We start from the raw sequence: 144,179 nt of genomic DNA, 5'->3' as shown, positions 1-144,179 counted from the left end.
TACTTTTATATTGTCTACTTGTTATTCAAAACAATGATAGAACATGAGATACCAGTGAAAATTAATAAGTACCTGTCACCTATTGTCCTGTGTAACTTTATGTATCTTCAGAACCATCCATATCTCAAGATACAGATTGAAATCTTTAATATGTTTATAGCATATGCTCTATAGAGAAACTTCATAGAGAAATTCTTTATAACATAGAGAAACCTTGAATATTTTACTGTTAAATAAACAATCACTCATAGAGATCCCAGATTAAATAATGAACAGGATGAATATAAACTACAGGGTGGGATAAGCAAGCTGAATATTATATAAGAAATTAATGATGACTTCTTGGGTTGAATCATAAACCATTCAAGCACATAGTGTTGAACGAAATGAGCAAACCAGATATAATACAAATATTCCATAATAAACTCATGAGCTACATAATAAATTAGTCGAGCATATTGACCTGAACAAAATAAGCAAGCCAGACATAATATAAGAAGAATTGATAATAGTTCCCAGACTGCCTAATAAATCGGTTGGGCATATATTCCTGAATGACATAAGAAAATCAAGCATAATATAAGCAGAATTGATAATGAGTTCCCGCACTACAACAAAAACCTTCATAGATATCGGTTTTCCACCGGTGTCTATTTCATTTCGACCGATGTCTATGAAGCCGATGTTAAAAGTCTGTCATTTTAGACATCGGGTTAAACCCGGTGTAGTATCACTTAACGACACCGGTCTTCGAATCGGTTATTAACCGGTGTAGTATCACTTAACGACACCGTTTCATCAACGGTGTAAAACTGATGTAATATTGTATGTTAATAACACCAGTTTTGGCAGCGGTAAATGACCGATGCAATATTAGTTAATAACACCGGTTTTGCAGCGGTGGAAAACCGATGTAATATGTATATTTTTTAACAACACAAATTTGATTTCTGAAACAATGAAAAATCGACAATAACAAAAAAAATACACAAATATTCAAAAATTATACAAATATTCTTCATTCAATAATATCCATAAAATACACAAATATTCACAAATTATATAAATAATCTTCTTACAACAATATCCATAAAATACTCAAACATTCTTTTTACATCAAAAGCTAGCTAATAGATATCAAAATCAAGGTAGAACATTCTTTTAACACATCAAGGTAGAACCGCACTTCAAATGTAATCTAGCATGCATTCAGCCCACTCGAACTGCATTTCATCAATTTCAACACTGGAGTACTTGAGATTTGTAAACTGTAAAAACACATAAATCCACCATATGTCAAATAACTAAAATAAATGTGTACATGTATCAAATAAAAAATATAAGATCACAAGTGCTTGTCATAAACATGCTTACCAGCGTGTTGAAACCTATTCTATGAATGGTGGCTTCGAATGAACTTCACGAGCAAGGCCAAAATTTGCTATCTTCACAAAGTCCTTGGTTACCAATAAGTTCTCTGCAAAGGTCATAATCTAGTTTAATAGAATGCTAACTTCACCAGAATAATTATAGGTGCATAAATCACATTTAACAAAATAAATGCTAATCCTAGATAACAACGTTGTAGGAATAGATCTGTTAAGAGCACACAAATGAATCTTTATAGGGATATTTGGTTAAAAGCGGAACTAAAGAGGTACACCTACCTCCCATGTCAATAAGTCACTTCCTCGAGTTGGATATGGGTATATCTTGAAGCTGCAAATCCAATCAGAAGTAGGATTAGCGTGGTAAGCAAGACATTGAAAATCCCATTAATAGACACATATTGGCCATGAGAACCCTTGTTCTTGTCATTGAAATAAGGTGGGGTAGTTGTCATGCCTCCCAAACTTGAATTAAAAGGATATGGGAGAAGACCCCTAAATCCTTCATTTATCCATTGAACTTCCTTAATGTACGAAGGCATAAAAAATGAAGAAGGATAACGATGCCATTCACTTCCGATGCAAAGCATAGTCTCTGTGCATAAAGGCAAGCATTCCATCAAATTTAAAACTATAATCCAATCAATATAAAACTATAATCCAATCAAATTTACAGGCTATCGCTTCTGCATAATTTCCCTATTGTAATACAAGAGAACTATCAATTTCCAACTAGGGGCAAAGACAACAAAGAAGATGATAGACAAATTATATGACTTTCTTCTATTAAATGAGGCAATATGCAGTAACTCTCAAACTAGCAATGAAAAAGGCAGATATAGTACTCTACCTGTTGCTTGTATATAATAGCCAAGTTGTTGAAGGGCACAGATATCCCTATTGTAACTGCTAAAATTGCCTTATAGAATGATGCAGCAACACTCATCATATTACTGCATGAAGAGAAGTTTCATTAAGGAACAAAAATAAACTATCCGCACAGTTGTCATCAAACATTTCTAAAGCTTACCAATCCATGTATATATATGTTGCCAAGGCTTGACAATGCTTGTGGATGGTTAGGTTGTAAAGCAAAGCATGACTTGGGAAAAATTATTAAAATGAAGTTATTCAACAAGGAAAAAAACAACTTGTTATTATCTCCCTGATTTCAGGATCATATGATTCCAGTTTCAGAACTAAAATTCTTTCAAATCCGTAACATTTTGAACGGTTGGGTTTTTTCTGCAGTTGGGCCCTGTACTTCAAAAGACGGTAGAATCTTTTCGTCTCCTCCCTCCTACGGAAAATTATGTTCCCCCATTTAAGGACCCTTGGAGGTTTTGGTGACGACTACAATGTTTTGGTATGAAACCTTCCAACGTGTCTACAGATGACATTCATTGTATTTTTTGTATATACCTTGCTTGGTGTTTGGATTTGTTTATGCAAGGAATGAGCACTGCATCATCTACTGGGGATCTTTAACTATGCTTTATTTCTGAAGCAGCTACATCAGCACACTGGGTTACATTAGTTTGCTTTTTTTTCTAGCATCTAAAGCAAAAGAAAGTACATAAAGGATAGAGGATAAGGAATAACCATGACAAGAAACCAGGAAAATATATAATAACAGTAGTCCTTCAAAGACAATGAAAATAAAGTAACTAACTTAAATCTGAAGGTGATGCGTAAGTTCAAAAATCTTAATAAAATAAATTATAAGTCGACATAAAAGGATATAGCTTTATAAGTAATTTAGAAATTATAGACAGTTTTAGCAGCCAACAATAAAATAAATTAACAACAAAACTAACCTAAAGACCTTGTAAATAGATTGCAATTTTAGCAAAGAACACGAACTTGCTCTAGGTGCCGGTGCCATATAGAACGACCTCATAAATAGGTTGCAGCTTCAGCAAAGAACATGAACTTGCTACTGTAGTCATGTAGGATCAGCAAGTACTCACGTATCTTGACTCGAGGAGATTCTTCAAAGTTTCCTGGAGAATCTATCATTAGTGGCAATACAGTTTAATGACAGAATCTGCTCCAGCTGTGAATAGCCATGGCTGCCTCGGATGAAATTTACAATCTAAAACACCTGTTCAATTAATAAGTTAATGTTAGGTCTAAGATAGGCAGGAATTGCAATTTTTATTTGAGTTAGAAAGCCATAGTTTCTTAATCTAGACGCGGTAAATGAAAAACAAGGAAAATAACAAAGTTTGCAACACAACTGACCTCTGTCATTAAACTGAGAGAATTTGGTATGCCTAAACTTTTCAGGGCACTTTAGGTTTCATCCTGATTCCAGCCTCAAAGGCTAGGTAACTAGGTATAATGTCATGATTTTTATATATTTCCAATTTGTCAGTGTGTATTAGAAAAAAGAAAGAAACAAAACTGAGATATAAAATAGGCACTAGGAATGACTAAAAATAAGTACAACTAAAATTCATAATTAGGGCATCACTAGGAACGACAGTAGTGAAATAGTCTCCTTTCCGATGCTAATCAATTTTTTCACAACCTGCAAAGTAAAAGAATGAATAATAGAAAGGTAGTGGCAAATACTCTACCAATTAAAATAAAGTAATCCAAAGGATTAAGTCTATGTCCAGAAACAATTAAGGTAATTTGATGTGCCTATATTGAAATTAATTACTATACAGATACATATGTACTATGAAGGGTGGATACACAGTGAATATAGCTCACCTTGCAATGCTTTAATCGGATGCAATCATATTTATCATCTCGAACCCATCTCACTGCTGGAGTGGTATTTCCTAAAGCACAGAATCGAGTGCCAACTGATCTGAACAGAAACTAAAATAATATTATGAGTAAAAACACTTACCCTCATCCTCCTCTAGTTTTGATTCCTCCACATGAAGCAACTCCTTGACCCTTGCTTGATTCTCTGCACTTCCCAATCCAGTATCTAAAATAAGCACATCGCATCCTCTGAAACAATGTGTAAATGTATGTCAGAAAGAAGCAGGGTGGAATTAGGCATCGAAAACTGAATTAAAAAAAAACCCTAGAGGGTGGAAATTAAATTACAAAAACCTGGAGGAAATGAACATACAAAAGAAATGCTAACCATAGGTACGGCTCCCTTCTTTTAACATAACCATATTAAATTTATATTCTAACCTAAACCATCCAATATCTAAATTCCCATTAGATCTTCAAGGTTACAATCTTCCATAATCACCTAACATGAAACCTAAATGTCACTGAAACCATTTCAGATTCAGGTTAATCTTTATTTACAACATTCAATTACCCAATATAACAACTCTTATCCTTGTTAACTAGTAACACATCATACCCTTAACCTCCAACACCAGAACAAACAAATTCTTATTAACTCTGCCGTGGATCCAGCTCAAAACACACAGGATTCATTAGGTAACATCTACTGCAACTAATGATCACACAAGGGTAAGGAACAAGAACTAAACCGTACCTCAATCCCCTACAAACAGAACATTACATAGTGCATCTTCACTAGCCGGATCAAGAAGAAAGAATAACAAGAAGTCATCAAAACAACCTGTTAACAACAACAACAGATCGACCTCATTACCTCTGCACCCTTCAATCACCGGAGACGATCACTGATACGAAGAAGAGATCGATCCAACAGAGTTGTGGTGGCCGGGACCAAAATACCAGTCTCTGCTTCCCAGAAAGAACCACCTGAATCAACACTAGAAAGGATCAAGGTTCGAATTCACAACCAAAACCAAACCCTTACCTCCAAGATCGAAGTTAGGGCAACGACTTGTTCTTGCCGACGAACAGGGACAGAGATCGGGAAGGAACAATGGTTGTTACTGTTGGTTGCTACTCGGAAAACCTATAGGTTCCACTGTACAAAAATTTTGTACAAAGGTCTGAACCTTTTCCTAGCTACCATGTGTTCTTTTAAATTAAATTTTGGATCGCCTGCGGAACTTAACACGTTTGATCCAAAACTTAATCTATTTGTTCTTTTAGGTTTTGACTTGGATCTCCTGCGGAACTTAACACGTTCGACCCAAGTCTCCTTAAGTTATTAATTCCATTAAATATTAATTTCCATAAAAGGTTCCCAGTACTGACGTGGCGAGGCACATGGCCTTCTTGGATATGGGAGCAACCACCACCGACTAGACAAAACCTTTAATAGAAAGCTAATATTTAATTTCCTAAAATAACTTTAGGTTAACCAAAGAGAACAATCAAATCACAAGGAAAAGAAAGAAACAAAAAAACACAACTTCGAAAAACATATTCGAAATTCTAGAACGTAAGCCTCTTGTATTTGGTATTATTTCCATAAATAACTAGCATGATGCGGAAAAGGAAAAACTACTAGTTATACCTTCTAGAAAGACCTCTTGATCTTCTACCGTATTCCTCTTCTAACCTCGGACGTTGTGTGGGCAACAATCTACCAAGATGAGAAACCACCAACCACCTTCTTCTCCTCCAAGCAAGGTTCGGCCACAAAAGAAAAACTTCACCAAGGAGAAAAACCAAAATACTAACCAAGCTCCAAGAGATGCTAGCTTCCTCTCCTTCTTCTTCTTCTTCTCCTAGTAGTATCCGGCCACCACAAGAGCTCCAAGGGAGAGGGAGAGGGAGAGGTTCGGCCACCACAAGAGGAAGAGAAGGAGATGATGGCCAGCCACACCAAGGAACAAAAGAGGGAGAGAAATAATAGATGTTGTGTCTCATGAAGGCACCCTCACTCCTTCTTTTATATTCCTTGGCCTAGGCAAATTAGGAAATTTAATTACAATAAAATTTCCTTAATTTTCCTTGACATGAATTAATTGAGAAAAATAAAATAAAATTTCCCAATCAACTTGTAATGGCCGGCCACAATCAAAAGGAGCAAATTAGGAGAGTTTCAATCAACAAATTAAAACTTCCTAATTTGTTTCCGGAAATTTTAAAAAATAAAATTTCTCTTTAAAAATATCTTCATGGTTAATAAAAGGAAATTTCTATAACTTTAATTTTATTAACATGTGAATAATTTTAAAGAGAAAATAAAACATCTCTCCAATCTACAAATAAGGAAAGAGATCTAATCTCTTTCTTTAATCTTTTGTAGATCTTTTACAAGAGAGATATTTTAATTTTAATTCTCTTTAAATTATATCTTCCACATAATAATAAAAATTAAAATTAAATTTCTTTTTTAATTTAATTTGGCCGGCCCCCACTAGCTTGGGTTCAAGCTAGGGCCGACCACCCAAAATCTTACCTAGGCCGGCCCTAGCTTGTTCCCAAGCTAGCTTGGCTATTGGGTGGGTATAGAAGGTGGGTATAGGTGGGTATAGAACTCTACAAATAAGAGGCTACGATAGGGACCGAGAGGAGGAATTGGTTTTGGTCTCCCGATAAAATTAAGCATCCCGTGTTCGCCCCGAACACACAACTTAATTTTATCAATGATAATTCATTCCACTAGAGAACTATCATTGAACTACCGCACCAATCCCAAATTACATTTTTGGGCTCCTTCTTATTATGAGTGTGTTAGTCTCCCTGTGTTTAAGATATCGAATGTCCACTAATTAAGTGAGTTACTGACAACTCATTTAATTAATATCTAAGTCGAAGAGTAGTACCACTCAACCTTATCGTCATGTCGGACTAAGTCCACCTGCAGGGTTTAACATGACAATCCTTATGAGCTCCTCTTGGGGACATTATCAACCTAGTATCTCTAGGACACAGTTTCCTTCTATAATCAACAACACACACTATAAGTGATACCATTTCCCAACTTATCGGGTTTATTGATTCATCGAACTAAATCTCACCCATTGATAAATTTAAGAAATAAATATCAAACATATGTGCTTGTTATTATATTAGGATTAAGAGCACACACTTCCAAAATAATTGAGGTCTTTGTTCCTTTATAAAGTCAGTATAAAAGAAACGACCTCTAATGGTCCTACTCAATACACTCTGAGTGTACTAGTGTAATTATATAGTCAAGATAAACTAATACCTAATTACACTACGACCTTCTAATGGTTTGTTCCTTTCCATTTTAGTCGTGAGCTACTGTTTATAATTTATAAGGTACTGATAACATCATCTTCTGTATGTGACACCACATACTATGTTATCTACAATATAAATTAAATGAACAACTACAAACAAATGTAGACAATTTGACCAAATGTGATTCTTTATTCATAATGAATGTTTACAAAGCTTAGGCTTTCAGTATACACTCCAACAGTTACCTCCTCCAAACAATCGATGCTGGCCTGATCCAACGCCGATGCCCTTGGTTCCCTCCCGACAGCCGGCGAAATCCACCGATCGAGATCCGTCGCCATTGTTCACTGAGATCAGAGAAGGGAGGAAGGGATCGGGGAGAAAGAAGGTTCGGCTGTAACTAACCTCTCTTCCTCTCAACGCTCCAAGGTCCGCTCTTCGCCGGCGCCACCGAGAGAAGAAGAAATCGCAAGTCTCGGTCGCATGAAGTCCGAAGTCGCGAGAAGCAGAGGAAGAACAGAGGAGAAAGTCGGGGGAAAAGAAAAGGCTTCAGCGCTTTATAGAGAGGTTAACCCCAAACCCCATCCTCAACCTTTAGCAATCAGACGATTAAGAAGAATGAAAAGAGGAAACAAGAGGTTTTGAAGATGACCGTGTACCCAACGAGCGAAGAGGCCGAGAAGGAGAAAATGAAGCACGGAGAGCCTTTATGCCTGCAATTTTAGGGTTTTAACAGGCAGACATACTTCGTTATTCTTGTACTGCACTCGATCTCTCTGCTTCAGAAGAAGGAGACCCCTTTACACAACATCAGAGATCTCGGTGTTGTTCTCTCTTCCTTCGGATTCCCTCATGTTGCCGACCAACCGTGCCATGATGGTCGTGGGCGTCCTCTAGCTGTTCGGATCTTGTCGGCCCCTACCTTAGCCGGGAAGAGCGAAGAGAGGAAGGAGGAGGAGGAAGAGAGGATCGGACGAGGAGGCAAAATGGAACTACGATTTTGCTTAGGATCGAAGCAGGTGGTTTTGATCCTAATCGGGAGAGGAAGGGACGTCGATCCAGGAAGGGGAAGAGATCCAAGAAGGGGAAGAGGGAGATAAGGCTGAGAGAGATGGTCGGAGGTTTAGGTTTAGGTTTAGGCTGAGAGAAGGGGTGCGATATTGGTTTAGGTTTGGAGGGAACTTTGTGAAGTGTTATAAATTTTGGCTGGTGGAAAAATTAAATTATTTTTTTTGGTTCATTAACATCGGGTTTTAAAAACCGCTGTTAAAACCGATGTCTATTAACAAAAAAAAAGGCGCTCATAGACATCGGCTAAAAAACCGATGTCTATGAGCGAAAATCTGCTCTTATAGACACCGGTTTTTGGAAAAACCGGTGTAAAATATTTAAAGACATCGGTTTTTGCTTAAAACTGTTGTTGTTCCACCGATGTCTATGAGGCTTTTTCTTGTAGTGTCGGACTGCCTAATAAACTGGTCGGATATATAATCCTGAAGGAAATAAGCAAATCGGACATAATATAAGCAGAGTTAATGATAAACTCTCTGATCAGCTATTGAAGATTTAAAGTCTCTGGTCGCCCCTTAAGGCCGCCTATCTGGTCACCCCTTAAGGTCTCCAATCAACTATTGATGGTTTAAAATCTCTGGTCGCCCCTTAAGGTTGCCTATCCGATCACCCCTTAAGGTCGACGATCGACTATTTGATGGTTAAAAGTCTTCGATTACCCCTTAAGGTTGATTATCCGATCACTCCTTAAGGTCACCGATTGACTATTGATAATTTAAAGTCTTCGGTCACCCCTTAAGGTTGCCTATCTGGTCACCCCTTAAGGTCACCAATCGACTATTGATGGTTTAAAGTCTCCGGTCACCCCTTAAGGCTGCCTATCCAGTCACCCCTTAAGGTCCTCGATCTACTATTGATGGTTTAAAGTTTTTGGTCACCCCTTAAGGTTGCCTATAGGGTCACCCCTTAAGTTCATTGATCGACTATTTGATGGTTTAAAGTATCTGGTTGCCCCTTAAGGTTGCCTATCCAGTCACCCCTTAAGGTCGCCAATCAACTATTGATGGTTTAAAATCTCTAGTTGCCCCTTAAGGTCACCAATCCGGTTACCCCTTAAGGTCGTCAATTGACTGTTGATGATTTAAAGTCTTCGGTCGCCCCTTAAGGTTGCTTATCCGGTCACCCCTTAAGGTCAGAGATCGACTGTTGATGGTTTAAAGTCTCCAATCACCCCTTAAGATCGCTTATCTAGTCACCCCTTAAGGTCTCCGATCGACTATTTGATGGTTTAAAGTCTTCGGTTGCCCCTTAAGGTTCTCTATCTGGTCACCCCTTAAGGTCGTCGATCGACTATTGATAGTTTAAAGATTTTGGCCGCCCCTTAAGGTTGCCTATCCGGTCACCCCTTAAGGTCGTCGATCAACTATTGTAGAAGATTAGATCCACTTGCTCGAGAGATTGTATAGGCTTTTTAAATAATGTTGCCTTCACTTTTCATTAATTGTACAAAAAAGTTGAACAAAATACATGAATGTGTTACAGGTGTACTTATTAGGTTCTGTAAGGTTGTAAATGATTAGCACTCCAAGTTCTGTCAAATCTGCGACCTTTGGCATCTTCGAGATAATAAGAGCTAGAGGCGAGCTTCTGTACCATCCTAAAGGATCCTTCCCATTGTGACTCTAGTTTATTAACATCTCTGACCAGCTTAACATGCTTCCATACCAGATCACCCACTTGAAAGAATCTAGGAATAACTCTTCTGTTATAGTTCTGTCTCATTCTTTGGCGATATGATATAAGTCAAGCTACTGTCTTATCTCATACTTCTTCTTTTTCTTCATATATCAGGATGGGCGACTTTTTTTTGGATGACATTGACCTTCATTCTTTGAATTTTTTTAGCAGCATTAGATTTTGTCTTTACTATTTCCGCGTAGCACTTGTGTGCTACCAGTTGGTCGCCTTTCACCTCCCCTACTTGATCATCGACTGAAAACTCTACTTCTAGTAGAAGGTTGAGATGATCGCCCAAAATTCATTTAGGGCCAGCCGATCCAAAATGATATTGTAAGCACAGGGTGCGTCTATGACTATGAAAATCGATCAGCGCATCCTCATTAGGGGCTCCTTCCCTAAAGATATGGCCATCTTTATTTGGCTGAGTGGATGGACTTCATTACCTATAAATCCGTATAAAGGAGTCACCATAGGTTGAAGCTCGCTAGGATTAATTTGTAGCTATTCAAAGGCTTATTTGAAAATAATGTTAACTAAGCTGCCAGTGTCTATAAAATATGAGAAATATTATAATTGGTTATAATAGCCTTAATTATCAATGCATCATCATGGGGTACTTCTACCCCCTCTAGATCTTTGGGTCTGAAGCTTATATCTGGCCTAATCGCTCGCTCAATGTTGCACCCAACTTCATGGATCTCTAAGCGACGAGCGTGTGACTTTCTTTCTCGGTTGGAATCACCATCAGTTGGCCTTCCAGCTATCATATTAATGTTGCCCCGAGCAGCATTACTACGATTTTCTTCTTGTCGGGCGAATGATTGTTCTTGCTACGCTCGAACAGGCCCTTCAACTTGCTCGACCGGGAGTTGTAAAGTTCCCGGTTGTGGCTCGATCGCCCGATATTCAATCTTGAGTGGGTTATTTTGTCTTCGATAAAGTCGATGATTTGGGACTGGGGAATGCTGACGATATCTAGGATTACCTTCTCGCTGATTCCGCAGAGTGTTACACTACTCCGTGTTGTGAGTAGTTGTTTGATGATATGTACACCACTTTTATGGGGCCTCTCGAGGAACTCCCACATGTTGTATGACTTGAGGCCATGGTTCTGGATGACGATATTGAGGACCCGCACGAGGTCCTTTAGGCAGAGGAGCAGGTGCTGCAGGGCGCTCGGGGCTAGGGGCAGGTGTGATAACCTCATTCTTCTGAGCAGCTTGAGCCTCTTCCACATTATTCAATTTAATTGCTTGTTCAATCAATAGATCAAAGTTGGTTGGAAGTTTTCTAACCAAATCCTTAAAGAAATCATTATCATTAAGTCCCTAAGAAAAAGCATTTACTAGAATCTCCATGGTGGCCATGGGAACATCTATGGTCACATGATTGAACCTTTTGATGTAGGCTCGAATGAACTCCTTGGGCCCCTATTTAAGGGAGAAGAGACTCCAAGGTGTCTTGTGGTATCACCGGTTACTAGAGAAGTGATGGAGAAATACCTTGCAAAAATCCTTGAAACAGGGGATAAAATTATCTGCCAATTGTTTGAGCCATTGTCGGGCTACTCCGCCGAATGTGGTGAGAAACATCCAGCATTTTATACCGTCCATTAATTATTGAAGAAGGAAAGTGTGCTCAAATTTGAGGAGATGATCCTCCAGGTCGGTAGTTCCTGAATATTCTTCTATATTCAAGTTCTGATAATGTTTGGGCAACAGATCATCCAACACCCTCTGAGAAAATGGAGTAGCCACTCACTCTGGGGAATTGTCACTGGCCATCGCTTTTCCTCTATACCCCTCTCGCACAGGTACCTCTCCAAAGGACTCTTGAGGTATTATTCCTTGGCCCAAGTATTCTAATGGTGTGAGAAAAAGAACTCGGGGGCGTCGAGTTGGTGAGAGAGGCATAGGAGGCAAGCGAGCAAGGCCCTCCTCCTAAACCCCTCTTTCCCTTTGATGAGCAATCGTTGATGCTTCTGGATTTGGTGGTGGTAGCGTACCACTCATGTTGGCTTGTTGGTGTTGTTAGAGTAGTTTCTACGCCTTGGCGTTGATGAGCAACTACAGATCTTCTTGCGTTAAGGTTATGGTATTGAGTTTTCCAGCTTCTTCCAACACAAAGCTTCAGATCCAGGCAAGGATCTTCCCACAAATGGTGTCAAATTTGATCTTGTCTGAAAGCAATGAGACGGCACGCTGGCTCTGTTAGGTGATGGTTCGATGAACAAGGAGCTTCCCAAGATATGAAGAGAACTCTTCAACGATCCTGCGCACAGTGAGACAAGCCAATGAAGCACTAGTGACCTAAGTCCATGATGGGAATCACTGGCTAGGCCCTCCGATGCTCAAGTCAGTCTCCTCTCTTGGAAAAGTGGAAGAAGAATAGTAACAAAAAATGCACGAAAGTAGGGTTTTATATGTAATGCTTTTATTTGCGTACCTTACTAGCGAAGAAGATTCCCCATTTTATATCATCTCACATAACCTCCGTAATCATGAGCTGGTCCCCAATTTGTTAGAGTTTTTTAGAAGATTAGAGAAGTGCAACCTAGACTTCGTGTAATAATCCTCTGAGGAATCTTTTTTCTACCCCAGATATACTTTCTTTGTCGTTGTTGACTTGAACCCCTGATGAAATATATGAAGAAGTGTATCGCTGTAACTAATTAATGAAGAAGCTTTGAGAGAATATTTCTCGACAAGTCTAACGGCTGTCATATGGTTGTTGACTACTTGTCTGCTAAATATATTTCGACCGGTCATTAGGCTAGTCATATATTGAGAATATCTTATGTTGAATACCTCTTGACCGGTCATTAAGCTGGTCGTATATTAAGAATACCTTCTATTGAATATATCCTGGCTGGTTGTTAAGTCGGTCATATATTAGGAATACCTTCTATTGAATATATCTTGGCTAGTTGTTAAGTCGATCATATATTGAGAATACCCTCTGTTGAATATATCCTGGCTCGTAGTTAAGTCGATCGTATATTGAGAATACCTTCTGTTGAATATATCCTAGTCAGTCGTTAAGTCGGTCGTATATTTGGAATACCCTCAGTTAAATATATCCTGACTGATCGTTAAGCCAGACGTATATTAGGAATACCTTCTATTGAATATATCCTCGCCAGTCGTTAAGTCGGTCGTATGCTAAAAGCCTTGTAAGACTAAGTACCTTTAAACTCGTTGGGCTTTACTCGGTCGAGCACATACAAGCACCCTTATGCTCGTTCAGCCCTCACTCGACCAATCGTATGCTGGAAGCTTTATGAAACTGAGTGCCTTTAAGTTTGATATGCCTTTAACTGATCGAGAGCATACAAGCATCTTTATGCTCGTTCAACCCTCGCTCGGCCGATCGTATTCTAGAAGCTTTATGAGGTTGAGTGTCTCTATGTTCGATCAAGTTTTACCCAGTCGAGTGTATACAAGCACCCTTATGTTCATTCGGCCTTCGCTCGGCCGATCATATGCTAGAATCTTTATAAGGTTGAGTGCCTTTAAGTTCGATCCGGCTTTGCTCGGTCGAGCGCATACAAGCACCCTTATGCTTATTCATCCTTAGCTTGGCCAATCATATGCTAGAAACTTTATAAGGCTGAGTGACTTTAAGTTCGATCGGGCTTTGCCCAGTTGAGCGCATACCAACACCCTTATGCTCGTTCGGCCTTCGCTCGGCCAATCATATGCTAGAATCTTTATAAGGCTAAGTGCCTTTAAGCTCGATCAGGCTTTGCTTAGTTGAGCGCATACAAGCACCCTTATGCTCGTTCGACCTTCGCCCGACCAACCGTATATCAACGAAGTTACAAGGTTGGATGTCTTTTGTCCCAAGCAGATTTATGTCCGTCAAGGCACATGCACAAAATCCCTCGGTTGATTGGCCTTTACATGTCCCTTTTTGTGACATAAACTTGATAAGGCTAAGTATCTCTGGGCCTGACCGACCTTTCCCATCCGGACCAATGCAGAGAACTTTATATTCGTTCAGCCATCCAATCTTCTTGACTTTGTCTTCCATGTCACCTAAAGGGTTAGCTCACCATAATGTCTTGTCTTTTCTTTTTGAAATGTGTGCATGAAAGTATCTCTGAATGCTGGTTCCTTACTCATTTCCTTTGTCTATAAAAATACTATTAGAAATAATGAAATTATCTTAAATAGATTAAAAAATTAGTTGGCCAGTTAAAAAATTACCAATCTGCGTGTATGCTCATCGATATTGATAAAGCCTCCTACATATTTGTAGGATCGAAAAGAATTTAGATATCTCTATAATTGTATGATATTGTCCACTTTGGGCCTAAGCCCTCATGGTTTTGCTCTTGGGCTCTATCCAAAAGGTCTCATGCCAATGGAGATATTTTTTTCTCTTATAAACGCATGATCTTTCCCATGGGTTTTCAATGTGGGACTATGTTTGCAACCTTGCAACCCCAACAATCCCCCCTCAAACAAAGGACCACAGGCTTCCCACGTCCAATCCTCGACCCACCAGATCTTCCTGCCCCTCGGTCCACCCAACCTACTAGGACTTCCTTGCCTAGTCGCAACTAGGTATTCCTGCCTGGTGTTTAGTCCTCTTGATCTGAACATAGAAGCCCCCACTTTATTTGTTTGAGGTCAATATTGTACCCACATAGCTCAATCAGACCATAGCTCTTGTGCACAGTCAGTGGTTAAACCTTCTAGCAATCCGGGCTCTGATACCAATTGTTGGATCGAAAAGAATTTAGATATCTCCATAATGGCATGATATTATCCACTTTAGACCTAAGCCCTCATGGTTTTGCTCCTGGGCTCTACCCAAAAGACCTCATACCAATGGAGATATTTTTCTCTTATAAACCCATGATCTTTCCCATGTGTTTTCAATGTGGGACTATGTTTATAACCTTGCAACCCCAAAAATATGTCACAGACGAGTCTCCAGAATTATAAGCTTAATTTGTTCTATTTTGTTGACTCCTCTGTTTGCTCTCCTCGGTTTCCCAAAAATTGGAGATCCTAGTCCAATTTTCCTCGATGACTCAAGATGGTTTTCCCCGTAGTCTTAGCATGATTAAATACATGTCAGATGTGATCGCCACTTTTTTTCTTGAAAACCTTCTTTATTCCCAACTCTTCATTAGGGTCCCAAGTGAATGATAGCTGCAATGGACAAAAATAATTGATTATATATTCACTTTGATTTCATATATAAAATGAAGGGTACCCTAAATTTCCTCCACCGGAGCCTTTTTATGGATACTTGAGTGCTTTTATATGTCATTGAATCCCCTCTCCAATGGTTATTCACGATTCTATTAATCTCGTGAATAACACATACAGAATTTCCAAACCTATCATAAAGTTACAAACAAACAATGTTAAATAATTAAGATAGTTGAAAAACTAAAATATTTTTTAGGACTTAAGAATATTCGCAAGGGACTATAGACTCTCGACTGTCATGCATCTCAGCAATCGAGTGTTTGACAAAATGAACTTGCATGGGTACTGACAACTAAAGTGGAAAAGGTAATCGGAAGTACTAGCGAATGTGCTTGGGAAGGTCCTACCTGATCAGGGGAGCGTATCAGACCGGTCATGAGAACTCTATCTACAGCCACCCCATCAAAATTGTTAACAAAAATTCAAAAATAGGATAAAGAAAGTAAAAATTTAATGCATAATGAAGAACATGCAAAAAAAAACTTACCATGTTTGCTAAGAGATGAGAGAGTGTGTGAAACCTGCAATGATAAGATATCACCTCTAATGACTTATAGGAAAAAATATAGAGCATTAACAGATAAAATATATAAATTTAAGAATGAGATAGTAGTATATAGACAACTAATTTTGCTACAAGTTTTATAAATTTTCAAATTAAAACTAAATTTACTCATAAAAAAGCATATTACCATATATGTGAAAATAAAATATCATAATTTTTATTTTATTAAGATGACAAATTTACTCATCATCAAAAATCAAAGTCCTCATTGTCATTGTCATTGTCATTCTAATCCTCATCATCATCATCTTCCTCTTCCTCCTCCTCCTCCTCCTCCTCCTCCTTGTCATCATCATCATTTTCTCATTCTCATGAATTTCACTTGTATCCATGTTTATCACTACTTCGTTGGGATCTCATAATGTTGGAATAATATATTCCTCAGTCAGAAATGTATTCGTAACTTCCTCTTGTTGATATGTAATGTCTTCCCAACATTCCTCAATATTTTTCCATGCTTTCATTTTACAAACAATCCACTAATCAATTCTATCATGTTTCAAACTAGGATATAAGTATAGAATACTCGAATCACTTATTGTGTCAACATTAATAATTTATATATCTTATACAATCTATTATGATTAATTTCAACCAAATTATACCATGAATACACCTTCATCCCTCTAATAGGGTCAAACCATCAACACATGAGCAGAATAACTTGCATTTTAGGGCTAGGCTTTTCTACCTCTATAATTTCATCTTGCAAATCATAAAAATCATTACTTGCATTTACAAGTTCATTGGATGATTGAACACAAATCCCACTATTCATTGTAGTCTTCCCCATTCCATATTCTTGAGCATAAAAATTATATCCTTTTATAAAATATGCTGGTCAAGTGCGTACCATTGCTTTTGAACCTCATGATAGATTGATTAGCAATTCTTACTTAACATGAGTCTAATTATCATGAACCTAAAGTTAAATAAATATGTTTAAAAGTCAAAATATGTATAAACAAAATTTAGATTGTCTATTTACAAATAATTTGAACCATGGTGCAAATTCTTCATCGCAGAAGTGATTAAACTCTTGTATCAACATTTCAGAATTCAAGTTTTGGAAAATCCTACCATAAAAAAATAAATTATGACATAAAAAATAATAAATAGGAAAAATATACTAACTCGAAATATGACTTTACTTTTGAATAGTTTAGTAAAATATGTGAGGGTTGCCTATCATTCTTGATCAGTTAAATATCTTTGCTTACATAGTCCACTTGGTCGACCAAAATAGTTAAAAATTGAGAATGAGTTCAAATTAGGATCAATAGAACCCTCATCATTTTTTCTCGATCTCTGTCTTTTGCTCTGAACATGAGGCTCAATATAATATGATGCAAAAATTGTTACTTTCTCCACAATGTATGTATTAATAATAGAAGCTTCAACATTTGCCTTATTTTTCACTTTTTCATTCAAATAGCTGCAATGGGGTGGACCATACAAGATGATGCAGAAACTCACCTCAGAATCTTATTATCTTCAAGACGGTGAGAGAAGAAACTTGGAGTGGTCGTGGAGCGCAAATTACTTGCAACCTTATCGAACCAAAGAGTATGCCTGTAATGTGTTTATATATACTATTGAATATTCATGCCTAATGAAAATGCAGGCAAACTTAGCTCAAGAGCCATTACTTCTAGACTCTCAAGCCTTAACACTGAGTTATAAGCAGGTTTCCTCATGCCCTCCCATCGACCACCTCGTCAAAGGTTTAATTCCAAACTTTCAAGCTTTAGCGCCGAGTTACAAATGGGTTTCCTCGTGCCCTCTGATCGGTCACTCAATCGGAGGTTCAATTCCAGACTCTCGAGCCTTAGCATGAGTTATAAGCTGGTTTTCCCATGCCCTCCGATCAGCCACCCGGTCAAAGATTCAATTCAAGACTCTTGAACCTTAGAATTGAGTTATAATTGGGTTTCCTCGTTCCCTCCGATCAGCCACCTGGTTGGAGGTTCAATTCCAAACACTTGAGCCTTAGCGCCAAGTTATAAGCGGGTTTCTCTATCCCCTCTGATCACCCACCTAGTTGAAGGTTTAATTCTAAACTCTCAAGCTTTAGCGCCAAGTTATAAGCAGGTTTTCCCATGCCCTCCGATAGGCCACTCAGTCAGAGGTTCAATTCTCGACTTTCAAGCCTTAGCGTCGAGTTATAAGTGGGTTTCCCCATGCCCTCTGATCGGTCACTCGATCGCGGGTTCAATTCCAGACTCTCAAGCCTTAACACTGAGTTATAAGCAGGTTTTCCTGTGTCCTTCAATTGGTCAACCAGTCGGAGGTTCAATTCCAGACTCTCGAGCCTTAGCGCCTAGTTCTAAATTACACCACTCAGTTCGTGAATGAAATTCTAACTCGCTGCATCAATTATCATCCTCTGATATAGACTTAATTGATCATGATAACTCTGATTTTCACTTACTGAGACTTGTATATTTTGTCCATAATCCTCATTAGGTATGAATGGTTTATCATGATATGTCTAGTTATAGTAATTTGTGGTAAAACTAAATCTATAAAGATGTTCTAAAACTTTGTTGCAGTGACAAATTTACCATTATGACACTTTTTTCACGGATACCTTTTCTTATTGTCATTCATATACCCAACATTATTAGATGCAAAATTCAAAGATTATTTCAACCCAGTCATAAACTTATTAGTTAAACTCTGATGTTCAGGTAAATTCTTTTTATACATCCAACTCCTTTCATTCTATATTTTTTTTATTTCCAATTTATTACAACATTAATAAAAACTATTACATATAAAAACTAGACAGTATAATAATGGTTAATATGTATTTAGTTCACATACAAAATAGAGAGAAAATATAACAAAGAAAATTGAAACATAAGATAGTACACTAATGGTGAATATGATATCATTATTAAAGTAACGGTTGTAGGTACACCTAACAAAGATTAGTGTCTCTCCATACATGTCAAATATAGACCTATACAAACAATATTATGAAGTTACAATCAAATATAAGAGTCCACAAACAAATATAAGTCAAGAATCTCATGGCCAACAAAGGCTAGCCAAGTCCCGCCATAACCGACCAAGGCCAACTACAAGCACTGAAGGCCAGCCGCTGCCATTTATGGACAGGGGCAATCGCGGCCAGCAAGAGGTGGTCATGGCCAGCAGGGGTAGAGGGGTGTAGCCAAGGCCAACGTCGATGAGGAGGGGAAGAGAGGGGAGAGGGAACTTACACATTAATCGTCGTTGCCAAGGAGGGGAAGAGAAACCGAGGAAGAGAATACATCTGGGGGTATGCTAATTTAGGAGTTTTTTTTTTTGGTGACAAATTAAGTTTCATCACCAAATTTGTCCCCAAAATAGGGACAAATTTGGCGACGAAACTTAATTCATCTCTAAAACCCCTAAATTAGAATCCTGCTGAACCTCACATTAAATTCAAATCTACGATGAATGCAGGGATTCATTGCACATTTGGTGTTGAATCCTTGGATTTGTCGCCGATTTGGCGACGAATCTGTGGATTCATCGCAAATCAAAAAAATTATTTAGCAAACGTTTTATACTTGTATTTTATTTTATGTTATATTTTTTGCAACCCATTAACATCTTGTAGACTAGTACACGATTGACAAATGATGAATCATGCATAAATCACACGCTATTCATGGCGACATCACTAATTCCCAACAATATAATACAACCAAAATGAAATAATCTACTCATTCTCAATAAATTTTGCATTTATTTAGTCATCCAAGTCACCCATCTTACCTTTCTTAATTAACCCTTAGTTTCAATTGAACATGACTAGATCATTGAACCCATTTAACCTTATTGGCTTGTCTATAGCGTACTAATTAATTCATTTAACACAATTAGCTCATCTAGCTTAACTAATTTATTTACTCCATCAAAACTCCTACTCTTACTAGCATGATCAACAAGGCCAACATCATTTGCTTGATTGCTTTAATTAACTTAATTATTCTTTTAAACCCAACCAATCCATCTAGTTTGGCCAATCCAACTGACCAACTCATATTCTTAATTTATTTACCCTAATTAACTGATCGACTTCTTAATTTAGTTGCTCAACTCATTTAGTTTCATTTATCCACTTGGCATATTTATCACAAGATCTACTCACTAAGCTCTGCTTGTTTGATTAAGTTAATATGCCAATTTAAGTTAGAAATCTAGGACGAATCCACGGATTTTTCGCCAAGATTTAGAAATAAAAAAATAGCATTTTTGTAAGAAAAATCTTATATTGGCGACAAATCCACATATTTGTCGCTAATATTTAGAAATAAAAAGCTTAGTATTTTTTTAAGCAAAATATTGTATTGGTGATGAATCCTTGGATTAGTCGTAGATTGGCATCAGTTGTTCCTTCGTGTAACTTGATGAGTTTGTCCAACAGTTCCTTTGCATTCTCGTGTGGGTTGACACGGTTCAGTTCTTCCTTCGTGAGTCCACACTGAAATGTGTTTATGGCTTTGAACTCAATTTACGCCTTCTTCTTCATCTCTAGGTTCTAATTCTCGGGGTCGAGAGGTGCTTTTGTAGCTTCATCCATTGGCACCTTGTATCCTCGTTGAATCAAGAGTCACTAGTCGATGTCGTTTTTGACGTACACTTCCATCCACTTCTTCCAGTATGAGAAGTCATCTCCATTGAAAAGTGGGGGGCGAGCGGTATTATATCCTTCGATTTGGGCCATGTGATTACTAAAATAGAAAAGACTAAACAAATACCAAGACTTAGTTTTAGGGTAAGTAGTGTGGGAAGAAAAAGAGAATAAAGCTCGAGTGGTGTTGCACTAATTTCAAGTAGTTCGAGGAAATTACATCGAAAAAACTTATCTAAAGAGGCAACAATACCGGTTCAGATTGATTTGAAAATTTTAAATAAAAAAATAAAGAAAAAATAAACAAAAATAAACCCTCTGCTTTATTGGTGGTTTCACCGATTCAGAGCTGATAGGGCCTGATAGCACTTGTAGGATCGTTATGCACGTCAGAGAGGGAGTGTGAATCACGCGGTCTTAAAAAACTATCTTTTTTTCAATTTTTGAAAATGAGTACACAACGGAAATAAGGTAGAATAGAAACAAAAAAAAAACTCGAGGAGTTACTTGGTTCAAAGCCTTCGGTGACTCCTTTATGTGAAATCCACTATAATCCTCTTCTAGAACTGCCGAAAGAGGAAATCAAGTACAATAGTAAAAAAAGAACAAGTGTAACAATCTACATTTTCTTTTTTGCAGTAATTAAGTACTTTAATTAAAATTTTAGTTACCCAACACTTTTGAAAATAATCGGATCAAGCTTAGTGTTAGATGGCTTCTCGATAGTAGTCGAGCACAGTAGCATCGCAGCACAGCAGGAGGATGAAGGCGGAGCAGCTGAAAACTTGAAAGATCGCTTATAGAAGTCGTGAATGAGTTGTGCATCAAGAGGTGGTCAAATAACCCTTTTAAAGAGGATTGGAGGCACCACCAATGCCATTGGAGGTGCCTTCAACCCCAAAAAATTATCCCAAGAAAGAAGCTTCTTATCGTCGCCGAGGTCTTCTGCGTTATCCAAGTGAAGGCGCCTCTAACACGCTCTAAGGCGCCTCCGTACCTTGCTCCAGGGCGCCTCTAATCGCACAGGAGATGCCTTCACGCCTTTCTGCGCAAACCCATGGCTAAAGGCTTCAGGGCACCTCTATGCCACTACCCAGGGCACCTCTAATCGACTAGAAGGCACCTTGAGCACTGCTCACTAAGGATAAATTTGCTTTCTAACTGCTGCAAAAACATGTTTGTCCAAAAGCAAAGTGTAACCTATAAAATAGAGTTAGCATAATAATAAAATAACATTATTAATTAGTTCTTGTCTTTCTAAGACTAGGAACTTGTAATGGTCTCAATTTAAATTTCCAAAATGGACCTAAACTGAACTTACACCTAAATTCCCTAATTGAAACTTGTCCTCACTGGACACTCTCTTCCAGTAAGTTATCTTACTTACCATGTTGAATCGTTTGACTTTACTTCAGTCTATGAAATCTTCCTGCCAGTTATTAGGTCCGCAAACCCAACTGGACTTTGGCCAGCTGTCAGGTCCCGCGGACACAGCCAAACTTTCCACCAGATATCGGGTCACTCCTCAACCTATCTGGACTTCTACACTAGTTATTAAGTCATCCAGACCTAGTAAGATTTTAGCTTGGTGTCAAACCAGTCAAGTCCTGCACACTTGGTAGAAAGGTTAGATCACACAATACTTAACTTTAATTCATTTATCATTCATCAAAATTCAGGTTTAACCATTAGTACCAACTACACCAATACTTTTTTTCACTGAAGTTTGCAATTACTTCCATATTTCCCTCCAACAATTAGCCTCCAATTCCATTAGGCAACGTGTGAAGTCATCATCTTGTTCTGCTTGTACCAAGTCCCCCTACACCCTCGAGTCTTCCATTATTTCTATTATCTAAAGAAATCTGAGTTAGGTGTCTTCATCTTCCAAGCCCGAGTCAACTCTGTTTTGTTTGATAAGATGCCCACTTCCAACAAAAGTTGAAAGTCTCATTATTTTTACCTCCGATCGATCCTTCTAGTATCCTTCCTGATAGGTTGGCAAATGGAATTGCCCTAGTTCCCGAGATAGGTGTATTTCAATAGGAGTCGGTCTAAGGCATGGGGAAACCCACTTATAACTCAATGCTAAGGCTCGAGAGTTTGAAATTGAACCTCTAACCGAGTGGCCGATTGGAGGGCATGTAGAAATCCTCTTATAACTTAGCGCTAAGGTTCGAAAGTCTAGAATTGAACCTCCGACCGGGTGGCTGATCAGAGGTCACGAGGAAATCCACTAATAATTCGACACTAAGACTTGAGAGTTTGGAATTGAACCTCCGACCAGGTGGCCGATCGAAGGGCACATGGAAATCCACTTATAACTCGGTACTAAGGCTCGAGAGTTTAGAATTGTAAGACTCGAGACTTTGGAATTGAACCTCTGACCAGGTGGCTGATGGAGGGTATGGGGAAACCCACTTATAACTCATCACTAAGGCTTGAGAGTTTGGAAGTAATGGTTCCTGAGCTAAGTTTGCCTGCATTTTTATTAGGTGTGAATATTCAATAGTATATATAAACACATTACATGCATACTCTCAGGTTCAATAAGGTTGCAAGTAATTTGCACTCCATGGCCGCTCCAAGTTTCTTCCCTCAGTATCTTGAAGATAATAAGATCTTGAAGTGAGTTTCTGCACCACCATGTATGGTCTGCCTCATTGCAACTCTAACTTGATGACATCCCTGATCAGCTTGATCCTCTTCCAAACAAGGTCATCCACTTAAAAGGATTTTGGGATGACTCTTCGATTGTAATTTTGTTTCATTCGTTGATGATAAGATGTCAGCCGAGCGATATCTTTATATTTGGTCTCGTCTATCATATTTAGTTCCATTAGGCACCGACTGACATTATCTTGATCGTACAACTATCTTCAATCAGACTCCATGCCAGCTTCCACCAGAATGACTGCTTTTCCACCATAAACAAGCTGAAATGGAGTTATACTTATAGCTTCTCGAGGTGTAGTGCAATAGGCTCATAACACACTAAGCAATTCATTCACTCAACTTCTTCCAACATGATCCAGCTTAGTTTTGAGCCCTCTGATAATTTCCCTATTGGTGACTTCCGTTTGACCGTTACTTTAAGGATAAGTCACAGAGGTGAAAACCTGTAAGATGCCATAACTCGAGCACCACTCCTAGATTTTCTGATCTTGGAACTATCTTCCATTGTTTAAGATGAGTTTACAAGAAATTCTAAATCATCATACTATGTTCTTCCACAAGAACTTGATGATCATCCACTTGGTTTTCTTTGCAAGAGCTTCTGCTTCTACCTATTTGGAGAAATAATCAACGGCTACTAAAAGGAATTTTTTTTGACTAGGTGCCATTGGAAAGGACCCTATAATATTCATCCCCCATTGGTCGAATGGACATGAAACAATTGAAGTATTCAACAATTCTATGGAATGGTGCGGGATGTTCTAGTACTTTGACATGATAAACAAGTGGCTACCATCCGAGTCGAGTCGACCTAAAGAGTGGGCCAAAAATACCCGACTTGTAAAATCTTCCGAGCGAGCGACTAGCCACCTAAGTGTCTTCCACTTTGCTCAGATTGGCCTCGATTCCCCCACTTTTTCACTATATAGTCTAGGAAACACCCTCTTTTAGCTCCGAACAAGAATTTACTGTGATTGAGCTTAAGTTCATATTCCCTCAATGTTTGGCAAGTTCCATCTATGTTAGCGCACAGGTCAACCACTCAGAGGGACTTAATCAGGATATCATCCATGTACACCTTCATATTTCATTTGATCTACTTCCAGAATACTTTGTTTATAAGCCATTAGTAATTAACCCCTGCATTCTTTAGTCCGAATGCTATAACATTATAGCAATAAGTTCCTTCCACGGTAATAAAAATAACTTTTTCTTGGTATTCTTTGGCCAAAGGGACTTGATGATACCCCTGCTATACATCCAGCATGCATATCAGCTTGCAGCCGGAAGTTAAGTCTACCACTTGGTCGATGCATGATAAGGGATAATAGTCCTTTGAGCATACCTTGTTCAAAACCCTGAAGTTCATGCAAACGCACCATTTGTTCCTAGGCTTGGATACCAAGACCATGTTAGCTCACCAGGCCAGGAACTGCATCTCCTAAATATGTCCTGCCACAAGCAATTTATCCACTTATGCTCAGATGATTTTATTCTACTCGGCTCTAAAATCTCACTTCTTCTAATTGACTAGCCGACCGTCCGGACAGATGTGGAGCACGTGTTCCATAACTAATGGTGATGTACATGTGATCTCCTGAGGCGTCCAAGTGAACACATCATGGTTACGTGTTAAACATGCAACAAGCTTTGTTTCAAGTTTTGGAGGTCAGGTCAGTCGCTATTTGAGTGGTGGCTTCCAATTGGCCTGGTTGGATCTATACCTCCTCCTTCTCTTCATAAACTAGAGTTGGGGGTGCTTTATGAATGGAGTTAACCTCTATTCATTGGCTCTTTCGAGTTGCACGGGCCTCAGTCTTGATCACCTCTATGTAGCACTTATGTGCTACCAACTGGTCACCCTTCACTCTCCCACCGAATTGTCAACGGGAAACTTGATTTTCTGACCGAATGTGGAGACGATTGCTCAGAACTCATTCAATGTCGGTCGGCCTAGAATCACATTGTAGGTCGAGGGTGTTGGGATGTATACTATAAGCCTAGATTTTGTATGAACATCTGTTTTGAAGTATTTTGAAATGAGAATCACTTTGGTCAAATATTTATATTTTATATTTATATATAATGTAGTTGTCCATTTAATTTATATTGTAGATAACATGGTGTGTGGTGTCATACAGAAGATCATGTTATCAGTTCCTTATAAATTATAAATAGTAGCTCACAACCAAGATGGATAGGGATAAACCATTGGAACGGTTATAGTGTAATTTGGTATTAGTCTATCTTGACTATAAAATTACACTAGTACACTATGTGTGTATTGAGCAAGACCATTTGAGGTTGTTAGATTTATACTGACTATATAAAAGAACAGAACCTCTGTTATTATGGATGTGCGTCCTCTTAATCCCTATATAATAACAAGCACGTATACTTAGTATTTATTTATTTAACTTATAATAAGTGAGATTTATTCATTAAATCAATAGGCCCTATGAGTTGGGAGATAGTATTGTTTATATGGTGTGTTATTGATTATAGAAGGAATCTGTGTCCTAATTATTTAGGCTGATGATGTCCCCTTGAGGAGCTCATAAGGATTATCATGTAAACCCTATAGGTGGACTTAGTCCAGCATGATAATAAAGTCGAGTGGTACTACTCTTAAAATCAGATGTTAATTAATTGAGTTGTCAGTAACTCATTTAATTAACGGACATACGATATCTTAAACACAGAGAGTTTAACGCACTCATGATAAGAAGGAGCTCATATTATAATATGGGATTGGTGCGGTAGTTTAATAATAACCCTTTAGTGGTATGGGTTATTATTGATGGACTTGGGTTGGGTGTTCGGGCGGAACACAGGAAGCCCAAGCCCATCAGGAGGCATAAATCAATTCCTCTTCTAGGTCCCTGTTGTAGCCTCTATATAAAGTCTCGCATCCACCTATCCATAACTTGGTTTGGTTTAACTTAATTTGGTTTAACTTAATTTGGTTTAACTTAACTTAGTTTAACTTGGTTTGGTTTAACTTAACTTGGTTTAACTTAATTTGGTTTAACTTGGTTTGGTTATAGAAAGGGAGATTTTTTCTTAACAGAATTATATTATTTTTCTTTCTTTGTAACCAACGGCAAGCCTATAAAAAAGAGTAGGTGGTGACCCCTAAAACCTAATTTTCTAATTTTCCACTTTCTTCTTCTCTCCTTGTGGTCGGCGCCCCTCTTCCCTTGCTAGGGTCGGTGGCAAATAATTCCCACAAGCCTCCTCCATCTTCCTAAGGGCCAACGCCCCCCTCATCTCTCCTCCCTAAGGGTCGGCGCCCCCCCCCCCCCCCCCTCATCTCTCCTTGCTAGGGCCGGCGCCCCTTTTCCCTTGGTGGTCGGCGGCTTGAAGAAGAGGAAGAAAAGGAAGAAGAGAAAGAAGATTAGAAAGTACCCCATCCTAGAGCCTCCTTTTGTAGCCGGCGATTTGGAAACTGAGAAGAGAAGGAGGGTGGTGTTTGTCTTGGTAGATCGTCGCCCACACGACGTCCAAGAAGAGGAGAGGAATACGCCAGAAGATCAAGAGGTCTTTAGCTACGAAGAAAGGTACAACTAGTTATTTAATTCCGCTGCGTAATTAGTTTTATTTTCTTCGTATCAATTTTGAATACCAACACAAGAGGCCAGCGATCTTGTACTTCGATCAAGGTGTGCTTTGATCCGTCAAGAACTTGCTTGATTGATCAAACACATGTCTGATCGAACATGCAGGTTGCTAGGAAAAGTTTTGTACTTGTACAATTTTTGTACAGGGAAATTTAAACAGAACGAAATTTCAGCGCCTTCAGAGTGTGTGTCCACCATAATGAAGGTTGACCAATGAGTCCTTATCAGGGGTTCCTCCTCCAGAGAGATAGCCAATCGAATTTGATCCGATTGGCTGCACTTCATTACCCATGAACCCATATAAAGGCGTCATTATTGGTTGAAGTTCACTCCTTGTGATCAGTTGCAGATCGAACGCATTTTTAAAGATAATATTAATAGAGATCCCTGTATCAATAAAAGTACGATATATATTATAGTTAGCTATAATAGCCTTGATGACCAAGACATCATTGTGTGGCACTTCCACGCCTTCTAAGTTCATGGGACCGACTTGTGCTTGCTCTTGACTATACCCGACCGCGTGGATTTTTAGTCAGCGAGTGTCTGACTTTTGGGCCCGATTGGAATCTCCATCGGTCGGCTCGCCCGTGATCATACCAATGTCTCCCTAAGTTACATTGCTGCAGATTTCTTCTTCCTGGGTTGAGGGACACTCATGTTCAACTCGAGCGAGGGTCGGGGCCCTATTCTCTCACTATTGGGGTGCTTGTTGGCATCGCTTAGCATCTCAGAGGTCCCTTCTAGGTGGTCCATTCGATCGTTGGTAATGTCGATTGTTCAAGGATGATGATCATTATCTGAACCCCTGGTTAACCGCTCAGCGTATTCCCTGATTATACCCATAACACTCTTGACTGCTGTGGATTCCCATTCAGTGATAAGTGCAGAAAGCCTAGACCCATTGATGAGACTCGATGGGCAGTACCCGATCGAACTCCACATGGTGTACAGTATTAGGCCTCTTCTTGTGATGATGAGGCTAAGTCCCACTCGAAGTCATTTGTGTGGAAGTGGCGGGAGAGGGGCTCGGCATTCTGAGGCAGAGATAGGTGCAGGTGTCGCTTCCTTGTTCTTTCAAGTGGACTGGGCTTTCTCTAGATTAATGTGCTTGGTCGTTCTTCCAAACAGATGATCAAAGTCCTTGGGGGCTTCTTAATCAGGGATTGGAAGAAGTCCCCATCTGCGAGTGCTTGGGAGAAGACACTCACTAGAACTTTCGAGGTGGCTGATGGAATGTCCATGGCCACTTGGTTAAACTACTTTATATATGCCCTCAGTGCCTCATTGGGCCCTTGCTTGAGAGAAAATAAACTCATCGTGGTATTTTGGTATCAGCGGCTACTGGAGAAATGATGGAGGAATGCTTTAAGAAAATCTTTGAAGCAACAAATAGAGTCAGTCAAAAGTCTATTGAACTATCTTTGTGTCGAGCCAGAGAGGGTGGTCAGGAACACTCGGCATTTGACACTATCCGTGTATTAATGAAGGATAGATACTGATACGAGTTATATCAAGCAGATCTAGAAGATGATGTGGTGGTCAAAGTCAAGGTAATGTGGCGGTCACTAGTGATACGGGTTATATCAAGCAGATGTAGAAGATGACATGGCGGTCAAAGTTAAGATAATGTGATGGTCAAAGTTAGGGTAAAGGAGCATTCTGCACTTGGTTCTGTTGATCGTCCAGCCTCAAAGTTCTCGGGTCCTACCCGCACAACCCTAAGGCAGGATGCTCGTATAAGGCCGACCGATTACAAACCTAATTGGATATAAGGACTTTAGGACTTTACATTCAAACTAAAGAAATAATATGTTCGGTCAGTAAATGGCTAGCCAAGTTCACGGGAGTTTAGCCAGAGGAAAGGTCAACCAGCCTTCTAAAAATTTTTATACTCACACGGTCGAATAAAGGTCGATCGAACATAAGGCTCTCTGTGTACGCCCGGCCGGGAAAAGACGGAGTGGGCTTAAAGTGTTAGAGTGTATACTAAAAGTCTAGCTTTTTGTAATAAGAATCATATTGGTCAAATGTCTACATTTATGCTAAGTGTAGTTATCCATTTAATTTATATTGTAGATGACATGGTATGAGGAGACACACAGAAGATCATGTTATCAGTTCCTTATAAATTATAAATAGAAGCTCACAACCAAGATGGAATGGGGCAAACCATTGGAATGGTTGTAGTGTAATTTGGTATTAGTTTATCTTGACTATGAAATTACACTAGTACATTATGAGTGTATTGAGCAGGACCATTTGAGGTAGTTTCTTTTTATACTGACTACATAAAAGAACAAAATCTCTGTTATTATGGAAGTGTATACTCTTAATCATGATATAATAACAAGCACGTATACTTAATATTTATTTCTTTAATTTATCAAAGAGTGTGATTTAGTTTGTTAAATCAATAGGCACGATAAGTTGAGAAATGATATTATTTATATGGTGTGTTGTTGATTATAGAATGAAACTGTGTCCTAGTAATCTAGGTTGATGATGTCCCCTTGAGGAGCTCATAAGGATTGTCATGTAAACCCTGCAGGTGGACTTAGTCTGACATGACAATAAGGTTGAGTGGTACTACTCTTTGTTGGTGCAACATCCCTCAGGTCAAGGTTGACCTGGTTAACCAAGCTGAGTCTTGGTTTGGGTTTAGATGTTTGACAATAAGATATTGATCGAAGAAGAGTCAAGTAGGTCAAGGTTGACCGGATACTTGACTGGGAAGTCCTAACTGGCAAGTTAGGCAGAAGGAAGTCCTAGTGAGTGAAGCTAGGCAGAAGGAAATCCTAGTGAGTGAAGCTAGGTGAAAGTCCTGGTGAGTGAAGCCAGGTGAAAGTCCTAGTGAGTGAAGCTAGGCAGATGGAAAGTCCTGGTGAGTGAAGCCAGGTGAAAGTCCTAGTGAGTGAAGCTAGGCAGATGGAAAACCCTAGTGAGTGAAGCTAGGTGAAAGTCCTGGTGAGTGAAGCCAGGCAAGGAAAATCCAGATGGATCGAGGATGATCGGACATCCGGTGTTGGGAAGTCAAGTAGGTCAAAGGATTGTTGGATACTTGGCAAGGAAAATCCAGATGGATCAAGGATGATCGGACATCCGGTGTTGGGAAGTCCAAGTAGGTCAAAGGATTGATTGGATACTTGGCAAGGAAGGAAATCCGATGGATCGAGGATGATCGGACATCCGGTGTTGGGAAGTCAAGTAGGTCAAAGGGATTGTTGGATACTTGGCAAGGAAGGAAGTCGAGATGGGTCAAGGTTGACCCGACATCCGGTGGAAGTCCAAGTAGGTCAATGGGTTGACCGGATGCACGACGAGTAAAAGTCAAGTGGGTCAAAGGTTGGACCGGACACTTGGTGGGGAGTCCTAGCAGGTCAAGGGTGACCGGATGCGAGGCATGATGTACCAACAGTCAAGGTTGACGGATATTGGTTAGGGAGGTTTGGGACTTGGTTTTGGGCAAAACCAAGTTCAGATCGATCCGTGGATCGATCGGTGTGGATCGATCGGTGGATCGATCCGTATCTTCTGGAATAGCTTGGATCGATCCGTGGATCGATCAGAGGTCCCGATCGATCGGCGATCGATCGGGCGATCGATTGACAGCTATTGGATCGATCCGTGGATCGATCGGCAGGTCTGTAGCAGGCGCTGCGGATCGATCCGTGGATCGATCAAAACCTCGTTCTTCGGAACATTGAATCGATCGGGATCCGACCGATGCGTCGGGTTTAGCAGGCGAGCATGGTCTTCGGCATCGCTTTACGAGCTCTTCTCAGATTCATTCCAGCTCCTCCACAGCTCTCTACAAGCACGTGATCGCCAGTTCTTGAAGGTTCTTGGAGGCTTTCCAAGTCAAGAGGCGGATCTATTGCAAGAGGAAGAAGTTAGGGTTAGGGTTTTTACTGCACATCTTGTAAGCTTTTGCTTAACTTGTATTTCCCTTTCTTCTTCTTGTACTGAGAGTCTTGTAGGGCTTCTCCGCCCTCGGTAGTTACCGAAAAGGAGTGTTTCATAGTGAAGGGTGCGTGCGTGGTGTGGATCCTTGGACTAGTCACCTCTTGTGAGGTGGATACCAAGTAAACCAACCTTGTTAGCGTTGTGTGGTTTGTTTCTGTATTTTCCGCTGCATATCCTTGAAGAAACAAGCAACGCCAAGCGACGAGCTATTCACCCCCCCCTCTAGCTACTTTTGATCCTAACAAGTGGTATCAGAGCGAGGCCGCTCTTCACCGGAATCATCGCCGGAAGGGTCAAGCATATCAAGAAAAGCTAGAGGGTGAAGAAGTTGGAGCAAATTCTTCAAGTTCAAGACTTTATCAAGCTCAACTTTAAGATGCAATTCCAAGATGGGCTTGGATTTGGCACAAGGGTGGCTCCACCATACACTTCTACGAGTTTCGATTCTTGGAAATCAAGAATCGAAAATTTTCTTATGATGGAGATAGAGCAATGGTTTGCTCTAATGGAAGGCTTCAAGGCTCCAAGAAATTCAAAGGGTAAAGTTCTCAAGAGGAGCAAGTGGAGCCAAGAGCAAGTCCAAAGGTGCGAGGCTAATGACAAAGTGACCAAGCTTTTGGTCAATTTATTGCCAAGCACCATCCTTTGCAAAATTGGAGAATTTGAAGATGCAAAGGAATTATGGAGCACATTGGACAAGCTTCATAAAGAGATCCCCTCCACTGTACAAGATCATGAAGAATCCAGAGAGGGTGACTCTTTGGAGCAAGATCAAGAGGAGGACTCCGAGGTTGAGAGATGCTCAACCTCCGAAGAAGAGGAAATCCAAGAAGCTTCATCCTCAAGGGAATGCAACGAAGGGAACAAGGAGGGAGCATACTCCTTGTTTCATGTTCAAGATGATGAAGCCTCCACCTCTAGGATTGAGGGGGAGCAATCCTTGGTGACGCCGGATCAAGAAGAAGGAGAAGCTTCTACATCCGGGTCAAGTGAAGAAGAAGAAGATGGTGCCACCTCCGAAATTCAAGAAATATCAAATGGAGGAGCAAGTGCCATCCCTACACAAGAAGGTATAAACATTTCAATTAATAATAAAAATCATATCATATGTTTTGAGTGTAGGGAAAGTGGGCACTACAAGAGCAAGTGTCCCAACTTGGCCAAGAAGAAGGGTCAAGTGACGCAAAAGGGCAAGGAGAAGCCCGAGGAGACCATTCCCGGAACAAAGAAGAGCAAGGAGCATATCATATGCTTCTCTTGCAATCAAAAGGGGCATTATCGGAGTCAATGCCTCAAGGGGAAGAAGATGGTCAAGGCTCAAGGAGGCATTAGTCAAGGGGGAGCCTCTAAGGTAAAAAGGAAGGTAACATTTATTGAGTCTACCCCTTTACATTATGGTAAAAAGCATGATAGTTCAAACTTTTATCATTTTAATGCAATTTACCATAAGAATAGGAAGCATGAGGGCTTTAAGGAAAAGCATGTGGCCCTACATGCCAAAACTACTACATCTAAGGCTAGGAATGTAGGTAAAAGTCTAGGCAAGAACTCTAAGGATTGTAGCTACAAGCCTAGAAACAAAAATGCTCATGAACTTAATGGAAAAACAAAATCTAAGGATTTAATGATAGAAAATCAAGTCTTGAGATCAAGACTTGATAAAATGGAAAAGACCCTAAAAAGGATGGAAAATATCCTAAAAGGGCAAAGTGAGCAAAACCTAGGGCTAGGAAAGTCAAAGCCATCAAATAGCCATAGAGGTTTGGGATACAAACCAAAGGCTAAGAAGGATGTGCCTAGTTATCATAGGGTTCCATATAGTTATGGAACAAACCCTAGGTTTAGTGGTCAAGTCAAGAATACTAGAGAAGTCATCCCTAAGAGTATTTTTGCAACCAAAGTGACTAAGACTTCTAAGAAGTCTAAGAAAGTCACTAACAAGGTCACAAGGAGGCTATCCCTAGGGTTGACCTAGAAAATGTGACCAAGGCTTCTAAGAAGCCCAACAAGGTCACTAGGAAGGTATCTAGGGAAGTTATCTCTAGTGAGTACCTAGAGCATCCAAGGAGCACCAATAGGTGTTGGGTTCCTAGGAGCATCTTCTCTATCCCATAAATGGGTTAGAGAGTGTCAACTCCAATTAGAAGGGTAGTTAACCCAACTTTGAGGAAATTGACACTCAAGGAGCATTTTCAAGGTTTTTGTTAACCTTTGAAAATGAAATGGAACTATTATTTACTCCTTGAAAGAGTAAAATGTGCCTAGTGGTGAAAATTTGATTTTAATCTTAAAGGCACATATTGGGAAATTCATAAGAGCTACCAAGTTGGGATTTTGGTATGTTCTTAGAAAATTAAAGGAAATTGAAGCCTTATGTTGAAGTGCTACTCTTGTGGAAAAATGAAATATGCCAACATTTGAGGATATGCTTAATTTCGACTGGCATAAATTAATCAAGGGAATTAGAAATGCCAATTTAGGCTTTGACATTTTCTTGAAGCACTTTAGGGCAATCTAGGTTTAAGTTGTAAGTTTAGCTAAGGTTTTAAGGATACTTAGATAGTTAATCTAGGTATATTTTATTTATGCTAAATCTTGCCATGATTGTTTGCCCATCATATGTCATGACATCATGTCTATTTTTGCGTTCATGTTTTATTATGAACAACCCCACAATACCATGTCATGACATTCATACATCATGTAATTATAGGATATTTTCTTTTGAAAATTATTTCTTTTTGATGTATGTCATAACATTATCATGCATTAAGTTTAATTCCTTTTAATTAAGGACAAAAGGCATTTAACAACACTTATTAACAAGTGACATCCTAGGTGGGTGTCTAATATCTCCAAAATGCCTAGATAGATATGCATGATCCCTAGATTAGGGCAAAACCAAAATCTACATCTCACAAAGACCTATAAGATGACTTGTATGTGTTTTAGTGCACATTAGATACAAGTGAGATGTTAGGATGATGAACAAAACTCAAGATGTTGATTTAGTGCATTCTTTTGAGTTTTAGTTTCATCAAAACACATAGATATGTGTTTTCCCATCATTGGGAAGGCTAATGTACAAGTCATGTGCATTATGCCCAAGGAACATGGTGGGATATTGGTTTTGAAAAAGTTTTCAAAATGATTTTGGAAAACCTTGGTGAAGGCTATCTTTTGATAGTAATCACCATTGAATAGTTAGACACAAACTTGAAGAAAACACTAAAGTTTTTGCAAGTTTTCAAGTTTGTGTCAATCTTTGAAAAGATGATGTATTTTCATAGAAAACTATTTTTCCTTGATAATATATGCCCTAAACAATGTCTACACGAAATTTCATAATTTTTGGATTTTTGTAGAATTTTCTAGGGGTTTCTGAAGTTGACTGAAATGGAATTTCAGCAACTATCAGAGCTCCGATCGATCCATGGATCCATTGGAGTTCCTGAATCGATCCATGGATCGATTCAGAAGGCAAATCTCACGAGCAGTAGCTCGCTGGATCGATCAGCCGATCGATCCAGGTATTATGAATCGATCAGTGGATCGATTCAGAAAGGTTCAATCGATTGGAACCCAACTCCAATCGATCCAAGTTGCTGATTTTGGCTGGGAAAGCCTGAGTTCAGCACTTTGAACCTATTTTAGTCTAGGTAACCATTTCAAACCCTTAAAATACATTTGTATACATAAAAAGGGTGTTTTCGTGTTGAAAACAAGGATGGAATGGTTAAGGAAGACTTCATTGAAGTTTAGGTTGAGGTTTGTTTCAAATTTTGAACATTTGAACCTCAAAACTTCTAAATCTGGGTTTCCTAAAGGTTTAGGGATTCCAAGTCATTGTTGGTGCAATGACAGAAGTTACCACCATGTCTTTAGGGGGAGGGACTCTTTAAAGACATGAAAATTATTTTTCATAAACCTTGGAAGGTGGTTAACCTTCTGTTAATAGAATGCTCATGGATGAGCAGTTGAACTTGAAATGGGGAGTGGATATCCTCATTATTTCAAGTGGGAACTCAAGATGTTAGAAAATGCTCAAGGTTGGGTATTTGTCTACATTGAGGAAGAAGTTAAGGATAAATGAAGGGTATGGGACCTTCATTATTGTGTTGATCACAATGAGTGAAGTTGTGATCACGATGAGCAACTCTTCAGGGGGAGAGTCTTCAACGGATGAAGTTGTTGAAGTGTGCCCAAAATTGGAGCATAGGTTGATGTGTGTCCAAAGACGGGTTGATGTGTTTTATTAGTAGGGGGTTGATGTGTGCCAATAGGGGGAGAATGAAAGGAAGTAAGTTAGGTTTTCATTACCTAGAGGGAGTTTGCCCTCTTAGGGGGAGAGTGAAAAGCTTAACTTATGTGTTCATTACCTAGTGGCATGAAGAAGGAGGCTATAGGATTAGCCTAACTTACATGTGGGATTGTAAGTGTTATTGTGGTATTGTCAAACATCAAAAAGGGGGAGATTGTTGGTGCAACATCCCGGTCAAGGTTGACTGGTTAACCAAGTGAGTCTTGGTTTGGGTTTAAATGTTTGACAATAAGATATTGATCGAAGAAGAGTCAAGTAGGTCAAGGTTGACGGATACTTGATCGGAAGTCCTAAGTGAAGTTAGGCGGAAGGAAGTCCTAGTGGTGAAGCTAGGCGAAGGAAATCCTAGTGAGTGAAGCTGGGTGAAAGTCTGGTGAGTGAAGCCGGTGAAAGTCCTAGTGAGTGAAGCTAGGCGGATGGAAAGTCACGGTGAGTGAAGCCGGTGAAAGTCCTAGTGAGTGAAGCTAGGCGGATGGAAAACCCTAGTGAGTGAAGCTGGGTGAAAGTCTGGTGAGTGAAGCCGGGCAAGGAAGAAATCCGGATGGATCAAGGATGATCGGACATCCGGTGTGGGAGGAATCAAGTAGGTCAAAGGATTGATGGATACTTGGCAAGGAAGGAAATCCAGATGGATCGAGGATGATCGGACATCCGGTGTTGGGAAGTCCAAGTAGGTCAAAGGATTGATCGGATACTTGGCAAGGAAGGAAGTCCAGATGGGTCGAGGTTGACCGGACATCGGTGGAAGTCAAGTAGGTCAATGGAGTACCGGATACTTGCACGACGAGAAAAGTCAAGTGGGTCAAAGGATTGACCGGACACTTGGTGGGAGTCCTAGCAGGTCAAGGGTGACCAGATGCGAGGCATGATGTACCAACAGTCAAGGTTGACCGGATGTTGGTTAGGGAGGTTTAGGACTTGGTTTTGGGCAAAACCAAGTTGGATCGATCCGTGGATCGATCCGTGGGATCGATCGGTGGATCGATCCAGTTCTTCCGTGACAGCTTGGATCGATCCGTGGATCGATCGAGGTCCCGATCGATCGGTGGATCGATCCGCTGCTTCGCGCGATAAGCGTTGGATCGATCCGTGGATCGATCCGAGCGTTCTGACGCGAGACTCGGATCGATCCGTGGATCGATCCAAAGCCTCCGATCGATTCGGAACATTCGAATCGATCGGGATCCGACCGATGCGTCGGGTTTAAACGCAGGCGAGCGTGGTCTTCGGCATCGCTTACGAGCTCTTCTCAGATTCATTCCAGCTCCTCCACAGCTCTCTACAAGCACGTGATCGCCAGTTCTTGAAGGTTCTTGGAGGCTTTCCAAGTCAAGAGGCGGATCTATTGCAAGAGGAAGAAGTTAGGGTTAGGGTTTTTACTGCACATCTTGTAAGCTTTTGCTTAACTTGTATTTCCCTTTCTTCTTCTTGTACTGAGAGTCTTGTAGGGCTTCTCCGCCCTCGGTAGTTACCGAAAAGGAGTGTTTCATAGTGGAGGGTACGTGCGTGGTGTGGATCCTTGGACTAGTCACCTCTTGTGAGGTGGATACCAAGTAAACCAACCTTGTTAGCGTTGTGTGATTTGTTTCTGTATTTTCCGCTGCATATCCTTGAAGAAACAAGCAACGCCAAGCGACGAGCTATTCACCCCCCCCCCCCTCTAGCTATTTTTGGTCCTAACAACAGTATGGAGAATATTTAGGTGAATTAAATCCAATTTAATGTCATGTAATTTCTAGTGAACACATTAGATTCCTTCATACTTCATGAAATCGGAACATTGGTTGTTATTTTAACATTTCATAAAGTTTCTTCAGTCTTTTGATACATATAATGACCCCTAAAATTATAGAAATTATGGTTACTATATGGATAACATTTATGTGGATTAAATCTGAATTTAATGTCATTTAATCACTGTTGAACATGTTAGGATTCTTCCCGCTTTATTAAATCGGACCATTATTTGTAGTTTTAACTTTTTATATAGTTTCTTCATTTTATTAATGCATTAAATGACCCTTAAAATTATGGAACTCATGGTTAATATATATAGAATATTTTAGGATATTTTATCAAAATTTAAGGTCCCTTAGCTATTGTAAAAATATGTGGGGATCTTTATATTCTATGTATTAAGGCCATTGAATGATCATGTTGACATGCTAATTGTTTAATATCATATGTTATAGCTTAAATTTCATGATAAATGTTAGGAAATCAGTAACCTTAACAACTCACCAAAGTGATAATGATAATGATAAAGATTTAATAAGGATACCGTGAGGGAAAAGGCCCCAGAGGGAGCCCAATATCGGGTAGATTGACTATAACAAATTGATAATGATAATGATAAAGATTGAATAAAGATATCATGAGGGAAAAGGCCCCAGAGGGACCCCATTACGGGACAAGGCTCCAGAGGGAGCCCAATATCAGGTAAGTTGATTGTGACGAAACGATTATGATAATAATTTATGGGAATACTGTGAGGGAGAAGGCCCCAGAGGGACCTCGTTTATGGGCCAAGACCCCAGAAGGAGCCCAACACCAGATTTCCATAGGCCATGGCCCAGTGACAAAAGGGTTGCTGGAGACCCTGCCAACTATAGGTCAAGACACAATAACGAAAAAATAGTTGCTGATGTCCTGCCACCTGGTACTATAGTTTTACAGCTGAGATTGATCAATCGACCATATGATAATAGCTAGTCAATGCCAACGATCCAAACTTGCCTTATTTTATGATAAGATATGTTTATGTTCATGTTATGCTATGTAGATGTTGAGGTTCATGATATGCTTTGTTTATGTTCATGTATGCTATAAATATGTTAGGTTTATGATATGCTACATTTATGTTCATGTTATACTATATAAATGTATAGGTTCATGGTATGTTACATTTACATTCATGCAATGCCATGTACATGGTTGGGTTCATGTTCAGGTTCATGTTATACCTATGTTCATGATTACGCTTATATTTATGTTTATGTTTTTATTTAGGATTATGTTAATGTTATGCTTATGGACATGCTCGTGATCGAGTCTACCATTATGCCTTGTTCATTTACCATGCTTATATTTATTCTTTCATGCCTATGTTGCTGCCTATGCTTACGTTCATAATATGCTAGTACGGAGATCCCAAGTTACCTTGTATATGGTTTCCCTTAGTACACTAGATTATAATGTTAATTAATGCATAACACTATTTTGAACATGCTGAGTCTCTCGACTCACAGATTATACTTCTTTTTTTTTCAGATAATGAGACAAACAAGACAGGAGGCATTGACCAGTGAGCCAGCTCGGAATAAGGGTAGTACAACCCGAAGAACATCCAGATTAAATTCTGTATTTAGTTATGTTTTTTTTTACACCATCAATGTAATTTGAACTAAGAAACCATTATGAAAGTCAGAATAAGTGACGTCCGCAGTTTAAGTTTTATTATGTAAAAAAAAAAACTAGGGGTGTTACATATGGTGCACTAGCTCAGGTGGATGATCTGTTGACTGGTGGAAGACTTCTTTAACTGGCGATGGAGCTCCTCAACAATCCTGCGCATAATCCGATAATCCAACAAAGTGTTAGTGATCAAAGACCAGGGAAGGAGCCCTTAGCAAGACCCTCCGATGCTCAAGTCAGTACATTTTTTGATGAGTGGGTGAAGAAGAAAAATAGTAGAGGATATGCGTGAGAGTAAGATTTAGATGATGCTCATTGCATACCTTGCTAACAGAGAGAATCCCTCCTTTATATGCTACCTCTCACAATCTCAGTGATCATGAGGTGGCTTCTTGCGTCAGAGTTTATTAGGTGATGGAAAAAAGTACAATCTGGGTGCTCCACAATGATAGTTTGAGGAATCTTTTTTCTACCCACAGATGTACCTCTTTTGTTGTTTATGCTTCTTGCCATTATTGAGGCGGTTAGGAAAATATGTTGTCGTGATTAACTAGCTTATGAGAGACATAATAACCTTCGAAGAAGGCTTCAAAGGAATATTCCCTAACAAGTTTTGGTAAATTGTTATAATGTTGTTTACTACTTGTCTACTGAATATATCTCAGCCGATCCATAAGGCCAATCGTATCATTTGCCATTGTATCAATCTACTCTGTCATATGTTAAATACTGCCAAGATATGTTCAGAAACTAATATAGTGCCCATAATATGCCAAAGATCCATTCAAGAAGTCATATGATAAATCGTATATGTTAAAGCTTTATTTTAGGGATAATATGACATCAAGTAGCTTAAACTTGGTCAACCTTTGTCCGACCAATCGTATATGTAGAATTTCATAAGGATAAGTGTCTTTAAGCTCATCTGGTCTTTGCTAGGCCGGGCGTACACATAGAGCCTTATGCTTGACCGACCTTTATCCGACTGATCTAGTATAAAGAGATTTATGAGGCTAAGTGTCTTTAAACCTGTTTGGTCTTTGCCCGACCAGGCGTACATAGAGAGCCTTATGTTTGATTGACTTGTATCTAACCAATCTAATATAAAGAGGTTTATAAGGCTAAGTGTCTTTATGTTGGTTGCTACTCGGAATACCGTCCTAGTTCCCCTGTACAAAAATTTGTACAAGCATAGAACTATCCTAGCTATCCATGTGCTCTACTAAAGTTAAATTTGGATTGTAAATGATGCTTAACATTATTAATCCAAATTTCTCTTTAGAATTTAAACTTGGATTGGGAACGAAACTTAACATTCTTACTCCAAGTTCAATCGATGTGATCTTCCTAAGTTAAACCATATTACAGAAGTTATCAAATATCTATTTCTAAGATCAACTTCCAGGTTAAATATGACGAGACACTAAGCCTTCTTGGGTATGGGATCATCCACCACTTCCTAGACAAAGCCTCACAGAGAAATTAGATATTTAACTTCTTACAGTAAACTAGGTTTAACTATAGATATCTCAATAGAAACACATTATCGAAACATGAAATCGAAAAATAAAATTGATAACAAAAATGATAACTTAAAACTGATAACCTCTTGTGTTTGATTTTTCAAAATCTATACAAAAGATGAACTAGTTATGATGCGGAAACTAATAACTAGTTATACCTTTTATAGCTTATAGACCTCTTGATCTTCTATTGTATTCCTCTCCTTCTCTTGGACGTCGTGTGGGCGACGATCTTCCAAGATGAAATCCACTCAAGCTTCTTCCAAGGCTTCCAAGATCCGGTCACCAAATAACCTCCAAGGGATGCTAGACAAGAGAGCTTCCTTCTCTTATTCTTCTCCTTCAAGCAACCGACCACCAAGAGATCACCACCAATTGATGCCGCCGACCTCCAAGAGAGAAAACAAAAGGAGAGAAGAGAAAGAGCAAGGGCCGACTGCCAAGGAAGAATAGAGAGGAATAGAAGATGTGTTGTTAGGTGAGGCACCCCCTCATTCTCTTTTATAATCCTTGGTCTTGGCAAAAAAGGAAAGTTTTATAACAAAATAAAACTTTCTTTTCTCCCATGATATGGGCGGCCACAAAGATTGTGCTCCAAGCAAGGAAAGATTTTAAACAAAATTAAAATCCCTCTTTTAAAATCCCTTTTGTGGATAGTTATAAAAGGAATATTTTATAAATTAAAATTTCTCTCTTTTAAATCCTTTTATGGATATCTATAAAAGAAAAGATTTAAAATAAAACATGGTTACAAAAAGGAAAGTTTTATAACAAAAATTAAAAACTTTCTTTCACATTATAGATAACTACAAATAAGGAAAGATTTCAAATATCTCTTTTATTTCTTTGTAGAAAGCTATAAAAGGAAATATTTTAAAATTTAAAACTCTCTTTTAAAACCATTATAAAAGGAAAGTTTTTAACAAAATAAAAACACCTTTTATTTCCTTTTGTGACCAATCTAAAAAAGGACAGTTTTATATTAAAATCATCCTTTTAAATCCTTTTTATGGATCTCTATAAAAGGAAAGATTTTACAAAATAAAACTTCCTTTTCTTCTTGTGTGTGGTCGGCCCCTTACTTGGGCACCAAGCAAGGCTTGACCGACCCTTGCTTGGGCTCCAAGCTTAGCTTGGTCGGCCCCTTGCTTGGTCTCCAAGCAAGGCTTGGCCGACCCTAGCTTGGGCCTTAAGAAGCTAGGTTTTTGGGTGGATATAAGGCTTTATATAAGAGACTACAATAGGAACCGAGAGGAGGAATTGGTTTTGGTCTCCCCACGAGCTTGAGCTTCCCGTGTTCGCCTCGAACACCCAACTCAAGTTTATCAATAATATCTCATTCCACTAAAGAGTTATTATTGCACTACCGCACCAATCCCATATTACAATATGGGCTCCTTCTTATTATGAGTGTGTTAGTCTCCCTGTGTTTAAGATATTGAATGCCCACTAACTAAATGAGTTACTGACAACTCACTTAATTAATATCTAGCTCCAAGAGTGTAGGATCGAAAAGAATTTAGATATCTCCACAATGGCATGATATTGTCCACTTTGGGCCTAAGCCCTCATGGTTTTGCTCTTGGGCTCTCCCCAAAAGGCCTCATGCCAATGGAGATATCTTTCTCTTTATAAACCCATGATCTTTCCCATGTGTTTCCAATATGGGACTATGTTTGTAACCTTGCAACCCCAACAATCCCCCCCTCAAACAAAGGACCATGGGCTTCCCACGTCCGATCCTCGACCCACCAGGTCTTCCTGCCCCTCAGTCTACCCGACCTACTAGGACTTCCTTGCCTAGCCGCAACTAGGACTTCCTGCCCCTCGGTCCACCCGACCTACTAGGACTTCCTTGCCTAGCCGCAACTAAGACTTCCTGCCTGGTGTCTGGTCCTCTTGATCCAAATATAGGAGCCCTCACTTTCTTTTGTTCGAGGTCAATATTGTACTCACATGGTTCAATCAGATCATAACTCTTGTGCACAGTCGGCGGTTAAACCTGCTGGCAGTCCGGGCTCTGATACCAATTGTAGGATCGAAAAGAATTTAGATATCTCCACAATGGCATGATATTGTCCACTTTGGGCCTAAGCCCTCATGGTTTTGCTCTTGGGCTCTCCCCAAAAGGCCTCATGCCAATGGAGATATCTTTCTCTTTATAAACCCATGATCTTTCCCATGTGTTTCCAATATGGGACTATGTTTGCAACCTTGCAACCCCAACAACTGTAACCATGAGTTCTCTATTTTTTTTCAGGTCATTATATGCATCAAAAGTAAGAAGAAACTTCATGAATGTTAAAACAATAACCAATATTCTGATTTTATGAAACATGAGGGAACCTAACATTTTCACAAGCAATTAAATGACTTTAAATTCAGATTTAATTCATATAAATATTCTCCATACAATAACTATGTGTTCTATAATTTTTAAGGTCATTATATACATCAAAAGAATGAATAAACTTCATGAATGTTAAAACAACAAACAATAACATCAACCATGCTACCCGAAATACACAAACTATAGAAGCCAACTAAAACATTAACAAGGTAGGGAACATGAACAATTCATATAGGTTGAAACATGATATCATTAGCAAGAAAAACAAGCTAACCTTGCAAGTTATAAAATTTCCGAAACTACACAAGACTATAGAGGTTAATTACAACAATAAGATGGTTGAGAACATGCCTTTAAATCTTTGGCTACCAACTCCCTCTTCTTGCCTTCCCTTGTGGCTCTAGAACTGGTAGAGAACAATGGGAAGGAGAGGAGCTCCTTAGGGTCGGCGGCACATCCAGGAGATGGGGCTTTTAGAGGTAGGGTTTTTAAAGAGATGGAGATTAAGACTTTGTCTAAATTTTATCCTTCAAGTCATATAATTTATTTATCTTTTTATATATGTATATACTTTATTTCCATATATGTTACACGTTACATACATAATATATTAAATCTTATTTATTTGTCTTATTTTTTTAATTATATATTTTATATTATATATAATATATTATTTATAGAAATAATATGTTACACGTTGTTATATATATTCCCTATTTAATTTTGTTTATATTTTATCATTTATATTATACATAATATATTATATATATATTATTTCTATATTAATTAAATGAATAATCTCTATAAATTTATAAATACTAAATTTGATCCCTAAATGTTAAGTCCTTTAATTTCTATCTACTAAGTTTTATCTACATGTTTTAATTTCTTACTTGTTTAATTTATATTATATACTTTATATTATACATAATCTTTCTTTGTTACACGTTCTTACATTTTTTTTTAATACTATATAATTTATATTATATATTTTATATTATACATAATATTTCTTATTTACATGTTCTTACATTATTTTTATACTATATATATAGAGAGAGTTGTGATATGCTGCGCGACGCTGCAGTGCGCGACTGTGTGTGTCGCGCGGCATATCAACATTCTTTTTTTTAATTACTATTTTTTAATATTTTAAATTTAAAAAATTCAACATTTCCTTATATAAAATATTAATACATAAATATATCCCCTAAACATATTACAATACTCCATAAATAATTAAATTTATTTCATTTTTAATTTTTTTTTTAACTAAACATTGTAACCATGCCTGAACTCTAGAGGTAAAATCTTTAAAAAGAAAATTAGCTTAAAAATTATAACCCAATTGGGAAACCTGAATTCTAGAAATAAAATCTTTAAAAAATATTTTAATTATTTTTTAATTAAAAATTTAAAAAAAATAAAAAAACAAAGAAATTTTGAATTAAAAAAAATAATATTTCTTTATATAAATCCTTAATACGTTAAGATATCCCCTTAACACATTATACTCCGTAAATACTTAAATTTATTTCATTTTTAATTTTTCTTTTAACTAAATACTATAATTCAATTGGAAAGCCTAAATCCTAGAGGTAAAATCTTTAAAAAAAAATTAACTGAAAAATTATAACCCAATTAGGAAGCCTGAACCTTACAAATAAAATCTTAAATAATATATTTTAATTATTTTTTAATTTAAAATTTAAAAAAAAAACAAAGAAATCTGATATACTGCGCGGCGAGGTGCACCGTCGCGTAATGTAGCATCGCGTAGTATATCATAATCGTGTATATATATCTATATATATTATGTTATTTATATTTCATTTCCTTATTTAGAAGAATTATTTATACACATAAATTATATAAATACTAAATATTTATATATTGGTATCTTATTATTTTTTTTAATAAAATTCCCTATATGTCCACATATATAAATCCTTAAGTTATAGGTTTTATAAATGCTAAATCATTTATATTATTTTTATAAAATTTAATACTAAGTCTAAATAGAAGCCTATAATCATATACTAATTTTATATTTATATACATCTATGTTTATATTAGCTATACATGGTAACATATAATTCAGGTTATAATTTCTTAATACTAAGTCATTGCATTAATTTCATATATATATATATATATATATATATATATATATATATATATATATATATATGGTAATATATATATTTTTATATATTTTTATATTACAATTTTTTAATTATAATATATACTATATATTCTACATAATACACGTTACACATATATATTATATTCTTCTTATTTTTGTTTAGTTATATATTTTTATATTATGTATAATATATTAATAATGTTTTACTTCTATATTAATTAGATGAATAATCTGTATAAAAATTTATACACATATGTTATGTAAATAATAGGTCTTTATAAATTTTGTATATTTAGGTCCTACTGTTTTCTTACTATACTTGATTAATCAAATTTCCATAATTTAGGGCTAGCTGAATTAATTAAATATATTTATATAAGTAAATTTTTAATTAAATCAAATGAGCAATTATTATTAACCCAATAAATATCCTTAATTAAATAAATTTAAAATCTAATTATAATTAATCCAATAAATCCCTTAAATTATAATTTAATTTAATAAATTATCTTAATTAAATAAGTGATTTTGGACACTACACCATATCCCTATCCTTCATACAAGATTAGTTGCATTTTCAAATTTGAATAGATGGTCTTCCGGGTCGGTCACTCCTCTGTACTCTCTGATTGTTAAGAGTTGGAAATGGCTCGGTAACTTCTCCTCTAATATTTCCTGGGAGAACGATATACTCACTCGCTCGGGGAAGCTAACTGGCCATAGGGGCCTTCCCCCTTTCCAATATCCTGGGCAGGCACATCTCCACAAAACGATCATTGGGACCTCTCTGCTCGACCCATATGATCGAATGGAGTTCAGAACAGTACCCGGTGATACGCGATCAGGGAGGGGGTCATGGGCGGAAGGTCGATCGGCTGCATAAGTGCTTGTGTGAAGCCAATCAAAGGGGGAGGGATCAATTCTAGTTTGCCCTTCCACTCAGATCCCTCGTTCAGTGTGTGGGTACGTCATCGAGACAACCAGGTTATTGGGCAAAGGACACTCGGCTGCTTCTTGTTATTGTTGCACCAATCTTTGCACTTGGGCGGCTACTAGCAACTCCAACTCTTCTTGTTACAAAGTTACTGCAGTGAATCATCTAGTCTCCTCCATTCTCACGTTTTAGATTCAGGAGAAGTTCCCACAAATAGCATCAAATTTGATCATGTCTGAAATTGAGGAAGACGATGCGATAGGTAGGTGCCTCTGATGTTGACCGTGAGAAAACTTTGAGCTGGAAGCAGAGGGTGCCAAGCAATCTTGTGTGTCAAAATGGAAAGTAGAGGAAAGAAAACGTTAACAACCAGGCCAGGGAGGGGTCTCCGGTATAGGTATTCCGACGCTCAAGTCAATCAAGTAGTCAAGAGGAAGCAGGATGTAATGAACAATGGACTCTAAGGGGGGTGTATTCAATCAAGAGATTGAATGATTTTCATTGACTTTTTTTTAATGATAGACTTTTGTGGAGTTGATTGATTTTTATTAACTTATATAGAATCTCGCGTAGTTGTGAAAAGAATTCTATGGAGTTCTATAGATTTTTTTGCAAGACTTTTGCAGACATTTATAAACGTTTTCATGGAAACTTGTGGATTTATGAGAAAGAAAAATTCGTTTCGTTATTGTCAATATGATAAACATCGCTCCAAATTCGATTCGCTATTGTATCTCTCCATGCATTAGCATTTGCTCGTTGTTGTTCTTGAGTATCAGATAATTGATCAAAGCAATCGATACCATGAACTTGTTCTGGTAAGGATGATGAAGCTTCATTATCTGGTTCAACTAGAAATTCATCAGAACGACACTCCTTGCGAAGAAAATTATGCAATTCGGCACAAGCCAAACTTTTTATAATAAAAATTTTATTTTAAAAAAGACCGTAAACTTTAAAAAAAATTAAAGAAAAATTAAAAAAGGGTAATTAAAAAAACATAAACTAAAAAAAGGTAAACTAAAAAAATCGTACAAAAAAATGTAAAGAAAAAAATATAAACTTTAAAAAATACTTAAACTAAAAAAACGTAAAGTAAAAATCTTTTTAAAAAAACCTAAACTAAAAAAACCGTAAATTTAAAAAAAAACGTAAACCTTAAAAACAAAAAAAATAAAGAAAATAATAAAATTAAAATAAATAAATAAAAATAATGTTAAAAAAAACACATGTATAGTTAATTTTATAACAGAAGTTAACACACCCCTAAAGTAATCTCTATGGTAGACCGTCGACGTGATCAAGGTGGTGAAGGAATAACATCGAGAACAGTGTTAAATTTGATCAAAGTGGTGAAGATTCTTGGTTGAATATGCATCAAGTTGGACTGTGTACTATTGTATTGGTAGGCTCTGGACGAGACTCGAAGAAATAATCAAAATCGAGGAGCGGCAAGAGAAATGACTTATTCGTAAAAAATTAAAATGATTTGAAGTCTATAGAAATCTCAAGGGTGAGGAGAAGACTTTTTATTTTATATTTAAACTTATACCAAGTATTTTGGAGAGCTCTCATTAGTTAAAATTTATATCTAAGGAATTCTAAAAGAATCCATGAAATCTATTAAAATTTTGGATACCAAAAGATTTTCATAGAGTTTTAAAAAGTCGAGTTTGAATACCACATGACTTTTTAAAACTCTATAAAAATCTAATTTGGATACCATTAGATTTCTATAGAGTTTATAAAAGTCTAGATTGAATACACCTAGACTTTTAAAATCCACAAAAGTCATTCAAAGTAATTAAAAGTTCAACATTGAATACACCCCCCTAAGTGTGTAATATTGCATAGTGTAGCATACCTACGCCTGTAGGTGGAGACCCCCTTATATAATGTTACTTTTCCTCTCTGCACAAATCTTGATGCATTTCTAAAATAGGGTCGATCATTTTGACATACTGACATATTTTCAAAAATGGACCCACCATCTCTATGATTTGAAGAGTAGAAGTTTCCATCACAAAGATTACATAGGGAATATTCCTTTATTTTTCTGACAATCATTACACAAAATGTCAAAAGAGAATTTTAGGTCATTGGGTTGATGGGTCTTTAATATGCTTTGCTAACAGTCGACCGATCCCCCTTTGTAGCCCTATCAGATCTCGTTTGCAGATGCGGTCGAGTTGGATTAAGGAATGATGTCACTCTCAAGGATTCACCCTCCGCTCGACCTCTCTGCTCGGCCAAAGAGTTCGGTCTAGTCGGGTTGTGTGCCTAGCATGTCCGATCGGACTGACAGTTTGATCGGCCAAACCACTCGGTCAAAACACATGACTCAGTTTTGACATTGATACAACTCGATGTTTCCTCGGTCCTAAGGGACTTAGGATCTGATTGGACTAGCAGTTCGATTTATTAGACTACTCGGTCGAGACATGTGACCGTGCTAGCAACGAGTGTTGATCCTTTTTTGGCTTTAACGGCTACCTCAGCCGACCCTCTTAATTTAAATCCTAATTTCGGGAGTCCCATATTATTCGCTGTATCATAATACATTTGAAACATTAGATGATTAGATCACAAAGCCAATTGCTATTTGCAAGTAGAATTGTGTCAACGAAGGGTCATTTCATATCCATAGACGTAAGGTCAATTCCTTTAGCTAGAAAATCAGATAAAATCTCATCGAGATTAAGATTACTTGATGCATTTGGATTAAGATCTTGTCCTTTTAAGAAAATTTAAAAATACAAAGTCATAGAAAACTGATCCTTCGAGAAGGTTATAAATTTGCATGGACGAGCAAACTTGTTAGATGGCATCAAGTGTTCCAGATCAATTATATATTGCGAATTAAAATATCTACATATTTTCAGTTGCATCATAAGTGCGAACAGAAAGGAATTAACATTAAACTGACGGAGAACGCCAAAATAAGCTCACACTTAAAAAAAACAACTAGAGTTCAATATATTTATAAAAAAAAACAACTCTACACCCTCCGTTTCAGTATTTATCAATAAAATATAGATATAGATAAAAATAAATTAAAAATTTAGAAGCTAAAAGAAAAATTAAAAGCAGAAACAAATTATTAGGGGAGCATAGACTGCTACTGCAGACAAAAAGAATAATAAAATAATAATTAAAAAAAGGGAAAGTCTTAACTTAATTTATAGAAATATATTAATATATATAGTAACGAGTTTCTCTTTATTCTAATTAGCGTATAGCATGGCGACCTATGCCGCCGGCTCGCCGGAGGAACTCTCCTCACCTCTCTTGGCCACTTCCGAGAAGGAGGCGCCGCCGAAGTCGACGTCTCCGACTCCGGAGGGAGTGGGTGGGCATCTGGAAAGCATCCTGAGCGACGACTCCCTCCCGTGGACGCGCCGCATGTGGATGGCCTCCCTAGTGGAGGTACGGTTGCTCGTCTACCTGGCGGGGCCAGCCGTCGTGGTCTATACGCTCAACTTCATGATGTTGATGTCCGCCCAGATCTTCTCCGGCCACCTGGGCAACCTCGAACTCGCCGCCGCCTCCCTCGGCAACAGCGGAATCCAGATCTTCACCTACGGTGTCATGGTAGTTTGCTGCACCGACGTGATGGTTCTCTTTTTTTCATGCGAATCGCTCGACTCTCACGATTTATCACATTACTCGTATTTGTCATTTAGTATTTTTTTTTTTTTTTTAAAAATAATCAGTAGCTTGAAAAATACTAATCCGGCCGACACTAAAATTCTATAACCTTAACATTAATAAAATTATATACAAAATTACTTTAAATTAAAAATAGGTACATTGGCTGTTATATATCCTTAATTAATCGATTACACTGCATGGATGATGTTCTGTTCTGTTGCAAATTAAGTGCAACAATTTGGGAATTTTGAGAGCAATTGATCTTGTTTTTGAGCGATTAATGAGTCGTTGCGAGAATCTGCGCGCAGCTGGGAATGGGAAGCGCAGTGGAGACTCTCTGCGGACAGGCGTACGGAGCGCAGAAGTACGAGATGCTTGGCGTGTACCTGCAGCGCTCGACGGTACTGCTGATGGCCACCGGCGTCCCACTGGCGGTGATCTACGCCTTCTCTCGTCCCTTGCTGGTGCTGATAGGGCAGTCCCCGGAGATCGCCAAGGCCACATCCGTCTACGTCTACGGCCTCATCCCTCAGATCTTCGCCTACGCCGCGAACTTCCCCATCCAAAAGTTCCTGCAGGCGCAGAGCATCGTGGCGCCGAACGCCTATATCTCGGCGGCGACGCTGGTGGTGCACCTGGCGGCGAGCTGGCTGGTGGTCTACAAGCTGGGGATGGGCCTGCTGGGTGCCTCCCTCGTCCTCAGCCTTTCCTGGTGGATCATCGTGGTGGCGCAGTTCGTTTACATCGCCACCAGCCGCCGGTGCAAGGCCACCTGGACCGGGTTTACCTGGCAAGCCTTCGCCGGGATGCCGGAGTTCTTTCGGCTCTCGTCCGCCTCCGCTGTGATGCTCTGCCTGGAGACCTGGTACTTCCAGATCCTGGTGCTCATCGCCGGCCTCCTCGAGAACCCTGAGCTCGCTCTTGATTCCCTCTCCATTTGGTAATTGAAAATCTGACAAAATGCGTATCCAATTCAACGCCGTTTTTAGGTTAATTTAGATTTTTTCCCCCTTGTTTCTGTTTCTGTTTCTGACATCGTTGGCGCAGCGTGACAATTAGCGGCTGGGCGTTCATGATTTCCATTGGATTCAACGCCGCGGCCAGGTCAGTGATGATCACCGACAATCATTATCTACTATATCAAAATTAAATGATCTCTACGATGATTATATTGTTAAAGCCATTTTTTTAAAAATCAACAAAGATATTACTATAAATAATGAATGCTGTGCAGTGTGCGGGTGAGCAACGAGCTGGGCGCCGGGAATCCCAAATCGGCAGCGTTCTCAGTGGCGGTGGTGACGGCCATGTCGTTCATCTTGTCGGTGATAGTGGCAATCATCATCCTCGCCCTCCGCGACTACGTCGGCTACGCCTTCACCGAGGGAGAGATGGTGGGGCGCGCTGTCTCCGACCTCTGTCCCTGGCTCGCCGTCACCATCATCCTCAACGGAATCCAACCCGTTTTATCTGGTAATTAACTCATCGATTAGTCTGCTAATTGCCATTTTAAAGTCATTTCCGATCAAACTACGGCCACTAATTTATTTACAACTGCAATTGTAGGCGTCGCCGTTGGATGCGGATGGCAATCTTTTGTGGCCTACGTCAACGTCGGCTGCTACTACATAGTTGGTATTCCACTTGGTTCTTTCCTCGGCTTCAAACTTGGTCTAGGAGTCAAGGTCATTAAATCTTTTTGCTTAATTCCGACTCTAAATTTTCAATTTGAATAATTAAGAACCAACGTTTAACTCACTGCACGTAAAACGGCTCTTTAATTTGGGACAGGGGATTTGGGGAGGTATGATGAGTGGTACCTTCATTCAAACACTCATCCTGCTCGGGGTCACCTGCCGAACCGATTGGAACAAAGAGGTAACTAATTTGAACTAGACTAATTAGTTGAATAATTGAAGTTTAATTCACGGAGTCTTAATTGCTGATGCTGGTGGCAGGTGGAAGAGGCTAAGAAGAGATTGAACAAGTGGGAGGACAAGGAGGCCCTTAGGTCCTAGAATGAATGAATTACCATTCTCATGATTTGAAATTTTAGCTGGGAGAGTGCAATAAACTATATATCGGACGCCCTACCAATGAGTTGATGGAGTAGATGGCCTTTTTATTACATCAGGCCTAACTCAGAATGCCATGAAATTGAAACCCATGTTCGTGTGTTTCGTTTAATTTAAGCGATCGATCGTAAATTAATCACCAAACAAACATGGCCTACCAAATCGCAACTCTGTGCCGCCGGAAGTTTCCTGATACCTTCACTTTTGATTAATTAATACTGATATATGCGCACGCAAATTTAATTTGAAATACACTCCGACAGCAAATAAGCACCGTAAGAATCCACCATTAGATTCTATTAATTCGATCCCCAACAGTAATCCCAAGTCCCTGTCATGCCCCAAAAAATTAACCCAGTCAAATGCCTAATTTATCACATGAGAGGAGCCAAAGAAGTCAGTTGTTTCTTTCGTTATTGTCATTATTTTTCTGCATAAAGATGGTGCGATTTACTCGGGGAGTCTGGCCTGGGTGCTCTTTTTTAGGTTAATTAGTAATTAATTCCGGGATAATTTTTTGGAAATTTAAATATTCGTAGTAAAGATGATGGTTACCTACGTGGATGGATACGGCAGAGGTCATCGAGTGCTGTTTGGTTTATATTCCTTGAAGAGAAGAAATCCAAGTGGGACTTGGCCACTGATCAACTCCAAATTCCTCAGCCGTCGAATGTGCCATCTAATTTCCAGTCGTTATATTAGTTAATTAATGATTATCGACCTATGGTATGGTGAAGTCCACCCGTTCCCTTACGGGCAGGGATCTCCTGGTCCACAAATTACGGATCAGGAGATGGTCCATTGATCTAGACCTTTGATTTAAATGGACCCTATTTTTAAATAAATAGGGTTCATTTAAATCAAAAGTCCACATGTAATGGACCATTCCCTGGTCCACAATTTGTGGACCAGGAGATCTGCTCTCTTCCCTTACCTACGTGGAACTGGGTCCGCAGGGTGGCGGGTTGTCGTAGTGGGGCCTTTCGTTGACGGAGCACAGTAGCGCAGGACCGATGGGTGGGTGATGGATGGTGCTCCGTCTATAAATGGGCGGCGCTCCCTCGCCCTCTCGCGGCCGTGCAGGGTTTCCCCGCCTCCGCACCCCCAACTCTCCACCTGATGGCTAAGGGAAGGAGACGCGGAGCAGAACTGCTGTTCGTCGCGCCCGCGCGCTCCGGCGATGCCACTGACGACCTTCCCGACCTCGAAGAGGATGACGTGTGGCTTGCGTTACAGGATGATGGTGATCACAAAGAGTCTTCCGACGTCGATGATGACGACGGAGGCAGAGCTCCGGGTCGGCGAATGGGCCGTCCGAACCGCGGACGCTGGGGAAGGCAGTTCGTCGGCGGGCTCACCCTCGCCTTCGAGGACGTTCGCACAGGGAATTCGCAGGCGGGATATCACCCATCTCAGCAGCGCGAGGGGCATCGGGCGGCGGCGGCGTCAGTTCCCGTGAACGTGCCGGTCTGGCCAAAGTGGCTCCGATCCGGGTCGCCGGAGGAGAGGGAAGCCGAGGAACAGGAGGAGGAGGAATCCGGGGACGGTGAGTGGCTTCCGCCGCACGAGTACCTGGCACGGGCGCGGCGGTGGAGCGTGGCGACGTCAGTTTTGGAGGGCGTCGGCCGGACGCTCAAGGGCCGTGACATGAGCCGTGTGCGCGACGCGGTCTGGAGTCAGACCGGCTTTCCCGGATGACTAGAACCCGAGTCGGACCGAATATCTCAATGGATTCGATCCGGTTGTTTCTTCCCCTCCGCAAAAACGTACCAAAACACAGAACTCAATTATGATATGTTTCTTGTAAATTTCTAATTTGGTCGAATTCAGGACCAAAATGTAAAATAACTTGCTTGGCCTTCATCATATCCGTAGCAGTTAATGCATGCTCACAGTTTGATTTAGACAGCAATTAGATAAGCATGCGTGTTCAAGCCTTCAAGGCAGAACCGTGGGCAAGTTAGAAACTACGTCTGTCTATGCTCTTACAATCAATTGATTAATTAATTTTACAGTTGATAATCCCGATTTAATTAAATTTTCAAATAAATTCAAATTCAAAGAGAGAGAGATGATGATGATGATGATTATTAGGTCGGCTATTGATTGACCACTATCATAAACATTGTCTGTGCAGCTGTGCTTGGGATTGTGGAGGAATAAAGGTGCTCAATAATAAAGGACTGTAGCAGCACTTGAGTTGTGACGCTTGATGCTCTTTTTTCATTGAAAGGTACATTAGGTTTTGGCACCATGTGTCATTGGCCAAAAGTGAGGTAGTGTAAAACGATGGTAAAGCTGCAAAAGGCTCTGAAGATTCTTAAGAGAAGATTGATTGGAGGAAAGTGTTGACGTCGACACGAACTGGGAGATTGATTGGTGGTGTCTCAGCAATGCTCGGATCGTAAATTTCTGTATTGGTGGTCTCACAGCTAGCGACGGCATTTGATAAAGACAACTAGTTAATCCATCCAAGAATGAGTCCAGCAACGAGGTTAATTTATCATTAAAAAATAAATGGTGGTTAACTATTGATACAAGTCCTCATAAATCCTTGGAACATATCCAAGTTCCATATCTGATATATTTCCATACTTGCTTACATTGTGCTGAGTAGATAAGCTTAGTTAATAAGCTATGACGCTTGGTGACTCAGATGCTACGCGGAGAGATAAAAAGTCCATCGTAGTAAATTCAAAACGTACAAAATTAATTATTTAAATTACACAATTTTAATAGTCATAAAATAAACTGAAATCATACACGTATACTGGATTGTCCATAAAGTAGGACAAACTTAGAAGGACAAAAAAACATATGTTTCCAACTTCAAGCATGTCAGCTTTCAACTATCGCATCGACTAACAAAATTACAAAGCAACAGCTATCAGATTGTTTGGCAGGCACTAATTGTGATTCTAGACGATATGATCAAAATCTCAAATAACACAATGTTTAACTCTAAATCAAACTGAACCTGTAGAAGGGAGTTGTATCCCTACATCCAAGTAATTTCACTCAGCAAACACACGAACTGAGTCCAACAAATACCTTTTTGTTATCTCCCTCAATGATTTCTCTGCGCATCATGAAAGAAAAAAAAATACAAAGAGTTTTTATCTTACTCAATAACAAAAATGAAGTGGATAGAAAAAACAAGGACAATGATCATTGATCAAGTTGTTCCATGTCTTATTGTATGTACCTTCCGCTTCTTAAATCCATTCCTCCCTTTTTTGTTATTCAGGTGAACAGAAGGCTCGGCCTTTTCATTCTCTTCCAAAGGAAGCATTCTGATGTCATCCAAGAAGCTATCGGTCAAACCAAGCAATCTGATAAACAACATGAACAAAATATTAGAAATAAACCAAGACAATAATTCCTATAGTTAAAAGGTTATAGAGAAGACATCTATTAAAGCAGATAACCAATCAAAAAAATGTTCCAGCTTGCACCGAGTGTACAGTTGAGCCCTACTCTCCGTACACCTGGCAAACCGGGGAAGCACGAGCGGCTTGTTCTGGACTTGACAGCCACGTGCACAAGAAATTTGACGCCGCGGGCATGTGGCCCTGTGAGAATCGAACCTCGCTAAGTGGGTTCACCACCAAACCCGTTTACCAACCGTGTTGTGCCCCTGGGGGCAGCAGATAACCAATCAAGCTATTATAGGCTATTACAACTAGGACATTGCAAATCTACCTCCTCAAACAACTAATCAATCTTCCATTAGTTTTTTTTTTTCTACATCAAGGGGACTATCGTATTAACAGTAGCTCCTAACAATTAGCAAAGAAAATTTTTCCTACTAGATGCGTCCAATTGCATAACTTGGATAAAAGAGGTTTTGGGTTAGTTTCTATATCCAACACTCAAATTATATCAAATCAATGAAACAATTTATTTCAGGGAATGATTACAGTTTCAAAAAGCACTAGATAATAGAGCATTCCAGCATACCCATTTCTTGATTTCATGTATTTCTCCAACTTCTTATCACGCTTTGTAATTGGAGCACGAGTAAATAGCTCTTCTTCTTGTTTAGCAAGCTCCTCTTGCTTTGCCAAGTACTTAGTAAGCTCTCTGCTTTCGGCTCCTACATTCTCTCGTATCTGCAGAAACATTGCAACATTAGGTAAAGTTATACATCAAAGCAAATTATCCTTATGATATAAAATAGCAACTTACCTCTTCAGGTCTATCTTCAAGGTCATCAATGAGTTCCTTCACATAAGAACTTTGTTTTGATTGTCGTAACAATAATTTCTCCCTTCGAAGGGCCTGTTTTTCTTCCTTTGATACCTTATCCTCTTCCATACTTGTAGGAGCAAACCTTGGAGGACGGTAGATACCTGTGGTGTCCTACATTCAGTGAAACTTTTAGTTCTTTCATTGTAATTGGGCCTACTCACATTCAATTCTAGAGCTGTTAAATGAAGGTTTCTACTTAATGATGGTACACTACAGTAAATGTGAAATTTATTCAAAAAAAATTATCACTTGAGAAGTGAATTGCTATTTGATAGAAGGGCAATGAAACACATTTACCTAGACAACTTAGTGAGAAGAAATATTGTGCAAATGACACAATGGCATGGAAAAGAAATCGACCCCACACTAAAAATGTTAGAAGAAAAAGAAAAAACTAAGGGGAAAAAATCACCCTTGTGCATGTCAAAAGAAAAGGAAAGAGGCAGAAAAACAAAATTGTTAAAAATCAGAGAATTAGCAAACATGAAAGTAAGGTGTCGCCAGCAAAGCACTACAATGACCATCATAGTTCGTTACAAAAGCATAAATGCAACATGAATACATGATAGGAAGAATCAATGATGAAAGATAAAGACATCATGTACTAGACAAAACCATACAAGGAGGTGGGGTTACCTGATCTCCCATAGCTGATTTGCTAACAAGCATGTCAGGGTTTGGCCTAAACTTCAATGGGTCTTCCTCTTTTTGAGAAGCTTCTTTTTCCTTGTCGGCCGAGATGACAGAATTTTCAGTTGCAAAGTTACTAGCCGCCCTGATGAGTTTTTGAATTTGGTACTCGAGCTTTTTATCTATTGGACGAATCTAGTTTCAAGAAGATGTCAAACCTAGGAGCACGAGATATCAATAAGAAGATAGAATAAAAGTATAGAGCAGACCTTCTCCAAGTATAACCTGATCTCCACAAGGCTCTTTACCACTGGATGGTCCTGAACAGATAACCCTTTTGCCTTGCGAAGAGAATAGTACACAATTGACTGGCAGTAGTTGAGAAGCAACAGATACTTTGCATCGAGATAGCTCATTCCCTCAGCAGTTGGAAATTGGTTTTCTCTCACCTATAAAAAGAAACACTAACATGTTAATATCACTCATCAGATAGTTTGAAGGTTAAGCCATGTTTACTTAGAGGCATAGAGAATTAGGGACGATAACTTACATTCAAAAGCAAAGACAGACCACCTTACACCAACAAGAATCAGAAGCAATGGACAAAAACAGGAATTCTAAAGAAGTGAATGAATTTGGATAACAAAGAGAAACACCAAGGGTGCATTTGGTCAGGGTAATCGATGATAACCTTGGTCATCCATTTCAGGTTATATTATATAACCTCGTTTGGTTTAGGTAATCATCGATTCCTAATTATCCTGCACGACCGCCACGTCATGAAACGTCAGCAAATAGGTAATGTATCCCGAAATCATATTACCACCAAATTCTAAGGTTTTCGTTGATTTCCCGGTTATCGAGAATAAGTCGCGAGCGAAAAGGTCGTTGAACGGGATCAGCGAGGAGGGCGAGCAGCTGTCAGTCATGGAACACGATCAGCGAGTAGGGGCAAAGGCGACATCGACGTCTTGCGTGGATGGAGGCGATCGATAGGTTTGCTTCTTCTTCTCCTTTCGATCTCTTCCTCGTCCTTTTTGTTGTTTACCTTCTTCTTGGTGTTCGATCGATGGCTCCGTCGAAGCAAGATTTTGATGAGCACAGCCACACTGTAGCATCAGGCAGTGTGAGAGAGGGAGGGGCCGGGAGATAGATCTATTATCTATACGTCCATGGCGGTCATACTGGTGTATGCCATTCTGGAATAGATGATGATCGTACTTTTGCTCCTCAATGGGTTATTCGCCTACCTCATCGCCCGATTCACCGCTTACTTCGACCTCCAGCTGCCCTGCATCTTCTGCTCGAGGGTGGATCATCTCTTCGAGAGCGACGGCGACCGCCGTCGGAGATTGGGCAGCGCCTGCCGCAACCTCGTGTGCGCGGACCACGCCGCTGAGGTTTCCGGGTTGGGGTATTGCGACCGCCACTGGAGGCTGGCAGAGGTCAGAGAGATGTGCGAGGATTGCTGCCCAACGAAGTCGAGGCCGGCTGGACCGCTAGCCTTGCTGTCGTGAATGAAGAGGAGCGAGGAGGGGGAGAAGGATCTGCGATGCTCGTGCTATGGTGTCGTTCTGGAGAGTGGGTTCTACTCGTCCTACTTTCTTGCCAAGCAGTCTTGGAGCCTAACGGAGTACAAGCAAACAAAGAACTTGGTTGATAAAGAGGAAGTCGACGATCAAGAAGTACTTGAAAAATCCGCCACCTTGGGCGAGGAAAAGTTGGAAGAAGAGGAAGTGATTGATTCCCACATAACTAAAATATTTCCAGGAGAAGAAAAGGAGTAGCAGAATGAAGAGGATGAGAACGAAGGGCACACTATTGCTGCTATCTTGGAGGAAGAAGAAGAATCTTCCCTTATCTCTGATGCTTGCCATTTGGTGCAAGACACATCCATTGAAGTCCTCACTTCCACTCCAAGTTACATATGCGCCGAGGAGGATCGATTGGTCCCAATTGAGCTGATTGACTCTATGACCAAGATCCCCATTGTGATGGTTTATGAACTCAATGATGTGAAGCAAACTGCAAGGTCTAATTATGCTAAGAGCAATATTGAGAAGGAATTGTATTCTTCTGAGGTACAAAGAGCTCAACAATCTACTATGACCCTAGATATATAAAGCATTCCAGAGGAGGAGAAAACATTAATACCATCTGTAAAAACAGATGAAGGTATTGAAGATCATGAATGTTCTGTGACTCAAGGCATAAGGACTGAAACAGGTGAAATACATCTCGAGAATTCTATGGTTCCTCAATATTCAAAGCCCATTTCTGATCAACAAGTCATTGCTCCTCGGGCTACAACAGTTATCACACTTGAAGGGCTGAGTGAGAAAGATCATCCTGAAACAAAAGGTAGCATGGTTCATTCTTAAGAAAGCAACTTTTATCAATTTTGTTAAGTTCCTTATTCACATTTATCAACTTCAATAAATATTGCTTCCTCACTTGGATTTTTCTAATTAATCTGAGAAGGGATATAATTTATCGATGCAGATAGTAATTCTGATATATCAATAGGGAGTGAGATATGTGACAAGGAACACATCAAAGGTTCTGATATATACTTACAAGCCAACTTTAGTTTCAGAAAACACACAAGATCAAAGACTCAGTGGAGAATAATGAAAAGGCTACCATAGAGTCATGGACCAAGGTAACAATTCATGATCATTCTTTTGGTTTGATGTTCTAGATATTCACTTTTTTATTGAAGAAACAGCATTTTCTGAGAACCATATATCTGAATTTTCTGAGAATCATGAGATTGAAGAGGATAGAGCACCTGAGACACCAAATTATACTGATGGTATTCAAGGTATATGAGTAAGAGGTTCCTGATTGGCAGAAGAGAATCCGTGACAGAGTCCCTTTATGGGAGTGTTGCCAGTGAGTTTGAAGGCTGTGATACATTGAATATAGATGAGCTTAAAGCTGCTCTACAGGCAGAACAAAAGGTCCTGAGTACATTGTATGCTGAACTTGAGGAAGAGAGAAGTGCCGCTGCCATTGCTGCTAACCAAACTATGGCTATGATTACCAGGCTTCAAGAAGAGAAAGCTGCTATGCAGATGGAAGCATTGCAATATCATCAAATGATGAACAATCAGAATACGACCAGGAAGCTTTACAGCTTCTCAATGAGCTCATGATCTATCGCTCTCACTTCGTTGTCAACTTAATGTGCATAAAATCGAAGGTAATGCCAATACTGCTTAACCTTAGATTAAATTTTCAATCAACACTAATTAGGATAGGCAAACAAGTTTTTCTAGTTTCACTGATTTATCCCATTAAAATATTAAAAAATTCTTAAAAATTCTAAATAAATCAATTAAATTTTATATATTCATATAAATTTATTTCCTTAATAATTATGAATTATATTATTATTATTATTATTTAAATAAAATATTCAACTAGGTTATACACTAAAATCTCAAAACAAACAAATTTTTGTTGCATTACCTAGAGTTGAAACAAACAACATTAGGTTATGTCTTATTCTCCATAACCTAGTTATGTGATTATCTAGTAATCATATAACTAAGGTTATGAATAATAACCTTGAACCAAACATACCCTAAACTTTGTCGATCTGGTTGGAATAAAAAGCAGTGATTATACATTTGCAACTAAAGGCAATAGATTTTATGCAGGATAAATCTAATAATTTGATTATATTACTAAGATAATCAAACAACTTACTACTGCTAACCCTAAAATTAACATGCATTTTAGATTCTCAGAATACTAATTCTGAAATCAAACAGAGAAAACAGACTTATAAAAAAAAATTGATGAATCCAGTCATAAATTACTTCTCTAGCACAAATTTTCAGGCAAAAACATGATTTTAGGGAGCAAATAAAAGAACACAAAATGAAAAAGCAAATTGAAATGACTTAACTGACCTTCTGGGTAAGGACTTCCACTTTTCTCCTAACAACATCCAGACCATCCTTCATCTCCTTTAAGATAGCCATCAGTTGGGGAGTTTCCCTGGATTGATTGGCAAAAAACAAATTTAAAGAAGCTAACAAAAATATGAAATTATAGGGCCAAAGAAAACTGCAATTCTGAAGAGACTGACCTTACAACAGGTATGTTCATGATATCCCCACTGTGAGGGATTGACTCTTTGTTGTCACCCATAATCTCAAACCAAGGAGAAGTTTTCAGCTGAGATTTGTTTCTTTAAGTGCTTGACGAAGTGGAGGTGCAATGAAAAAGGAAGCAAGTGTCACGCCCTACATAGAGTAAATATGTTGATTAGATATCACCTAGGCATGCATAAACCTAATGAACAGAGCTACTAACTACTGACAACTAGTGTCAGAGCATAGCATAAGAATATAAACAACTTCTCAAAGAGAGACAGAGCAACACTGAAAGTCTAGCACAACAAACTCAATCCTCGAACCTAAAAATGGAAGAATAAGAAACGAAAAAGAAAGTGGGCATAGAAATGCCAACAAATAGAAATAGGTATTCAAGTATGCATATGCACCAGAATCCAGATAGTGTTATTAGATAGAATTTGCCTACTGAGTGCACTAATCTATTACTATAAAAACGGCCCTAGAGTCATATCAACTCATTATAATTTTTCAACATGCATGTTTGCTCCCAGATAAAAGTGATTTGAATAAACTCTGGCTGCAATGAGTGAATAAAGCTACCTCTATCAATGTGGACCTAATCATGACTGCATATCTGAAGAAATCGTGGTTTCACACTAGCAAGATCAGAAGTCTATGAGTATGGATTGAAATGCCGTGCCGTGCCTCCCGTAACGGACGGTTTTTACCGTTCCGAGACGGGACCGCACAGCACAAGCGAGAATTTCGCGTGTGTACTCGCGTGCGTCGAGTTGCATGAAGACTTACCTAGAAGCATCAACGAGAGCGAAAGATCAGTAGCGGCAGCAAGGCAGCGGTGAGAGATGAGTAGCGGCAGCAAGGCGGCGGCGAGAGATGAGTAGCGGCAGCAAGGCGGCGGCGAGGCGGCGACCACACTTCGAACAGCCAGGTACGATAGTAAATCGTTATAGACTTCAATTTGAGGAGAGGGCAAATGGTGGCGGTCGCAAGCGGCGGCGGAATAGGAAGGAAAGAGGCGGCGGAATCGCGAGCAGAGGCGCAAACGCGAGCGAAGCGGTCGGGGTAGGGTTTATTAAAAATTTAATATAACGGTTTTAAATAAAAATGTTATATTAAAAAATAAAAATTTATATATAAACATTTTTTTATAAATCTGTTATTTAAATTATATATATAATTTCAAGTTAATAATTAATTACTATATAAATTTTGTGTGTGTATATATATATATATATAATTAAATTAGCTATTAATTAACTAATATAATTATAATATATAAATATATATTTGTATTAAAAAAAAATAAAAAATTAAATTAAAAAATAAAAAATTTGAATTCGTAATTGTTTAAAATCAACCCTTAAATTATTTTAATAAATTAAAATAGATTAAAAGTTTTAAAAAATAATTAAAATTTAGAAATAATTTTAATGAGTTTGTTACTCTATATCCATCCACGAGCACCTGCAAACCTATACTTATAGTATTAATTTTTTTTTTTATTTTCTTTATCCTAACCCTTAAATCATAAATATTAAATCCTAAATAAAAAAAATTAACACCAGGTGTAGGGTAACATTCTTCGATTTTCAAATTTTATAAATAAATTTAGGGATTTTTAAAATTTATAAATATTTTTAGGATTTTATAAATAATTCTAAATTTTTTAATTCTTAAAAAATTAAACTCTTTTTATAAAATATGTTATTTAAGTTATATATATAATTTCTAATTAATAATTAATTACTATCCAACTGTAACTATATATATTATATAAAATGATAATTAAATAAATAAATGATTAATTAACAAATATAATTATAATATTTAAAAATCAATTTATATATTATTTAAAATCAGATTACATTGTATTAAAATTACATTAAATCAGATTACTACAAAAGTATAGTAACACTTTTATCTAAATTATACAGTATTTATTTTATTAATAAATCAAAATCATTATATTATATTCTCTTTATGGGATAATTTTCCCTATCTATTTTCTATCGTGTAGCATTTTACCCCTTATATTTTAAAAATAACATTTAACCACTTTTAACCAAAATTAAATGTAAAAAAAATTATAAAAAATAACTATATCCTTGTATTTTTAATATTTTTTTTATCATTTTAAGAGGAAAAAATCATATTAAATTTATCAATAAATTGCATCTACTTATATTTCTTTTATTGATATCTGAATTAATTCTAGACAATTTAAATCCTTAATTGATATTTTCAACGTATGTATGACTTTTGATTTACTAATTAAAATTAATAAATTATATGTAATCTCCATAAATATATATTTTCATCGCCTAAGCTACAAAACCTTCGAATATAATATATAATAATTATTTTATTCACTTTCTCCTAAATTTTAAATTTGTCCTTGTCCATGATTATATAAGATTCCATAAAAATATGTAAAGGTATAATTTTCTTTTTTTATGCGACGACAAATTTTCATCTTCTTTAAACTTTTTTGCTTTCTCATACATGCACGCGAGCCTTACATCTCAGTTCATCACTGTCTTGACCGTCAAAAAAAGTAATATCGACAATATCAACCCTCAGCTGACAAGCTTTGTTTTGCAATACATCGAGAGCAGACGCACTGATAAATCGACATCAATTATAAATCCGAGCGAGTGATGAAAAATACCATCACTGATGCTTCTATATTCTTTTTGTCCTTTTATGTTTATTTTTCTCCGTGTGTACACCATCGATTCAACTAATTAATAATTAAATAGTCAACCCCAAAAACATATATAATTATTTTCCACATCAATTCAATATATTTTTTCCTCTTAATATTATCAAAAAAAAATATCAAAAACATAAAGACATGATTATCTTTTATAAATTTTTTCACATTTGTCTTTGATCACATAAAATTAAGTGTTATTTTTTAAACAACACTTGTAAAATGCTTCTTGATAGGAAATAGAGAGGATTAAAGACATTTTTTTCTAATATAAAATTCTACATTATCTTATATTCGTAAACCAAATTGATAATTTTAAATATTTTTGAAATAAAAAATACATTAAAAATTATATTAAATTTTAAAAATAATTTGAAGTTTGAGAACAATAAGCACACACAAAAAAACATTTATAACAATTAATTACAATAGCAATAACATCACTAATATGAGCATATCTATAATTACCAACTCCTATGATTCGAATACACATCAATTCTCGGCCTTAGCTATTATCCACTACACTCAAAAGAATTTGAGGTTGAATCATATCATTTTATTGGAATATGTTTTTTAATGGAAATGATAAAGGAAAGGAAAAAAAAATATTTTCTATCCATAAATAAATCAACTTGCAGTTGTTTTAATTTAGATACTAATATTTAAAAAATATAAAAATATAAAAATCATATGGACACATTATATGATATCGAAACCGTATCATTCTAATTCTAGATTGAAACTTCGACATAATTTGTTATTTTAAAGTATGGATATGACCACTAACAATTAGTCCAAAATCTATGCATACGAGATTAATATATTGACTAGAGCTCTCGTGGATATGATGCAGCGACATGACACCTTTTCAATTTCTCAGGCATCTAAGGATCGAATATCAACTTCAACGAATAAACGGATAAATTTTCCTTAATAGACAGTTGATCTGAGAATGTTGGGATGAGCGCTTCTTGATTTATCCTAGTGAATAATGAGAAATTTTTATGAGACTAGATTGATTACCTTTCAGATTAATCGACATAAACTGCATAAATGATACCAACTACAACAAAATAAAAAGAATAAACTGACTGGAGCTCATATCACCATGGCACAGCTATCATGCTTTAAATGTAAATCTAATAGATATTAGTCATGCATGTGCAATATCAAACAATTACTAATATGTGGAAAATTACCATTCATGTATGATAAACATAATTAATGTTAACAAAAGTTATATTAGTGCACCAATTATAGAATCTACAACTCATAGATAGAATCACTCCACTAATCAATGGATAAATAACATGAACAGAAATTTTTGAAATGTTGAATTTATGAATAAACAAACTAGTACTAAGAAATCCAACTGAAGAGTGAATCAACACAGGAAGTTAGAGAACACAAATAAACCATGGTAATCAGTGAGAAGAAAGGGATAAAGTGACAACACGATCCCACCACATACAACCAGAATATCTCTATCTCTTCTATCAACTCGTCATAATATCACGAACATTTAAATAAAAAGCAAGGAACGCTTCGATTCGATACATAAAAGCAAAAAATCGGAGTTACTCCATTGGAATAGGGAGGCATGTCGACGAGAACAACGATTGTAAAAAACGAAGAAGATAGATCGTGTAAGAGGGAGAAGAAAACTAGAGGCGAAGACTTACGATAAATTTACGCACAGAAGATTTTTTTCATTGTGGGGCGAGGTCGGCTGGGGAGTATGCGCGGGTGCGGCAGCCGGCAGAGAAGGGAGACGCGAGAGTATGAAATTTGGTTTTGATAGGTATTTTACCAATTGACACGAGGCATGTAAAATTTCGCATTGCTTCTTTAATTTTTATATTATTTTCAATATCAACCTCCAAAACATAACACCATGCTCACAAATATTATAATTTTCAATTTACCCTCAAAATTTTAACTTGTCATTAACATCTAAATGATTCTTTTTTCATTAAAAATTATACTAATATAATTTTTGTTTTTAATCCGTCATAGTTTGTCATTCAATGTTTTAATAATTTATTTCACCCTCTATTTTTTTCACATTTTTCTAATGCTTCACTATTTTTTTTATTTTTTTTAAACCATCTAAAATCGAGATAGCCATTTTTGTCTTTATAAAATTTTTAATACTTTTTGGAGTGACAAATTCAAATGAATTAAGTCAAATGTTTAAATATAGATGAGGAAAGGTTTAGGTGACGTTTGATTTTCTCTTAGGAATCGAAATAAAAATAGGTATTATAGTATTTTGAAATAGGAATGTGTATAAGTTTGGGTATTATTTTTAAAAATATTGTTTGGTTAGTTGAATATTTTCAATCGGAATGAACCTAAATTTTCTTTTTTACCCTTAGAGAAAATAAAGAAAAAAAATTAGATGGAAGAGAAAGTTGAATGTAAAAGAAAATATGATGTAAGAGGAAGTGTGATAAGAGAGAAAATGTGATTAAAAAAAATGAAGAGAGGGAAAGTATGATGAGAGAAAATGAGAAGAGAGCGTGGAGAGATTGAGAAGAGAAAAATTATGATGAGAGAGAAAGTGTATTGAGAGAGAAAGTGTTATGAGAGAAAATAAGAGATTGAGGAGAGAAAGTATGATGAGGAAATGTGATGAGAGAGAAAATGTAATAGGAAAAATGAAAAGAGGAAAAGTGTGATGAGAGAAAATGAGGAGAGAGTGTGTGATGGAAGAAAATGAATAGAGAGAAAATGTGATAAGATAAAATGTGGAGAGAGAGCATGATAAGAGAGATTGAGGAGAGAGAAAATATGATTAGAGAAAAAATATAATGAAAAAATGAGGAAAGAATGATGAGAGAAAAATGATGAGAGAGAGAGTATGATGAGAGAGAATACAGAGAAAAAATGATAGAGAAGAGAAAATATCATAAGAGAGAACAAGGAAAGAAAGTGAAATGAATGAAAAATTGAACAAATATACTAAAGATATTTCATCCAAAACTTAATTATTATTCTCATATCCATCAAAACTCGAGAGAATGAGTTTCATCTATATTCAAATTTTTATATTTTATTCTAAACTCAAGATTTCATTCCCATCAATTAAACATAAAATTTAGAAATAAATTTATTCTCTCATTCTTATCAATAATTTCCTGCATGCTCAGCCTCTGTCGAACACCGGAAAATCGTCATTCCTGATTCCCCTGCTTTTTCTTTCACCTGCATGTATTAATTAAATAATCAAGCAGCACATGTATTAATTAAATAATCAAGCAGCAGATTATTCACCAGATCAACTTAAATCCTGAAAATTAAATATAGAATTAATGAGAATTTGATGCGTAATAAAGCAATAAGAGCATCCATTTCAATTATTTTATCCAAAAAATTTATCCTAAATTTTAGATAGTGTAATTAAAACTCTCTACGTTAATTATCCTATCTATTCCCTAAATTTAGATTTGATGAATAATAATTCTCTAAATTTAGGGAATGAAATCTTTACCTTAAAAATAAAATAATATTTCTTTTTAATCTCTCTCATTCCCCTCAATCTTTTCAATCTCTCTCCTTTCACTCATTCCATAAATATAATAATAAAAAATAGAAGAAAGAGAATAAAATAATAAAAAAAATTAAGGATGATGAAAATTTTAGGATATTTGATGTAGTGTGTAGTAAAAAGTGATTATGTAAATTTAATAAAGTGGGTCATTTACTCTAATTTTTAGATATAATAATAGAGAAACCGATGTAAATGCTCTAAGTGATTGGACATCATTCTCATAGTATGCATAGGGCTCCTTCTTTACCATACCTACGTAGATCTGACCATGGTTCGGAATTGACGATTTGACGGTTCAGAACCATCAGTTCAACGGTTCCTGACCGGTTGACCCTTAACCGCCCAAAACGATTACAGTTCACTATTCGGAATCACTGATTCACGGTTCGGTTCATAGTTCGCTACAATTCAAGATTATTATATTAAAAAAATAAAAATTAAAAATTATTTTAAAAAGAGTTTTGTACTTATTTAAGTTGCCTACGTATCTCCTTAGAGTATAGGGGAATCAAAGCTCACATAGTTCTTTTATATTTTTACCCTTTTACATTGTCACTCACTTACATTTCCCATTTATGTTATATTCAATCCTTCAATATCAAAATCTTCAACTTCGTCATCTGAAGTTACATTCCTTGGATTCTTTTCTCGACTTTGGCCCAATCGTTTAGTAATGCTTGGACTTCCAATGAGTCGGGAGATAAAGTTAATCATCGTTCATCTAATATGTTGTCGTCGACACTGAACGTCTGCTCCATAACAACAGATGACACTGGACAAGCTAACATTTCTTTGGCGATCACAAAAAGAACGAGAAAACTTTGAGCCTTCTGTGACTAACACTTTAAGATATCAAAATTTTCACTATCTGCTTCATTAAAATCAAAAGAAGTCGTAAAATAATTCTCAAGTTCTTGTGTGGAACTTGAGGATCCTCGTGGACGTTTCACCTGTTCTTTTAATAAAAGTTGTACTTTTGTAAGTTTTAAATTACTACTAGTAATTTGTTGTATTTTAGAAATATTAATTTGTGTTCCATATTTTATATAATATTGATTATAAATATCATATAAATAAATTCTAATATGATATATAATATTAATTAGATTAGAAGAAGAAGAATCTTTAATTAGAATTAAAGTGTCATAATAGAAAGTTAACATTTCTGGTAAAAATTTTAATTTAAATATAGGATGTAAAACAAATATAATTAATTAAATTTCAGGAATAAAATAAAAATAATTTTCCTATTTAGATTTTATAGCTAAGATACAAGAAAATATAGATTCATTATTAATATGTTCATTTAAAATTAATATTATATTAGATTTTTTTTAAAACTAATTGAACAGTCAGATAATAAACACAAAAAAATTATTCAATTGCATCATTGAATACTTTTAAAATTTCACAAATACTACTACAAATATGTGAAAATAAATATATATTAGTATTAGTATTTTGTGCAAAAAATGAACATAATAATTCTTTATGTTGAAATGAATCTTGTAATAATTAGTATGTTGATTAATTTTATAAAACTTATCCCATTGTTTCATTATAAATGGATGAGACCATGAATAAGAAATTACAATTCTAATTGGTTTAATATAATTTTCTAAAATTTTTAATCCATCTTCAACACATAAATTTAAACACATGGCATACACAACGAATATGAAAAAAACCCACCAATAATAGGTTGACAAACAAATTTTAGGTCATCTATACAAGCGGTATTAGAACTAGCATTATTTAATGATATTGAAAATATTTTATGAGTTAATTCATATTTTTTTTAAATTAAACATAATAATTGTGTGATGTTATGAGCATTATGTGATTCATCAAAAATTTTATAAGCTAACAATATTTTTTTTAAGGTTCCACGAATTATCGATCTAATGACAAGTTACACTCATATAAGAATGTGTTTATCAATGATCACTCCAAATATCGGAACATAAAGAAACTTTATTATCTAATTTACTAAATTTATTAATTAAATTCTTTTTTCCTTGTTTTACTAATTTTTTAATTATACGAGTAAGTGTAGTCTTAGAAACACATTTAGCACGTGGATTAAGAGAGTCTTTAAAAAAAATCTTCAGATGCGCATTTAGGTCCAAAACTAAAAAAAAATGTTCTACGGAAACAAATTTAGTTAATGATTCTCTTAATTTATTATCCAAATATAAAAATAAAACGGAATCAGAACTACCGCTAGTTAAAGAAAATCTTGATAATTGTGTTTGAGAACGGTCGGTCTATATTCTATCGGGTGCTTCATTTCTATATGTCGTTTCAACGACCCATAACCGTCGTTGACTTGAAATTTATAGGAAGCATTGCAATGTTTACATTCTACACGTATTTCTTCCAACGGAAGAGTGACATTGTCAAAATGTTTAGTAAAAATAAAAAACTTTAGAGGAGGAATTTCTTGAACCTTAGAAGTAATTGCATTGATCCTTCCTTATATTTTGGGTGTTGGATTCGGAAGGTGCTCGATCTCATTATCGGTGGATTGAATGTTGGGGTCCTCCTCCCGCCAATTCACTATTTCCTTTCCCTTCCGAGCTTGAGATGTGCACCTCCATGACCTCCTTCCATTGTAATTGAAAATTGGAAACGGAAATACATAAAAATGAAGACGAAAGCTTATAGAGAATATGAAATTGAGATTAAAAGTAGAGAAGATGTGCATGAAAATGATGAAATGAGCTCTCTATTTATAGAGTTTGGATAATAACGGACACTAAATCATAGTCATTAATAAAAAACGATCAAATGATCCTAACTGTTGAAAAAAATACCCAAAAAATCCTCCACTCCTCTCTCAACGGCTAGGAATTGCCGGTACGGTAAAAAAAAACTTGTCAAACAGGCGGGCCCAACCGACAGTCCACCAGTTTTGCACTCAAGGAATCGGAACCAGCCCGACAACTTGCCAGACCAATTCCAGTTCATCCCAGAACCAGGTCGACGGGCAACCGACCCGTTAACTTAGTTACGGGTCTGAGTCGAATCCAGGTTGGACTCGGCCCAGGGTCATATCTTTACCCACCCCACATAAACATAGAAAATCTCAATATATCTTTTCACAATTAAAAAAACTTTTTTTTATTATATGTTTATCATCTCTATCCTATACTTTACATTATATATAATTAAAAAATTTAATTAAAAATAACATATTTTAAAATAAAAAAATAAAAAACATCACATTTTCTTCCAAAAAAATAAAAATTATATATGATAAGAATTTTTCAACTGAAAAACATATTTCTTAAAAACAAAAGTTTTTTAAAAAAATTATTTTAATAAAAAAAATTAAAGGACTCCGTAATAATATTAACATCATTTTCTTTATAATATAAATAAAATTAAAAATAAACTATGCACTTAATTAAATTTTTAAATAATTATTTTTCACTACATACTACATCAATTATTCTAAAATTTATATTTTATATTTTTTTATTATTTTTCCTCTCTTCCAATTTTTCTTTTATTTTTTCTTCTTTTATATAATATCTTATTGTCATTATCAAATTCATTTTTTTATTTCTTTTTTCTCCTAAATTAAATGATATTTTATTTTTTAAAAAATTAATTTCATTTCTTAAATTTAAAATATTATTAAAGAAATATAAATTTAGGGAATAAATAGGATAAATGAGATAAATTTTTTTTATATAAAATATAAAATTTAAATAAATTTTATATTTAAGAAAATTAACATGAATCTTCTAAATAATAGGAAGAGAAGAACAAAAGAGCTCCTCCACTCCTTTTTGCCACGTTCACACTATGGATGCCCTTAGCGTTATAGGAATCGCTTCACCCTGTTCAAGGAAGCACTTATTCAGATCGTGTCTCCCTCACCGTGCTTTTTTTTTTTTTGTCTAAATCACTTTCCTTTTTTTTTTTTTTTCCCTTAGAGGACATAATTTGTTTGAAGTCATGGTGCTTTTATTCTTCCTGCATCAGCAAAATTGATAAGTGATATATTTTATTATCTTTATTCTCTCTCAGCCACCTTGGCCATCTGCTACCTCAAAATGCAACTCTTACACTAAGTTTTGTTCCTTTTTCTAATGCTATTCGTAATTTATTGAATAGATATTTATTTACTGAACCAATCCAATACAATTCAGTGGGTAACTTCATGTGTTTCACTTGGATTGAATTAGCATCTAATTTTTGAATTGATTAGTTAGATCAGTGAAAAAACAAACAATTAATGATTAGCAGTTCTGAGAAGCCTTTTTTTATCCTTTCCCCGCTAATGTATTATCTTTGGTTCATGACGTTCTTATTGTTGAAGGTTTTTTGTTATCGTTGCAACACATGAAATCTTCCATTGCAATTTGCACATATTTGTCAAGAAATGCAGGAAAAAAGGTGACTGTTGTGTTGAATATGTACTATGAAGGTGGCTGTCTCACTCAGTGCATCTATGCCTAACATCGATACACAATCAGAAGCTAGATCCAGTGAAGAATGAATTTGACTGGTTAGTGCAAGCTTACATTAAATATGCCCAAACTTTCAACTGTAGTGTGTGTGTGTGTGTCCTCAGGCAACAATTTTGAACAAGTTCAGAGATTGGCAAAAAAAAAACTACAGAGTACGTAGGTTGCTAGACTTCATGGTCTGGGAGGAGCCAATAAGGCATATATAATGCTCAACCATATCTCAAGTTATATTGGATAGACAGCATGGTGTTATAAACTAAAAAAAAAAAAGAAGTAGAGAACATTCTCTACAATTTTTTTTTTCTTTGTGAAAAAACCTAATTCAACGTTCATCATTTCCAGAGTAATGTTGTCTACAAAATGTTGAATTCCAACTCATCTCAAGAGAATTCACATGCAAGCTGTGTGCTTATTATATACTAGGCTCTGGTTTCAAGCAGTAATTCAATGGATAAAAAAGTGAAATGGCTAGCAATGATGATAGTCGTAAATAACATTCAAGGATCTATACGTGCCTTCCTAGTGGAAACTAGGAACAAAAAGCTAAGATCCAGCGTAGAGCTAAACAAGTGTGGCAGTTAAATTAGCATACAAAAACATTACATTGTAAACTACCACTATGAACTTTTGAGGTTTTGTTATGTTTTAAGTAAAGAACATTCTCTTCGAAATGTTTTCGTTTTGGAGCATGGCCAAGCTAACTTTCATCATTCCAAAAATAGTGTTCTGTTCAAAATATTGATATCTAATTTATCCAAAGAGAATCTAGATTCAAGCTATGTATGTATATATTGACAGTTATCATATCTCGAAGTAATTTAGGCTGATAAAAAATAGAAATGATAGCAATTTAATTATGATAACAGCATTTTCATTTGAGGATCCATAGTTGTCTTCCTTATGGAAGCATGGAACAAAAGCAGTCTCTATAACTATAATGTCTTCTCTCATATAGAAAAAAAAAAAAGAAGAAGGATATGAAATGAATCATGCAATACTCAAGAAAAATGCAACTTACAGCATAAGAAGATGCAAGGCCAGACAGGACAAGAGAGAAATGGAGTCTTGATCCATGGAACAAACAGATCAGGAAAGAGCATCCGCACCGGCAATGATCTCCAATATCTCCCCGGTGATCTTCGCCTGTCGCTCCCGGTTGTAGGAGATGGCTAGCGTCCTTTTCAGCTCCACGGCGTTGTCAGTGGCGTTGCTCATGGCAGCCATTCTCGCCGAAACCTCACTCGCTAGTGACTCCTGCAGGGCCCTCAGTATCTGGCTGTTGAGATACAGAGGCAGCAGGGCGTCCAAGATCTGCACCGGGTCCTGCTCGAACTCCATGATTGGAGAGAAGGAAGGCGTTGGGATCCGCACCGTCTCCCGCTCCACCGTGAGCTTCCCCTCCTTGGTGGTGAGGCGGAAGAACTCGTCCTCCGCGGCGTCAACGCAGACCCCGTTGGCATCGCAGATCTCGCCTTTTGGGGAGAGCGGGAGGAGAGTTTGGATGACGGGGTCAGACTTGACGAGGGAAACGAATCTTGTGTAGAGAAGCTCTACCTTGTCGACCTCCTCGCTGACGAAGAGGGAGAATACCTCATCAGCAATGGCCTGCGCCTTCTTAGTGGTAGGCAGGTTGCCCGCCTCGAGGAAGCGATCGACGGGAATGTAAGGGCGGCGTTGGAAGTAGGTGCCGCCCTTCTTCCCCACGCTGATAACTGTGTAAGCTATGCCAAGGGCGGACAGCTCGGCGATGCGCTGTTCCGCCTTTTTGATGATGCCGTTGTTGAAGCCGCCGCAAAGGCCACGATCGCTAGTGACCACCAGGAGGGCGACCTTCCGGACGGGGCGGACTCGGGTGAGGGGCACGTCCACGTCCTCCGTCTGCAGCCGTTCGTTGAGGCTGTAGAGCACCTCGACGAGGGTCTCGGAGAAGGGGCGGCTATTGACGACGGCTTCCTGGGCACGGCGGACCTTGGCGGCAGCCACCAGCTTCATGGCCTCCGTGATCTTTTGCGTGTTCTTGACGGAGTCGATGCGATTCCTCAGCTCGCGTAAGCCGCAACTTATAGTGGTGGCGGAACGAAATCGCCGCGTCGAGGCGCCGGCAGATGGGAGGCGCAAGGCTGAGAAGAAGGCGATAGGGGAGAAGCGATCGAGGTGGGGCGGATTCGCCGAAGAAGCCCACATCGGGGCAAGGTTGGAGCACGACATGCTCGATGATATTCCTAGAAGAAGAATTGACGTAACTAATGGCTTGCTCCCTTTACATGTGCACAATGCTCAGTCGCTTTTTATTTAGCCAGAAAATAAAATAAAATAAAATAAAATAAATTTGTATCCATTTCCGGCGACGGAAGGATGAAAGAAAGGGGGAGCGTTGAAGTGGGTGCAGTGTTGATGTTAAAATTCCACCCAGGCATTGAAATAAGATCAAGCAAGCAAATTAAACTCAACCAGAAATGTTTGATGGAGATTATGAAACAAACAAGGTGGCATCCTCCAAAAGAGGTTTAAAAGAAAGGAAAATCATGTCTATCATCAGTTATCATGGGTGTCATAATAGCGATGGGCGATCCATTCATTTAGACGTTCTCTTCTGGTACTGCGCCTTCATCCATTTGATGCCCGTGGTGGTGCCGCTCTTGGCCTTGCTTGCTCCAACCGCTGCAGCCGCTTTAGCCTTCCCGAAGCTCGAAGAAGCGAACGCCTTCGCCTTCTCCATCTTCTTGTTGTCTTTCCCGCTCTCCTTGTTCTTGTCGTCGTAGTCGTCGTCGTCGTTCAGTCCGCCAGCGCCCCACTGATCCGCCCAACTTGGAGCTCCATTCGCCATGCTCTGCATTTGATAAAATCGACACGGTTCATTTGCTATCGGCAACGCCATCATTCAAATTATCATCCGAATGATTGGGAGATCATGCAGGCGGACCGACTAATTGAAAAGGTCGTTAGAAAAATCACCAAGACATCACAAGAACAAGAACATTTCTTCCCACAAAATGATGCATCCCCAATTTACACCGGCAAACGGATTCGAAGTAATCTAAAATTCGATGCTTATCAGATCAAACGCCAAGCAAGCAATCCAAAGTGAGAAAAATTAACATCGACTTTTCCAGAATTTTTTCTCTCTTCCTATCAACACAACGTCATCTCTTAAGATTCCACCGGAAGATTTTCTTATAAGCATGTAAAGAAGAAAACGCATACTAGATTGGAAATCTTATGAAATAATCCTGAGGATCTCCTTGGCCACCAAAAACCGAAAGAAAACGAAGAACAGGCGAGAAAGGTACCTCTTTACCTCAAGAAGTGAAGAAAACGAGTCTTCGTCCTGCTGATTCGATGGGGGTGTCGGACTTGGATGGCTCTCTTGATGTGGAATGAAATCACTTTGTTTAAACGAATCGACGAGGTGAGAATATGTACCAGCATTAAAGGCACAACCGATGAATACGGTCACCAATTAACAGCTTTCCATTCCCACAAAAAAATAAAAATAAAAATAAATAAAGAGAAAAAAAACGTAAGGAAAAAAAACTCCTTTCTATTATCTACCAATAAAGTTTCCTTTGTTATATATTAATTGCCGTCATACCTTTGGGAATCGTTGAACAGTCGGCGAAAAGCCGTATTCAACAATTCCATAGGGCTGAACTTTCGGAAAGATAGCTGTCATTTGTATAAACAAACAAATAACAACATCAACAAAAAAACAGGGATTCTCATTCTTCTTCTTCTCTTTCCTCTCCGTTTGCAGTGTCAACGGTTGTATCTGGAAATGAGCACAAACCTACAAACTTCTTGGACTTCGAATATTTTTCGTCTTACGCAACTTAAACTCGTTTGCCCACCTCTATAATGAGAGCTGCTTTTTCCACCCACGCTGACACCCTCCCCTCCCCGGATCCATCATAAAATTCAATGATATTTATCATTCTATCCTTTTCCTTATTCCTCTCATTCACGTTTCTTTTATTTAATTTTTTTAAATTTTGTTTTTTTAACTAATTTTAGTTTTTATCAGTTTTATTTTTTAATAATTTTTTTATTATTTATTGAGTGGCAGTGCTTTTCCCACCTTTTATTTTGTTTTGTTTTATTTTATTGTTTTTGTTTTTTTTAATCAGTTTTTTTTTATAATTTTAATTTTTTTATTATATATTTATAATCTTTTATTTATTTTTTAATCGTAGATTTTCGCACACACTCCCTTCCCAGTCTCATCATATTATTTACCTTTATATCATTTTTTTTAAAGTATTTTCTCGACAAAAAAGTCATGCTTTTTTATATTCGCAATATGAGATTGAATTTTTTATCCTCAATTTTCTCTGTCCTCCTATCATACTCATCGCCTCAAGCCCACTACCGACGGCCTCTGGTCGTCATCCCGACCAGAACTATACCCTAGGGGAAAGTGAACCCCTGGGGGTCGCTATCAGGGCGATCGACGTCGAAATTCGGCTGAATTTAAGCAGGGACTCATATCGCCGACAAAGGAAAGTTTACTCAAATCCGGCCGATTTTCGGGATTGATCGCGTCGATGGCGACCGTATTCACCTTCCCCCTAGGATATAATTTTAATCGGGGTGGCGACCGAAGGCCGCCGGTGGTGCCACCGACGATGGGCTGAGGCAATGAGTGGGATACGGGGACAAGTGATATTGAGATAGAGGATTTGATATCTTATAATCTTTGTTTTTTTTAATAATAAATTTGAGGAGTTATTATTTATAAAAAATTTGAAAGTAAAATATGGATAAAAAATAAAAAAATGATGAAAAAATAATAAATAAAATTTATTTAAAAAAATAAAATTGAAAAAAATAAACGGTAAACTAAAAAAATAAATAAAAGTAGAAAAAAAATAAAATAACTTGTTATTTTAAAAGAAGGGGTAAAAAAATCATTTAATAAGGGAGAGAGAGGGGGTGGGCTGACAGAGAGCGGTTGAGAAAAGCAATTTACCTCTATAATATCCACAATTTTTTTTTAACAGTTGAAATTTTAATCCTGGTATGAATTTGAATGCTTAATTGGAAAATCTCTATTCAATTAGTCGAGTTTAATTTTATTTACATTCCCGCAGTTTTTAAATCATTTTCTACGTTTATCTACAATGAACTAGTAGTTTAAATAACTATTATTTTTAAAATTATTGTTTCAAATAATTTAATTTTAACTTGAATAAATCCAAAACTTAAAAAATGGATGTAAATGAATAAAAAATAATACAAAATTAGATTTTCAGTAACGATTAATTTTTCAAAAATAATTGAAGCATGGCTGAAGGAATATTTTGATATTGACATAACTTTAATAAAATTGGTAGTAAATATGATTAAGATATTCTTATACAATATAAACCCACACTCAATTATGTATTGTTTGAAAGGAACTTGAGATCTTATACGACCGTATGAATTCTAAAATCCAAATAAAAATTCTAATAGGAAAATATAAGTATATGAATAAGATCTTGTTTCTACCAATTCTTGGCATAACAAAGAAAAACATAAACGGTAAATCATGAAGAATTTGAATGCAATAGAATTGACATTGGTCTTGGTAAAGTGCTCGTTGATCCGACGATCTTGTGGAAGAAGAAGAAGGTTTGAGACATTCCTAAACCCTTGGGAACTAACTCTATATATAAGAGAATATGATCTGTTATCAGCCTATAAATAATAAATGATCAGGCTAACAAGTTCTACACGACAAATCCACATCTAATAACTCAAAACCCAATGAACTTAAGTTTGATCACTTAAGCAGATTCAGTTCGTATTCATATGTACAACTTATAGATAAACCCATCTAAAGGAAATATCTAACAATCTTCCACTTGAGTTATATATAAGTTGTAATTGCAATACAAATATAACTTAGTTGATATCAAATTTTACAAGTACAAAATATTTATGTAAACAATATAATCCATTAACTTCATTGGTATAAGACTAAAGAGGTCATAACTACTATATATGCCTGTAACAAGCCCCAACAGTAATTGCAATACTAATATCATTAATAACATAGATCAAGATATGTATGTGTACAGTAAAAATTAAATAAAATGTGGTCAGTACATGTCAATTTTTAACTGGTCCAAAGTGACCCAAAAGGGTCTCATCATATTTGTAAATCCCTTATGCTAAACTATAATAGTAAATCATGATCCAAACCTTATGATTCCAAAAAGAATCTGTATCATATTTATAAACACCAAATACTAAATAGTAGCAGTAAATCATGATATCATATTCAGAGTGTCAAACAAAAATATAAATTTCTATTAATATTTTAAACTTTAAGTTTATACAATAATCAAAATAAAATGTTTGTCTTTATTAACATAGAATAATAAAAAATTACATACTCCAACTAGATAAGTTCTTCTTCCATAAGAAGAACTCTCATATCTACAACATGTGCATAAAACAACCTTAGGCACTAAGCCCTTGGTGAGTGGATCTACAAATATAGAATATGTATTAATATGCTCTATCATAATCTAACGACTCTAAACTTTTTCTTTAACCGCCAGAAACTTGATGTTGATGTGCTTCAACTTCGATGAACTGCAGTTGTTCTAAGCATACAATTCTACAGCTTTGTTATCACAGTTGATCATTAGTGGTCTGTCAATGCTATCAACGATATGTAAATCTATGATGAAGTTTCCAGCCAAATCCCATGATTGGATACTTTATAGCATTCAATCAACTCTACCTCCATAGTAGAAGTAGCTATTAGTGTCTGCTTGACGCTCTTCCAAGATATAGCTCCTCCAACCAGCATAACAATATAGCCTAAAGTGGATCTCTTGCTATCTAAGCATTGAACAAAATCAAACTTTGAATATCCAATCACCTCCAAGTGATTTGACCTTCGATAAACGAGCATATATCCTTTAGTTTTCTATAGATACCGCATAGCTCTCTTGATAACTTTCCAGTGCAATGGTCCTGAGTTACTAACATATCTGCCTAATATCTCCACTATAAATGATATATCAGGTCGAGTACAAATGTATGCATACATGAGACTTTCCACTGCTAATGTATATGAAAATTGTTCCATCTCTTTTATTTCAAGTTCAAGCCATGAACACTGCTACAAGCTGAACTTATCACCTCTTAACACATGTGTGCCACCAGATGTACAATTTTGTATATCATATCTTATAAGTATCTTTTCAATATAAGCATGTTGTGAAAGTCCAAGAATACCTCTAGAATGATCACGATAGATTTGTATGTCTAAAACAAAATATGTTTCACCAAGATCTTTCATTTCAAAATTATGAGATAGAAATGACTTGGTTTCATGCAGCAAACTGGTATTATTGCTCTCAAGCAATATATCATCCACGCACAGAATAAGTATTATAAACTTGCTCCCATTGAACTTAACATGTATACATTGATCAACGAGATTTTCTCTAAATTTAAATGAGATGATCACTTGATCAAATTTCTAGTAGCACTGACGAAACTCCTGTTTTAAACCATAAATAGACTTCTTTAATCTCTATACTAGGTGCTTTGTATATATATATATATATATATATATATATCTAGAGGAATGTAGTCTTTACATCCATTTGGTGTAGTTCCAAATTATAATGAGCTATAAGTTTCATGATTATCCTACCGGAGTTTTTCGTTGGCACAGGTGAGAAAGTCTCTTTGTAATCAATATCTTCTTTCTAAGTGAATCCTTTAACAACAAGACTGTTGGTGCAGGATCCACTAGAATCGAACCTGAGTTTTGATATTGTCAAAGGTTTAAGTTAAGTCTTGTTATGATTTGATGAATTAACTAAGTGTGTAGGTTATTTACTCAACCAGAAAGTCCTAGTCACAGCTAGGCAGGGAAGTCTTAGTAGATTATGGAAGCTAGGTAGGAAAGTCTAAGTGGGGCGAGGACCTGACACTTGGCATATGGACTCCATAGGTCTGAGGACTTGATATGGAGGTGAAGTCCTGATTAGCCGATTCTATGCTAAGCCAAAGTCTAAACAAGCCTGGAGGACCTGATGTTTGGCAGATAAGTTGAGGTAAGCAAGTGGAGTGGAGCGACGAGGAGGTCGTATCCTAGGAAGGGATAAGCCCTAGGTCATTGATCCAACTAAAGAAATTAAGAGCTTTCCAAGTTAAGATTAAGACAAATCCTACTGTCTTTTATTACTCATGCAACATTATACTACTGTGCTAATTTTGTATTGTAGGGATATTTTTTATACTGTGAAACTAACTTTGTTTTGCAAAAATCAAAGGGATAGATCGACCGAACAAGAGGTTCAGTCGATCGAACCAAGCTGATGTGGCAGGGTTCGGATCCGTAGGGTAAAGATGGAATTCAAGCGGATCGGTCGTTAGAACCTAGTCAGTCGACCGAACCTATTTTAGTATACATAGTGGCAGATTCATATCACAACGAAGAGGGAAGTTTCAAGGATTAGTCAACTGATTAAGGTGATCAGTTGACTAAACATTAAATGGCATTAGTGACATAAAGATCATATCTTGACGAAGAAGAAAAACTGGTGGATCAATCAACCGATAGATGGATTAGTCAACCGAAAGAATTAGTTAATCGAACAACTTTTCGGTCGACTGAACATGACTTATAAAAGGACCTCGAGATCTGAGCCGATGATAACTTTTTCTAAGCAATATTTTTATTTTCTCTGTTCATGCTGCTGCTACTACTACGCTTTATTTATGTGTGCAAGCTGCTACGACTCTTCTCTGATGATCTGCGCTTCAATTTTTTCATCTTTGTCGGTGTACTTTATAGCTTGCATTACCTTGTTAAGATAGTAGCTTGTTACTATCCTATACATCATTTGTACGAGTTGCTTCTTCTCTGAAATTTTTATAAAGAAGACTATTAGTGAATTGCCCAATGGTGCGATCAAGAATTATGAGTCTTGGAGTAGGAGTCGCCACAGGTTTGAACCAAGTAACTGAACTTGTCTATCTTTATGAGTTTAACTTCCGCTGCTACTTTGATATTTGCTTTACAATTCAACAAGAAAAGAAAAGGTTTTTAAATGAATGATATTCACCCCCTCTATCTGTTGGGATCGTTGGGCCGGTTAGAAGGGGGGTTGAATAGTTTGATCACATCAAAACAATCTGGGGTATTAGAGCTAGGTTTGCTCTGAATTTACTTAATAGTTTTTCGAGTAGCTTTAAAAACTTTTTCTTTCTTTTAAAATTTTTTTTCCCTTTAGTTATACTTTCCTCTTTTATTTAGCACTGCTAAGCCCAAGACAAGAGTCTTGGCAACTTTCTTTTGTTAATTGTTTTGTGCAAGAATGTCAAACTCCTATCGAGAGGGTTGTAGCATGGTTCATCTTGTAAGTATCTCGTACTAGTTTTAATGTGATTAACCAAGTCAGAGTTAGGTCTTGTTATCTTTTGATACCTTGTGTCTAAATGTGCAGAAACTTAGGAGCACAGGAAGTTAATCAAAAGACGTAGCTAGCAAGAAAGACGACACGGGAGAGAGTCGACGGGCTCGATGCGTTCGAGGGACGAGGCACTGCAGAAGAGTACACTGACGGATGAGAAGGAGGCGTGTGGTGTTTTCGAGGGATGAAATCCAAAACGGAAGGTTGCTCGAGTGGGTTGGAAAATAAGTTTGAATGAGCCCTATTTGGATGGCCGAAATCACCCAAGTGAGCGGAGCTGGAGCAGAAGACCCGAACAAAAAGTCAACTATAGGCTGGTTGGAGTCCGAGCGCCCATAGCTACTTTGGGTGCCAGGACCGGCTTGGTCCAGCTGGGGTGCCTTGGCGAGGTGCCCCTATGCGAAGGTGATCCAGGCGCCCAAAATCCTTCCAGGTGCTCGGACTAAAGATTTTATCCAGATCCATTGCGACGTGATCCATTGTGATGTGGATAAAGTTTTATCCATGTCCAGGCACCCGAAACCCTTCCAAGCGCTCGAATCAGGGCTATAAATATAGCCCTGATCCTAGTAGTTAAAGAAAATACGTGTAAATGATCTTCTTTTTGTTTAGTTTTGTGATCTAGTACTTTAACTGCTATAAGAGGCTTCTCTGTCAGAAGGAGATTTTAGTGAGCTTTCAACATCTTGGATCAACAATCTCTTGATTGCAAACCAAGTAAAAGATCTGTCTCTTCTTTCTCTTTTTTAATTAGTTATTTTTTGTACAAGTGTTTTAATCAAGCTATAAGATCGAGAAAGATTTGCATTTTTATTTTCAAGCAATTCACCCCTCTTGCTAGCTGTAAGGGACTAACAAGTGGTATCAGAACTCAACCACTTTAGAAGAACTAACCGTCGATCGAAGCACAGAAGTCGATGGACAGACCGAGTATCTATCCGCCTAAGTTTGAGGGAGAGTTTATGAACTGGAAAAAGAAGATGGAGGCATTTTAAAAAATAGATTTTGATTTATTATTAATAATGAAGATTATTTTTGCAACACCAAAGGATAAAGAAGAACATCAGTGGACTAAAAAAGAGCAAGCTGACTTCGTGGCAAACGACAAGGTAGAATTTCATTTATTGAGTGTTTTACCGCCACAAGAAGTCAATCGGATTGGGACCTGCGAGTCAGCCAAAGATCTCTGGGAAAAATTCTTGAAAATCCATGAAGGAACCTCGAAATCAAAACTCACGAGACGGGATCTGCTTCGGAACCATATCAGCAACCTTCAGTTAGAAGAAGGCGAAACTGTCACACACCTCTACTTAAGAATACAAGAACTCATCACTGGACTCATGAATCTCAGAGAAAAGATAACCAACTGAGATTCACTAAGATACATACTTAATACATTTCCTAGGACTCCTGAATGAACACCTTTAGTAGATGCATATTTGATCTCTAAGGACTTAAAGGTAAGTAATTTAGAAGAACTTTTTTCAACATTTGAAATTCATGAGTCAAGATATGTAGATCTAAAGAAAGAGAAAAGACACAATATTTCCTTAAAGGCAAAAATGGATGAATCAGAATCCGAAACTTCTCTCGATGATGATGAAACGACATTTATGGTAAGGAAATTCAATTTTTTTTTTCAAAACTAATAAGTTTAATTAAGTGCAGGGCAAAAGAAGGAAAGGAAAGGTAAGATGCTACCACTGCAATGAAGAAGGGTGCGTCAAAGACAACTACCCAAAACTGAAGAACAAGATCAAGGACAAAGAAAAAGATAAAAGAGCGACCCAGAAAAGGCACAAGGATCTAAAAGTGACATGGGACGAAACATCGTCATCAGATTCGGATGTCGTAGCCTACGCCAGACTTACATTGATGGTAAGTCACCAAGAAGACGACAGAGCAAATTCATTGGAGATGAGCATCGAGAGCATTGATGAAGGGGGAGCAACGTCAAAAGAAAGCAGTTCTATAGGGGGAGAATTAGAGATCGACAAGGTAAGTCAGGTACGATCTCTACCTCCTGACCAATTATTTAAGTTTATAAAAATATTGTCAAAAATTCTTGTAAATTAGATGATCCCGTCTGGAAGCTGAGTCAGACAGAGGCGGGCAATGCTAGAGTCGATGTTGACGGAAAGTCGTTGAGGAGCCTGGTCGACCTGGCACCCACCGGAAGGATTCACCAAGGCGGATGACGGGGGTGATGACGGAGATTATGCAGCAAGGACTCTGCGCACACTCTGTAACGCCCGCCCTCCCTGCTAACCCTAAGGGACGGGGCTACGATACTCTATGTACAAATTTTTCTTTTTAAAACAGCGGAAGACTTAAAATAATTCTCTTAGTTTAATAAAAACTTTTCTTTTGTTTTCCCTTTCATCAAATCCGAACTACACTATCATGGCCTCAATAACATGATATCAAAATTAGTAGAAACATAACATCAAGTCACACATACGGTACTACAATTCATGATACCAAAGCATAGTTCTTTAAAAGTTTTTAAAGCAGGTTCTTATTTGGTTGCCTAGCCACTGCCACACACATCTCCTTGCCTCTCCTGCTACTCCTCTAGCTCATCCAGCTTTTTCCTTTATCTGTGGTACAAGGACAGTAAGTTGTGAGCACTCATGGCTCAGTAAGTTTCTTTCCTACTCACTAAAACCGAAAATCATAGTATAATCAAAGAATGTCTCAACATGACATCATTTCAACTAGTCATGACATAATGTAACATACTCTTTTAAGCATATCATGCAACATGAAGAAATCATAACTAGTCATGGCATATCATAGCGTAAAGCATAGCATGAAGCATAACATAATCGTATCTAATCATGGCATATCGTCATAAGGAGTCATGTCATATCCTACACATGGACATATCATGGAACATAACATAATCATATCTAACCATGGCATATCATAAATCATCATAAGGTATATGCAATATGATTTTGAAAAACATGTATCCGAAAAACATGTGTATGTCTCATGATCTTTAACACCATTTCTTCTTACATATATACTTGAACATAATCTCAACTTAAAGGGGATCCCGGCTATGTACCACTTACATATTGCGCGCAACCTATGTAGGTCCAAGGTAGCAAGTCTTGAACCCTACAAGGCAACATACTAGGCCCGAGTCTTACTCCATCGACCTAGGGGCACTTAGGAGCTCATCCCTAACGAGGCCCGAGTCTTATTCCATCGACCCCGGGGCGCTTATGGAGCCCACCCTTGGTACAAGTCATATAAAGTAAAGTACATGTCATACTTATACATATCATACATCATAAAAGCATGCATCACTTAGGCACACATCCTATCATAAAAGTATGCATCACTTAGGCATACATCATGTCATAAAAGTATGCATCACTTAGGCATACATCATATCATAAAGGTATGCATCACTTAGGCATACATCATGTCATAAAGGTATGCATCACTTAGGCATACATCATATCATAACAATATGCATCACTTAGGCATAAATCATAAAAACATGCATATCTTAAGCATAAAGCATATCATCAAGCATGCATAATTTAACCACATAACATATCATGAAAGCATGCATATTTTAAGCACTAAACATAGCATCAAAGCATGCATAATTTAACCACATATCATAACATAAGCATGCATATTTTCAGCTCATATCATATCATCAAAGCATGTAAAATTTACCCACATATCATAACATAAAGCATGCATATTTTGAACTCATAACATATCGTAGGAATTCTCATCTTGTATAGCTCACAAGCATACATGTCTAAGCATAAAAGTGTATCATGTGCTCATCCAATCATGAGGAACAATGTAACATGATTAATTTGGGTACTAAGCTTCCTAATCCTTTGGGTTCTTATCTTGGCCGAAACCCTCTTAGGTGCCAATTCAGGTTTTAAACAACATCCAAGCATGTAGAACCTAATTCATCCACATATCATTTTCATAGGAAGTATTATAAACAAGATTTACTTGGACTCTAAGTTCTCCAAGTCATTAAACCTCATTTGGCCGAACCTTAACAAGTGTGAAACAAGGTTCTAAATGACATAAAGCATGGAAACCTTAACCATATTTATAGCATTTGTTTCAAGGAATATGGTAAGCACAATTGAGTTAGTTCCTAAATCCTTTAAGCCCTTAAAATTATGTCATGGCCGAAACTTACAAGTACTCATTTAGGTTTTCAAGCAAGCATACAAGCATGTGAACTTACTCTAGCATCATGTATAAATTTATAAATGGCATCATACAAGTGGTCATGGCCGAAACTTCCCTTAGCATCAATTTAGGTCACTAACAACATATAGCATGTGAATTTTTAGCTTTCTACATTTCATATTTCATGGAGAGTGATATGAGCATGTTCAATGTAAGTTCTAGGGTTTCTAAGGCATGTATCCCTTCATGGCCGAGACTTTAAGGTGTCCATTTGAATCATAGTTAAATGTATAAGCATGTGAACACAATCAACATGTTATCTCAATTTCATAAGAAGCATCTTTAACACATGAGGTCTAAATTTTAAGGTTTCTAGGTCTTTAAACCCTACATGGCCGAACCTCATCAAGCATGGAATTTGTTCAAATGGCATAAAAGCATAGAAATTCATAACACATTTCATAACATGTATAACAGTCAAGCACTATAAGCATATATTTAAATTGTGTCTTAGGTTTCCTAGGTTTTTTCCTTTCTTTATCTCATAGCATATGTTTGGCCGAAACCTTCCAAGTCTTTAAACTAGGTTTTAGGTGGCCTAAAGTATGGAAAACCTAAACAAGTTTTATGGCAAAAATATTAAAGAAACTATACATATAAGTTTGGTTCACAAACAAGCTAGGACCCTTGTGGTCATAATTATCATATATCATGCAACCAATTTTCCTATACTCTAATTAAGCATGGGAGCATCAAACAACTTTCATATCTTATTGTCATAGAGATTTTGAGCATGTTAAAAAAAAAATCTGTTTAAGCTATTCTAAAGCATCCACCTTACCATGGCCGAAACATTAAAAATGATGTTCATGAGTTTCTATCAACATACAAGCATGCAACTCTTTAAGAAACTCTATATTCTATCATATAAACATGGTGAATTTAAATTCAAAGTCTTCCTAACCCTAAACCCTTCCTTGGCCGAAACTTGTGAGTGGGGTACTTTTGGTTCCAAGTAACCTTCAAGTATGAAAACAATAATGGATCCTTAACCATTTATTTAGAGGGTTTTGTGCAAGTTAGGTAAACAAATAAATTCCCTAGCCCTTATAAAACCTTTTTGGCCGAAACTCTAGGGTTAGGTACATCTCTAATCCAGCATCACATATATATAAAAATATGAGAGAAAACCTTCTTCCAAAGCATAGAAAAATTATCATGAATCAAGGCTTATATTAAACATTCCTAGGATCAACAAGTCCTTTCTTTGGCCGAATTTTCACAACTTTGTTTCTAGGTTTTAAAATCCTCATAAAATCCAAAAACACATTAAAACCACTTGTACCATAGGTGAGGGGATACTTACTTCCTTTTCGCTTGTGGTTCTAAAGTGTGGTGATGGAAGAAAGGGTCTCTTCTTCTTGTTCTCCTCCTTTGATTTCCCTTGGTAGCCTTCCTTGTATCCTAGAAGGAACCTTGTTTTGGGGGCCGAAAATGGAGGAGAGGGGGCTGAGGCTCTCGGTGGTGGAGAGGAGAGAATGAGAGAAATGAGAGAAAAAAATAAAATCTTCTCTTTACATGCTCCCTTTTATGTTAAGGGGGAAGAGGTAGCAAAATTGGTTTTTGCTTTCCTTCTCCCTTAGCCCCCTTTTTTTTTTTAATTTATTTATTTATTTGTTCTCATAATTCATGATGAAACAAGGGGGAATGAATCCCCTTAATTGTCCTCTTTAAGTCACGGCAAAAGGGAGAGGAAGAGGGAGAGAAAAGAAGGAAGGCAAGTTGCCTTTCTCTTGCTTTTTTCTTGCTTTCTTTTGGCTAACTTTTACTCTCATCCTTATCATGAGTTTCCCTCCTTTGCTATCAATATATCATTCCTATCCCAACTAGTTATTGTTGGTGCAACATTCCTTAGGTCAAGGTTGACCTGGTTGACCAAGCTTGAGTCTTGGTTTGGATTTCGATGTTTGACAATGCAAGGTTGATTGAAGAAGAGTCAAGTAGGTCAAGGATGACCGGATACTTGACTGGGAAGTCCTAACTGGGATGTTAGACAGGAGGAAAATCCTGGTGAGTGAAGCCAGGTGAAAGACCTAGTGAGTGAAGCTAGACAGGAGAAAAATCCTGGTGAGTGAAGCCAGGTGAAAGACCTAGTGAGTGAAGCTAGGTAATTGGGAAAGTCCTGGTGAGTGAAGCCAGGCAAGAGAAATCCAGATGGGTCAAGGTTGACCAGACATCTGGTGAGAGTTCAAGTAGGTCAAAGGGATTGACCGGATACTTGGCACGAGGAAGAAAAGTCCAAGTAGGTCTTAGGGAGTGACCGGATACTTGGTAAGAAGAGAAAAGTCCAAGTGGGTCAAAGGGATTGACCAGACACTTGGTGAGAGAGTCCTAGCTGGTCAAGGGTGACCGGATGCTAGGTCTTATGTACCAACAAGTCATGGTTGACTAGATGTTGGTTTAGGGGGCTTTGTGCTTGGTTTTGGGCAAAAACCAAGATCTGGATTGATCAGCCGATTGATCCAGCAGGTTTGGATTGATCCGTGGATTGATCCAGCAGGTTTGGATTGATCCGTGGATTGATCCAGCAGGTTTAGATTGATCCGTGGATCGATCCAGATCTGGATCGATCGGTGGATCGATCGAAGATCTGGATCGATCCACCGATCGATCCGGTGAGTCCTCGCGAAAACCCTCCGGATCGATCGGTGGATCGATCCGAGGTCCCAATCGATCGCTGGATCAATTGGGACGCATGCTTCCCGCGATAAGCGCTGGATCGATCCGTGGATCGATCCAGAAGTTTTTCCAGAGCACAGAGGCGCTCTGGATCGATCCGTGGATCGATCCAAAGCCTCCCCGATCGATTGGGAGCATTCCAATCGATCGGGATTCGACCGTTAGCGTCGATTTAAGCCGCAGGCGTTCATTTCCTTCGGCAGAACTTCACCGATTCATTCCAGATTCATCACAGCTCCTCCCCAGCACTCTCTAAGCTCCTCACCGCCAGTTCTTGAAGGTTCTTGGAGGTTCATCCAAGTCAAGAGGCGAGTTGCAACGAGAAGAAGAAGAAGCTAGGGTTTTTACTGCATCTCTTGTAAGCTTTTGCTTATTCTTTACTACCCTTTCTTCTACTTGTATTGAGAGTCTTGTAGGGCTTCTCCGCCTTCGGTAGTTACCGAAAAGGAGTGTTTATTAGTGGAGGTGTGTGTGTGTGCGTGGATCCTTGGACTAGTCACCTCTTGTGAGGTGGATACCAAGTAAAATCCTATTGTTAGCATTGTTGTAGTTTGTTTCTTTGTATTCCGCTGCGCATCACTTTGAAGAAACAAGCAACGAAGCACGACGAGCACACGCGAAGCTATTCACCCCCCTCCCCTTTCTAGCTACTTTTCGATCCTAACAAGTGGTATCAGAGCGAGGCCGCTCTTCACCGGAATCATCGCCGGAAGGGGCAAACAAAACAAGCAAAGCTAGAGGGTGAAGAAGTTGGAGCAAATTCATCAAAGTCAAAGAATTCAAGAAGCTCAACTTCAAGATGCAATTCCAAGATGGACTTGGATTTGATACAAGGGTGGCTCCACCATACACATCCACAAGCTTCGATTCTTGGAGATCAAGAATTGAAAATTTCTTGATGATGGAGATAGAGCAATGGTTTGCTCTAATGGAAGGTTTTAAGGCTCCAAGAAATTCAAAGGGCAAAGTTCTCAAAAGGAGCAAATGGAGCCAAGAACAAATCCAAAGATGTGAGGCCAATGACAAAGTGACCAAGCTTTTGGTCAATCTATTGCCGAGCAACATCTTGGAGAAAATTGGAGAAGTTGAAGATGCCAAAGAGCTATGGAGCAAATTGGAAAAGGCTCATGAGATCCCCTCCACTGTACCTAACCAAGAAGAATCCAAAGAGGGTGACTCATTGGAGCAAGATCAAGAGGAGGACTCCGAAGTTGAGAGATGCTCAACTTCCGAAGAAGAGGAAATCCAAGAAGCTTCATTCTCAAGGGAGTGTAATCAAAAGAGCAAGGAAGGAGCATATTCCTTGTTTCATGTACAAGAGGATGAAGAAGAAGGTGAAGCCTCCACCTCTAGGATTGAGGGGGAGCAACTCTTGGTGACACCGGATCAAGAAGAAGGAGAATCCTCCACATCCGGGTCAAGAGAAGAAGAGGATGAAGAAGCTTCCACCTCCACAAGTCAAGATAAATCAATTGGAGGGAAATCGATTTCGGATCAAGAGGAAGCCTCTACATTCATATCAAATGGAGGAGCAAGTGTCACCCCTACACAAGAAGGTATAAATAGTTCAATTAATAATAAGAATCATATTATATGTTTTGAATGTAGGGAACATGGGCACTACAAAAGCAAGTGCCCTAAATTGGCCAAGAAGAAGGGCCAAGTGACACCTAAGGGCAAGGAGAAGCCAAAGGAGACCATCCCCGGAACAAAGAAGAGCAAGGAGCACATTGTGTGCTTCTCTTGCAATCAAAAGGGGCATTACCGGAGTCAATGCCCTAAGGGGAAGAAGATTGTCAAGGCTCAAGGAGGAAGCTCAAGTCAAGGGGGAGCCTCTAAGGTAAAAAGGAATGTAACTTTTATTGAGCCTATCCCTTTACATTATGGTAAAAAGCATGCTAGTTCTAACTTATATCATTTTAATGCTATTTACCATAAGAATAGAGAGCATGGTAAAATTAAGGAAAATAATGTAGCTTACCATGCTAAAACTACCACACCTAGGATTAGGAAGGTAGATAAAAATCTAGGCAATCACACTAAGGACCTTAGCTACAAGCCTAGAAATAAAAATGCTCATAAATTTAATGGAAAACCAAAAACTAAGGACTTAGTGATAGAAAATCAAGTCTTGAGGTCAAGGCTTGATAAAATGGAAAAGACCCTAAAAATGATGGAAAATATCCTAAAAGGGCAAAATGAGCATAGCCTAGGTCTAGGAGCACAAAGGTCATCTAATGACCATAGGGGTTTGGGATACAAACCAAAGGCTAAGAAGGATGTAATCTCTTACCATAGGGTTCCATATAGTTATGGAACCAACCCTAGGTCTAGTGGTCAAGTCAAAAATACAAGGGAAGTTATCCCTAAGAGTATTTTTACAACAAATGTGACTAAGACTTCTAAGAAGTCTAAGAAAGTCACAAAGAAGGTTACAAGGGAAGCAATCTCTAGAGTTGACCTAGAAAAAGTGACCAAGACTTCTAAGAAACCAAACAAGGTCACTAGGAAGGTATCTAGGGAAGTTATCCCTAGTGAATACCTAGAGCATCCAAGGAGCACCAATAGGTTTTGGGTTCCTAGGAGCATTTTCTCTATCCCATAGATGAGTTAGAGAGTGTCAACTCTGAGAAGAAGGGTAGTTAACCCAACTTTGAAGAAATTGACACTTAAGGAGCATTTTCAAGGTTTTTGTTAACCTTTGAAAATGAAATGGATTTATTGTTAATCTTGGAAAGAGTAAAATGTGCTATAAAGGAAGAAATTTGAGATGACTTTAAATGGCACAAGAAATCAAGTGTTAAGAAATACCAAATTGGGACTTTGGTATTGTCTTAGGAATTTAAGGCAAATCTAAGCCTTAATTTAAAGTGATTACTCTTATGGGAAAATGAAATATGCCAATATTTGAGGAATGTTTTAAATTTTTAATTGACATAATTAATTCAAGAGATTAAAGAAATGTCAAGTTGGGTTTTGACATTTTCTTAAGGAAATTGGGCAATCTAGGGTTTGTGCTTTAGGATTAGGTAAGGGTTAAGGATACTTAGATAGATAATCTAGGTATATTTTAATTATGCAAAATCTTGCCATGTTTGGTTGCCCATTATATGCCATGACATCATGTTTTATTTGTGCATTCATGACTTATTATGAAAAACTCAAAAATATCATGTCATGACATACATACATCATGTAGTTATAGGAAATTTTCTTCTGAAAATTATTTCTTTTTGATGTATGTCATAACATTATCATGCATTATGTTATTTCCTTAAAATTAAGGACAAATGACAGTTATCATCAAGTGGCATACCAAATGACATCCTAGGTGGATGGTCAATATCCACAAGATGCCTAGATAAATATGCATGAACCCTAGGTTAGAGTAAAACCAAAATTAACATCTCACAAAGACCTATAAGATGACTTGTATGTGTTTTATGCACAATAGATACAAGTGAGATGTTAGGAAGACGAACAAAACTCAACATGCTGAGTTAGTGCATTTCCTTGAGTTTTAAGTTCATCAAAACACATAGTTATGTGTTTTCCCATCATTGGGAAAGCTAATGTACAAGTCATGTGCATTAAGCCCAAGGAACATGGTGGTATATTGGTTTTGAAAATGTTTTTAAAATGATTTTGGAAAACCTTGGTGAAGGCTATCTTTTGATAGTAATCACCATTGAATAGTTAGACACAAACTTGAAGGAAACACTAAAGTTTTTGCAAGTTCTCAAGTTTGTGTCAATCTTTGAAAATATGATGTATTTTCATAGAAAACTATTTTTCCATTATAAATTATACCCTAAATAATGTCTACACAAATTTTTACGATTTTTGGAATTTTGTAGAATTTTCTAGGGGTTTCTGAAATTGGCTGAAATTGAATTTCAGCAATTTCAGGCCTCCAATCGATCAGTGGATCGATTGGAGTGCCTCAATCGATCAGCCGATCGATTGAGAAAGCATTGCTCGCTGGATCGATCGGTGGATCGATCTAAGAAGATTGAATCGATCAGTGGATCGATTCAGCAGGGTTCAATCGATTGGAACCCAACTCCAATCGATTGAAGATGCTGATTTTGGCTGGGAAAGCTTATTTTCAGCATTTTGAACCTATTTTAGTCTAGGTAACCATTCCAAACCCCTGAAAATACATTTGTATACATAAAAAGGGTGTTTTCGTGTGGAAAACAAGGATGGATTGGTTAAGGAAGGCTAAGTTGAAGTTTAGGTTGAGGTTTGTTTCAAATTTTGAATATTTGAACCTCAAAACTTCTAAAATTGGGTTTCCTAAAGTTTTGGGGATTCCAAGTCATTGTTGGTGCAATGACAGAAGTTACCACCATGTCTTTATGGGGAGGGACTCTTTAAAGACATAAAATTTATTTTTCATGAACCTTGGAAGGTGGTTAACCTTCCGTTAAGAACATGCTCAATGTTGAGCGTTTGAACTTTAATGGGGAGTGGATATCCTCATTGTTCAAGTGGTTTCAAGTGGATAATGCTCAAGGATGGGCATTTGCCTACATTGGGGGAGAATGTAGGGTTAAGGTTAATGAAGGGTATGGGACCTTCATTATCGTGCTGATCACAACGAGTGAAGTTGTGAACGACGATGAGCAACTCTTCAGGGGGAGAGTTTTCAACAAGTGAATCTGTTGATGTGTGCCCAAAAATGGGGCATGGTTTGATGTGTGCCAATAGGGGGAGAATGAAAGGGAGTAAGTTAGGCTTTTATCACCTTGAGGGAGTTTGCCCTCTTAGGGGGAGAATGAAGGGCTTAACTTATGCATTCATTACCTAGTGGCATGAAGAAGGTTTAGGCTATGGGATTAGCCTAACTTACATGTGGTATTGTAAGTGATAGTGTTGGTATTGTCAAACATCAAAAAGGGGGAGATTGTTGGTGCAACATTCCTCAGGTCAAGGTTGACCTGGTTGACCAAGCTTGAGTCTTGGTTTGGATTTCGATGTTTGACAATTCAAGGTTGATTGAAGAAGAGTCAAGTAGGTCAAGGATGACCGGATACTTGACTGGGAAGTCCTAACTGGGATGTTAGACAGGAGGAAAATCCTGGTGAGTGAAGCCAGGTGAAAGACCTAGTGAGTGAAGCTAGGCAGGAGAAAAATCCTGGTGAGTGAAGCCAGGTGAAAGACCTAGTGAGTGAAGCTAGGTAATTGGGAAAGTCCTGGTGAGTGAAGCCAGGCAAGAGAAATCCAGATGGGTCAAGGTTGACCAGACATCTGGTGAGAGTCCAAGTAGGTCAAAGGGATTGACCGGATACTTGGCACGAGGAAGAAAAGTCCAAGTAGGTCTTAGGGAGTGACCGGATACTTGGTAAGAAGAGAAAAGTCCAAGTGGGTCAAAGGGATTGACCAAACACTTGGTGAGAGAGTCCTAGCTGGTCAAGGGTGACCGGATGCTAGGTCTTATGTACCAACAAGTCATGATTGACTAGATGTTGGTTTAGGGGGCTTTGGGCTTGGTTTTGGGCAAAAACCAAGATCTGGATTGATCAGCCGATTGATCCAGCAGGTTTGGATTGATCCGTGGATTGATCCAGCAGGTTTGGATTGATCCGTGGATCGAGCCTGCAGATCCGGATCGATCCACCGATCGATCCGGGGAGCCCCCGCGAACAGAGCCCCTCTGGATCGATCGGTGGATCGATCGGGACCCTCCTCTTCGCTCGATCAATTGGGACGCCGCTGCTTCGCGCGATAAGCGCTGGATCGATCCGTGGATCGATCCAGAAGTTTTTCCAGAGCACAGAGGCGCTCTGGATCGATCCAAAGCCTCCCCGATCGATTGGGAGCATTCCAATCGATCGGGATTTGACCGTTAGCGTCGATTTAAGCCGCAGGCGTTCATTTCCTTCGGTAGAACTTCACCGATTCATTCCAGATTCATCACAGCTCCTCCCCAGCACTCTCTAAGCTCCTCACCGCCAGTTCTTGAAGGTTCTTGGAGGTTCATCCAAGTCAAGAGGCGAGTTGCAACGAGAAGAAGAAGAAGCTAGGGTTTTTACTGCATCTCTTGTAAGCTTTTGCTTATTCTTTACTACCCTTTCTTCTACTTGTATTGAGAGTCTTGTAGGGCTTCTCCGCCTTCGGTAGTTACCGAAAAGGAGTGTTTATTAGTGGAGGTGTGTGTGTGTGCGTGGATCCTTGGACTAGTCACCTCTTGTGAGGTGGATACCAAGTAAAATCCTATTGTTAGCATTGTTGTAGTTTGTTTCTTTGTATTCCGCTGCGCATCACTTTGAAGAAACAAGCAACGAAGCACGACGAGCACACGTGAAGCTATTCACCCCCCTCTAGCTACTTTTCGGTCCTAACAGTTATTACCCATTAATCCTATCATTTACATCATGAGAGGTTCAAGGTTCAATCCTTGACCACTCCCTATTTTTATTTCTTTTTATTTCTTTTTGGTTCAACATTCTACTAATATTTTTCTAAGGCAAATTCATCATTCTCATATTTATCTTAAAAGCTTAGTGGGTGTTACACACTCAGATGAGCCCACGAGCCGTTAGAGACCAGAAATCAGGGAAAAAGTCCCCGGGTCAGACCCTCCAACACTCAAGTCAGGTACTTTTTCCCCAGAAACAAGGAAAGGATGAAAAGTAGAAGATGAGTGCGAAAAGACGAGTGCGCATACCTGCGTAAGGGGCAAGACATCCCTTTTTATACTGCAACGGATGCTTTTGGAGTCTAACGGGTGTCAGGGAATGTCGGATGTCAGACTTTGTCTGGAGGTGAATGACACGTGGTGTCCTCCTATAGGTTTAGGAAGGCATCAGAGGGTAGTGAGCCCCAGACCGTTGGCTTATTATCTGACAGGCGGTGATTATTCCTTGACAGGTTGTTACGATTCTCTGACTTGCTTGTCATGTAGTGCCTGCTTTCCCCGATCTGCTAACCTTGAACTGGGTCCTTGTATCCATATGATGAATCATTGGATTAAGTCTAATCCGAATTGGACTTATTGAGTTGGACTCAATTGGATCTAATTGTTGGATTAAGTCCAATTCAAATTAGACTCAAGGAGTCAATTTAAATTAATAAAATAGTGATTCATTGAATTTGAATTGCATGAGGATTAATTGAGTAAGACTCAATTGAATTAGACTTGAGTTAGAATCAAGTGAATTAGACTTGAGTTATACTCAAGTGAGGAGACTTGAGTTAGACTCAAGTGAGATTTAATGAAGATAATTATTGAATTTTGAAATTCAATTATTCATTTCATTCAATTTTCGAAATTGAATTTGAAATGAAGAGTTACACTCATTTGAAATGAGGAGTTACAAGTTTGGTCCTTAATGGAGTGTAAATGCTCATTAAGGCTATTAATGTTAATTAAGTATTTTCATTGGATGAAAATACTTAAGCTTTTTGCTCTTCATTTTTGGGTGGTATTCTCTTCATTCTCCATCAATAGTTCTAAGGCGCCTTCCAATGCTTAAAGGCATCTTCCATCCCTGGAAGGCGCCTCGAGTAATGTTCACCCAAGGCTTTTTGTACTCTTTTTGCCCTGCAAAGCGTGTTAGTCCAATAAACCAAATAATAACCTGCAAGACAAGTATTAACACAATAATATTGAGTAGTAATTAGATCATGTCTCCTCGAGACCAGGATCTAGTCAAAGTCTCAGTTTAATGATCCAAAATGGACCTAAAATGGATCGATGACTACTGTCCCTCAATCAGGATGCGTTCTCACCGAGTCACTCTCCTCCAATGATTTACCTTTACTTACCAACTTACAGTCGGTTGACTAGCCTCTTGACCCACTAGGTCTTCATGGCAATTGTCAGGTTTGTAGACTCAACTAGACTTCTGTCGGCTGTTAGATCCCGCGGATCCAATCAGACTTTCTGCCAGATATTAGGTTAGCCCATTGACCTATCTGGACTTCTCACCAGCTATCCGGTCCCACGGACCAAGCTGGGTTTCAGCCTGGTGTCAAGTCCTCCAGACCCATTAACTCTTGCACACTTAGTAAAGCACTTAGATCACAACAACACCAGCTTAACTCACTTGTTATTCATCAAAACCTGAGTTAGACCGTTAGTGCAAACTACACCAACACTTATAACCCAGTCGGAGGCTCGGAAGTCTAAAATATAAGGCATGAGAGCATGCTCACTTATAATCTGGTTGATAGCTCAGGAGTCTGAAATATAAAGGCACGAGAGTATGCTCACTTTTAAACTCGTTGGTAGCTCGGGATTCTGAAATTCACTGGGACCTTTTGAGATAAAATTGCCTGCATTTTCATTGAGTAAAAAATATTTAAAGTATTACATCAATGCATTACAAGTGTACTCTTAAGTCCTATATGGTTGTAGGTGGTTGGCACTCCAAGGCCACTCTAAATTTTTTCCATTCGCATCCTGGAGATACTAGGAACCCGAGGTGAGCTTTTACACCACCTTATATAGTCCTCTCCACTATGGCTCCAACTTGTTAATATCCTCGATCGGCTTAACCCACTTCTAGACCGGATCGCCAACCTAAAAAAAATCTAGGGATAACTCTTTTGTTATAATTTTGGCTCATCCTTTGGTGGTATGCCATTAGCCGAGTTGCCACTTTGTCTCTGACTTCTTTTATCAAATCGAGCACCATCTGACATTGTCCTCGTCATACAACTGTCTTCGATCAAATTCCATGCCAATCTCAATCGGGAGCACTGCTTCATCACCATAAACTGATGAAAAGGGGTTATATCTATCACTTCTAGGGGGGTTGTACGATATGGCCATAGTATGATGGGTATTTCATCGACCCAACTTCCTCCAACATAATCTAATTTGGTTTTAAGTTCTCTAATGATTTTTCTATTTGTCACTTTTGTCTAGTTGTTACTCTATGGGTAAGTCACAGATGTGAAGACCTATGTAATACCATAGGTCGAACACCACTCTCGGATTTTTCTACCTTGGAATTATCTTCCATTATCTGACAACAGTTTGTGTGAAATTCTAAACCTACAAATAATATGCTACCATAAGAATTTAATAATCATCTACTCGGTTATCTTGGCCAATGGCTCTACCTCCATCCATTTCAAAAAATAATCTACTGCCACTAGTAAGAATCTTTTCTGGATGGGTGCTACTAGAAAAAGCCCTATTATATCCATGCCCCACTGATCGAATCGGCAGGAGATAATGGAGGTTCTTAGCAACTCCGTGAAGTGATGTGGGATATTCTGATATTTTTAACAAAATAAGCAGGTTTTTACTAATCGAGCTGCATTAGCCTACATAGTGGGCCAAAAATATCCGGCCAGTAATATTTTCAAGCAAGAGACCGGTTGCTTGCATGACTTCCACAGAAACCTTGATGCACTTCCTGTAAAATGTATTATGTCATCTGGTCTGATGCATTTGAGTAAAGGACATGAGAAAGCTCGTTTATAAAGATGGTCTCCAATCATAGTGAACTGACTGGCTCTTTTCTTGATCATGTGTACTTGTTCTCCCTCTGCTAGTAAGACACCCTACTACAGAAATAAAATGATTGGTGTTCTCCAATCACTCTGTAATTTAAGGTCGGCCTGTCGTTCAATGTAAGTTACTAATAGTGCTTCTTGTTCTATAGGCTTTATTTAGGGTCCATGGAACTATAGAGGAAGCTAATTTGGCTAAATCATCCGCTGTTTGATTTTCTACCCGAGGAACCTTTTGTATGATTACTTCATGGAACCCGGATCTATGCTTCTCGAATACTTCTGCATAGAGCTTGAGCTTGTCATTATTAATTTTAAAATTTCCTAATAATTTCTGAGCAGCTAACTGAGAATTTGAATAAATTAAAACCCAAGAAGCTCCCACATGTTTGGCGGCTTACACACTGGCTATCAATGCTTCATATTCTGCTTCATTATTGGTAGCTCGATAATTCAACCGAACGGACAGTTGCATTCTATCCTTCTTGAGTGATATCATAAAAATACCTATTCCGCTATCCTACCGAGTGGTTGATCCATTCATGTATATCTTCTAAGTTTCCTCAGGCTCAGGGTTAGGGGTGTAAATAAACCAAGCCGCTCATGAGCTATTCGAAGCTCGGTTCGATAAAAGCTCATTTGAGCTTGTTTAATGAGACTCATTAAGATAAACAAACCAAGCTTAAGCTTCATAATATTCGGCTCGTTAGCTAGTGAACATGTTCGTTAGTAAGATCATGAATAAACTTTTAAATGAAAAACATAATAGTTTTGATATTGAATTTATAGATTTTACACTATACTTATGAAAAATATAGACAAATATATTAAATTTATTTATTAGAATAAAATTATAAATTTTAATAGAATATTATAATGTTCTCTAAATATATAATTTAGTTTTTAATAAATATTTAAATTTATAATTTATATTTATTAAACTCGTTTAGGTTCAATAAAAACTCGAAAAGCTCGTGAGCCATGAATATATTTATTAAATAAAGCTCGAACTCAGCTCGATTATAAATGAGCCAAACTCAAACTTTCAAGAGCTCGGCTCAACTAAGCTCGATTACACCCTACTCAGGGTTTTTCATTTCTGTTATAAAATCATCTAAGGCTTGAGCCTTGATAGTCACTCGGGGTTGATATTGTATGTCATACTCACTGAGCTCCATGGTTCACTTGATCAACCTCTCGAAAACTTCAGGATTGACATGCACTCGACCCAAGGTGCTATTGGTTAGCACGATGATCAGATGGGAAAAAAATAAGGATGCAACCTTCAAGCGGCTAAAACAAGTTCATACACTAATTTCTCGAGTGTGGTGTAACGACACTCGGCTCTTTTTAATAAATAGTTAAAGAAATACACAGGTTGCTGCTCTCTCCCCTCTTGCCTTACCAATACTGTCCCAATAGTGTACTCATTAGCAGACAAGTAAATCCATAAAGATTCACCTACTATTGGCTTAGGTAATATAGGCAGGGCGGACAAATAACTCTTTAGCTCATCGAACGGCTTGTCATAGTTAGCGTCCCATTGAAATTTAGTTGCCTGGCGGAGAATCTTGAAGAAAGTTAAGCTTTGGTCGAACGATCTTGAAATGAAACGTGATAATGCAATGATTCGCCCGGTTAGCCTCTGTGCCTCCCTTAAATTGTGTGGAGGAGCCATATCTTGTAGAGCTTGCACTTTACTGGGATTAGCCTCAATTCCCTGTTCTGTGACTAAGTAACCCAAAAAGAGTCCACTCCTAGCTCCAAATAGGCATTTCTGGGGTTGAGTTTAAGCCCGTACTATCTTAAAGTTTTGTAGGTTTATTCTATATCCATGCATAGATCCGTAGCTCAGAGGGACTTAATGAGGATATTATCTATATAAACCTCTATATTCCACCTAATTTGCTTCTGGAAGACTTTGTTTATGAGATGTTGGTAAGTAGCTCCTACATTCTTTAGTTCGAATGACATTATATTATGACAGTAAGTGCCTTCAGCGGTTATGAAGCTAACCTTTTCCTGATCGTTCTTGGTGAGCGAGACTTGATGATACCCTTGATACATGTCTAGCATATAGATAAACTCACAACCGAAGGTGGAGTCCACCACTTGATTGATGTGAAGTAATGGATAATAATCTTTGGGATAGACTTCCATAAGGTCTCTGAAGTCGATGCAAACCTTCCACTTATTTCCGGGCTTAGACACTACGATAACATTAACCAGCCAGCCTAGGAATTGAACCTCATGAATATAGCTAACCTTCAATAATTTTTCTACTTCCTCCTGAATGATCTTATTCTGATCGGCCCCAAGATCTCGCTTTCTTACTTGATCGGACATGTGTTTGGGTAAACATGGAGCACATGTTTCATGACCATTTGTGATATACCCATCAATTATTTGGGTGTCCAAGTAAAAATATTGTTGTTACGTGTCAAGCACTTAACCAGCTCAACTTTAAGTTCAGGAGTCAAGTCGACAACTATTTAGGTGGTGGCCTCTGGACAACCAGGTTGAATATATATGCACCTCTTCTTTTTCTTCATAAACTAAGGTAGGGGTGCTTCCCAAATAGTGTTAACCTCTATCCATTGCATCTTCCAAGTAGAGTTGACTTCAGTTTTGATTATGCATGTTACCAGTTGATTTCCTTTAACTTCCCTAACCTGATCATCTATAGAAAATTTTATTTTCTGACAAAAAGTTGAGACAATTGATTAGAACTCATTTAGAGTCGGCCGGCTCAGAATAATATTATATGTTGAGGGCGCGTCTACGACTATGAAAGTTGATCGACACGTCCTCATTAGAGGCTCCTCCCCTAACGATATAGCCAGCTTGATTTGGCCGAGCGACTGAACTTCATTACTCTTGAAACTATAAAGAGGTGTCATCATGGGTTGGAGATCGCTCGACTCTATCTGTAATTATTTGAATGCTTGTCGGAAAATGATGTTGATTGAACTGCCCGTGTCAACAAAAGTCAGGTAGATATTGTAATTGACTATGACAACCTTAATTATCAGTACATCATCATGACGCACCTCAACCCCTTCTAAATCTTTAGGCTCGAAGCTAATTTTAGGCTCGGTCACTTGCTCTATACTACAGTCGACCGCGTGGATCTCTAATCAATCAGTGTGCAATTTTCTTGCTTAGTTGGAGTCTCTATCGGTTGGACGCTAGGCTATCATGCTGATATCCCCCCGGACAACGTTATTGTGATTTTCATCTTATCATGTTGGGGGCTCTCATTGGACCCGGGCGGGAGCCTATGCCCGGGCTACTGACGGTTGGGGTGTCCTTTGGAATCGCTTGGCCTCTCGCTGGTCTCTTCTGGGTGAGTCGTTCGACCGTTGATAAGGGCAACTATTGGGCGACGAGGTGCGTTAACAGAATCTTTGATTGCTATTCTGGCGATTTGCCAGATTATAACATTCCCGGGTGTCGTGCTTGGATGACCGGTGGTATGTGTGATATCTCTCTCGCTCAGCCTTCACATGTTGTATGACCTGGCGTTGTGGTTCTTGATGATGAAACTGAGGACCTGCCCGAGGTCCTTTTTTGTGGAGGAGCTGGTAATGTTCGACGCTCAGGAGTTGGAACCAGAGCAGGTGTCATGACCTCCATCCTCTTGGCGGACTGCGCCTCTTCGACATTAATAAACTCGGCCGCCCAATCGAGTAGATGGTCGAAGTTCCTTGGAGGTCTTCTAATTAAGGAGTGAAATAAGTCATTATCAACAAGGCCTTGGGAAAAGGTACTTACCAGAATTTCAGTGGTGGCTGTAGGGACATCCATGGTTACTTGATTAAATTTTTTTATGCATGCTCTGAGTGTCTCCTTGGGCCCCTGTTTGAGTGAGAAAAGGCTCAGGGGAGTCTTGTGGTAATGTCGACTACTGGCGAAATGATAAAGAAAAACCTTGCGGAAATTCTTAAAACTACAAATGGACTCGATCGACAATCGTTTGAACTATCTTTGCACCGAGCCAATGATTGTAGTGAGGAACACTAGGTACTTTATACCATTTGCATATTGATAAAGGAGGGCATTATTTTCAAATTTGAGGAGGTGATCCTTAGGTCAGTGGATCCTCCATATTCCCCTATTGTTAGGGGCTGATAATGTTTTGACAACTTATTTTCTAGCACCCTCTGAGAGAACTGGATGCTAATTTCCTCATGAGAGCTGCAAGTTACAGGGGCTTTTCCCTTGCGTCCCTCTCGGACAGGTGCTTCTCTCGAAGATTCTTGTAGCCCTTTTTGGCCTATGTACTTGGGCGGCGTATTGAAGAACGCTTGATGGCACACGATCGGTGAGTGAGGCGCATGAGGCAGATGGGCTGGTAGAATATAAGGATGATCCGAGCCAATCATTGGGGGAATGGGCTAACATTTTACCGGACCTTCCTCCCGAGCTCCTCTTTCCCTCTGATGTGCTGTTGTCGACACGACGGGATTAGGTGGTAGATTAGGCTAAAGAATTTCCACAAACAACGTCAAATATGATCCTGTCTGAAAACTGAAGAGATGGTGTGCTGGCAATGGTGGCTTGATTGTTGATTGAGAGAATACTTTTTACTTCATGGAGAGGCTTCCTTTCTATCCTGTACACATTAAGACAAGCAAACAAAACGTCAACGCCCAAAAACCAAGGGGAGTCCCTGGCGAAGGCCTTCAATGCTCAAGTCAAAATAAATTTTGGACAGGTGAATAAAGAACAGTATAGAACGTGCACACGAGAGTAAGCTTGAGATGTTCAAATAACATACCTTGCTAATGGAGAGAACCCCCTTTAAATACCACCTTTCATAACCTCAGTAATCATGAGGTGGCGAAGAATGTCAGAGGTTGTTGGGTAATGAAAAGTGTACAACCTATGCAAAAATTATCCCAAGAATCTTCCTTTACCCACATGTGTATCTCTTTTGTCGTTTATAGCTTATGTCATTGATGAGGTAGTTAAAAGAATATGCTGTCATATGTGGTCGGCTAATGAGAAATATGATAATCCCCAAGGAAGATTCCAAAAGAATATTCTTTGACATATAATTGTTATTCTGATAGGTTGTTAGGATTCTCTACTCATGTTGTCTGTTGAGTATATTTTGGCCGACTTATAAAGCCAACCGTCTTTATGCATGTTCTCGCATTAAGTTGCTTGGTTATGTGTTGAATGATGTTAGCAATTCGTTCAGAGAATAATATAATGTCTTGGGCACGCTAGCAACCCATTTGAGAAGCAATATGATATCCTGTCAGTGCTGGAAATTCACCTGGGAAGTAATATGAAGCTAAATATCTTAGGCCCGATCGACCTTTTATCTGAACGGGTGTGTAAGTGCCTCAGGATCGGGTTTTGGGGCCACCTAAACCCATCCGGTTATATTATTGAACGGATACACAGACATATTATTGTGTGGAAATCCATAGGGATGACCAGTAATAAGGTCGACCAGGCGTCTATAAAGATACTCGTACAGAGTAAGGAGTTTGATCTTTCCGTTGACCGGACCTATGGTTGATCGATTGTGAGGTGGATCGGGCATCCCTTAAACTTGGTCGGCCATTAAATGACCGGACATGCTAACTTCCCAATTCAAGAGTAAAACATTAAACTTCCTATGTCCGACCAACTTAAGGGTCGGTCGGCCATATTTCGAACAACTTGTAACCGGGTTGAGTAAGCACTGCGAGCCTTAGCGCTCAGCGAATAACAAAGTCGGTTGGGGAATGCTTTCTTCCCTTGACTTTTACCATCACATCACCGTGACTTTGACCTCCACGTCATCTCCTAGGTCTGCTCGTTACATCCCGTATCTGTGTCCTTCACGAAAATGCAAAAAACTAAAAAAATCCAAGTCTTTTCTAGGTTTTCTATTACAATAATTCGACAATCAAATTGCTAGAATAATATATCGACGAAAAATCCTAACTTTAAACTATGAAATTCAAAGAAACAGAGTTGTGTAAAACTGTATTCTAAAAGCCAAATAAGAATTCAAATAGGAAATACAACAATAAGAGACCTTTCTACGAAATCATGACATAACAAAGAAAAACATAAACTATAAATCACGAAGAATCTAAATATAGCGGAATTGACATTGTTTTTTGTGTAATGCTCGTCGAACTGGTGATCCTATTGGAGAAGAAGGTTGATCTTCCAAGAGGCTTAGGTTTTAACGACATCGAATCCTCTTGGTCTAATGGGTAACGAAGAGTCATCAAGAGATTATTCTTGAACCCTTATCAGTTCATAAATAATAATGGATTGGATTAACATCTTCTACACGGTAAATCCACATCTAATAACCTAAAATCGACTTAAATTTAATCACTTAAACGAGTTCAATTCATATTTATATGTAAAACTTATTTAAAGTCTCTCTAAAGGAAATAACTAACATTGTTAACCTTGATGATTAACCACATATCATCTTATTAACTAGATTACAGTGAAAGCATTTCTTATTGATCCACTTCGGCCGCTTCTTTAGTTGTAGAAACAGAAGGGGCTTCGAACTTGCTGAAAACTCTGTAAGCAGAAACGAGAGCCAGCGCAATGAAGCTGAGCAAGGCAGCCAAATGCAGCGCCAAGGAACCCTTGATCCTGTCGCAGAACCTCCCAAAGTAGCTGCACGCTTCGCTCCACGACGCTTTCCTATCTCCCTCGCGAGCCAGATAGAGTACCTCGGCCGCAGCAGACCCTGATGTCACCATCAGATAAGCCACAAGTTGGTCCACGATTAGCAAGATCCAGTCTCTGTCGAAGCATTTGAAGAAACAGAAGAGAGTCGAAGCAGCAGAATAAGCCAGGGAGATGGCGTTGATGCACACCAAGTACCTGCGCATGTGGAGGTCAGGAGCAGAGGAAATATAATTGAAGGGAATCGGTAAGGATGCAATTAGATTAACCTCAGTCCTGATAGGTTGTTAGATGCCACATTCCCATACGAATCACTGGTTTGCTTGTTGACGACCGTCAGCCACAGGGAGGCAGCACATAAAGGCGTGGCAACAAGCCTGAGGGAGAGCTCCAGGAATCTGAGGCTATTGTGGTGGTTTGAAGAAGTACTGATGGTGGATTCACGTTCCTCGCTCATTGTCTGTGACTGTAAGGTTTCCTGAGAGAAAGGAAAGGAAAGGAATGGAAAGGAGCTCTTTTTAGTGAGGTAGGTGGGTGGGTGGGTGGGTGAGAACCGAGAAGCCTTGTCGCATTTAAAGCCATGTGACCTCTACTCTGAGTGAATTATGGAGTTTTTTTTTTGGATCATACTGTGGACGGTAAGCAACGAAAGCAACAAACGCGTAGTTTGTCTGTGTAACATTGTCCAAGTTCTTGCAATTAATGGAATGACATCGGATAGAACTTGAATTTTCTTCTTAGCAGTATGTATTTTAATTTTAGGAACGGATTAAAAATTCAAATTTAAAAAATATAAGAGATGATTAAGTTTCATCAAAAAAAATATAGCATAATATATAAACATAAATAAAAATAATAACGAACATATATGATTAAAAAATTATTCTCTTTAGTTTTATAGCATCATCCGGAAGATTTTGAAAAAAAAAGTGACAAATAAAAATAATAACGAACATAAATGATTAAAAAGTTATTCTCTTTATTTTTTTAACATCGTCGGGAAGATTATGAGAAAGAAGAAGTGAAAGTAAACAGGAAAATTCTGTCAAGAAACTTAAGAGTGACGGTGTCAAAAAAAATTTTATCAATAGGAAATACGAAACTAGGTGAAGATAAGATCCCCTAAATCCTTAGAGACCTCCTTTTATATAGGCAACCAATCCGTTATTTGCCCATAGATGATGACGAATCGGGCTAAAGGGTTCTACACATTCTACCCACATTCGATAACCCGAAATCCAATAAGCTTAAATTATATCACTTTAATGGATTTGGTTTGGACTCATATACATAACTTATAATTACGTTCACTAATTTGAGATAATAACTAACAATTTCCCACTTAAGCTACTTGTAAGCTGTTTATGAAATATAAGTAAAATTTTAGTTGATATCAAACTTTATGGGTACAGAATACCCCTTAAACAATCTCATCCATTAACTTCATTGATATAAGACTAAAGATGTCATAACTACTATATATGCTCGTAACAAGTGACAATAGTAATCACCATACCAATATTATTAATGATATAGATCAAGATGTGGATGTATAGATAGAAATTATATGAAATGTGATCAATATATATTAATTTTAAATTGGTCCTAAGGTGACCTTAAAAGAGATATGATCATGCTAAACTGCAATAACAAATTATGATCCAAACTTTATGATTGCAAAAGGAATTTGTAACATATTTATAAACACTAAATGCTAAATAGCGAAAGTAAATTATGATATCATAGTCAGAGTGTTAAACAAACATATAGATGCTCATGATATTTTAAACTTTAATTACGTACTATAATCAAAATAAAATATTTATTTTTATTAACATAGAGCAATACAATAAGATAAATACATAATCCAACTAGATAAATTCTTCCACAAGAAGAATTCTCATATCTACAACATGTATATGAAACACCTTAAGCACCAAGCCCTTGGTGAGTACATCTACCAACATAGAATCTGTTCTGATGTACTCTATCATAATATGACGACTCTGAACTCTTTCTTTAATCGTCGAAAACTTGATGTCGATGTGCTTAGACTTAGACAAACTGTAGTTATTTTTAGCATATAGTTCTGTAGCTTTATTATCATAGTTGATTCTTAGTGGCTTGTCAATATCATTAACGATCTCCAATGTTGTGATGAAGTTCCGTAGTCAAATTCCATAATTGGATGCTCCATAGAATGCTACCAACTCTGCTTCCATAGTAGAAGTGGTTACTAGCATCTATTTGATGCTCTTCCAAGATATAGTCCTTCCAACAAGTAAGAATATATAACTCGAAGTGGACCTCTTGCTATCCAAGCATCTAGCAAAATTAGAGTCTGAATAAGTAATCATCTATAGATGATCTGATCTCTGATATATGAGTATATGTCCTTTAGTTATTTGTAAATACCACATCAATCTCTTTACATCTTTCCAGTGCGATGGTCCTAGATTATTAGCATATCCGCCTAATATCCCCATTATAAACACTATATCTGGTTGAGTATAAACTTGTTCATACATGAGACTTCCCACTGCTGATATATATGAGAATTGTTCCATCTCTTTTATTTCAATTTCAAGTCGTGGGCATTGCTGCAAGCTAAACTCATCATCTTTTGACTCAGGTGTATTACCAAATGTATAGTTATATATATACTACCTTATAAGTACCTTTTCAATATAGGCATGTTATGAAAGTCCAAGAATGTCTCCTGAACGATTATGATAGATCTGTATACCTAAAACAAAGGATACTTCACCAAGATCTTTTATTTCAAAATTACCAGATAGAAATGACTTAGTTTGATATAGCAAACCCTTATTATTACTTATAAGCAATACATCGTCCATGTACAAAATAAGTATAATAAACTTGCTCCCACTGAACTTGATATATATGCACTGATTAACGGCGTTCTCCTTAAATCCAAATGAGATAATCACTTGATTAAATTTCTGGTACCACTAACGGGACACCTTTTTCAAACAATAAATGAACTTCTTTAATCTATATACTAGGTGCTTTGAGTTTGAGGACTCAAAGTTTTTCGATTGCACTATATATATAGACTTCTCTATATCTCCATTGAGGAATACAGTATTTACATTCATTTAGTGTAGCTCTAAATTATAATGAGCTCCAAGTGTCATGTTACCCTAAGAGTGTCTTTCGTCAATATATGTGAGAAAGTCTTATTGTAATCAATGTTTTCCTTCTGAGTGAATCCCTTGGGAACAAGATAAGTCTTATACTTTTTGACATTTCCTCTTGAATCCTGCTTGGTTTTAAATATTCATTTACAACCAACGGGTTTTACACCTTCAAGGAATTTGATAAGTTCTCAAACATCATTGTCTGTCATAGACTTCAACTCTTCTTTTATGGTGTTAATCCACCTTTTAGAGTTAGAACATTGTTTGACCTCTTGGAAAGATGAATGATCACTTTCCAATCCTATGTCAAAATCATGCTCTTAGAGATAAACATAATGACAAGAATTTGTGAATTTTCTATCCCTAGTGGATCGCCTCAAAGACACTTGTGCTTGAAGTGGTTGAGGTATTTGTTCATCAATTAATATGAGACAATATCTGACTTTTAGTGATAGACTCCTCTAATTTCATTGTAGATGTTATGGAAATATCTTGGTTTACTACATTCATTGGATGTGTGATACCTATAATGTGCGGTATGATAACCACACCACTACTGATCTCACTAGTAGTGACCATAGGAGGATCACTAACGGATTCCTCAAAATATACTTCCCTGATCTTATCACTTCCACTGTCCTCAATGAATTTGACGTTTCCCATTTTGAAAAAGGATCTATTAGAGAAATCATAAAATTTTTTATACCCTTTGTACTTCTCAGAGTAACCTACTGTTGGTCCCGTGCGACCAATTAGAGGGAGTGAATTACTCTGAAAAAAAAGTATACCCTTCTCAAAACTTATAGCTTTGATTAAGACAAACACTTTACTAAAATAAACTAAAATGCATAAAAGAAGTATGAGATAAAATTATTTATTTGGTTTGCAACCGGGGAGGTTCCTAATCCAAGGTAAATGAAACTTAACTAATCAACTCCTTTTTCGACACAAGTCAGAGTCGGAGAAGCCTCGTTGAATGCACGGACAAATGAAGAACAGAGTTAAAGTATTCGAATACAAAAAGTGTTGTACAAATAAAGAAGATCAGGGTTCTATTTATAGCCCATTGGTCAAATCTGATCGTTTGCTAATGTGGCACGATCAGTACACCTAGACCCTATCCAAGCGCCTGCTAATGTGGCACAATCAGTACACCTAGATCTTATCCAAGCGCCCCTAGTGTGGCAAATTCTATTTCCACACAATGGCTATCGAATGGTAAGAAGATAGACTTTTTCATCTCCGGGTGCCTGGACCATGTCTGGGCTCCCTGACTGGTGCTGACGTGATCCAAAAGTTGATCTGCAACAACGGTCTCCTTTCGGGCACCTAAGTGGTCCAGGTGCCCGGACCGGTCAACTTTGTGCTGACCATCCGACGCCTTCTCCTGTCGCTTGCTTCGTCTCTGGTCATTTGGGTGATGCTCCGACTTTCTCCTCAAACAGGCTTCCGCTTCGGCTTCTCGTCCCTTGGAAGCACCACGTGCGTCCTTCTCGCTTCATCAACGTTATCTTCCATAACTTCTCGTCCCTTTGATATACCGAGTCCGTCGACTCGATTCTAGTGTCATCCTTCTCATCTGCCACGTCTTCCGTTCGACTTCTTACGTTCTTATGTCTCTGCACACTCAGAAGTAAGGTATCAAATAACGCAGAACCTAACTTGACTTAGTTGAACACATTAAAATTAACACGGGGTACTTACAATCTTTTTTTTTTTTTTGATATAATCAATCCAAGTTAAGTTAGAGTTAAAAAGAACAATAAAATAATAATAAGATAATTGTAATTAATATACCTGCAATGCAATTAATAACGATTAATTGTTGAAAATTTAAATTTTTAGAATTAAAAGACTATACTTGATAAAATTAATTTTAAAATTAACTTTAATCGTTAAAAAAATTTAAAAAATTTTATCACTGTAAAAGACTTTTATCTAGATTCGTGGAAAATTTTTCAAAAAAGATAAGTTTTATCAACATGATAAAAAAATATTTTTGGCACAATAATTTTAAAATTATTTTTAATCATTGAAAAATTTTGAAAATTTTTGTAATGCTTAAATATATTTATCCAAAATAGAGATAAAATTTTCACGAATAAACAACATTAATATAAACAGTAATTAATTATTATATACAAAGTCATATATTTTCTTAAAAAATATTTAAAAATATATTTTAAGCTAGAAAAATCTTGCAAAATGTTTTGAGTATGTAAATAGATAGTATTTTTATAGAAAAATAAATTTTTAAAAATTGAATGTTTGATAATTTTTAATATTAAAAATTTGAATTTTAATAAAAAATTTGTAGAAAATTAAATAACAGTAAAAAAATTTTGGCAGAATTTTATTTTATAGAGAACATGATCTTTAATCATAGAAAAATAAAATTTAAAAAAAAAATTTTGAAAAATAATTTTAATTTCAAAAATATGATTTTTGATAAAAAAAAATTCATAAAAAATAATAATGGCAATAAAAAAATTTCAAAAATTTTCCTATAAATAAGTAATAAAATGCTTTTTCACATAAAAATTAAGATTTAATTAATTCCAAAATAGAACACATACAAAATAATTTATTAAAATTTTTGACAAATTTAAACATGTAAAAAAATATTAAAGCAAATTAAAATTAAAACATGCTTAAAGATTTTAATCTAAGCATGATTTTGGAACATAATATAGGTTCATTTCTACTAGATTAATCAGATACTTTTTAGGAATAAATTTTTGTGACAATTTTCTAATTTAACTTTTATAAGATCTAAAAACTAATTTAGTTCTTGATAATTTCTAACTTGTTAAACATATGAGCGTGCATTATCCTTATTTAATTTTTCTAATTGTTCTTTTAATTTTTTATTTTTAATTTTTAAATTATCAAAATCTTCCAGTCTGCATGCATTTGCTAATGTTAATTTTAACTTTACATTTTTTTTAATTTAACCATATTTCTAGTAAGAATTTTAATAAACTGACATGATTGTTCAAAAGATAAAGCACGTACCTCACTTACCTCGTGCTTTGATGCTCCTTTTTCATCGATGCTTTCTTCTAATGACGCTCCCCCTTCGTTGATTCTTTCTTCTGATGATGTTCCCCCTTCGTCGATGCTCATTTTTTATGTACTTTCTTCATCCCTCTGATGGTTCACCACTAGTATCAGTCTGGTATAGGCCTCGATCTCGGACTCAGAGGACGATGATTTGCAACCTTGGAGGTTGCTAATCCAATACAAATAAAGCTCAAGTAATCAACTCCTTATTCGACAAAAGTTAGAGGTGGAGAAGCCTCATACAGACCATTGAACACATAGACAAATGAAGAATAGAGTGAAAGAATTTGAATACAGAAAGTGTTGTACAAATGAAGAAGACCGGAACTCTATTTATAGCCACTGGTCGAATCTAACCGTTTGTTGACGTGGTACGATCTGAGAGCCCAAACCCTATCTGAGTGCTCCTAGCGTGGCAAATTCTATCTCCACGCAACGGTTATGCAATAACAAGAAGATATAATTTTTCATCTCCGGGCGCTTGGACCATGTCTGGGTGCCCTGACCGGTGCTGACGTGGACCCAAAAGTTGATCCATAGCAACGAGGTACCCTTCGGACACACTGGTAGTCCAAGCTCCCGAACCATCTTGTCTGGGCTCTTAGACCAATCAGCTTCGTGCTGACTGTCCGATGTCTTTTCCTATCGCTGGCTTCATCAACGGTCACTTGGGTGATGCTCCAGCCTTCCAGAGTTGAGTTCACCCGAACTCAACTCCGACCTTCTCCTCGAACAGGCTTCCGCTCCAACTTCTCGTCCCTTGAAAGCACTGTGCATGCCCTTCTCGCTCCACCGACATACTTTTCCATAACTTCTTGTCCCTCGAGTGCACTAAGTCTGTCGACTCGATTCCTGTTCCATCATTCTCTTCTGTCGCGTCTTCTGCTTGACTTCTTACATTCCTAAGTCTCTGCACACTCAGATGCAAGACATCAAATAATGCAGAGCCTAACTTGACTTGGTTGATCACATCAAAATTAACACGGGGTGCTTACACCTACAAAATTGTAGCTAACTGTTCTTGAATCCAGTTTCCTTTCATTAGGCCTATAAGGCCTAGCTTTAGCTAGACAACCCCAAATATATAAATGTTTAATGCTAGGTTTTCTACTGTAACGACCCGACCCCTCGGCCCCTTGGACGCCCCAAGGCGGCCCCTCGGCCGTGGCGTTATTCACAAAGTCTTTCCACCCCTGGCCAGTGGATTTTTGCCTTCCCCAGGATTCGAACTCTAGACCTTCAAGATAAGTACTAGAGTTTATGAATCCTAATAGCCAAGTGAGCGCTTGGCTACCAGGATTCATAAACTCTAGTACTTATCTTGGAGATCTAGAGTTCGAATCCTGGGGAAGGCAAAAATCCACTGGCCGACATAAGGGGTCGCCAGTTGGGCCGCCATTATAGCCACCTAAGGGACCATCAGGGGTCGCCAGTTGGGCCGCTAGTGTGGCCGCCCAAGGGGCCGAGGGCCGTGACGTTATAATAAAAAGGTGCCTTTTTTATTGGCTACCAGGATTCATAAACTCTAGTACTTATCCTAGAGGTCTAGAGTTCGAATCCTGGGGAAGGCAAAAATCCACTGGCCAGGGGTGGGAGACCTAGTGAGTAATGACATGGCCGAGGGTCGTCGGTTGACGACATAAGGGGTCTCCAAATGGGTCGCTAATTGGGCCGCAAAGGAACCGCCAAGGGGCCGCCAAATGGGTCGCCCAAGGGGCCGAGGGGCCGGGTCGTTACAATAAAAGGCGCCTTTTTATTGTAACGACCCGGCCCCTCGGCCCCTTGGACGCCCCAAGGCGGCCCCTCGGCCGTGGCGTTACTCACAAAGTCTTGCCACCCCTGACCAGTGGATTCATAAACTCTAGTACTTATCCTGGAGGTCTAGAGTTCGAATCCTTGGGAAGGTAAAAATCCACTAGCCAGGGGTGGGAAGTCCTAGTAAGTAACGACACGGCCGAGGGTCGTCGGTCGACGACATAAGGGGTCGCCAGTTGGGCCGCCCAAGGGACCGCCAAATGGGCCGCTAGTTGGGCCGCCCAGGGGGTCGAGGGGTCGGGTCGTTACATCTACCCGTCCATATCTCGAATGAAATTTTAGTTACTTATTTACTAGGTACTCTATTGAGTAGGTAAACTACAATATTGAGTGTCTCACCCCATAAAGATTTCGGTAAAGAAGTGACGACCATCACACTTATCACCATATCTTTTAGGGTTCAATCGTGATGCTCAACTACACCATTCTAATTGGGTGTATCGGACATGATATACTGAGGTATAATCCCACACTTAGTAAGGTAATTTGCAAAAGGTCATGGATATTGTTCACCTGATTCATTATATCGATCGTAATATTCACCTCCACAATTAGATTGAACGACTTTAATTTTCTTACCTAGTTGAAGTTCAACTTCAGCTTTGAAAATTTTGAACATGTCCAAAGATTGTGACTTTTTATGAATAAGGTACAGAATCAAATCTAGAATAATCATCTATGAAGCTAATAAAATATGTATGTCCATGTTAGGTTGCAAGATTGTAAGCAAAGTCTCACATTGAAAATACATGAAAAAGATCATAATTTATAAGAGAAAGAAATCTTCAATTGTTTGAGACCTTTTGGGTAGAACCCAAAAATAAAATAATAAAGGCTTAGGCCCAAAGTGGATAATATCATGCCATTGTGAAAATATTTAAATTTCTTTTGGTTCTAACAATTGGTATCAGACTCCAAACTGTCAGAAGGTCAATCGCTAACTGTACATAAGAGCTATGACCTAATTGAGCCATGTGAGTATAATAATGACCTTGAATAAAGGAAGTGGGGGCTCCCATGTCTGAATCAAGAGGACCAGACACCAAGCAGGAAGTCATAGTTGTAGCTAGGTAAGGAAGTCGTAGTAGGTCGGATGGACCGAGGGGTAGGAAAACCTGGTGGGTCGAGGATCGAACATGAGGAGCCTGGGTCCTTCGTTTGATGGGAGATTGTTGGGTTGCAAGGTTGCAAACACAATAATATATTGAAAATACATGGGAAAATTGTAGATTTATAAGGGAAAGATATCTCCATTGGTATGAGACCTTTTGGGTAGAGCTCAAAAATAAAATAATGAGGGCTTAGGTCCAAAGTGGACAATATCATACTATTATGGAGATATCTAAATTCCTTTTAGCCCTAACAGTCCATTCTAAGATGCCTTAGGGAATGGTCCACAAATATCTATATGTATTAGTTTTAAAATGCCACTACAATGGCTAGTCCCTTTGTTTCTTTTATTAGTGGTATTCCCCTTAACACACTCTATGTAGACATCAAAATTTGACATGTCAAGGGAATCGAGAATTCCATATGACATTAACCTTTCTAGGCTTTGTTTGGATATATGTCCTAAACACCTATGCCACAACATGGAAGAATCCTCATTAGTCAATTTACTTTTTGTACCTATACTATGCATTATTACGTTGTCAACTGTAGGAGTAAAGATGTTCAATTTATAAAACTTATCAACCAAGGCATCATTGTCAACCAACATTGAATTAAAAAAATACTGAAAATTTCATTTCTAAATGAACAAGAATAATTTGATTTGTCAAAACAAGAAATTGAAATTAAATTCTGTCGAAAAGATAGTACAATGAATGTATTTTCTAAATCTAGAAAGATATTGGTTCTTAAAAAAAGTTTAAAAATACCAATTGACTTGAGTTTAGCCTTCTTTTCATTTCCTATAGAGATGTATCTTTCACCATCAAGTGGAAGTCAAATCCTGAGATAACTCTACATAGTGACACTTATGTGAGTAGGAGCACCAGTATCTATTCACTAAGTATATTGGGTACAATCACTAAATTGACTTCCGAACTACTAAAGTTGAAAAGTTTACACTTTTTACACGTAGTTGGTATACTTGAGACAGTCTTTCTTCATATGACCTTTCTTCTTGCAAAAGAAACAAGTGGATTCCTTATCCTGCTTATTGTGCTCCTTATGATCATTGCCCCCAAAATTTGTAGTTTGTTTTCCTTTTCCTTTGTTATTAATCCTATTTCACTTCTTATTCACACTTTGAGAACTAGATGCTAAGTGATCATTCTCAGATGTCTCAATCTTTAGTCTCCCCTCTTTTGCATGCATTGAGCAATGAGCTCATTCAATGCCCATTTTTTCTTTTGAATATTATACGATATCTTAAAACGAGTGAACCGTGTAGGCAGAGACATCAAAACGAAATGCATTAACATACCCTCAGACATATCAAGTTTTAGTGCTTTCAGACTTGTCGCTATATTGTGTTGGGGCAATTTTCCTAGGTCAAGGTTGACCAGTTTGACTAAGCTTGAATTGAGTCAAGCTTGAGTCAACATTTGAGTTTTGATGTTTGAAAATATAAGGAGATTGCTGGAGCAATCGTCCGATTATGGAGATGGTCAAAGGGTTGACCAGATTAATGAGAATACAAGTCAAGTAGGTCAAGGTTGATAGGAGACTTGACTAGGAAATTCTAACTGGAGGTTAGGCGTATGGAAAGTCCTAACTGAAGGTTAGGCATATGGAAGACCTAACTGGAGGTTAGGCGTATTGAAGTCCTAACTGGAAGTTAGGTGTATGGAAGTCCTAACTGGAGGTTAGGTAAATTGAAAGTCCAAGTGTGATCTTGACAAAGGAGAAAGTCCTGGTGAGGAGCCGGACATTTGGGAAGTCCTGGTGAGGAGCTAGGCAATTGACAGTCCAAGTGTGATCTTGGAAAAGGAGGAAGTCCTGGTGAGGAGCCAGACAATTGGGAAGTCCTGGTGAAGAGCCAGGCAACTGAAAGTCCAAGTGTGATCTTGGCAAAGGAGGAAGTCCTGGTGAGGAGCCAGGTAATTGGGAAGTCTTGGTGAGGAACCAGGCAACAGAAAGTCCAAGTGTGATCTTGGCAAAGATTGTAAGTCCAAGCATGTGGTCTTGGCAAGGTAAGTCCTAGTGTGACTTGGCAAGGAGAACTCGATAACTAAGATGAGGTCAAAGGAAGCTCTTGAAGGCAAGGCGCGAAGGATGAGGAGATATCCGAGAGACGCAAGGCTGATGGAGGAGGCTAGAAGGCTAGTTCGAGGTTGGTCGGGTATGACCAAATGTTAGGCACGGAGACCCAACAAGTCACGGTTGACTAGGAGTTGGGTTGGAGATTCTGGACTTGAGTTCGAGTCAAGTCTAGGCTGGTCAATCGATCGGGCGATCGATTGAACTAGGGTCCAATCGATCAGTCGATCGATTAGAGTGTGCTGCGATTATAGGAATGCCCAATCGATCGGTCGATCGATTGTGATGTGAAATATCGAGCACAGAAGCGTTCCCAATCGATCGGGCGATCGATTGGGAGCTGCCAATCGATCGGTCGATCGATTGGGCAGCAGAATCTCTCGCGCGATCGTAAGAGCACAGAAAGGCTCTAAATCGATCGGGCGATCGATTCAGGCAGTCCCAATCGATCGGTCGATCGATTGGGAAGTGACCGTTGGGCAGGAAACGAGATATGGATGGCTGGGATGAAGCGGTGTTGACGTGACAATCGATTGGGGATGAATTGGATAGATTGGGAGCTCTGTTTAAAGTCTGGGTGAAGCGTTTTCTTCGCCAGTTCTTTGCGAGCTTTCTTCCTGCGATTTTGCTGCGATCTTCAACGACTTTCTCCGATCTTCACCGCCAGTTCTTGAAGGCTCTTGAGATGTTCTCTCAAGGTTCAAGAGGCAACTAGAAGCACAAGTAAGCAAGAAAAGAGTGTATTCATTTGTATTTGTATTTCTCGTTCTTGTGTGAGTGTTGTGTTATAGTGTGAGTTTGTACGAGGCTTCTCCGCCTCTGGCTGCGACCGAGAAGGAGGTTTTCATAGTGGAGATAGCATGTCGTGTGTGGATTCTTGGATTAGTCACCTCATCTTGAGGTGGATACCAAGTAAATCTACTTGTTAGCATTGTATAGTTTGTCTTCGAGTTGTATTCTGCTGCTAACCATCAAGACGAAGCAAACGACGCAAGCGCGCGACGAATCGCTATTCACCACCCCTCTAGCGGACACAAAGGTCCCAACAATTGGTATCAGAGCGAGGCCACTCTTCTACGGACTAACCGCCAAGAGAGCAAGAAGTTAGAGGAAGAAGAAGATGGATTTTGAAGGACCACTCGGATGGGACATCCGGATTCCACCTCCGTACGACAAAGAAGATTTTAATTCATGGAGGAATCGGTTGGAGACTTGATTCCAAATGGATTGGAACCAATGGGTGGTCTTGGAAGACCCGTTTGAAGCTCCTACGGACAAGATGTTGGTTGCTACTCGGAAAGCCTATAGGTTTCACTGTACAAAAATTTTGTACAAAGGTCTGAACCTTTTCCTAGCTACCACGTGTTCTTTTAAATTAAATTTTGGATCTCCTGCGGAACTTAACACGTTTGATCCAAAACTTAATCTATTTGTTCTTTTAGGTTTTGACTTGGATCTCCTGCGGAACTTAACACGTTCGACCCAAGTCTCCTTAAGTTATTAATTCCATTAAATATTAATTTCCATAAAAGGTTCCCAGTACTGACGTGGCGAGGCACATGGCCTTCTTGGATATGGGAGCAACCACCACCGACTAGACAAAACCTTTAATAGAAAGCTAATATTTAATTTCCTAAAATAACTTTAGGTTAACCAAAGAGAACAATCAAATCACAAGGAAAAGAAAGAAACAAAAGAACACAACTTCGAAAAAACATATTTGAAATACTAGAACGTAAGCCTCTTGTATTTGGTATTATTTCCATAAATAACTAGCATGATGCGGAAATAGAAATTACTAGTTATACCTTGTAGAAAAACCTCTTGATCTTCTACCGTATTCCTCTTCTAACCTCGGACGTTGTGTGGGCAACGATCTTCCAAGATGAGAAACCACCAACCACCTTCTTCTTCTCCAAGCAAGGTTCGGCCACAAAAGAAAAACTTCACCAAGGAGAAAAACCAAAATACTAACCAAGCTCCAAGAGATGCTAGCTTTCTCTCCTTCTTCTTCTTCTTCTCCAAGTAGTATCCGGCCACCACAAGAGCTCCAAGGAGGGGAGAGAGGTTCGGCCACCACAAGAGGAAGAGAGGGAGAGGATGGACCGGCCACCACAAGGAACAAGAGAGGGAGAGGAATAATAGATGTTGTGTCTTAAGAAGGCACCCTCACCCCTTCTTTTATATTCCTTGGCCTAGGTAAATTAGGAAATAAATTTTCCTTAATTTCCTTGACATGATTTAATTGAGAGAAATAAAATAAAATTTCCCTAATTAATTTGTGATGGCCGGCCACATCATTGGAAGGCAAATAGGACAAGTTTCAATCAACAATTAAAACTTCCTAATTTGTTTCCGGAAATTTTAAAAAATAAAATTTCTCTTTAAAATCTCTTCATGGTTAATAAAAGGAAATTTCTATAATTTTAATTTTATCAATCATGTGGATAATTTTAAAGAGAAAATAAAATATCTTACCAATCTACAAATTAGGAAAGAGATCTAATCTCTTTCTTAATCTTTTGTAGATCTTTTACAAGAGAGATATTTTAATTTTAATTCTCTTTAATAAATTATTTCTTCCACATAATAAAAACTAAAATTAAAATCCCTTTTTAATTTTATTTGGCCGGCCCTACTAGCTTGGGTTCAAGCTAGGGCCGGCCACCCCAAAATATACCTAGGCCGGCCCTAGCTTGTTCCCAAGCTAGCTTGGCCGGCCCCCATTGGGTGGGTATAGAAGGTGGGTATAGGTGGGTATAGAACTCTATACATAAGAGGCTACGATAGGGACCGAGAGGAGGAATTGGTTTTGGTCTCCCGATAAAATTAAGCATCCCGTGTTCACCCCGAACACACAACTTAACTTTATCAATGATAATTCATTCCACTAGAGAACTATCATTGAACTACCGCACCAATCCCAAATTACATTTTTGGGCTCCTTCTTATTATGAGTGTGTTAGTCTCCTGTTTAAGATATCGAATGTCCACTAATTAAGTGAGTTAACGACAACTCATTTAATTAATATCTAAGTCCAAGAGTAGTACCACTCAACCTTATTATCATGTCGGACTAAGTCCACCTGCAGGGTTTAACATGACAATCTTTATGAGCTCCTCTTGAGGACATTATCAACCTAGTATCACTAGGACACAGTTTCCTTCTATAATCAACAACACACACTATGAGTGATACCATTTCCCAATTTATCGGGTTTATTGATTCATCGAACTAAATCTCACCCATTGATAAATTAAAGAAATAAATATCAAACATATGTGCTTGTTATTATATTAGGATTAAGAGCACACACTTCCATAATAACTGAGGTCTTTGTTCCTTTATAAAGTCAGTATAAAAGGAACGACCTCAAATGATCCTACTCAATACACTCTGAGTGTACTAGTGTAATTATATGGTCAAGATAAGCTAATACCTAATTACACTACGACCTTCTAATGGTTTGTTCCTTTCCATTCTGGTCGTGAGCTACTGTTTATAATTTATAAGGTACTGATAACATCATCTTCTGTATGTGACACCACATACTATGTTATCTACAATATAAATTAAATGAACAACTACAAACAAATGTAGATAATTAGACCAAATGTGATTCTTTATTCATAATGAATGTTTACAAAGCTTAGGCTTTCAGTATACACTCCAACACAAGAAGGGTAAACGCCTCCGACCTCGGCATTGGACCGAAGAGCAACGAGAGCAATCGGAAGCGGACAAGGAGGTAACGAGAATTTTACATAATTTACTACCATCTAATATTTTGTTGAGTGTAGGTGAAACCACAAATGTAAGTGATTTTTGGAAAAAGATTATTGCCTATCATGAAGATCCTACACAAGTCCAAGGAGTGGAATAGCCCAAGGAGAAGAGCTCATTGGTCCAAGAAGAGAAGGATCAATCCGATGTTGACACGAGGTCAACATCCGAAGAAGAGGAGGAAGAAAAGATGCAATCCGATGTTGACGAGAGGTCAACATTCGAGGAGAAAAAGGAAGAGAAGGAAGAGGTGGAAGAGGAGAGATCCTCCACATCCTCAAGAGATGAAGAAGTGGAAGAGTCCACATCCCCAAGTGAAGAGGAAGAAATAGAAGATGATGTCATCTCTACATTGCAAGAAAAATCAAATGGAGGATCAAGCATCAACCCTACAAGCAAAGGTATAAAGATTTCAATTATTAAAGATAAAAACCATATCATTTGCTTTGAGTGTAGGGAGCATGGGCACTACAAGAGCAAATGTCCCAAATTGGCCAAGAAAAAGGGCCAAGTAGAAACAAAGGGCAAAGAAAAGCTCAAGGAGACCAACCCCACAATAAAGAGAAGCAAGGAGCACATTATGTGCTTCTCTTGCAATCAGAGAGGACATTACCGAAGTCAATGTCCTAAAGGGAAGAAGCCAACCAAGGTAAATTTTATTAATGCAAATTCTCTTAGAAATGATAAAAAGCATGCTAGTTCAAATTTAAATCATTATAATGCTGTTTATCATGAAAATAGAATGCATGATAAACCTAAAGACAAATATATACCTCCTCATGCTAGATCTACCATACCTAAGATTAGGAAGGTAGATAACTACTTAGGCAACAATTCTAAGTACTTTAGATATAAGCCTAAGGCTAGCAATGCTCATAGGAATCAACAAAAATCCAAATCTATGGATTTAGTAAGGGAAAACCAAGTCTTAAGGTCAAGACTTGATAACTTAGAGAGAACCTTAGCAAAAATGGAAAACTTGCTTAAGGGGGAAAATGAGCACGGCCTTGGAAAAGCTAGACAAGAGTCATCCAATGGCTATAGAAGTTTGGAATATAAGCTCAAAACCAAGAAGGATGTAACTTCCTTTCATATGGTTCCATATAGCTATGGAACCAAACCTAGGACTAGTGGTTAAGCTAAAAGTACAAGGGAATGTGTCCCTAATAGTACTTTTGCAAAAACCAATGTGACTAAGACTTCTAAGAGCATCCACATCAATTACCCTAAACTAAATTTTTACCTTAAATTTTACATTTTGCATTAAAAAAACATCCGCATCAGGTACCCTACTCATTCCCTAAATATACATTTTATGAATAGTAGTTCTTTAAATTTAGGAAATGGATTTCATTTCCTAAACATTAAAATACTATTTCTCTCTCCTCCCTTTAATAATAAAAAATTTCTCTCTCCTTCCTCTATTAATAAAAAATTTCTCTCTCCTCTATCTCTTTCCTCCCTCTAATAATAAAAAATATGAAGGAAAGAGAAAAAATAATAAAAAAAATAAACATATGACAAATTATAGGGAAGCTAATGTATCATGCAGTGGAAAATAGAAATCTAAATTTAATAAAGTAATTCTTTTACCCTAAATTTTAGATTTTGGATGAGGATACTGATGTGGATGGTCTAAGAAGTCTAATAACGTTACAAAGAAAGTCACAAGGGCGATCATCCCTAAAGGTGATCTAGTAAAGGTGACTAAGGCTCCAAAAATGTCAAACAAAGTCACAAAGAAGATTACAAGGGAAGTTATTCCTAGAAGTGACCTAGTAGGAGTGACCAAGGCTTCTAAGAAGTCTCGAAAGGTCCTTAGGAAGGTATCTAGGGAAGTCATATCTAGTGAATACCTAGAGCATCCAATGAGCACCAATAGGTTTTGAGTTCCTAGGAGCATATTCTCTACACCCTAGATGAGTTTAGAGAGTGTCAACTCAAATTGGAAGGGTAGTTAACCCAACCTTATTAAAGTTGACACTTGAGAGCATTTTCAAGATTATTATTAACCTTTGAAAATGAAAAGGATTATGGGGTTACTCTTTGGAAGAGTAATATATGTGCCAAAATTTGAAGAGTTGAACTTAATCTAAATTGGCACACTTAAGAAAAGTATAAGAAAAATCAAATTAGAATTTTGATACTTTCTTAAGGAATTAAGAGAAAACCCAGGCTTTAATCAAATGGGATTGAAGGGCAAAAAGGTGCCAAGTGTTGAGGAATTGAAATTAATCTAAAATTGGTACACCTAAGGAAACATAAGAAATATCAAATTGGGTTTTGATATTTTCTTAGGGTAATTAAAGGGAAATCTAAGTTCTAATGCAAGATGTTTACTCTTTGGAAGAGTAAAATGTGTCAAACTTTGAGAATTTGAACTTAATTTAAATTGACACATTTAGAAAAGGATAAGAAATGGCAAGTTGGGGGTTTTGACATTTTCTTAGAAGGTTAAAGGCGAATCTAAGTCTTAATTTGATTTCACTTGCTCCTTGAAAGAGTAAAATGTGTCATACTTTGAGAAATTTGTTTAATTTAAAATGGTACAAATGCAAAAAAGAAATACCAAGTTGAAAATTGGGTATTCTATTGAGGGGTTAAGGGAAAATTTAAACCTTAATCAAATTAATTACTCTTTGGAAGAGTAAGTTGTGCCGAACCTTGAGGAATCACATCAAAGGTAAGTTGACACACTTGGAGAAAGGATAAGAAATGTCTAGTTGAGATATTAGTATGTTCTTAAGGGATTAAGAGCAAAATTAAGTCTCAATCTAAATGTTTGATTCTTAAAGAGAGTAATATTTGCCAAACAAATATTTGAGGATTGAATTTTTAATTTCAATTGACACAAATAAAAAGGGGGTAAAAGAAATGCCAAGTTAGGTTTTGGCATTCCTTCAAGAGATAAGCAATCTAGGATTAATTTTAAGATTTTAGCTAAGGTTTAAGGACACTTAGAAAGGTTATCTAGGTATATTTTATTTATGCTAAAATGTCATGATTGATTGCCTATTATATGTCATGACATCATGTGTTGCATTCATTTTTATTATGAAAAACACAAAAATACCATGTCATGTCATACATACATCATATAGCTATAGCATGTTTTTTCTTTTGAAAATTGCTTATTTTGATGTATGCCATGTATCATCATGCATTATATTAATTTCCTTGTAATTAAGGACAAGAGACATTTATTAAGAATGGTAAATATCCCAACAAGTGGGATTATACCAAATGACATCCTATGTGGATGATCATAAGTCTCTTAATGCCTAGATAGATATGCATGATCACTTAGTTTATGACAAAATCAAATATACATCTCACAAAGAATCATAAGGTGACTTGTATGTGTTTTAGCACACATTAGATACAAGTGAGATGTTAGGATGGTGAACAAAACTCAGGATGTTGATTTAGTGCATTTTGTTGAGTTTTAGGTTTATTAAAACATATAGTTATGTGTCTTCCAATCATTAGGAAAGCTAATGTATAAGTCATGTGCATTGAGCCCAAGGAATATGGTTGAATATTGGTTTTGAAAATGATTTTAAAATACTTTTGGAAAACCTTGGTGAAAACTATCTTTTGATAGTGATCATCATTGAATAGTTAGACTAGGGGTGTAATCGAGCCGAGCCGAGCCGAGCCGAACTCTTAGATGTTTGAGTTTGGCTCGTTTATAATTGAGCCGAGCTCGAGCTTTATTTAACGAATATATTCATGCCTCACGAGCTTATTTGAAATTTTATCAAGCTTAAACGAGCTTAATAAATATAAATTATAAATTTAAGTATTCATTAAAAACTAAATTATATATTTTAAAAACTATATAATATTCTTGTTAAAATTTATAATTCTATTCTAATAAATAAATTTAATATATTTGTTTATATTTTTCATAAGTAGAATGTAAAATTTATAAATTCAATATCAAAACTATTATTATTATTATTTAAAAGTTGATTCATGAGTTTAACGAACATGTTCACGAGCTAACGAGCCGAATATTGTAAAGCTTGAACTTGGTTTGTTTATCTTAACGAGCCTCATTAAACGAGCTCAAACGAGCTTTTATCAAATCGAGCTTCGAATAGCTCACGAGTGGCTTGGCTCATTTACACCCCTAAGTTAGATACAAACTTGAAGAAAACACTAAAGTTTTTACAAGTTTTCAAATTTGTGTCAATCTTTGAAAATAAGAAGTATTTTCATAGAAGACTATTTTTTTCTTGATAAAGTATACCCTAAGTAATGTCTACATGAAGTTTCATGATTTTTAGAGTTGTGTAGGATTTTTGGGGAGTTTCAAAATTTCGTTGAAATTGAATTTCAGGAAATCAGAAACCCAATCGATCAGCCGATCGATTGGGATAGTTTCGATCGATCAGTCGATCGATTGGGAAGTCCATTCCCGCGAATAGAAGGTAATTGAATCGATCAGCCGATGGCTGATCGATTGACCTAGGCTGGATCGATCAATCCACCGATTCAGAGGAAATTTTCGCATACAGAAGCTTGCGGAATCAATCAATGGATCAATTAAAGTGATTTCAATCGATTGAGTCCTAACTTCAATCGATTGAGAAGTCTGATTTTGGCCTGAAAAGCCTGATTTCAGCACTTCAAGTCACTTCGAGTCCCGTTAACCACTCCAAACCCCTTGGAATACATTTGTATATATTTAGGGGGAGTTTTCATGATGAAAACAAGTATAGATTGGTTAAGAAAAACCAAAGTGAAGTTTAGGATAAGGTTTAGTTTCAATTCTGAATTGTGGAACCTTAAAACTTCAAGTTTTGGTTTTCAAGGGTCATTACACATTCCTAACCCTTTGGAATACATTTGTATACACTTAGGGGGAGTTTTCATGATGAAATCAAGCATGGATTGGTTAAGGTAGACTTAGGTGAAGTTTAGGTTAGGGTTTAGTTTCATTATTAAATGTTGAACCTCAAAACTTTGACTTTTGGTTTTCCTAATTATTTAGGAACCCCAAGTCATTGTCGGTGCAATGATAGGAGTTTGACCATGTTTTTAGGGGGAGATACTCTTTGAAAACATAAAAATCTTTTTAAAGACCTTGAAAGGGGGTTAAACCTTCGTGATGAATTAGTACTCGGGGTCGAATATTGGGGAGCAATGGAAAATTGGTTATCTTCATTGCTAGGATGATAAATGCTCTTGGATGAGCATTGTGGAGTAGATTACTGCTCAAGGAGGAGTATTGGGTTAATGAAGGGGATCAAACCTTCATTGGTTAAGTGGAAAATGCTCTCGGATGAGCATTGTGAAGAAGATTATTGCTCAAGGGGGAGCATTGGGTTAATGAAGGGGATCAGACCTTTATTGGTAACGTGGAAAATGCTCTCGGATGAGCATTGTGAAGACGATTACTGCTTAAGGGGGAGCATTGAATACAATGAATGAGAGTTTCATTGGGAAGTTGATGCATGCTCTAGAATGAGCATTGTGAAGTGAAGTAGAGCTCAAGGGGGAGCTTTGGAGACAATGAAGAATATGAGGTATTCATTGTGGGGTTGTTAACAACATATGAGGTTGTAAACAACGAAGAGTTAACTCTTATGGAGAAGAGTTTATTTTCTTGGTTTGATGTGTGACAAAAGGGGAGAATGGAAGGTTAAGTTAGGCCTTCATCCCAAGAAGGGGGAGTTTGCCCTCAAGGAAAGGGAGAGAATGATGAAAACCTTCATTCATGCCTTGTCATGAAAGGGTTAAGGCTATGAGATTTAGCCTTGGTATGTAGAAGAGGTTAAGGCTATGAGATTTAACATTGGTGTAAAGAAGTGGTTAAGGCTATGAGATTTTACCTAACTTAGAGGCATTGCCAAATATCAAAAAGAGGAAGATTGTTGGGGCAATTTTTCTAGGTCAAGGTTGACTAGTTTGACTAAGCTTGAATTGAGTCAAGCTTGAGTCAGCATTTGAGTTTTGATGTTTGACAATATAAGGAGATTACTGGAGCAATCGTTCGGTTATGGAGATGGTCAAAGGGTTGACCAGATTGATGAGAATATAAGTCAAGTAGGTCAAGGTCGACAGAAGACTTGACTGAAAAATCCTAACTGGAGGTTAGACGTATGAAAAGTCCTAACTGGAGGTTAGGCGTATGGAAGACCTAACTGGAGGTTAGGCGTATGGAAGTCCTAACTGGAGGTTAGGTAAATTGGAAAGTCCAAGTGTGATCTTGGCAAAGGAGAAAGTCCTGGTGAGGAGCCAGGCATTTGGGAAGTCCTGGTGAGGAGCCAGGCAACTGAAAGTCCAAGTGTGATCTTGGCAAAGGAGGAAGTCCTGGTGAGGAGCCAGGCAATTGGGAAGTCCTGGTGAGGAGCCAGGCAACTGAAAGTCCAAGTGTGATCTTGGCAAAGGAGGAAGTCCTGGTGAGGAGACAGGCAATTGGGAAGTCCTGGTGAGGAACCAGGCAACGGAAAGTCCAAGTGTGATCTTGGCAAAGATTGTAAGTCCAAGCATGTGGTCTTGGCAAGGTAAGTCCTAGTGTGACTTGGCAAGGAGAACTCGATAATTAAGATGAGGACGAAGGAAGCTCTTGAAGGCAAGACGTGAAAATGGGGAGATATCCGAGAGACGCAAGGCTGATGGAGGAGGCTAGAAGGCTAGTTCGAGGTTGGTCGGGTATGGCCAAATGCTAGGCGCGGAGACCCAACAGGTCACAGTTGACCAGGAGTTGGGTTGGAGATTCTGGACTTGAGTTCGAGTCAAGTCTAGGCTGGTCAATCGATCGGGCGATCGATTGAACTAGGGTCAATCGATTAGTCGATCGATTAGAGTGTATTGCGATTATGGGAAGGCCCAATCGATCGGTTGATCGATTGGGATGTGAAATCACGAGCACAGAAGCATTCCCAATCGATCGGGCGATCAATTGGGAGCTGCCAATCGATCGGTCGATCGATTGGGCAGCAGAAGCTCTCGCGCGATCGCGAGAGCACAGAAAGGCTCTAAATCGATCGGGCGATCGATTCAGGCAGTCCCAATCGATCGGTCGATCGATTGGGAAGTGACCATTGGGCAGGAAATGAGCGATGGACGGCTGGGATGGAGCGGTGCTGACGTGGCAATCGATTGGGGATGAATTGGATCGATTGGGAGCACTGTTTAAAGCCTGGGCAAAGTGTTTTCTTCGCCAGTTCTTTGCGAGCTTTCTTTCTGCGATTTTGTTGCGATCTTCAACGACTTTCTCCGATCTTCACCGCCAGTTCTTGAAGGCTCTTGAGAGTGTTCTCTCAAGGTTCAAGAGGCAACTACAAGCACAAGTAAGCAAGAAGAGAGTGTATTCATTTGTATTTGTATTTCTCGTTCTTGTGTGAGTGTTGTGTTGTAGTGTGAGTTTGTACGAGTCTTCTCCGCCTCCGGCTGCGACCGAGAAGTAGATTTTCATAGTGGAGATAGCGTGTCGTGTGTGGATCCTTGGATTAGTCACCTCATCTTGAGGTGGATACAAAGTAAATCTACTTGTTAGCATTGTATAGTTTGTCTTCGAGTTGTATTCCGCCGCTAACCATCAAGACGAAGCAAACGACGCAAGCGCGTGACGAACCGCTATTCACCCCCCCCCCCCCCTCTAGCGGGCACAAAGGTCCCAGCATATTGGATATCTCTATAATGTACTCCCTTATATTTCCTTTACCACTATACCACATGGTTACCAACTTTGTAAGAAGTGTGACACTACAATAAATATGACTTTCCACAATGCGCAATTATGCTATCCGTAGTGTGCATCGCACGCTACATAACTACAAGCTATTAAAAGTTATAAGACATCAACAACGCAGGTCGCACATTACAGTTAAGAGCATTCACAGCATAAACTGTGTGCTGCAGTTAAGAGTATTCGCAATGTGCACCGCACGCTACAGTTAAGAGCAATCAACAACTCACGTTGCGGTTAAGAGTAATCAACAACATTTGCATCACGCACTACGCACTGTGATTAAGAACAATCGACAGCTTTCGTAGCATGCATTGCACGCTGCAGCTAAGAACAATCTACAGCATTCGCAGCGCATGCCATGCACTATGGTTACGATCATTCAAATACCACATATAGATACCATACACAAACTATAATACCACATACATATACCACATACAATTATAATACAATATACACACAATTATAAAATCAAAACTCAAATAATTACAATACCACATAAAACTAAAAACACCACACTAATTAAAATAATCCAAACTAGTAATAAAAAATTCACTTAATAATATAATTTTTTTTCTACAAAAAAGTATGACTTTAAAATAAGTAAAATTTGTATCAGTCATACAAGACTATAAACTTAGATAATCAAATGACTCTGCTTCCTATTGCATCCTCGAGAAAAATTATTTCATCATTTGGTTAAATCATGTCCACCTTCTCTAGAAAAACTTATCAACCCAAACTTTTCAACAAGTTTCATCAAAAAGAACATGATGCACTTTTAATTTTAGATCTGTGGATGTAATTTAACCTACTGTAAAAATTCTATCAACGCACCCATGAAGTAGCTTATCAACTTAGACAAGGGAACGGAAAGAAACAATAGCAATTAATATATAATAGATAAAAAAAGAGGGAAAAAACTTTAAGTAGTAGCAAGAAAGTGAACCACAATTCAAAGAAAAGAAAGCAACATCCCTATATAGCTAGAGGTTCATACAAGTTTACACACTAAAGTGGATGAGCTTAAGAACATCAAGTAGCAGCATGGCAATATTAATGCACTAGTTTTTAGAATATGCATATTAGTACAATGTAGGCATCTATCTACAAAGAAAACTAATACCAGCATATGTAGCACAAAATTCAAAGATTTTGAAGCGTGAAATAACAGGTAGTGAATTAAAGGTTCTCTACATGTTTATGTAAACAAGTCTAATAGCTTAAGCAAAGAATTGCATACCAATATAATGGTACCTACTAAACACATGAATGCTATACAGAAGTAGAACCTGCATGACACTATATAGGAGAGCTGAAATAGTTACTAGAAAATCAAGTTGTGTATATATGTAAAAAAAATGGAAATAAGTGAGTTGACGAAATCAAAGAAATTTTACATCCACAATCTACGAAATATAAGATTGTGCCTAACCTGCTCGAAGATGCCAATGCATAACCTTTTACCATAATGAAGAAGTGACAAAAATCATAAACAATAAATACATACAAAAAGGCATCACCACTATATTCTATCCATTTATTGAACAAGAGATTAAGTGTAAATAGAGGTGTTGTTAGATGAATTTGAACTTCATAATAAGAGTTTCCATTTAGGATAGTCAAAGAAACATAGTGCCGGTTTTAAATCTAAGAAAATACAAGCAATAGAAGCGGGCATTTTTGCTTTGGTTATTTGATCAATATTAAACATTTAACAAATAGCACTGTTTTCTAAGAGCTAATTTAAGAGCTTATTAACAAGGAAGATATATGGAGGGAAAAAAGAATAGGTAAGAAAGTGATAGGAGAGTAGGAGATAGGAAAAAAGGACCACACATTATGAAGGCTAGAAGGGGAAACAGAGAAAAGATTCCCCATCCCCTTTGTAAACTAAACATGATTCCAGTAATAAAGGGGAGGAAAGAAATTGCCTCCCCTACAAATTCATCCATCTAAATAGTTTTAAATATTGCATAAAGAGATAAGTCTAATACAAAGCACCAAACTCATTCAAGAACCAGATGACGGTGTTAGATTCTGAAGTTTAATTCATGTGGACTCAACCAAACCATATTTGATGACTTCTCTAAGATCTGTTTATTTGAAGTTTTATAGATTGAGTCCAACAATCACCTTAGTCTTATCACACGACTCTCTCCAAAAATATAGGGGACAAAGGGACCAACTAATTTGACCAAGTGAAGGTTTTCGAGCATCACTAAATAGTTAGGAATATTGTGCTTCATTTATCTGATTTCAACTTAGTGAACCTATATTTAGACATGCTTTGAGCCCTAGAAACAGAACATCACTAAATACCAAGGAAAGACTTTTAGTATAAACAAATAATCAAACATCCCAAAGTCCCAAATTTGGAAATTTGCTGTAACAATTGAAGGGGAAAAATATATCAGGTAAAATAACTATACCACTACGAAAAAAATCAAAATGGGGGGAAATCTCACATTGTCGTGACAGCTAATCTAGTACATTTAATACCCATTCATGATTGCCGGAAGAAGATGTAATGCAGGTGAGGGTTCCAAGCGAATGATGGCGTCGTGCTGGGTGATCCGATAGGAGAGATCGACGGCGATTGTCGCAGAGGAAGCTGACACCCTCATTGCACATGTAGGGCTTCAGAAGGTCCCAGAAACTTCCTCTGCTCAGTGGTAAATTCAACGACGATGACGATGAGAATAGAGCGGAAGAGAGAGGGGAGATTGCATGACGACGAAGGGCCGAATGGAGACTAAAGGCTCGGTGGGGCTAGCGGCTAAGGTGGTCACGATGGGATGCTTGTGGACGATGAAGAGCCCGTGTGGCTAGGGTTATGGCTAGGATCGAGGATGTGAAATGTGAGAGCGCCGAAAAGAGAGAAGAGAGGGTTAGCGATGAGGTTTCAGCAATGGAGGTTTTCAAGCGATGAGGTTTTCGGCGATGGAGGTTTTCGTCCGATGAAGTTTCGACGATGGAGGTTTTTGAGCCACGAAAGTTTTTATAGGAACGCGGGGTATAATTCGACACGAGCAGGAAAAGGCGTGTAAGACTTTTAACAACGCGCTTTTGTGTGCTATTAAAATTTTAATCATTAAATTTTTGTAATTTTTTAACATCATACTTTGTGCGCGGTTAAAATTGTAATCTTTAAAATTTGCAATATTTTTAATAGCACGTAAAAAGTGTAATGTTAATATTTAATTTTAACACCGTGTAATTCTTTGCACGCTATTATTTGTACAAATAAAATACTATTCATAACATACTAATTACTATTATTAATGGCGCACCCAAACTATGCATCGTTGATAATGTGCCATGAAAAGTCCTTGTTGTTGTAGTGTGATAATCTCGATCTTTTCATTTGAGGTGAGTCGGTCAGCCAATTGGTCCAAGTATCTTCTCCCTATGTTATTTAGCCCTTTATTAGGAGCACAGATCTCCTGGATCATTATTTTGTGATTCAAAGGATTTGCCATTTGCATTTGTGGCAGGATCACGGCCGCGATTCGGCTGCAAATGGTTGTGATCCCTTCCTGGGTTCATCGTCCCCATCAGATTATAGTTTTTGTTCGGAGCGGGCGGCCAGAGGCGGCCCGAAGGCCTCCGGTGGTGGATAAGTGGTCAGGTTACTGGGCGCCAAGCAAGGGTGTCCTCCGGACGACCTCCGGGCGCCCGCTCCAAACAAAAACTATTAATCTGCTGGGGGCGGTGAACCTAGGAAGGGATCGTAACCATTTGCGACCGGATCGCGGTCGCGATCCGCCCGCAAATACGAGTGTCAGATATCCTGGACCACAAAAAGTGGTCCAGGAGATCCTGCCTCCTTTTTTAGTGCTGGTATGGAAAGTTTCAAGATATTTAGACACATGTGATTTGATTTTTTCCACAGCTGAAATTCAATCCTATGCTCTATAGTGTTAACACTGATCAAAGGTGTGGAGCGATTATTCCTTAATGCATAGTCTAAATCCATACAGTGTATGACTACGATCACATATTCTTTCCATTCAGTAAAATTCAAACCAATTAATATTGAGATATTATTAATACTAGCAATTACAAATTGCACTGAAATTAAAAAAATAAATATATTTAAGCCCACGATTTAATTAAAACAAAGAACTTGTATACTATAAAATTATACAAATAAAATAAAATAAAATTTTAAATATATATAAATTGGCTCTTTATAAGATATATATAACATTACATTTTACTTCGTGGACTAAGATATAATTTGTTAATAATACCCTTTGATATAACTCAAATTTTAATTGATCATACAATGTGTCTTCCTTTGGGTTTACCCATTGTGCACATAATATGATACTTTATATGAGTTATATTTTGGTCCATAACTCATAACAATCTTAATCAGCCACATAGTATGCATTTATTTGGGCCGACATATTTTGTGCATAATCTAAACAAAATAATATTTTTATTCTATAGTTATAAGTTACCTTGTACATATATCTGATATAAAAGTAATTTTTCTTTAGGTCGATTACTAGTATAGATATACATCTACCAACACAAAATATACTAAATCTACCTAAGATATTTTTTTTTGATCGATACATTAGTTCAACTTAGTAGCGTGTTATGTTGATAGAGTTTTTTTTTGTTGATAGACTCAAAAAAAAAAAAAAAAAAAAAAAAAACTCTAGAAACTTTATTTGAATAGAAATTTTTTAATCAACCTTAACACCATAAAATTAAATTTATTAATCAATTAATACTTTATAGTAATCGAATATATATATATATATATATATATATATATATATATATATATATATATATATATATATATATATATATATATTCAGTGAGCTTTAAATTCTATAATTAACATTTAATACTATTTAATCATTCATACATTAAAAATAAATAAATATTGAATACATCCTTTGTTTTGTTCTTGATCGCATGCATCAAATAAATATTTAATGTTTTTCTTCTATAAATTAACCTTTCACGAAGAAATCATTTAATTGATTATAAGGAAGCTTAATCGATTAAAAAATAATTCAAATCAATTAAAAAGAAATTTAATCGATTAAAAATTAATATAGTCGTTAGTCTAAGATATTTAATCGATTGGACCACAATTCTAATTGATTGGGCTGATTAATTCTAATCAATTTTATCATAATTTTTATATGTTAATTGATTAAATTTCAATTCTAATTGATGTAATTCATCAATCGATTAAGTTTGATCGATTCTAATTGATTATATCATGATTAAGTTTAATTCTATCACGATTTTGTGTGTTAATCGATTGATAGCATCAATCGATTAACATGATGTATTAAAATCAATCCCGTCATCCCAATCGATTACCAAACTAACGAAATCAATTATGACCCACTGATCGATTGACTAATCATTTCTGGATGATTCTGTTCATAATTTTAGGCATGATTCTATTCATAATTTTAAGTTTGGTAATCAATTGTCCGACCAAGATAATCAACTATACCATCACGATTTGATCTAAAATTAGATCAAACGATGTGATTTTCGACAAAGAAGCGTCGATTCACTTGCAGTTCTTCGTGTTCTTTACAAAAATGCAAAAAAAAAAAAAAAACTTGAGAACTCAAGTTTGTCCTAAGTTTTTTATTACAATAATTCGAGAATCAAATTGCTAAAACAAAAGATAAAAATCCTAATTTTACTCCATGAAATTCGAAAAAATAATCACATGAATTCTAGAAATGAAATAAGAACTCAAATCAGACATGATCAAGTTTCATCGAAAACATGACATAATATATAAGCATAAACAGTTACTATTCCAAAGGCTAGTAGTCGCCCGTGATTTACCTTCTCCGTGTTGGTCTTGGGACGGGTTGGCGGGGGCGCTGGGAGCATATTCGTTTTCTGCCATAATAAACAAAAAAGACAAGGAACCTGATTGAAAAGTCATTCTTCTTATCCTTTAACATCATTTGGAAGACCATGAAAAAGCAAAAGAAGCGGAAATAAATGGGGAAGATCTTCCAAGAGCCTTAAGAGTGACGGTGCCAAAAAAATTAATTTCTTATCAATGGGAAATAAAAAACTAGATCAAGATATAATCCCCTAAACCCTTGGAGACCTCTCGTTATATAGATTCAATCTATTATCAATCTATAGATGATAACGAGTTAGACTAAAGGGTTCTAAGTTAGATCACATTAACTAATTTAATTTATATATATATATATATATATATATATATATATATATATATATATATATATATATATAACTTACAATTAAACCCCACTAATTAGAGATAATAACTAATAACATCAACATCTACCATGATCTTCGTCGACAAGGAATTCATCTCCTTGCAACAAAAAAAAAAAAATGGACACCAAATGCCAGGTACAATTACAATTCCATTAATTGCCCTGCATTTGGACGTTCACACTTATTGCATCTGGACTCTGGAGATTATAATTATGCAAAATATGGTCATTATACGTGGAGAATATGTGGCAAAGTTCCCTTGCCGAATTAAAGAAAGCCACCATGATCATCTTCTAAAGAGTAAAGACCGACATTAACATGTCACAATGTAGATATTCTAGGATCTTTTACGAAAAATAACATATAAAAGTAGAGGAAAGATCGATCTTTGGAGTAGCTGCGTTTCTTTAGTATCCATATGAACATGCCCTTCGTTCGTCTCACGAACTTAACCTTCAGATAAGAACAACCTTCGTAGTGCTAGCCACTTAGATGATTCAACCAAGAGAAGAAGAAGACGAAGAAGAAGATCAAGAGTCATTTCCAAAAATGTAATACAAATGACTTTTTGTACTCATCCAATGAATACAAAAAGTTTTTACCTTTTGGTCTTCCTCTCATTAATGTTCCATTAAACTCTTTAATGGGCATTAATCCTAATGAATCTAATCCTCTTTAGTTGTTGAGTCTAATCTAATGAATCTAATTCGGATTAGACTTAATCCAATAATCCAATGGTTGGATTCATATGAGTCTAACTGAATTAGTCTAATTAGAATTAAACTTAACCCTATAATCTTAAGGTTCATCTTATTTTAGTCAAACTAATACTCATCTCCAAACTAATATATTATTGTGTGTGACCTAATATGTTCTTGTAATATTGGTAATGTATCTAAAATCATTTTAGATATATAAGTACTAAGTGACATATAGCAATGCATTATTACTGCCCAAGTGACAAGAATGTTGAGATCTGATCTAATATTTCTGTATCTATTATCTTGTATGACTTGGTTATTCTATTTTCAATATCTAAATTAATCAATAAGGCATAGACTGTGTCATCTTCTTATCAATCTTTATATTTCTTGATCTTCAAGTAGATTTACTTAACCAAATGAGCTTAAATCTCAAATTGATTTATTTGAGCATGACCATGCATTTTAGTAGTTCTACTTAATCAAGGGGCCCATGTATATCACTTTCATTATATGGAAAGGATAGATTCCATCTACATCACTCACATCCCTCCGCATAATTTATTATATACCAGTAAATGACTTTATAACCTATCTACAGGTGTTATTTGTCGATACCAAAGTACACAACTCTTTATGTAAGAAGTTCTAGTGACTTCAATTCTAAGAACTATTCAAACTAATAGTCACTATGAGAATATTTATAATAGTCATATAACAATCCATGAAATATTTGTAGGATCGATGACGTGCTTGAGGGAGGGGGGTGATTAGCACTCGTGGTTTTTTCACTCGTTTCAGAAAACAAATAGAATACGCAGCGGAATAACGAAGGAAAACAAGAGCAACGCTAACACAGTTTTCTTTTCTTGGTTCGGAGCCTGTGAGAACTCCTACTTCAAGGTCCGCGATCGTTGATTACTTTCAGTGAGCAATCACTAATAGCTCGAATAAAGATTAAAAGTTTGAAGTACAACAATAATATAATAAAGTTACCGACAATACAAGGATGAAGAAACAGGATCGTCGATTGTTGGAGCAACAGTTGAGCGTTGAGTCGTTTCAGAATAGCGTGCAACTTAGAAGATTGTTCAAAATTCTGTGTTGTCAGTGTTGTTCAAAGCTGCTGGTCGATCCTCCTTTTATAACCGAGCCAAACCTGATCCAGATCCACTGATCTCGGGATTAGTCTTTGACTCGAAGCTGATCGATCGACCGATCCAAGTGTTTAGTCGACCGAACCCTTTAAACCTGCCCAGCTTTGCGTCCAGGTGCTTCTGCTCAGATAGGAGTCTTCGTTCAATCAACCGATCCCGTTGTTCAGTTGACCGATCCCCAACTCATCTGGTTCGATCAACTCGGCTTGACCACACTGATGCTTATCCATTGTTCGGTCGAATGAACCCTAGATTCGGTCAACCGATCCCTTGGTCGAACCCGATCAGATTGCTGGAAATCTGATCCTTCTGTTTGAGTATTTGGTCGACCAATCTGGACATTCGGTCGACCGATCAAGACCGAATCTAACCCTGCAAAAAGTGTTAGTCTCCTGCAAAATAGAGTTAAGCAAATAGCAGCTAAAGTAATATGAAAGAATAACTTCTGACAGTCTTCGGACTGTCCGGTTCCTGTTAGGATGTATACTAAAAGCCTAGCTTTTGGTATAAACATTTATCTAGAAATAAGAATCACATTGGTCAAATGTTTACATTTATGATAAATGTAGTTGTTCAATTAATTTATATTGTAGATAACATGGTGTGTGGTGTCATACACATAGGATCTTGTTATCAGTACCTTATAAATTATAAACAGTAGCTCACGACCAAGATGGAAAGGAACAAACCATTGGAAGGTCGTAGTGTAATTAGGTATTAGTTTATCTTAACTATATAATTACATTAGTACACTTAGAGTGTATTGAGTAGGACCATTAGATGTCGTTTCTTTTATACTGACTTTATAAAAGAACAAAGACCTCAGTTATTATGGAAGTGTGTGCTCTTAATCCTAATATAATAACAAGCACATATATTTGATATTTATTTCTTTAATTTATCAATGAGTGAGATTTAGTTCGATAAATCAATAAGCCCGATAAGTTGGAAAATGATATCACTTATAGTGTGTGTTGTTGATTATAGAAGGAAACTGTGTCCTAGTAATCTAGGTTGAGAATGTCCCCAAGAGGAGCTCATAAGGATTGTCATGTTAAACCCTGCAGGTGGACTTAGTCCGACATGACGATAAGGTTGAGTGGTACTACTCTTGGACTAAGATATTAATTAAATGAGTTGTCAGTAACTCACTTAATTAGTGGGCATTCGACATCTTAAACACAGGGAGACTAATACACTCATAATAAGAAGGAGCTCAAAATATAATTTGAGATTGGTGTGGTAGTTCAATAATAGTTCTCTAGTGGAATGAATTATTATTGATAAAATTAAGTCGTGTGTTCGGGACGAACACGGGATGCTTAATTTTATCGGGAGACCAAAACCAATTCCTCCTCTCGGTCCCTATCGTAGCCTCTTAATTATAGAGTACTATACCCACCTATACCCACCTTCTTACCCATCCTATAGGGGCCGGCCAAGCTATCTTGGAGACCAAGCTAGGGTCGCCCATGGCTTGGTTCATGGGTGAATTCATGTGGCCGACCCTAGCTTGAACTCAAGCTTAGGTGGCCGGCCCTATTAAAATAAAAAGGAATTTTAATTTTAAAAAATTTTCTTATGTGGATAACATGATTTAAAAGAGAGTTTAAAATTTTAAATCTTTCCTTTTATAAGATTCTACAAAAGATTAAGAGAAGAGCTAAATCCCTTTCCTTATTTGTAGATTAAAAGGTTGATTTTAATTTTGGTAAAAACTTTTCTTTTAATCATGTTCATGATTTAAAAGAAAGTTTAAAAATTAAAAATTCTCTTTTATTAGTTTCTACAAAAGATTAAGAAAAGATTTAATATCTTTACTTATTTGTAGATTGAAAGGAGATTTTAATTTTTAGAGATAACTTTCCTTTTTGGAAATTATTTTAAGAGAAAGGTTTTAATTTATAAAATTTCTTTTTTATTAACTAATCACGAAGGGATAAAAATTATTGGAGAAATTTTTATAAATTTCCAGAAACAAATTAGGAAGTTTTAATTCTTGTTTTAATTAAAACTCTCCTTGTTTTGGGGAAAGAGGTGGCCGAGCATTGTAATTGAAAAAAAGAAAATTGTTTTAATTAAAATAATTTTTCTTTTTCATGGCAAAAGAATTAAGGAAAATTTTATTTAAATTTCCTTATTTGCCAAAACCAAGGATTATAAAAGAGGGGGTAGAAGTGCCTTCATGGGACGACTCTATTCTTTTTCTTCCTCTCTTTTCTTCCTAGTGTGGCCGGCCCCTAGAGGTTCCCCTTCCCCTTCTCTCTTCTCCTTCTTATGGCCGAGACTTCATCTCCTCTTGGAGACATAGAAGTGGCCGGATCTAGCATGGAGAAAAGGAGAGAAAGGAGGCTTGTTTCTTGCATCCCTTGGAGCTTGGTTGGTGGAAAAAGTTCTTCATCCTTTGGAAGTTTTTGTTTGGCCGAAACTTGAAGGAAGGAAGAAGAAGGTGCCTTGGTGGTTCTCATCTCGGAAGATCATTACCCACACAATGTCCAAGGTTAGAAGAGGAATACGGTAGAAGATCAAGAGGTCATTAAAAGTTCACAAAGAAAGGTATAACTAGTAATTGTTTTCCGCATCATACTAGTTTTATTTCTTTGTAAAAAAATACCAAATACAAGAGGCATGTGATTCTAGGTTTCGAATTAGTTTTCGATGTTGTGTTCTTTTATTTTCTTTTCGAACTTGTGCTTCGATTGTTCTTTTTGGTTAACCTAGAGTTATTTAAGGAAATTAAATATTAACTTTCCTTAAGAGGCTTTGTCTAGGCGGTGGTGGTTGCTCCCATATCCATGAAGGTCATGTGCCTCGCCATGCAGTCCTGGAAGCCAAATTTGGAAATTAATATTTAATCAACTTTGTGACCTAGGTGATTTGGATCGAACGTGTTAAGTTCCGCAGGAGATCCAAGTCTAAACCTAAAAGAACAAATAAATTAAACTTAGGATCAAACGTGTTAAGTTCTGCAGGCGATCCAAGTTTAATTTAAAAGAACACATGGTAGCTAGGAAAAGGTTCAGACCTTTGTACAAAATTTTTGTACAGTGGAACCGATAGGTTTTCTGAGTAGCAACCAACATTTCCGACTTTCAGATTTCCTCCGGAAACCTTAGGTTGAACCGACACCTATTGTTCCCTCAATGGGGAATGCGTCCTCATTTACTCCTCTCAGGAGAAGTTACCTGTTGTCAGACCGGTCCTCCAGACCAACTGGTCTTTTGTTCAGCGCTCGAGACTTCAGATCTTCATGCTGGACGTCCGCTCCATGACCCGTCCAGACTTTCACCTGGTCCGCAACCACCAGAATTTTCACCTAGAGTCCCCGACTCTAGGATTTCGCCAAAAGCGCTTGACCCGCCAAGACTTTTGACCTATGGTTACCACCCCTTAAAGTTTTCTATAAGTTAGGGTTACCACCTCCTAGGACCTAGGGTTACCTCCCCCTAGGGTTTTCCACCTGCCTAGTATTTACTAAGACTTTTACCTAAAAACACTTAGAACTTTCTTGCAAGCTCAATCACTTGTTAGAAAATAAGACATCTTAACTTTTCAATCCTTTTCCATTATCGAAACACAGATTTGATCGTCTGGTTCTCCCTGCACCAATAATATTCTCATGGTGGATCAATTCAGTACATATTCTCTAATATATACGTTCATGTGTCAACTTGATATCTTATATTTATGACTTGTGAGATTAAATCATCAATTAACCTACATGCTAGTCTCAACGTATTAATATTGACCTTGTATATTAATGTCTGATTAGGAATAGTTAAGAATAGTGTTATATATATATATATATATTTATTTACAGTCTCTCACTATCAATTCAATTAATTGATATACTGTAAACTAGAATTAATTACCCTAACATACTATTATACTTATTCATTTGACACATATCTAAATTAAATATAATAATCATTGTCCCTTTTATTAATACAATATGATACAAAATTTTCATTGTCAATTATTTTATAATTAATTTTAAGGACTAATACTAACAAGTATGCTACCGTAGAGATCTGATTTTAGAACTTAGAAGGCTGCATTCTAGAAAGCTTTCTCGCCTTTGCCACATCGCCGCCGATGGACCTTCTTAATCCTTTCTGCCGAGTTGCAAATGCGGCTGCAGCTCCAACCAAATGAGGCACACAGACATTACCTGCTTGGGCTTTTAACTCGTAATCTGAATTCATGCACACATGCATTTGTTTAGGTTCGAAATATGCTAATTTACACATACAGAAACATGCCTGAGCGAGCCACACAGAGTCAGAAAACAGAGAAACATATGGAATTGTAGGATGGCAGCTTGAGGGAGCTCAGTTTTAGGTGTGTCGCAATATGCTTGGGTGGAATTAGTCGTCCTGGTCCTCATTGATTAGACTTCACATTTAATTTCTTGCATGAAATGCAAACAAAAATTAAAAAGGGTTATTGATGATAAGATAAACTTTTGCTTTACATTAACCTCTTTTTTGCGCACAATCGTAGATGTTTCATGTTTTTTCTCAATGTTACGTTTACCTGAACGAAAAATAACAAACTGTTAAATAATCATTGCCGGAGATATATGAGATATTCCGAATTAAATTTTATAAAATTTAAATTTTCAGACTTATCTGTTTGTTTGACTGATTTTGATAATCCTAAGTGTTGACGATCCGAGTTGATTAAGCCGGGCTCCAAGATTGTTCTAGTTCAAGTGGGACTTCGCTGGTGACAACCTAATGTAGGTCTGATAACGGTTCTAAACCATTAGTTCAGCGAGTTGGAATCATCGATTTGATAGTTCCAAGAACATCAACTCTTAACCATTCAAGACAATTACAATTCATTGTTCGAAATTGTCGGTTCACAGTTGAGAAGACTCAAGATTATTATTATTTTTTAAAAAAATATTTAAAAATTATAATTTATTAAAACATTGATGGTCAATTTAAAAATTATAAATTTATTAAAAATGGGAAAGAATTTATCATAGTCTTCTTATGCGAGAGCTCTATGTTAGTGCAAGCAGCATCATATAATAGATCTTGTGTTTTGATAATTGGCAAAGATTTAAATTTAAAGGTTATTGATCTAACAAAGGTTGATCAAGTGTGTAGGTAGACCAACAAAAAAGTCCTAGTGAGACTAAACAAGTGAGAATCTTAGTTGAGGCTAGAAAAGAAAGTCCTAATCGAAGGGAATGGATAGGAAGTCTTAGTGGATCGAGGACATCAGACATGAAGTCCTGGGAGTCGAGAACACTAGGCAGGAACTATAAACGAGTTGAGAATCGGAGGTCTAGCGAAAAGTCCAAATAGGTTGGGTGGACCAAAATTTGGCACCAAGTAAACTCTCCTAAGTAAAGTAGTAAAGACGTATTCTCAGAAGGTGAGCAGTAGGCATTGGTCTAACCTAAGATTTCAAGGGAGACCTGAAGTTGAGAACATACAACTTGGGAAGCTGTCAATCATTACATTATTTGCTTGTGCTAATACTGTGATGTAGAAAGCTAGAAATGGGAGCGGGTAGAAAACAGAGAACTCCAAGCGTCCGAGAGGATCTAGGCGACCGAAGGTCTGGGCACCCCGAGTGGATCCAGGTGCTCGGATGGCTCATAATCCAACCCGCATCCAGATGAGGTGGCACACCATGTTTTGGCAGTGCACTTCAGTTTCCAAGCCCCTAGGAGGGTCCAGGCCACTCGAGAAGGGATAAACTCAACATGAAAAAGGTCAGATAGAGCTTCATCCAGCAATCACCACATTAGCAAGTTGGGCACCCCGAGATGGCTAAATATTGATGGAGTCAGATTAGATAGACATTGCTAGAGGCGTCTGGATCTGGTCCAGGCTCCCATAATGGTCAATAAAAGACCATGCAGACAACATCCTCCGTACAACTGATTGATCTACTATAGGATTGAGCTGCTAGATGTCCAGTCCTCCAGACCTGTCTAGTCTTCTCGCTTGGTGTACTCGATCTGCTAAGTCTTCCTACCCCACCGACCAAGACTTCCTTACCTAGTCTTAACTAGTATTTTCACTTGCATAGTATCCACTAGGACTTTTGTGTTGCCTAGTATCCAGTCAACTTGACCTACTAGGACTTTCAAAAAAATCCCTCCTACCCTCTAGCTATTTGACAGTTGACTATAAACTGACCTCACGATTTATCCCACTTTACATAACTTGAAAACGGACTGTGAGGGGTGTCTAGGATGAGTGTAATCATCTTTTGCTACAATGATACATAAAGATTGCCTTCGCAAGTGTAGTCATGTGGATATTCCAACATAACTTATCACCAGACAGGCATGATTCAATTTTCTACACGTGCAAATATTATTTCTGATTATCTAGTGTCCCTTGTCTAGGGACTAGGAGGCCACTCGGCTAGAGCTGAATAAACCCCCATGATTTACTCCATTCCAGAATATGTAGGACCGTCTTAGAGAGACCGCTAATATGATGATTTCATCTTTTATCATGAGTGGTACGTAAGGATTGAGTTAATTACCAATAGGGTGAATGATAAAGAAGATTAAATAAAAAATAAGTGAGAAGTCTTAAATAGATTAAAATGGAATGTCTTTGTACTTAATCCATGGAAGGTGATGGAAAAAGAGGCTACCAACTTTTCAAAAATCTAAAAGTAACTGATAAAACATAAAGTAAAATGTTCTATAAAATTTAACTAAATAGAATAAAACTAAACAACTAAATGTAATAAATAAGATTCATGCTATTGCTTATTTATAAGGACTTTTATTTTAAATGGGATGGATAGTCATGGGATGCTGGATTTTTGGATTGTTCATCATGAACATTTCTCGATTTATTTTGTCGATCGGTTAAAATCTTTTTTGGAATCGGACTCGTCATCTTAGATTCAGTGTTATCAAATTCATCATTTAAAAAAAATAAAATAAAATTCATGAACACTATCCTACATAATGAATGTATACTTATTAAGTTAGGAGTCAATACAATAAAAATATTATTAAGTGTGAATTTGTTAGCTATTTTGAAAGTTACTCTTTGGATAGTTCACCCGACTAATTTAGGTGCAAATGGATATAGATAATATCTCAATAGTTCTCCAGCCAATGAGAAAATAGCTGCTTGGCCGAACCAAGGAGTATAACCCATGCTAGTCTTACAAAATTGATGATGTTTAAATACATCCGACAACTAGGGAAATTTCAATATATTCATAATTGTACATATAGAGATAATCACTAGTTGCGATTCAATCACAAATTCTCTCATGCTATAAATTATATTACGGATATTCGGTAAATAAGTTTAAGACAATCAAACATATAATATGCACTCAAATAGTGAATCTATACTTATCAAATAAATAGAAAAAATCGTAAGGGCCTTAGAACATCCCTCAAATTCTAACAGCAGGAACTTAGGAGCGTAGGAAGTCGAGTGAAAGACGCAGCTAGCGAGAAGGACGACATGAGAGAGAGCCGACGGGCTCGGTGCGTCCAAGGTACTAGGTGTTGCGGAAGAGTACGCGGGCGGACGAGAATGAGGCACGTAGTGTTTCCAAGGAACGAGAAGCCAGAGCGAAAGTTCGCTCGAAGGCCGGAAGTTGAGTTTGAGTGAGTCCTATTCCGGATGGTTGAGATCACCTAAGCGGAGCAAAAGTCAGAGCGGAAGACCTGGACCCAAGCAAGAGGAGCCGGAGTAGAAGAAGCCGGACCAAATAGTTTACATGATGTTAACTTGGGTCCGAGCGCCTGGACTGAGTCCAAGCGCATGGAGCAAGCTTTTATCTGGAACGCGACGTGGCACGTTTCATTGTGACGGGGATAAAAGTTTATCCCCTCCTAGGCGTCTGGAACCCTTCCAAGTGCCTCAACCAGGGATATAAATACAGTCCTAGTCCTAAAAACTAAAGAACAACACTGGTGATTGATTTCTTTTCAGTCTGATTCTGTAATTGAATGCTTTAATTGCTGTAAAGAGTCTTCTCCACCTGAAGGAGAGTTTAGTGAGCTTTCATCTTCCTTGGATTAACAACCTCCCCAGTTGTAACTAAGTAAATCCTTCGTGCCTCTTCTTTTTTAATCTCTTATTTTTATTTTATGCAAGTGTTGATTCTTGTTAAGCTATAAAGTTTGAGGAAGGTTCATTTTTCTTTGTAGGGCTATTCACCCCCTCTAGTCGGCCGCAAAGGGACTAACAAGTAGTATCAGGGCGGGTTCACTTCAGGAGGACTAATAGTCGAACGAAACACACGAAATGATTAGACCGGTCATTTCTCCACCAAAGTTCGAGGGAGAATTTGCGAGCTAGAAGAAAAAGATAGAGGTATTTTTTAAAATAGATTTTGAATTATTAATAATTATGAAATATAGTTTTGTAGCTTCGAAAGACAAAGAAGAATATCAATGGAGGAAGAAGGAGCAAGCCGACTTCATGGCAAATAACAAAGTAGAGTTTCATTTGTTAAGCGTCTTACCACCACAAAAAGTCAACTAGATCGGAGCCTACGAGTCAGCCAAAGAACTCTGGGAGAAATTCCTAGAACTACACGAAAGGATCTCGAAGGTAAAACTAGCGAGACGGAACCTACTCCAGAACCAGATCAGCAACCTCTGGTTAGAAGAAGGTGAAACCATTGCACACCTCCATTCAAGAATCAAGGAGCTCATCACCGGACTCATGAATCTCGGAGAAAAGGTAACCAACTGAGATTCTCTAAGGTAAGCACTTAACGCATTTCCTAGGACTTCAGAATGGTCGACCTTAGTAGATGCGTATTTCATCTCTAAGGATTTAGAGATAAGCACTTTAGAAGAACTTTTTTCAACTTTTGAAATTCATGAGTTAAGATGTGCAGGTCTAAAGAAGGAATCAAGGTAAAATATTACCTTAAAAGCTAAAACGAACGAACCAGATTCCGAGACATCACTTGACGATGACAAAAAGGCGTTAATGGTAAGAAAATTTAAAAAATTATTTAAATCTAATAAATTTAATCAAGTGCAGGGTACAAAAAGAAAAAGGAAAGTAAGATTCTACCACTGCAATGAAGAAGGGCACGTGAAAGATAACTATCGAAAATTAAAGACGTGGGACAAGCACAAGGAAAAGAACAAGAAGCTAGCTCAAACTGACAAGCATAGAAACTTAAAGGCAATGCGGGACGAAACGTCGTTCGATTGGAGATAGAAGCCCTCGCCAAACTTGTGCTGGTGGCAAGTCACCAAGAAGATGAAGACGAAGCAAGCTCGTCCGAAATGAGCATTGGAAGCATCGATGAAGGGAGAGCGACATCCGAAGAAAGCAACACTTCAAGAGGAGCTTCGAATTGTCGGATCGACAAGGTAAGTCAGGTACGGACTCTTCCTCCTGACAAGTTATTTTAATTCGTAAAAAATATTATCAAAAAATTATTGTAAGCTAGAAAAAGAAAAGAAAGAGCTAAAATCAATCTTAACTGTATCTTGTAGATTAGAAGATTTCAATAAAATAAAAATGGAAAATGAGAAATTAAGAATAGAAATAGAAAATTTAAAAAATCATGCATGCTCACACATTCAAAATATTACAAGATATAATGGTTTAAATTTGTATTTTAAATACCATAAGAGCCAAATTAGGGAAATATCCCAGAAATACATTCCTAAAATTTTTTTGATTAATTATGTAGGAAGGAACCTATTTTGGGTTCTAAAATCATACTTCAATTAATTATTTTTTTTGGCTTTAAAGTTAAATATTTAATTTCTTTAAAAGGCTTTGTCTAGAAAGTGGTTGTTGCTCCAATATCCAAGAAGGTCTAGTGCCTCGCCACAGCTTCGAAGCCAATTATTGAAATAAGTATTTAATTGACTAACTTAACTGGTAA

At 37.6% G+C, this 144,179-nt stretch overlaps 5 protein-coding genes, 2 long non-coding RNA genes and 1 pseudogene across 14 annotated transcripts; 3 read left to right on the top strand and 5 right to left on the bottom strand.

Annotated features, from left to right (window-relative positions):
* Positions 1-1,245: 1,245 nt before the first annotated feature.
* LOC121992586 lies at positions 1,246-1,707 on the bottom strand. The gene is made up of 3 exons (XR_006114963.1): positions 1,668-1,707; positions 1,375-1,477; positions 1,246-1,268 (listed from the first exon to the last, which is right to left on the bottom strand). It is a non-coding gene; the product is annotated as an uncharacterized LOC121992586 (long non-coding RNA).
* A 2,378-nt stretch (positions 1,708-4,085) lies between these two features.
* LOC121992514 lies at positions 4,086-7,867 on the bottom strand. Of its 2 annotated transcripts, none has more exons than XR_006114940.1 (4): positions 7,655-7,867; positions 4,987-5,099; positions 4,252-4,358; positions 4,086-4,180 (listed from the first exon to the last, which is right to left on the bottom strand). It is a non-coding gene; the product is annotated as an uncharacterized LOC121992514 (long non-coding RNA). The 2 variants fall into 2 exon arrangements; XR_006114955.1 differs by having other exon boundaries at positions 7,815-7,856.
* A 41,615-nt stretch (positions 7,868-49,482) lies between these two features.
* Positions 49,483-51,367, top strand: LOC121992451 (protein DETOXIFICATION 40-like). The gene is made up of 6 exons (XM_042546882.1): positions 49,483-50,118; positions 50,226-50,282; positions 50,413-50,651; positions 50,745-50,863; positions 50,970-51,056; positions 51,137-51,367. The coding sequence occupies exons 1-6, from the start codon at positions 49,493-49,495 to the stop codon at positions 51,194-51,196; spliced, it is 1,188 nt and encodes a 395-aa protein (XP_042402816.1). The 5' UTR covers positions 49,483-49,492; the 3' UTR covers positions 51,197-51,367.
* A 1,005-nt stretch (positions 51,368-52,372) lies between these two features.
* On the top strand, positions 52,373-52,951 carry LOC122041537. Its single transcript, XM_042601255.1, has one exon. The coding sequence runs from the start codon at positions 52,373-52,375 to the stop codon at positions 52,949-52,951; it is 579 nt and encodes a 192-aa protein (XP_042457189.1).
* A 1,050-nt stretch (positions 52,952-54,001) lies between these two features.
* LOC121975886 (neuroguidin-like) lies at positions 54,002-64,699 on the bottom strand. Of its 2 annotated transcripts, none has more exons than XM_042527812.1 (9): positions 64,639-64,699; positions 60,234-60,390; positions 60,055-60,142; positions 56,404-56,583; positions 56,141-56,329; positions 55,442-55,615; positions 55,214-55,365; positions 54,459-54,585; positions 54,002-54,332 (listed from the first exon to the last, which is right to left on the bottom strand). In XM_042527812.1, exons 2-9 carry the CDS (start codon positions 60,293-60,295, stop codon positions 54,321-54,323), a joined length of 984 nt encoding a protein of 327 aa, XP_042383746.1. In that variant the 5' UTR covers positions 60,296-60,390; positions 64,639-64,699; the 3' UTR covers positions 54,002-54,320. The 2 variants fall into 2 exon arrangements, with proteins under 2 accessions (XP_042383746.1, XP_042383735.1); XM_042527801.1 differs by lacking the exon at positions 64,639-64,699 and adding an exon at positions 61,030-61,304.
* Positions 57,180-58,902, top strand: LOC121975895 (annotated as a pseudogene).
* Positions 64,700-66,017: 1,318 nt separating the features above from the next.
* Positions 66,018-74,544, bottom strand: LOC121975859 (ATP synthase gamma chain 1, chloroplastic-like). Of its 6 annotated transcripts, none has more exons than XR_006110465.1 (3): positions 74,281-74,542; positions 72,009-73,820; positions 66,018-66,163 (listed from the first exon to the last, which is right to left on the bottom strand). XR_006110465.1 is itself a non-coding variant. In XM_042527790.1 (3 exons), the coding sequence occupies exon 3, from the start codon at positions 73,196-73,198 to the stop codon at positions 72,077-72,079; it is 1,122 nt and encodes a 373-aa protein (XP_042383724.1). In that variant the 5' UTR covers positions 73,199-73,820; positions 73,946-74,119; positions 74,195-74,260; the 3' UTR covers positions 72,007-72,076. The 6 variants fall into 6 exon arrangements, 5 of the variants coding, with proteins under 5 accessions (XP_042383724.1, XP_042383718.1, XP_042383696.1 ...); XM_042527790.1 differs by lacking the exons at positions 66,018-66,163; positions 74,281-74,542 and adding exons at positions 73,946-74,119; positions 74,195-74,260 and having other exon boundaries at positions 72,007-73,820; XM_042527784.1 differs by lacking the exon at positions 66,018-66,163 and having other exon boundaries at positions 72,007-73,820; positions 74,195-74,544.
* Positions 74,545-103,147: 28,603 nt separating this feature from the next.
* LOC121992392 (CASP-like protein 2D1) lies at positions 103,148-103,998 on the bottom strand. Its single transcript, XM_042546756.1, has 2 exons — positions 103,734-103,998; positions 103,148-103,662 (listed from the first exon to the last, which is right to left on the bottom strand). The coding sequence occupies exons 1-2, from the start codon at positions 103,919-103,921 to the stop codon at positions 103,287-103,289; spliced, it is 564 nt and encodes a 187-aa protein (XP_042402690.1). The 5' UTR covers positions 103,922-103,998; the 3' UTR covers positions 103,148-103,286.
* Between the last annotated feature and the right edge of the window lie 40,181 nt (positions 103,999-144,179).

This window comes from Zingiber officinale, chromosome 1B, assembly GCF_018446385.1.
Source record: "Zingiber officinale cultivar Zhangliang chromosome 1B, Zo_v1.1, whole genome shotgun sequence".
NCBI classification, from domain to species: Eukaryota; Viridiplantae; Streptophyta; class Magnoliopsida; order Zingiberales; family Zingiberaceae; genus Zingiber; species Zingiber officinale.
This window is presented reverse-complemented; position numbering and strand designations above follow the sequence as displayed.

Bases quoted from the DNA above. Each gene is read 5' to 3' on its own strand.
- LOC121992451 (XM_042546882.1), top strand. From the start codon at position 49,493: ATGGGAAGCGCAGTGGAGACTCTCTGCGGACAGGCGTACGGAGCGCAG. The intron at 50,652-50,744 runs GTAATTAACTCA...CTGCAATTGTAG, and splicing joins AATCCAACCCGTTTTATCTG to GCGTCGCCGTTGGATGCGGA. The intron at 51,057-51,136 runs GTAACTAATTTG...TGCTGGTGGCAG, and splicing joins GAACCGATTGGAACAAAGAG to GTGGAAGAGGCTAAGAAGAG.
- LOC122041537 (XM_042601255.1), top strand. From the start codon at position 52,373: ATGGCTAAGGGAAGGAGACGCGGAGCAGAACTGCTGTTCGTCGCGCCC.
- LOC121975886 (XM_042527812.1), bottom strand. From the start codon at position 60,295: ATGGGTGACAACAAAGAGTCAATCCCTCACAGTGGGGATATCATGAAC. The intron at 56,330-56,403 runs GTCTGCTCTATA...TCTTGAAACTAG, and splicing joins TCAGGTTATACTTGGAGAAG to ATTCGTCCAATAGATAAAAA. The intron at 55,366-55,441 runs GTAAGTTGCTAT...ATGTTTCTGCAG, and splicing joins TTGAAGATAGACCTGAAGAG to ATACGAGAGAATGTAGGAGC.
- LOC121992392 (XM_042546756.1), bottom strand. From the start codon at position 103,921: ATGAGCGAGGAACGTGAATCCACCATCAGTACTTCTTCAAACCACCAC. The intron at 103,663-103,733 runs GTTAATCTAATT...CCACATGCGCAG, and splicing joins AACAACCTATCAGGACTGAG to GTACTTGGTGTGCATCAACG.
- LOC121975859 (XM_042527784.1), bottom strand. From the start codon at position 73,198: ATGTCGTGCTCCAACCTTGCCCCGATGTGGGCTTCTTCGGCGAATCCG.